This window comes from Mus musculus, chromosome 9 (genome assembly GCF_000001635.26).
Source record: "Mus musculus strain C57BL/6J chromosome 9, GRCm38.p6 C57BL/6J".
In the NCBI taxonomy this organism is placed as follows: Eukaryota; Metazoa; Chordata; class Mammalia; order Rodentia; family Muridae; genus Mus; species Mus musculus.
Genome location: NC_000075.6, coordinates 121934385 through 122078563, shown reverse-complemented (window position 1 = coordinate 122078563; position 144179 = coordinate 121934385). Strand labels below are relative to the sequence as shown.

The 144179-nt window shown below is 47.6% G+C and overlaps 2 protein-coding genes and 4 long non-coding RNA genes across 16 annotated transcripts; 2 read left to right on the top strand and 4 right to left on the bottom strand.

The window, feature by feature from the left end:
* Positions 1-27029: 27029 nt before the first annotated feature.
* On the bottom strand, positions 27030-31580 carry Gm39464. The gene is made up of 3 exons (XR_871389.2): positions 31428-31580; positions 28688-29331; positions 27030-27392 (listed from the first exon to the last, which is right to left on the bottom strand). It is a non-coding gene; the product is annotated as a predicted gene, 39464 (long non-coding RNA).
* Gm39465 lies at positions 27056-49055 on the top strand. The gene is made up of 2 exons (XR_871391.2): positions 27056-27352; positions 48003-49055. It is a non-coding gene; the product is annotated as a predicted gene, 39465 (long non-coding RNA).
* A 13075-nt stretch (positions 49056-62130) lies between these two features.
* Positions 62131-82578, bottom strand: Gm39463. Its single transcript, XR_871388.3, has 2 exons — positions 82118-82578; positions 62131-66514 (listed from the first exon to the last, which is right to left on the bottom strand). It is a non-coding gene; the product is annotated as a predicted gene, 39463 (long non-coding RNA).
* Pomgnt2 (protein O-linked mannose beta 1,4-N-acetylglucosaminyltransferase 2) lies at positions 82511-96958 on the top strand. 7 transcript variants are annotated; one of them, XM_030244235.1, is made up of 4 exons: positions 82511-82688; positions 83451-83719; positions 94408-94464; positions 94741-96955. In XM_030244235.1, exon 4 carries the CDS (start codon positions 94851-94853, stop codon positions 96591-96593), a length of 1743 nt encoding a protein of 580 aa, XP_030100095.1. In that variant the 5' UTR covers positions 82511-82688; positions 83451-83719; positions 94408-94464; positions 94741-94850; the 3' UTR covers positions 96594-96955. The 7 variants fall into 7 exon arrangements, with proteins under 7 accessions (XP_030100095.1, XP_030100096.1, NP_001276489.1 ...); NM_001289560.1 differs by lacking the exon at positions 94408-94464 and having other exon boundaries at positions 82538-82688; positions 83451-83497; positions 83614-83719; positions 94741-96958; NM_001289558.1 differs by lacking the exon at positions 94408-94464 and having other exon boundaries at positions 82538-82688; positions 83447-83497; positions 83614-83719; positions 94741-96958.
* Positions 90251-127576, bottom strand: Gask1a (golgi associated kinase 1A). 5 transcript variants are annotated; one of them, XM_006512132.3, is made up of 5 exons: positions 127316-127573; positions 112580-113827; positions 102094-102216; positions 100932-101035; positions 90251-90725 (listed from the first exon to the last, which is right to left on the bottom strand). In XM_006512132.3, the coding sequence occupies exons 1-5, from the start codon at positions 127316-127318 to the stop codon at positions 90689-90691; spliced, it is 1515 nt and encodes a 504-aa protein (XP_006512195.1). In that variant the 5' UTR covers positions 127319-127573; the 3' UTR covers positions 90251-90688. The 5 variants fall into 5 exon arrangements, with proteins under 5 accessions (XP_006512195.1, XP_006512194.1, XP_006512193.1 ...); XM_006512131.3 differs by lacking the exon at positions 90251-90725 and adding an exon at positions 98112-100342 and having other exon boundaries at positions 127284-127573; XM_006512130.1 differs by lacking the exon at positions 90251-90725 and adding an exon at positions 98112-100342.
* A 3971-nt stretch (positions 127577-131547) lies between these two features.
* 1700048O20Rik (RIKEN cDNA 1700048O20 gene) lies at positions 131548-141289 on the bottom strand. Its single transcript, NR_033553.1, has 5 exons — positions 141245-141289; positions 140402-140588; positions 139063-139145; positions 137754-137880; positions 131548-132953 (listed from the first exon to the last, which is right to left on the bottom strand). It is a non-coding gene; the product is annotated as an RIKEN cDNA 1700048O20 gene (long non-coding RNA).
* Between the last annotated feature and the right edge of the window lie 2890 nt (positions 141290-144179).

The following is a 144179-nucleotide window of genomic DNA, read 5'->3' as shown; positions in this document are numbered from 1 at the left end:
TTTCTTGACAGTGCTCCAGATCTCTCACCTCATTCGTCCTGAAACCTTTGCTTCCTCCCCACCCCAAATTCAAATTCTTTGTCTACTTTTGTGTCATGAATCTTATAAAGTATCCAAAAATACACCATTTCCATTGACTGATTCACATTCTTTACCTCATTCAGCGAGCTCCCAGACAGCTGGCAGAATGAGCTCCAGCGCCTGGGTCTGTTACAGTTCTTTCATTTTTAATCTTACAAATGAAAGGTCTGGAATACATATGAATCGGGGTTTGTTTCAGCTATAATAGAAACCAAGGTAACACTGGCTTTAAAAAAAACATATAGGTTATTCTGTTTCCCATGAATTAAACCTAGGGCAAATTATACAGGCAAGGAGGTTTCATGATCATCCAAGACCCAAGTTCCTTCTATATAGTTGCTCTGCCACCTTCCAAACAGATCTTTTGCCTCTAAATCTAACATGGCTCTGTTGCTCAAACTCTGGGTCAACACTTTTGCCATCTGTCCAAAAGCATAGCCCCTTGTGATGGCTAGTTTTTATCGTCAATTTGACATAACCTTAGTTACCTGGGAAGAGGAGACTTAATTGAAGAATTGCCTCAAGTCAAGATTGGCCTGTGGAGCATTATGTTGATTATCAATTGTAAGAGGACCCAGATAACTATGGGTGGTACCATTTCTACCCAGGTAGTCCTAGGCTGTATAAGAAGGGTAGCTGAGCATGAACCAGAGAATGAGTCAGAACACATCAGCCCTTCATAGTTTCTGCCTCCAGGTTCCTGCCTTAAATTTCTGCCCTGAGTTGCCAGGGTTTATGACCTAGAATATAAGCTGAAATAAAACCTACTCCACCTAAGTTGGTTTGGTCATGATGTTTATCATAGCAACAGAAAACCAACTAGAATATCACTTCTTTAAATGTCACCACTAGAAGTCACACTCAGCACTTAGAGTTAAAACTCCATTTCATAGCTGCAAGAGAGTCTGGGGAATCAGATATGTATTTTGAGGAGCTCTTGATCTACAAATTTGTTACCCTAGAAGAAAACAGAAGTAGATATGTTGGGGAGAGCTAACTGTCACGAGTATAATTAGATTCGTGATTTTAAAATTGTGTTCTTTGCCTTATCATAGAATGGGGGGGGGCACTTGTGGGGTCCGCTCAAGGTCCACTCATCCCTGAGAATTTGTATGCAGTTAATGGTTGATAGAGAAGAGAAAGACATTTTATTCCATGGTGTACCTACAGGTAATGTGCCCATCTCCTGGAAACAAAACCTGAGGAAACTATTGGGCCATACACATTAAGAAGAGATGGAAGTAGAGAAGGGACTGGTTGGGAAGGGGGAGTAAGTTATCATAATTGGAGGAAGACAAAAGAGGGTAATGAGAGGTAAGTGTGATTCAAATATAATGTATCCATGTATTGTCAAATACATTGTATCCATGTATTGTCATGACAAACCCATTATTATGCATAATTAAAATGTGACAATACAACATTTAAAGTTGTTTCTTTCACAGTCCTTGGTCTTAGGAGGGTTGTATGTGAATTTATGGAGCACGGAGGAGTGGATTAAGTTACATATTATTTCAAAAAAAGTATCAAAATCAGGACATCTCATTTTGTGTAGTACAGTTGTGTTATGGATAACACTGCTCATCCTGTCCCCAGCACTCTCTCCTTACAGAGCTAGAGCCAGGTTGCCAAAGGAAAGGAAAACCATAGGCAAGAAAGCATTCCCATGGCAAAGTCATTGCCATGAGTGTGGGTGCTGACCTGCCCTGAAGCACAAGCCTCATTAAAGACCAGAATCCAAACACAAGTGTTTTCCTCTGTCTGGACTTCCACTGTCCTGCCTTTCAGCCACTATGTAGAATACTGGAAGTTTCCTGGTTTTGTTTTCAAGTATCTTTTTAGATCAGAAAGATAGCTCAGCAAGTCAGGATAGTTGCAGTTGAAAGTGATGGCTGAAGTTCAGTTCCCAGGACCTACTACATGATAGGAGAGAGCCACCTTGGGTATCCTCTGGTGGTGGGGAAGGCATGGTGGAGGCAGCCAAAGCAGGAAGCTGGTAGATCACACCTTTATCAACACACAGGAAGCAGAGAGAGCAAACTGGAAACAGGACCAGGCTATATACTCTCAAGGCCCACCCCCAGTGACATACTTCTTCCATCAAAGCTGCACCTCTTAAAGGGTCCATAACCTTCCAGACAGCTGCCACCAACTGGAATAAGTGTTCAAATTCACAAACCCATAACGGACGTTTTACCTTCAAATCAAACTTCAAAACAGTAAGTAGAAGAGTAAATGCCAACTAACCTACAATAATGGCCTAGAAAACTAACAAACAAACAAAATGCCTGTTAGTCTGTTTCTGGGGTAACAGGGCTCTATTTTCATATAACTAAAAACATATAATGGATATGTGTGTCCATAAATGTGTGCACATGTGTATGTACAGTGTATATACTACACTCTCTACACATATGTGTACAGCATACTCTGACTTGTTTATAGCTAGCATTTTATCACAAGGCGCCATACCACAGACCTTTCTACAACAAGAGAGTCTGAAACATTATTCTCTATGGCTGACCGCATTCCATTAACCATCAGGTTTAAAGGTTCTGTTTTAGGATGCCCAGCATGGCCCATTGTTTTATTTTAAAATTATCATTTTATAAACAAGACCTTTGGATGACATCCTTGATTATTTACGTAGGATAAACTCTTCTACGTAGAATGCTGGGCAATGTCTTTGTGATGTTTCAGATGGTTTGGGAATAGTGGCTGAGTTTGTGGGAAGGTATAATCATACATACTTGTATTATATATGAGTGACTCCTACATTCTAGTTTATATATGGTATTTTGTCTCTTTAAAGTGTGAAAAATCAACAATATCCTGTAATTTGGGGGTTAGCCCACAGTTACAAAGCTGTCACCACCCCAATCCTACTTTAGACAAGGTTTGCTCTCATGCAGCCTAGCCTGGGACTTACTAGGTAGTCCAGGCTGGGCTGAAACTTACTAGTAGCCCAGACTGGTCCTGGATCTTGCTCCTCCTACTCCTCTTCCCATGCTGGGACTTCAGGGGTACACTCTGCAAGGCCTTGCTCAGAACATTTTTTTTTCTATGTCACAACTGCAAGAACTTAGGGTCAAAGTTCACTGAACCAAATTCAGACATGGGTACCTCCTCATGTCTTCTCACCCTCACAGCCTAACAGCCCTCTGTCACTTGTGATCTGACACTGACCTAGTCAGAGAATGCCCTTTACCCCTTTCCAGCCTCAGGGCCACCTGCCCTGGACAAGTCTGATACCTCCGCAGTGGGAGCAGTGGTCGTTCGCAGCTGGCTCTGTTCTTGCCGTTCCCCTGTACAAACGTTTCCTGCCTTGGTTTGCACACCTTTTAACCCGGTGCCCAAGTAGCATATTTAAAGGTCTTGACAGTCCTACAGATTCTATGGTAGCTTTTTAGCTGCTCGGGGTAGGGTGGGGTTTGAAGGGGGAACATCACACGCCCAGGATCACAAGGGCTTAGAGCTATGGAACTCCCTCTGTGTGCTATTAAGCTTAATTAAATATTTAAAATATTTGAGGTTGGAGGGGGATGCCAATTATCTCCAAAGTTAAGATCCCTCTGCTGCTCCAAGTGTTTCCCCAAATTCCTAGGGTTGAAACAGATTGTTCTTCCAAGATCGTGTGCTATTTTTATCAGGAACGTTAGGGAGCCTACACACCTGTCTGTGGTGTGCACACCTGTCTGAGGTACATCACTGCGCTTGTACACTGTGTTCATTATGTCAGAAGCAGAACTAAGATTGTGTAAACACATGAGTGGAAGTATGTGGCTATGGCTGAAGAATGTTGTCCCTGTAGTTATTTCTGCGCGTGCGTGCGTGCGTGCGTGCGTGCGTGTGTGTATGTGCTTGTATGCGGGAAGGAAAGCAGAGGTCAGCCTCAGACTTTCCTCGTGTGCCATCTTTGTTTAGGGAAACATGGTTTCTCTTGACCTGAGGCCTGCTGACTAGGTTAAGCTGACTGGCCAGTGAAGCCCAGGGCTCTGTCTGTTCTTCCTCAGCAGAGCTGGGCTTGCAGGCATGTGGCCCCACACTCAGATCCCCATGAATGCACAGCGGGACCTTTAACCACTGAGCTACCTCCCAGACCTACTTACTTGTTTTCTTATTATTTTGGGATGTTAAAATCAGTCGTGTGAGACAAACTGGACCTATTTTTAGAACTCCCTGGCACTCCCTGGTGTGTTGTGTCAGTTACAACCTCTGTTAATTCATTCAGACACTTCCTCCATCATGGGGAACATCCTTACTGAGGCCCTCTGAGACCTAGGCTGTATCCCAAGGGTTGGAGGGTGGGGAACCATCAAGGCAGAGAGGGCCCAATCCTGCCCTGTCACCAAGCAGCTGTCATGGCAGAGCGACCCTCAGTCATGGTCTCAGCCTGGGCCCCTTTACAACCCAGCACTTATGCCTGCTTTCCCTCAGAGATGTGACTTTCCCTGCCCTTCTCAGTGCCTCTTGAAGTAGCCTTTCCAAACACTCACTGACAATTTGTACATTCTTTGGGGGGAAATGTCTGTTTGAGTTCATATCCTAATTAATTAATTAATTAATTATCTTTATATATTTAGATTTATATAATAAAATAATAAATATTTATTTGTATTTATTTACTTAATATATTTATATTATTATTATTATATTTATTAATGTGGTGTGTGTGTGTGTGTTCCAGAGGCTGACACTGGTGTCTTTCTCAATTCCTGCCTGGTGTACTACATCTTTAGAGGTAGGGTCTCTCTCTGGACTTAGAGCACTAGCATTGTAGGTGTGCACCATCACACCCAGCCTTTTCCGTGGCTCTCATCATGCTTGCCCAGCAAGGTCTTTATGCACACACTGAGACACCTCTCCAGCTAACATCCCTTTTTTTTTCCCCTGTGAGGATATTTGTGCACTCCCTGTCTCTCTCTCCCCATCACCGAGTTACAAGAATTGCTTATCTTTTGTATATTAGTTCCTTGCTAGCTATATAAATTCTGAGTCTTTCCTTACTGTCCATAGGCTGTCTTCTCATTGTATGGATTATCTTGTCTGCTGTCCTGGGTAGAAGCATGAATTGTGATGATGTCTTAAGGCATCTCGAGCAGTCTAGTTGCTATCTCATGCCAGGTCATAGAGACTCCTGGATCGCTCCGGAAGTCATTCTGACCAAGGCCTGTAATGGTTCTGTCCACACCAGCTGTGGACACCAGCAGAGAGAATTAGCGCAGGGGAGAGAGCTCACCTACCAAAAGTTGTAGCCATGAACTTTTTTGTTTTTGTTGAATGTTTTTCCATCAAAACCTTAAGAGGCGCTTGATACAGACAGAGACATTGTGAAAACCCAGGCGCCCCTTACTCAACAGATAATGCAATCACAGGATTCTGACATCATCCCAGGATTCCTGTTATTTTACCCACATTCACAGCAAATGAAGTTTTACTGGAAAGTAGAAACATTTCCAACCCCTTGGTCTTTCTTTTCTTTTTCCATACCATTGATTTGTTAAAGAAGCTAGGTCCTTTGCCTTGCAGGATGTCCCACATTCTGGAGTGAGACGTTATTATGTACTGTGTTCTTCAGCTCCCTAGATCTTCTCTTAACTGGAGGATTAAGGTTCTCAACCTGTGGGTCATGACCCTTTGGGGTTGAATGACTTTTTCACAGAGGTTGCCTGAGACCATCAGATCGGGAAACGCAGATATTTACATTGTGATTCGTAAAAGTAGCAAAATTACGGCTATGAAGTAGCAATGAAAATAATTTGATGGTTGTGGGTCATGGGGACATGAGGAACTGTATTAAAGGGTCACAGCATCAGGAAGGTTGAGAACCACTGGTCTAGACTCTTGATGAGACTCTGGATCTAACTCTTTCAGGTAAGAATGCATCCCAGTCAATACTGCACATGCAATATTCCTCCACGAGTGGGTACATCTGACCTCACACCGACAGATAGTGGGTTTGGGAGATTCATTGCACATCAATATTTCTGAGACAGGGCATCAGGGGGTGGTAGGACATGCATGTGTGTGTGTGGGTGCTCATGCACATGTGTGTGGAGGTCAGATGTCACCTTTGTGTCTTCCTCACTCATCCTCCATCTTGCTTACTTCTCACTTTTACCTGGAGGTCACCAATCGAAAGGCTGGCTGCCCAGTGGGCCCCCAAGGATCCACATGTATCCACCTGTCCAGCACTGGGATCACAAACACACATCACCATGCTTGACATTTTTATGTACGGTCTAAGGGCCCTCTATCTCAGGTCCTTGAACTTGCATGACAGAGCCATCTGCTCAGCCCTATCCCATTATTTGTCATTACTAAAACGTTCTCACCCTGTTGAATAGAGATGTCTGGTGGTGGCCATTGGGTGTGTGAGGCCTCATCAGCCTTTCACACCTTCTTCCTGGCTTAAGGTTTTCCAGTTTGCCTTGTATATTTCTTACCCTATACCCACACCCTACCTTTTATACTGGGAAATGGTGTTTAGAGACCACAGTCTGAGACTCGGGGTGCCTGTTACCATTTGGGATTTTGCAGTGAATAAGAGCTACAAATAATTATCCTTAAAGGGAAGATGTTAAAATATGTGTTTGTAAAATTTAGTGTGTATGTGTAAGTGTCCATATGTGTGCTGGTGCACACCTGTGTGAAACAGAACAGAGGCCAGCCTCAAGTGTCATTCCTCAGAAATGTCTGCTGTGGTTTTTGAGACAGGGCCTTTCACTGGGACTTAGAGCTCACTGATCTGGCTAGGCTAGCTAGCCAGTGAGCACCAGGAACCCTTCTGCTTCTACTCCCCATGTCTGAGATGGGGCCAAGCTTTTTCACATAGTGCTAGCTATCAAGGTTGGGTTCTCATGCTTGCACATACTAATGGAGCCATATCCTCAGTCCAGATTACAGGGCATTAATTTATTCTTACTAAACTGTAATTTACCCAGGCACCCCGTTATAGGCCAGTGCCTGTCTCCCCCAGACCCTGGGTTCTGAGTGATGCCAGTGCCTTTCTTCTGTGGATTCTGGATGATGCCAGTGCCTGTCTCCCTCAGACCCTGGGTTCCTGCTTCTCTTCCTCTCAGCACAATTCCCAGAGCATCACAACTTGCTGCAAGGATGTTAGAATGTGTGAAGCTTCTGGCCCCGAACTTCAGTCTCCTTTGACCTAGTCAACTCACCAAGTAACAATTTAGATCTCTCTGTGGATATCCAGAACCTTGGGTGGCTCTGAACTAGATGGTTGTGGTAAATAGTATTGTCAACTTCAGTGCTCCACTCTTCTGAGTAATAGGATTGCACATCTTTGCCAATTAACCGTGAAGTGCCTGTCACCACAGGCGTCATCACAGGCAGAGTGCACTGCCTCACCCTGTGAGCAGAGGACTTGCCCATTTGACCTATGCAGTCAGTGGAATGTGAAAGGACAAGGGGATGACCTGAGGGCTTCAGAGCTGCTGACGTTTGTCCTGGGGTTTGTGCCTCTGCTCATGAAGCCTGGGTGATACCATCTTTTCTGCCTGGTGCCTGAAAACCATGAGTGCAGCCAACATATGCCTGTCCTACAGCCTAGATGTGATCCCAACCTCCAGCTTGGCCCAGCTTGTCAGGGGCAATCATCTGTTGACCCACAGAATCAACACTGTTGGTAGCTACTGAGAGATGGGTGGTTCGTTACGCTGCATACATCATTCAAGGGGGCATCATGGAGTACCAATGCCAGAGGGGAAGGAAAATTCAAGGTTAGTAAAGCCGTTAGCCTCCAACCGCCTACAAGGCTCACTCTGTGTGCACTCTACCCTAGCCTCTCCTTCATTTTTCTCCTTCGGGATCTTCACCTCCCAGAAGCACAGAAGCCAGAGATACTTTCAGTTTCCCCAGCCTGGGTATTCAGAGGTTGTTTCTTCTCTTCCCTTGGGGATTCCCAGTGAATGGGAGACAGCAATGAAGCAACTCCAGACACCACGCTAAAGTGACTCTGGTGTTGTTGTTCACGAGCACTTTTGTTTTTATTTATTTTTTATTTGTGTGGGTGGGTGGAAGTGAGGAGTGTTTGTGCAGACACACATGTGTGTCTAAGAGTGTGTTCACAAGTGTACGTGCTTGTGGAGGTCAGATGTCAACCTCAGGAGCTCTACCTACCTTGTTTGTGACAGGGTCTCTCATTAGGATTTGGATAGACTAGCTGGCCATAAGCTTCGGGGATCTGCCTGTGTCCACCTCCCCAACCTGGGATGATGGGTTCTGGGGCTGGACCTCAGGTCCCCATACTTATATGGCAAGCACTCTGAGAGATTGAGTTATGTCAGCGAGATTTTGTTGTATGATTTTTTTCTGGACAGATGTGAACGCACGCCTAGTCACTCTAGATAGGGCACCAGCAACAGACCAAAGCAATGGTTCTACTCAAGTCAAACCAATTGATTTATTGGGCTCATGGGAGAATGGGGGAGGGGTCATTCACAGGGCATGATGATTCAAGAACACTGTGTCATCAAACTTCTACCCATCATAGGCCATGACCTTTTGGAAGCTGCATCAGAGAGCCCCACCCGCAATTAACCTTTTACCTCCTCTATACTCTGTGTACCTCCTGTCCGCACCTTACAAGATCACGCACAACTGGGAGTCAGAGCAGGAGGGAGTAATGGCTGGAATGCAGGTGACTGTCCTCTTAAGCCCTGCCTCTCCTTGATGTTAAGTATCAACATCCCCATTGCCATGGCCGTAAACCCAGCTGCCGCTCTTCATGCTGCTTATTATGTTGCCATGACTACTAGGTCAAGCACTCTGTAGGTCAACACAGCAACCTGCTCTACGTGGTGCTCAGTGGTCATATCATACCCGGGTCCCAACACCTCTTTACTTACAGAGGAACTCAACTGCTGGGAGGTCAAGGAAGTCACCGTCCAGATGACTGCCGGCCATACAGATAAGAAACAGAAAGAGGATTTGAACCTTGCCAGCCAATTAGTCTTAGCCATTATCCTATGCCACAGGAAGAATGAGGGTCTGGGCTTTTTTCTGTATTTGCAGTCCCTGAACCCACCACCCTACCCACTCACCCCTTTCCAGTGTGAACGCCTTTAGTCTCAAGCCAGGCCACAAAGGACGCACTGGGGAGAAAGATGGCACAGTACTTTCAAAGCCAACACAGGGGCCTATGGCTTAGCTACGCTCTCCTTCCTCTCCTGCAGGTGGTGGTGAGAGAGGTGAGAGGTAGTGAGGGTGCTGGAAGGACCTCTCGAGGTGTGCCTTCCATGGCAACTGCATTTATCTTCAGCCGTGAGACCCTCAGGCTCTTCTTCAAGTACCCAGGCTCCACAGTGCGGAATGCCAAAGGAACCAAGAACAGCCGGGAAGATGCATGTATTTATTGTTGATCAGGGAGAGGTTAAGGTGATGTTGAAAGCAGACCAGGGTTTTTGTGAGGTGAACCTTTCCTGACTGCTTACAAAACCTTCTCCTTAAGATGCTTTGCTTCTTACAGCTTAGGTTTTTCCACATCATGAAAAATGGTAGTTTGTCTGATGTCATATAATTTTATGAGAATATTACAGAAATAGAAGAAAGTGAGAGAAAAGGAGGAAGAGAGGGAAGAAGTGGAGAGAGGAGGAGGGAGAGGAAAGCAGAGGGGAGGAGGATGGAGAAAAGGAGGAGGAGGTAGAGGAGGAGGGAGAGGAAAAAGAGGAAAAAAGAGGAATAAGAGGAGAAGGAGGAAGAGGAGGACCATCTCCTGTCTCCTGTTATGACAAGCAAGGACTTGGGTGACTTGGGTTTCCTTCTGTCTTCTTCCTTCCTTCCATCCCTTGTAGATCCATGACCCCCTTCACACACACACACACACACACACACACACACACACACACATACACACACACATACACACACACACACACACATACACACACACACACACACACACACACACACACACATACACACACACATACACACACACACACACACACACATACACACACACATACACACATACACACACACATACACACACACACACACACACACACACATACACACACACATACACACACACACACACACATACACACACACATACACACACACACACACACACACACACACACACACATACACACACACATACACACACACACACACACACACATACACACACACATACACACACACACACACACACATACACACACACACACACACACACACACACACATACACACACACATACACACACACACACACACACATACACACACACATACACACACACACACACACACACACACACACACACATACACACACACATACACACACACACCACTCTGTTGCAGCCCCAGCAACAGAGGCTTTGGGGCTGCTTTGGCCACTTTAAGGCCTGACTGAAGGAGGTAAGCAAAGCTGAGGGCTAAGTCCCTGGAGAAGGGCCTTGGGGCCCTAACGAGCCAATTTGTCCTGCTTAGCTGGGGTCACTGTCTCTTTAGGTCACTCCTTTTCCTAGGCACACAGGTGATAAAGCCTAAATTCCTACTGGCTGTGTTCTGAGTTGTCTATGCTTTGTAATCTGCCAGCCTCAGGTCTTGTTTTGAGCATGGCTCCTGCTTTCTGTTGTGAAACAAATGTAGTTTTCCAAGTGGCACTTTTCAAGGCCTTTCCTTTGGAGTGCCCACTGCCAAGAGTCTCTCTGTGATTTCCAAAGCCATGCACAAAGCGGTAACTAAAATGAACTTGGAAGCCCAAGGGAAAGAAGGCATTTAATTTTCTAATTTCCTGATTATCCCTCTGGCTACCTCCACCAGGCCCACATTCTAAGAAATGCCAGCTCTGACTAATTCCAGTTTTCCACGAAGGTCATTCCTTTGCTACCAGGATTGCATCTAGAGAGGACCCGATTAGAAAGAAAGGTAGAGAGTAGAAATAAGCCAAGGCTTGCCCAACCCAAGATCTTTGTGCATGGTGCGAAACTTCAGACCCCACCTAACTCTCTGGTCTCAGCTTCCATGAGGCTTTCCCATGCTTTCACTGAGCTGTGTGCCCTGGTCAGGGGATCTTTCTGAACCATGTAATGGCTCTTATGACAACATATTGTCACTCTCCCCCAGCCTGGAAGCTCATGACAATGTCCTGTTGGAAGCTCATGACTACAGGATCTACTGCCCAAGGTCACACCTCTGAGACCTCCTCTGGCCTGCCTTCCCTGTGAGATCCCTTCTGACAGAGTATTTCCCTTGACTACTGCTAACATCTTCAAGCTTCCCGGTCCGCACAGGTCTTGACTTGTGGGCCCCAGGCAGGTGTGTGTGTTGGAAAGTGAGGATGGAGCACAGAAGAGAAAGAGGATCTTGTCAGAGACCCTAGTTTATGGAGTTGTTGGCCCACAAGGGCACAGAGGAGTATTGGAGCACAGCCAAGGAGATGGAAGAGAACTATTTTACCACTTCAGGAACCACATGTGGAAAGAAAAATGCCAGTTCACTGACATATTGTAGGAAGCCTTCAGGTTCTGCTTCAGTCATCTGGGGTCATTTCTGAATTTATCGACTTTTATTTAACTTTACCTTCTAGTGAGGGACCAAGGGAGCTTAATGTATTCATGAAAAATTTAAAAATTCCTTTCTAGAGGGAAATGCCTATCTTTCTATTTCCATCAAAATGTCACTGGGAGAATTTATAGGGAACTAATAAAGTAGTGACCTATGGGAAAGAGGATGTAAGACCCCACGGACTGGACAGCAATGGAGACGACGCCTCTCAGTCACTCTGTGGATATTGGTGTCACTTCAAAAATCCTAAGGGTTCATAACCTACTCAAAAATGATATTGCATATTTAAAATATTTACATTTCTAAAGGAAAGCAATTGCCCTCAACTTTAAAAAAATACTTAAGTGAGGGAAAGGGCTTGGGTCTGTTTATTCTACCCTTTCTTGTTCTCAAATGTGGGAAGGTGAGACTGGTCTAAGTCTCTCTAATAGTGTCATCATATGAGTGGGGCTTTTGTCAGATAGGGATGCTGCAGAAGTGTTTGCTCCTGTGATCAGCTGGGCATGGGGGTGCCTGCCTGTAATCCCAGGACACAGGAGATGTAGGCATGAGAATCAGAGACTCAAGGCCAGGCTTGGATATATAATCTGAGGCTACCTAGACTATATGAAACCCTGATTCAGAAACAAAGAGGAGGAGAAAAAGGAGAAGGAGGAGGAAGGGAAGGAGTGATGAAGAGAAGGAGGAAGGAAGGGAGGAAGGAAGGAGAATTTAATTACAGGACCCACCAGGCAAAGTAACACATACCTTTAATCTCAGCACTTGAGAGGCAGGGCAGGCCCATATCTGTGAGTTCAAGGCCAGCTCAGTCCACATATCAAGTTCCAGGACTCCCAGGGCTACATAAAGATACTTTGTCTCGGAAACCAAACAAATAAAAAGTTACAGGACCCCAGTACTAACAAGGTTAGTACTGGAAACTAAGTGATCGTGGACAGGAAGACAGATAACTGGTCATTGACTACACAGTTTATACAGCACGACCTGATGAGCAAGGTCACAAAACCCAATTCTGCCCAGGCAAGGGGCAATCCAGCCATCTACAGGTGTTCACACCCACTGGGAACTTAGCCACCACACATCATATACATGTCAGGATTTCGGAGTAGAACACCAAATTCAAGTACTCAAGTCACACACCACCTTAGGTAAACATTCCAAACTCACCCTTAATGACTCCCTTCATAAGCCACCATGAGAAGTGCTTAGCTCTCCCCCAAAATGGGAAGACAATGGTTGCTCAGAAGAGCAGGAGAGTTACATGTTTGGAGAGACACTGGCCACCACTAGCCTCAGAGGCCAGCTTTGAAAATGGTTTTAAATCATTGCACGGCTACCTCCAAAATTCTGACGTTTCGGGATTTTGCTGTAGAAAAATTCATGTACCCAAATCCTGTGGCCCATGTAGGTCATTGCCCAGTGCTGGTGTGTCGAGGGCATACGTACTAAATCCAGACAGAATATGAAGGACTGCAGACCTTTTCTCAACAGGAAGCGGGGTCTTGCTCCGTGACGCCCAGGACTTGGTTTCCCACTCATGAAAGGCATATCTTATCAGTGTTTCAGGATTTTTAACAAATAAAAACAGCTCTCTAGGAGGAGGTTCCCTGGATAAAGCATGGGAGTCTTAGCTTCACCTCATTCTGACATGGTACAGAGGGCCTTGGTTTTTGTTTTGCTTGGCCTCTCAGACAGGATGTGTTGTTCTGACTCTGCTGTGGAGCCTCTCCCGTAGATGTCCAGGAAGGTGACCTGTGACAAGCTTCCTGTCTCTTGGACTAGGTTCAGAATTGTGCTTTAGAGAGGACTTCCTGAACCATCAGGGGTTGATGTGCCTCCTGGGGATCCTGTGACAGCCTCTTCCTTACCAACAGGCCAAGGATAGACGCTCGTCAGCCATACAGCCTGGGGCCTTGGAAGAAGGAAAAGGAAGAAAGTCCGTGGACCTACCTACCCTCCCCGGGGAAAGGCTTCCAGGCTGAACTGGCCCCTCTGACCCAAGCAGAGGATAGTAAATCTTAGGAAGATGAAGGAGAGATTAACTCAGGCTGAGCTGAAGGGAGGGAGTCAGGGTCAGGAATTCTCAAAACTGTGAGAACAAAGCAAGCTTCTTCCAGTATTATTATTGTTATTTATGTAGTGTAGTGTGTGTGGGTGTTCATGAGTGAGCAGGTAAATATTCTTTCTGTCTGTCTGTCTGTCTGTCTGTCTGTCTGTCTCTGTCTCTCCCCCCCCCAACCCCGTGTGTGTGTGTGTGTGTGTGTGTGTGTGTGTGTGTGTGTGTGTGTGTGTGTGTTGGGGAAGGGGGTGTTTGGTACTTGCTGATTAAGTTGGGCTGACCGGATGCCAAGCCCCAGGGATCCACCTGCCTCAGCCTCTGGGATTGTAGGTGTGCTCTGACACACTTAGCTTTCACATGGATGTTAGACAGGAGTTCTATTCCGTATGCTTGGACAGCAAGCCTACTATGGACTGAACTATCTTCCAAGCCCAATTCATATGTTTTTTAAGAGAGAAATATTCATCTAACAGTCCAGTCCTCCTGGCTTATGGAGAATTTAAAATGAGCCAACATTTAGTTTGATTTTGTGTCACATAAGTGTGTGCACTGTGTCTGGTCCTGAGGACTCTTGCAGGGCTTGGAAACTGTGCCTATAGAGTTCCTATGACTGACAAACAAGGTGCAGAAATCTTTGATTCTCACTGTGTTTGGAAAATTAGACACAAAGGGACCATATGATTTGTCTCCAGGGTCATAGGCAGTAAAGAGAGACCTGAACTGGACTCTCTCTGACTTTCAAGTGCATAACCTTTGTTTTAAAATTAAGCTTTCAGGCTGGAGAGATGGTTCAGGCCATAATAAAATGCTTGTGTCAAAGGTATGATGAGGACCTGACTTTGGTCCCCAGATACACATGAGAAATCCAAGTGAGGCTGCACACACTTGTGCTCCCAGCACTGTGGAGACAGAGACAGGAAGCTCTGAGAATCAGCAGGTCCTAGGAGAGTAAGAGACTCTGGCTCAAACCAACATGGTAGACTGCCTCAGGAATGGCATTAGAGGTTGCCTACAGCCTTCACAGCTGCACATATACAAACACCACACAGAAAGGAAGGAAGGAAGGAAGGAAGGAAGGAAGGAAGGAAGGAAGGAAGGAAGAAAGAAAGAAAGAAAGAAAGAAAGAAAGAAAGAAAGAAAGAAAGAGAGAGAGAGAAAGAGAAAGAAAAAGAGAGAAAAGAAAGAGAGAGGGAAAGAAAGAGAGAGAGGGAAAGAAAGAGAGAGAGAGAGAAACAAAGAAACAAACGAAGAGACTTTCTTCTTTAAAGTAGATTCACAGGGAAGGGACAAGAAGGAATTAAAGTTCTAACACACTCTATACTCAGTTCCCCTTTATAAACACATGATACTGTAGCGAGCTTGTTACATTCCGTGGACATTATTGATACTAATTGGGATTTAGGATCCACTTGGCTTTTAGCCTTTTTGTTGTTGCTGCTGCTGTTTGTTTAGCTGTTAGGTCTCCACCAGATGGGATGGTTTCCTCAGTGTTCACTTTTTAACAGCCTTCGTGGTTTTGAGGTGTAACATTCAGATGTTTGGGGACATATACAGAGAGTTTTTCCTCTCAGGATTAGGCATCTGTGCTGGCTCTGCCATCACTTGGCAGAATCCCACACCAGGGGTTTGTTTCCATGTTTGAGTCATGTGGGATGGAAAGGCTCCCACTTCAACCAGGATCTGCACCATCAAGTTCTATGGAAAAGGAATGATCTTAACACAGTCCCCACAGCAGGGTGAGGAACAAGCCCTGGGTCCACGCCACCCTGTTGCAGGATCTCAGGGTGTGTGGGCTCTACAAGCCTATGGCCTAGCTCTATTCATCCCTGCCTAACTGGGATGTATGTATCACACAAGAGTATAAAAGGAACGTTGGGGTTGGGGGCAGCCTGCCCTGTACATCCACTCTGGTTCTGCTTGCTTCCCTTCCTTGTAGCCCAGCCTTCCCCCAGCCTTAGCCTCACTCACTCCACCTAACCTAGAGCAATACAGTTACCTCACAGCTCCAAACTCTGCAGTCTTCCAAGTCCATAGTCTCTGTGGGAGTATTCCTGTTAGCCCTGTGGCAACCTTGACCCCTGCCTTCCTCACACAGTTGGCTCATATTCAACTGACACCATAAGAGGAGGCATCCTTATGGTGCAGAAAAGAGACATACCCTTTTTATTTCTTCCTCTATTTATTATTTATTTTATGAGATGCAGTAGACAAGGTTTTACATATTCTGTGCTGGCTTCAAACTCATGATGTAGCAGCCTAGGATAACTTTGAATTTCTGATCTGATCCTCCTGCCTCCACTTCCTGAGTGCTAGGATTTCAGATATGTGCCACTGTGCCTGGGGATTGAACCCAAAGCTTCCTGCCTGTTAGACAGGCGCTCTACAAACTGAGCCGCATTCTCAGCCCCAACACAACCCTTTCTTCTCTCCAGGGAGAGCTCAGATCACCAAGATACTTACACATGGGAGAAACGCTCGAGATTATAAAAATATACCCAACCTTCTAAAACCATAGCAACACAAGAGGCGAGAGCCTGCAAATTAAAGTGCATCTGAAGGATGGATATGGACTTGGGGTTTGAAAAATGACATTCCAAAGTCAACCAAGAGGAAACAGAATCTTGCTTTGACTTTCACCTGTGTCTCAGCCCGGTTCAGAGTCCGGCTCAGCTTAGAGGCCAGTCTAAAAAGTTTAAATATATGAAGTAGATAAAATATAATGAAAGCAATGCACACGTGCAGAGATCAAAGGGCAGAAGTCAGAGGACAACTCACAGGAGTCTATTCTCTCCATCGAGGGCTGGGAATCAAGTGTCTTCCTGCTGGCCTATCTCAATAGCCCAACACCCAGTCCTTAATAACATTGTTAATTGTGCTAGGGGGATGCAAGTTCAGAAGGTGTTTTCTAGCTGTCTCCAACAGGTCATAGCCTGAACTTCTGGCCACCTTTCCCCTCTTCCCCATGATCTCTAATGTCAGATAACAGCATGTGGCTCATGCCACCGGCCCAGCCCTCCATGAATGGCCAGACTTAATTCTTCACCTTCTACTTGCCATAAGCTTTATATACTGCATCACAATCACAGATGTGGAATTCGTTCCTGCCCTTTAACTTTGCATTTAGCCACGGATGCTACAGGCAGTGTACAGAGGGTTTGGGGTTGTGCTTGTGTGACCGACCACACATGCTTCTCATGCCTATGCCATTACCCCAACAAAAGGAACCTCCAGCTGCTGAACTGGTCCTAAGAGAAGCCGCATGTGTGGACCTCAGGGCCCAGGCCAGATGATCCAGGTAAACCCTTGCTGGCCTGCAATGTGTGATGAGTCTCAGGCATATTCTGCTGAGGCTTAGAGCTGCCCAGTAGGCAGCAAGAGCTAATGATGCTCACTTCAGCATCTGGAAACCTATGCAGACAAGGTTCTGGGAAGAGGATTCCTCCAGTGAGGTCCTCTTTCTCCCTCGGGAGCCTTGCCGGTGATGTCACAGTCGTCATGACTCACTTCTTCCCCAAAGCATCAGAGTATTAAAAATAATAGTGATTAGTACTCACCTGGGCTTTATGAACAGCAGGTAGCTGCAACATGTGACCAGTTTAGGGGGTGGAGGGGCCAGGATGAGTTTCATTTGGCAAAAAGAAAATAATAAATTCAGTCAAGGGTGGTGACTCCCTGGGATCAGACCAGGAGGCAGCTATCTGAAGGAAGTTTAAGATAATTCCTGATGCCCTTGGAGGTAGCACCCATGTGTGTTTGAATTTTTAGAATGTCTTTATTGTCAGTCGAGTACATAATAATTGTTGAAAGTTGAGATTTAAAAAATGACAGAAAGCATAAAAGGGTCTCATAATCTATCTAGCAGATTTTTTTTTGTTTGTTTTGAGATAGTGTCTCCCTGTAGCCCAAGCTACATGGTTTTGAATTCATGGCATCAGGCTTCCAGGTGCTGGGATGACAGGCATGCATTATACCTGGCTTCTCAATGGTATTTTTATTCTTACAAACAGGGCCTCATGAAGCCCAGGATAGCTTCAGATTTGCTTCTGTATATAAAGATGACCTTGAACCTCTGCCTCTTCTGCTCCACCTCCCAGTGCTGGGGTTACAGGCATGCACTGCTATGCTCAGTTTATGCTGTCCTGCTGTGCACTGTAGAAAGGCACTCTGCCCACTGAGCTACATCCCCAACCCTCTTTCTCTTTATTTTAACATATGTATATTTCTTATATATATCCAATTAGAAACATGGTATATGTCTAAGGGTTTTTCCCATTGTACTTAACAGTTTATAAAAGAATTTCCAATTTGAAGCTGGAGAGATGGCTTGAAGGTTAAAAGCATTTGTTGTTAAAAGGTCTTAAAAGGTTTCACAGAGGACCAAGGCTTGATTCCCTGAACCTATAAGGCAACTTACAACCACCTTGAGCTCCAGTTCCAGAGGCCCCAGTGCCCTCCACTGGCCTTGATGGGCATACATTCATGCATGCAGTGTACAAGTCATACATGACCGAAAAACACTCGTTCATACACATAAAGTAAGATAAATACATCTTTTTAAAAGGGGTTTTCAACGCATGGTATCATATTCTATATACTAACTCCAAAACTCTTCTGCAACCTATCACTGGGCACATAGTGTATTTATAACATTTTACTATTAAATCAATGTTTTGGTGAACATTTTGTTGATATCTGAGATCATTCCTCTACTCAGTGTGTGACATGCAACATAAAAGCCAGGGGCTAAGTTCATAATTCCTTACAGGAAGACTCCAGATGAGATTTCTGGGCTAAGGGTTTGAACATTTAAGTCGGGCTTTGGTGGCGGTGGCGGTGGTATGTTTTGCTTTGTTGCATGTTGGGTTGCTTCGCAGGGTGTCTCCCTTTGTGCCCCTACAGACAGTGCTCATGGTTCTTCTCCTGTGCCTTTCTCATTGGCAGTAAGAGTTCTCCTTAAGACAAAGTATCTCTCATTTGATCAGTGAAATAGAACCATTCACCGTGCCTTCTTGATTACTAGTGAGGTTCAAACCTTCTGCTTGCTTACTGTCTGTGACAGGATGACAAGGGGCCATTGGGCCAGGGCCTCATGTAACAGTCACGGAGGAGCAGATTGGTTAGTGTCCATGCTGTGGACACAGTGGAGTCCTAGGCTCAGGGAACGGTGCTTCCTGTACCGTGGATGAGCTTCTCCACCTCAGTTAACCCAGCCTAGGAACTCCCTCCTAGACACGCCCAGAGGTTTCCATGGTGATTCTAGATTCTGTCAAATTGACAGTCACAGGTTCTCAGCCTTGGAGTGGTTAAGTGTTGATTTTTTAAGGAATTTATTTCTGGTCCTGTCTGGCGCAATTATAAAAAAAAATTTTTTTGAATGCTAGAAATTACACCAGGGATTTGTACGTGTTAGGGAAGGGCTGGGTTATCACGGGTACAGTTCTGAGGGCCAGTGGGGCTGGAGGCTCCTTTTGAGGTGGGGATGCTGAGCTTTAGGAGAGCCATCAATTAACAGGAAGAACAAAAGCACTTTGAAGTCAGCCAGGTCATTCTCTGTGGACAGCTCTGCTGTCCTGGGCCCTCCAGATCCACTCTGTAGGCAGAATCCGTGGACACAGCTCTCCAGCATCGAGAGGAACCTGAACACTTGTTTTTTGTCTGATCGTGTCAGCAATGAGACTGGTTGAGTTTATGCATCTTCTCTCTGCCTGGCTGAGGCTACTCCCTCCAGCCTCTCCAGTCCACCCCACCACTCCTATAGGACTAATTAGTCTGCATTTCATCTTCTAGGATAAGTCCCACTTCTGTCCTTAATACAAGCTCCCTGACGGTGCAGGTAGAGTTTTACTATCTTTGTGTCTTTAGTAGCTCATCGTGTGAAAATGGGTCCATGAATGAGTGGTCCAAAGAGTTTAGAGCAGACCACAAACAAGGGCCTTGGAAAGCCCTGAGGGAGAAGAGCCAAGTGTGTTCGTTGCCAAGTTTTGTTCTGTGGGTGGCTGGGGTTTGAGCAGAGAGGAGGCCATACACTCCAGTACCCGGATGGACTCTGATATGACCGAACTGAGAGACAAGTCTCAGGAAACATTTCTTTTTCTGAAGCTGAGATTTTCTCTATGGTCCTAGAGAAGGAACCCGAGGCCTCACACACACGGGGTGGCCTCTATGGCTGAGCCATCTCCACAGCCCTCTGAAGTGGTGTTCTCTAACTTCCTTGAGACCCAAAATTATCTGAAGAGTTTCTTCAGCCCATAGCGTGAATGTGAGAGTACCAGGGTTTCTGCCTTAGCATTACAACAAGATCTCTGTTGGTGCTGTCACTGTTGCTATCGTCTGGAGCCACAGTTTGAGAATGTCTGTCTAATGCTTCCATCTGTCCCCAAGAACTCAGGACTGACCTTCCAAGTCTGTGGAGATGGCTGTACCAGGGCTGAGCTCTGGTCACCCTTCTGTCAAGCTTGGCTGTCTTTTCTTCACATGAAGTCATACGTAGAATCTCCCGCATTGGGGAGATGTCAGGGCCTCAGTGTTACTGCTGCAGGGTCTGACACCAGATCAAGGTATCTAGTCCCTTCCTTGTAAAAATCTGCCAAACTCTAAGGAAGTTGGGTTTTATGTCCTGGGACTGACCCCAGGCTAGCTTTGTGCCCAGGCAGTAGCCTGGTGTCTCATCTAACACATAGGTTAGTTATCAACTGTCTGCTCCACCCCAGCCTCAGCCCCACAAAGGCCTCGTCTGTCATCCCCAAGTGCATACCCAGCGCCCTGATCATGTCTGATACATTTTGCATGACCCATAAAGATTTGTGGATAAGTCTGTGGACTCTACCAGATACCCCACAGATGACAAGGTCTGAAGTCTTCAAGCCACCTATCCTAGACTTTGACTCTAAAGTCCAGAATAAAGTTCCAGGTTCACTTCCACTCTGCTTGTCAAGTAATAAGAGCTGGGATGTGACTAAATCTGTCACTACCCTCACTGGCCTGGACAGATCCCTCATCTTATAGGCCTTGTCAAAGCTGGATTTTTTTTTAATTAATTAATTAATTAATTAGGTGTAGCCTATCCCCAGACTGAGTCAAGACTCCTGGGAAACTTCCATGCTAGGAAAAATGTTAGGAGCAAACAAGAGATTTGGGATGTTTTGCTTCTCTTTGGCTTTATAACTTGCACATGTCTTTTAATTTTAGGTGAGCTTTTTCATAGTTAAAAATAATTAACCACTGTTCACGTGCATAAGCAATTGTACTGGTCACTGTATTGTTGTTGATACCAAATACCTGACCAGACACAACCTAAGGGATACAGAGTATGTTTTGGCTCACACTGTTCCAGGGGCAGGGCAGAGAAATCATGGCAGGGACACATTGTATCCAGTCAGGAAGCAGAGATCTGGGGCTCCCTGACCCTGCTCTATAGTGACCTGCTTCTTACATCTCTTAAAGATTCTCCAACTTTCTCAAACACCCTACTAACTGAGACCATGTGTTTAAACTCATGAGTCAACAAGGGGCATTTCATACTTTCTTTTTAATCTTTGAGAATGTGTGTGTGTGTGTGTGTGTGTGTGTGTGTGTGTGTGTGTGTGTGTCTGTTGTGGAGGGGTGAGCACACTTTGTTGCTCATGTGTGGCAGTCAGAGACCAGCCTCAGGTAATGGGCCTCACTTTCTACATTTGAGACAGATAAAAGCTGTTCTGAGCACAGGGTTACAGAGAACATCTGGCTTTTATATGAGTGCAGGGGAGTCTGAACTCACACCCTTATCCTCACCCAGCAAGCATTTTCCCATTGAGCCATCTCCTGGGCCCCATCTCACATTTAAACTACAGTACCAATAAAGACAAAAACAAACCTAAAGACTTCCCTTTGAAACAGGAACTCTGGGACTTGACCCTGTCGTTCTTAACCTCTGTTTTACCGCCAGCAGTTGTCCTGTCACAGTGGGTTGGCTTTTTGCTTGGTATTGAGGTATTTAGTTCTGACTTAGCAAAGCGTAATTTGACAGCCACGATCTTCACTCCACAACACTTGGGAGAGGAATTTAAAAAGTCATTTCAGTTGACATCAGACTAATTGCTCAACTGGAAAAACCTGACATGATGACGTGGTCTCCTGTTCTTCGCCTTGGCACCCCTGGGTGCAAGGTTGCAGAACGAGCCACTAAGCATGCAAGATGTCTAGTTACTTTTGACTTTCAGAAAAGTCACAAGTAATATGTCAACATAACTACATCTCATGAGATATTCAGGTCATGTTTATACTTGATTATTTGAAGTTCAAATTTAACTGTGGCCCATATTTTGTCTGGCAGTTGTTGTTTCTACCAAAGTGGGTCCCACTTTGATCTTTAAACCTTCGGCCCTGGGAAAGGACAGACATAAAGATGCTGGAGTTTTTCACTTCTTAGCCCACAAGTGAAAATGCTCAGCATTCAGGCTTCTTGCCCACCTCCTGGGTCACAGACAATCACTGGGCATGACCTTCAGTAACCCATGTGCCTCGATGCTGCTGGGATGCTGCCCACACAGCCACACTCCTTGGAACCAGCAGGGCACTTACCAAAGCTTGATGCCAGAAAAATACTCAGGTCATAAAACAAACCAGGGCAGGAATGTTTTATAGCTGTTGGGAGCATTGGCTTAAAAAAGGGCTTAGGATACCCGGAACACTCCCCTAAATGCAGAGTGTGACTCTGATGCCAGGCTTATTTATGCTGCCATTACTAAACACCACTTTATACTAATAATACCTTGCAATCCTGCTGGGCTTTTGATCTGGGGATATCTAGGTACCGTATTAGCATGAGGCAGCTTTCTATCCACTGGTTATGTAACTATTCAGGCAGGTTTTCAAAAGAGACATAAGAGAGGAACAGATGAACTTGACCTGGGTAGCAGGCATTTGGCACACACTCCCCATCCACCCTGCTGGACTGCTGGCCTCTTGTGTACGATGTCAGGAGTGCCTTCTGCAGTCTGTAAATCCCAACATTGAGCAACTTAGCTGGGACACAGTAAGTGCTCAAAAGATACTTGTTTAATGAGAGATGAGAGGTGGGGAAATGTTGACAACTCTGGGGGCTGCTTTTGGATTCGGCTTCCTATGGGTAGAGTGGGTGGCAGATATTGAGGGTCTCATGTCCACAAGTCTTTAGGCCTTTTCCCATCCTTGAACATATCAGCCCTTTGAGCTGAAAGTACCTGTCCTTGACACAAGACAACCATAGGCTGCTGGAGCCATTGTGCCTGTGGACTCTGCAGGCCTTCCATGAAGCACAGATACAAAGCACCCAGCAAACTCATCACTGTGGGCTGCCTGCTTGTGTCATGACCTGTGCTCATTGAAGGGGACTTGGCTGACATCAAACCCCTCACGCATCTCCCTCCTGTCCTGGTTAGGTTTTTTTGTTGTTGTGGTGGTGGTAGTTGTTATCTTTACATAAGCTAGAGCAGTGGTTCTCCACCTGTGGGTCTCAACCCCTTAGGGATCACCAAAGACCATCAGAAAACACAGATATTTACATTATAATTCATAACCGTAGCAAAATTACAGCTATGAAGTAGCAACAAAAATAATTTTATGGTTGGGGAGGGTGTCACTGCAACATGAGGAACTCTATTAAAGGGTCACAGCATCAGGGAGGTTGAGGACCACTGATGTAGAGTCATCTAGGAAAGGAGAACCTCAATTGAAGAATAGCCTCAAATGAAGACTGGCCTGTGGGCATGCTTGTGGAGCCTTGTCTTCCCAATTTATGTAGGAAGGACCAGTCCACTGTGGGCAGCACCATTCCCTACACAGGTGGTCCTGAACTGTTGAAGAAAGCCTGCTGGGCATAAGCCAGTGAGTAGCATTCCTCTATGGTCCCTGCTTCAATCTCCTGTTTGAGTTCCTGCTCTGATTCCCTCAATGATGGACTGTGACCTGGAGGTAGAAACCAAATAAATCTTTTCCTGCCCTACATTGTTTGGGCCAAATGTTTTGATCACAGTACACTAGAACTCTCCCCAGTCTCGTTCCCCAGTGCACCTGTGTTGTTTCCTTAAGATGGCCTCCTAGTGAACCGTTTGCTCTAGAATCTTCTTTCGGGGCATGCTTTTGGAGAATCTAGCTAGAGATGGGGAGTGTTCGGATATTTTGACTGCAGCTCATTTCTCGGCTATGTGGATTCTTCCCTTCAACACCAGGAAGGGCCTTCTGATGAAAAACAACCAGAGCTAGGGAGATGGCTCAGTGCTGCACAAACATGAGGACTAGAGTTGTGTCCCCAGAACTCACATCAAAAAAGCAGGTTAGTAACACCTGCTGGTAACCCCAGCAAGGTAAGGGGGACTAAGGGGATGCTGGGGCTCACTGGCTAGGCTGGGGCTCACTGACCAGCCTCCTAGCCTACTTAGCAAGCTCAGGCAGGTGAGAGACGCACTCTTAAAAACACGTTCTTAAGGAACAACACTCAGAAGTTGTCCTTTGGTTTCCACATGTATGTACATGCACCTGCACAATCCTGAATACACACACACACACACACACACACACACACACACACACACACACACACTTGGAATTTTCTTCAGCAGAGATAGTATAGCCAGGACTTACCGCCATGAAAGTTTCTAAGTCTTTTGCACAAAGGTGAGTGGCTCTTCCTAGAGGTGCCTATTTGTGAGTGACCTTCAGAAAAAGAAAGTCTGCATCCTCCAGAAGCCCAGATCCATGTGGCTAAAAGATGGAGTCAGGGAGCCTGGAGATACCATGCAAAGGTGTGTTGGCCTTCCCTTCTTCAAATTGGGGAGCTGGTAGAAGGCTTTAGGGACCGACTTAGTGGTAACAGTCATGTTTCCTAAGACTTTTGCATAGATGAGTCTGTGTTCATCCTGGCCCCGAGAGCTCTCATTATAGAGACAAAACCCAGGCATTGGGGAGGAGGGTGGCTAGTACTCTTTACCAGACAGACAAGGGGGAATGGTATTTAAAAACTTTTCTGGTTGGACTCAAATGACCATGACAAGTCAGGTGTGTCCTCAGTGCCCTGACATTTTATTGGTTTGTAATTTTTCAGGAGTGAGGGTAATACTGCCCTAACCTACTTTGGAAGAAAAAAAAATTTATTATTAACACGAGCTTAACACTTAACTTTCTAGGGTATTTGTGGATGACAGAGTCATACATCTGCCTTTTTATAGTACTTTGTGGCAGAGCACAAGACCTTCTGGCTGACACCTCATAGATCATCAAAATTAAGACCTCTAGGCAAGCAAGGAGACCAGGGTGGTGTAGGGCACAGGAGTGGGGGAGGGGAGACCTGGGAATAACTCAAATGGCTTCCGAGTTGATTTTTTTCCTTAGAGAAAGGCCATTTTCATTTCAGAGCAAATTATTCTTAACATTAAGATACTCCTGTCTCTATGGCAACCCACAACAACTTGAAAAGAACAGGTCTTCAGTAGCCATATAGCAAAGTGGCACTGCCTGCCTCATTGGTGGCTGGTGAAGATTATATCAGAGTGGGGACAGTCAGCTAGACAGAGGTCAACTTCTAGCTGGTTGGCATGCCACACCTCAGCTTTGCTGTGAGACTGGGGAAACTTGAAAGCAGCCACCCCTGGCCAGCATTGCTCTTTTCCAACATACATGGTCTCATCACGGTATCACCAAAGCCTTTAAAAATATCATACTAATAAAAATTATAATCAAGGAAAGAAAAACATTCAATCTCTTAAAGCTATGCCTATCACGGTCCAGTACAAGCTGACAGAACCTCTGTTACCTGACTATAAAAGACAGGCAGCACAGTGGTGTATGTTGGTAATCCATGCGCCAGTCAGGAGGCTGAGGCAGGGGGATTCAGAGAGTCCAGGGCCAGCCTAGACCCCTTAGCAAGGCTTCTTCTAACATACACAGGTACCCATGTATACATACATACACATACACACACACACAGAAACAGAGGCAGAGAGAGAGAAACACAGAGACAGTCAGACAGACAGATGCAGAGAGAGGAACAGAGAAAGAGAGAGAGAGAGAGAGAGAAACAGAGGCAGAGAGAGGAAAACACACAGAGAGAAGGGGGGTGGGACACAGACACATACATACCACACAGACAGAAGAACACAAATGGACATGTACATACACACATTCACATCCATCCATCCACACACACAAGAACAAGCAAGAGATATAATCATTTGGTTTTAAATACTCTTTTTTGTTGTTTTGAGAAAGGGTCTCATGTAGCCCAGGCTTGCTTCAAATCCCTTATGAAAGTATGTGTGACCTTGAACTTTCATCCTCTTGTCTATTCCTCTGGGGTACTGTGATTTTAGGCATACACCACCACACTGGGTTTATACAGTGCTGCGGATCAAACCCAGGGCCTCATAGCTGTCAGGCAAGGGCTCTACCAGCTGAGCTACATGCTCAGCCCCCGTTTTTATGCGCTGCATGCCAGCCCAAAGTGCCTGCTTTTCCTGTGCTTTGCCTCAGATCTGGTCGGATAGACTTGACCTGAAGCACAAACCCACTTTGTAACAAAGCATCCCCATGTTAAGAGGGAATGATACTTTTATTGTTCTCCAAGGGCCAGCAGCTACTGCTGAGGCTAGAAAGGAGGACCACTCATAGAGAAGAGGACAAATAGCCACTTGGGGAGAGTTCTTGCTTATCCTGACATAAGCTAGCATGCTTCTGGATCTAAGAGTGGCTGCTGGGTTCTCAAGAGTCGACGTGTGTCACGTGAAATGTGATGCCTATCTATCTACCCGCAGAGCTCCCCCTTGTCTTCTTTTGTCAGCAGCAGGGCATTAACAGCGCATTGGCATATCCTCACAGTGCATTCAGTATGTCCTGCTGCTCCCAAACAATATGTCCAGAGAAAAGCAGCAACAGAACCCACAGGGAAGGCTGGAAAGGCACAGGCGCCATGCCCTTAGCTGTGGAGCCAACAGGAGCTCCCCACAGGCACTGTGAGGCAGAGGACGCTGAGCCAGAGAAGCGTGAGATCCCGAGGATGTGAATCACTGAGGAGATTAGAACTGTGAACCTACTACCTTAAGTCACTGCCTTCCTTCCTCCTTCCAGCCAGGAGGCCATCTGGAGTGGTCCATCGGGAGCTATGAAATACTCTTCACTAAACCCTAAGTGATGGGCACCGGAATTTTTCTGTAAACAGGAGTGTTTGTGGTAAAATTCATCACCGCACCCTGAACTGTTGTCTTCACCCACCACTGAATAGATCGTCCTCACAGGGGCTGGCAACTGGGGTGTCTCAGGACCCTCATGCTGGGGAGATAGACTGCCCTCATTTGACACACCCCTCTTCCAATGGTTAACAGGGAGCCAGAAGAATATCTAGCTTTGTTGTGCATAAAGAGGAAGTGAGGGGGCTGAGAATTCGCCTCCCTTCCCAGGCTATGAAAAGCCACTGGGCAGCGTGACCATCCAGGATTCTCTGGGAACCTTGAGACAGTGTTATTTACCTATCCTTCCCTCTCCAAGTTGCAGCTTTCCACACTCTTCTGCCTCCCCTGCACACACTTCCTTCTCTGCATACACAAACACCAATGTGGAGCTGTCCCTTCCTCTCTCCGGCTGTCCTTCCTCATTGCTGACATGGGCAGAGGCTGGGTGGTGCTCGGGAATAAAAGGGCTTCTCCTTTGACCGGATGAACCAGGTGAGTGATATCTCTCCAGGCGCCAGAGGGCAAGAGGGCTCTGAATAACACAGAGAAAAGGAAAGATTAGGAGTTGGTTAAGGGACATTCAATTCTTTTTTTTTTCTTCTTTTTTTTTTTAGATATTTTCTTTATTTGCATTTCAAATGTTATCCCCTTTCCTGGTTTCCCCTCCAAAAAACCCCTATCCCATCCTCCTCTCCCCCTGTTCACCAACCTACCCACTCCTGCTTCCCTGTCCTAGCATTCCCCTACACTGGGACATCGAGCCTTCTCAGGACTAAGGGCCTCTCCTCCCATTGATATCTGATAAGGCCATCCTCTGCTACATACACAGCTGAAGCTATGGGTCCCTCCATGTATACTCTTTGGTTGGTAGTTTAGTCCCTGGGAGCTCTGGGGGTACTGGTTGGTTCATATTGTTGTTCCTCCTATGGGACTGCAAATCCCTACAGCTCCTTTGGTCCTTTCTCTAGCTTCTCCACTGGGGACCTTGAGCTCATTCCAATGGTTGGGCTGAGAGCATTTATCTCTGTATTTGTGACCTGGAAACTAAGCTGTAGGGTGTGTGTGTGTATGCACAAGCCTGCATGAATGTGTGCATGTGTGTGTCTGTACATGTGTGTGCATGAGTACGTACACACATATGTGTGGTGCATGTGTGTATTATATGTGTCTCTGTGTGTGCATACATGTGTGTGCCTGTGTGTATGTATGTGTGTACATGTGTATGAGTATATTCTGCTTACCAAAAGACAAGAAAAATCAAGCCACACTTAGGTGAGAAGGGCTCCACGCTCATTCTCACCTTCTCTGGTATAACAACAGCAGTGGGGAGGAAGGTCCCTGGGGGCTTCTTACTTGATGGACTCATTCACCATCAAGACCTCTCAGTATAAGACCCACCCTTCACTGTTGTCCCTTTAGAAGTCTCTAATCCCCTTGACCTGAGCTGCAGTGAACATTTGTTTGTTTGATTGATTGATTGATTGATTGATTTCATGTGTGGGTATGGCGGGATGGGGGTAGGGCACACGCTTCCACTTGATTGAAGCAGGGTCTCTCTTGCTGTTCCTGTCGCTGCACTGTGTACTCCAGGCTAGCTCACTCCCCCATCACCATAGCAGTGCTGGGATTATGGATTCGACCCCAGGGATCACACTCAGATTTCTAGGCTCACGATGCCAGCTCTTTTGCCCATTGAGCTAACTCTCCAGGCGAAGGTCACATTGTAAAAGACATGAAACCATTGATTCCCACTGGAAGAGAAAGAGACCCCAAACCCTGACATATCAACCTGACTGCGGAACAATGAGAAGGAAGTGTGCAGCTCACCAGAGTCTCCTCATGACCTATGCTGTGCAGCTGAAGGTAGTTAGAGGATAGGCCGCGGTCTCTGGCTAGGCTGTTGGCATCTGCACTTGGGTGGGACATGTGCTTGAGTGACAAGTGCTGTGCTTCTGAGAGGGATGTTTGTCCTGCTGGAGCCTCAAGTGTTATATCTGAATATGGGTGGAAGCTTAATTAACATGCTGGGCTGTCGGGACTCAGGGACGAATGGAACTTTACCCACTTTCCAGCCATTGTAAAGACTCAGATAAATGTGTCAGTTGCAGGTAGAGGCAGCTTCATGTGAGACCTGCGAATGCTCTTGTAATGTTCTGCTGTTGCCACTGTGGACTCCTTAATAATTTAATCTTCCATCTTGTATTTCATCAGTGAAGTCCACGGTATTCACACAAGAGCAGAGAGGTATGAACAGAATGTGTGATCAATGATCTCTGTGACCACAGCACGAACTCCAGGGATGTCAGTGACAGCCGCTGGTGGCCCGGAGGGGCTGTGCTCCCAGGATTTGTCTGGAGTGGAGACAAGAGATGGCCATGTTCTGAGTGTGGCTGAGGAGCCTCACACATTTCTCTTGTGTGACTTCCTGGCGTGATGATGTGACGACTCCATAGTTTCTTTTCCTTTCTTTCCTGCTCAGCAGAAAGAGGAACACAGTGGCTAATTAATGGTCAGGAAGTTGGGCAAAAACAGCTTTGGGTGAGTGTTGGGTGGGGTGGAGGGCACTGCAGAATGGCTCAGGGTTAGGAGTACATATGGGTCTTCCACGGGCCCAGAGGTCAGTTTTCAGGCTGCACATTAGGTGGTTCACAACTACCTGTAATTCCAGCTCCAGGAAATCTGACTCCTCTGGCCTGTATGGGCACCTTCACGGGCACACACACACACTTACATACATACACACATCATACCTACACACACACATCATACCTACACACACACATACACCTACATACATACAACACACTTAAAATAATAAAATAAATATATTTAAAAACACATCAAGCTGGGGGAGAGCAGAGAATGGCAAAGCTTTATAAGCTAGTACCTTACACCGAACCTCTCACTTCTTTTGAACAAAGAGTCCATGTCATTTTGCACTGGGTTATTTAGACCCTGTAGCTGGGGGTATTTAAAGAGAAGGTTGGAGAGGCAGAAGACAGTGTTATTTCACCTACTGACCCCCTTGATGTGGGGCTTCATTCCCCTCAAAGAGTTCTCTGGGCCCCTCAGTAAGCTGTGAACAAAGATGTCATGGACAAACAGCACCTGCCAGCTACCAAAGCTGCTGTCTGGAGGTTACAGGAAAGTCCAGGCTGGATGGAAGGCTTGGGAGAGCATTGTGCAGCTGCTACTGCTGGCCGGAGCTCAGCTGACGGCCTGCCTGGTGCCTTGCATTGAGCAGAGCGGGGCTGTCATTTTTCTCCCCAGGATCAGAATCAGACAAATCTCCTATTTGGCTTACCAGGCAATAAGCGGATAACACCAGTGACTGTCAGTGCAAATTACAGCTCCAGACTCCTGTCGTCAGCTTGGTGCTGCCTCTCGTCACTTTAATGCAAAGAGACAGCGCTGGGCTGATAACAGGCCAGAAGGGTGGGGGAGGCGGCTTCAGCTCCCAGACACCAAACCCCCACAAAGATGCTCTTCCATCCCTGCCTGTTTAAAGGAGGTGGGCAGCCTCCTGCTTTCCACAGAGCTGAGCACCACACTGTCTATCTAGCTACTCAACCCTCTATGGCAGCACTGGACTGGTCCTCTGGGTATACTGGAGTTCTGGGGGATCTGCAGGCCCTGCATGTATGTTAGGCTCCTGGTTAATTCCTCAGGACTGCTCCTTAGCTGAAGCTTGAAAAACTCTTGAGAAGAAACCTCCAACCCTTCTTGGGATAGCAAGAACTTTGGGAGCCTTTTAGGTCTGTTGGAAACATCCCAGAGGTGCTGAGATGTCCATGCAAGCAAGAGAACCTGAGCTACATTCTAAGAACCTATGCTAAAGATAAATGGATAGATAGATAGATAGATAGATAGATAGATAGATAGACAGACGAATAGATAAATGCCTGCCAGACATAGTGGCCTACTTATAAATCCCAGAACTGGGAAGGCAAAAACAAGTAGGCACCAAGGGATCGTTGGCTAGCTAGTCTAGCAGAACCAGAGATGACCAGGTTCAGTGAGAGACCCTGCCTCAAACAAAATGAAGTGGAGAGTGAGGTTGATCTCTGGCTTCCATGCCTCAGGTGCACACACCCCCCCCATCCATCCTCTCTACCCCCCCCCCATCTGCCCAACACACACACAGAGGCAACAGTAGAACCAACTTTAGTAAACTGTCATTTCTGAATGGGTGGGTAAATGCGGAATGTCTCTGGGGGCCCCTTTGCTGAAAGATAGGACCCACCTCCAGCCAGCTCACACTTTCATGGATTTGCCTGGATCTGTGTATATTCATCTGCCTCCAAGCCAGCCAGGGGTCAGCTCACAAACAATACAGTTTCATTTTATCTTCCACCCTCACCACACATTTGAGAAACTGCTACAATGAAGAGAACAGATCTAGAACTTTCCACAGCTGCTGTTGTTCAGGGAATAACACTACAGGGACCCTTCCGTCTATCTTCTTAGTTTATCAGTAGCCTTGCTCTCTTGTGGCTGAGGTCTCACCCACCCCAAGGCCCCACCCACCCCAGACATCCTCCACTTTGACTTGAATGAAGACACTCACCAGCAATGGAATCTGGCTTCCTGGGTAGCCAGCAGGTCCTGTAGAATCCAAGAGAGGTAGACGCTGCCCTCCCTGGTCACTGTCCTCCCTGGATGCTGGCCTCCCAGGAGGGGTATTTTTGACCTGGATGATACAAGACTGGTGGAAACAGACAGATTCCCCACCTTCCTTTCTTGAGACTGGATAGCCTAGGTATCCGCCCTTCCTGCAAGCTTTCTAGAGAGTTCCCATGCCGCCTGTACAAGCTTGGTCTCCTATCATGCTTCCAGTGTGGTACATCCTGGGAACCCAGTTTGTTGTCTGGAATAACTTCTCTTTGTTCATCTTCTTTGCCCGATCTTGCTTTCTGAAAGACATAGACCAAGCAGACTGTAACGTCTGACCTGTACTCGCAGACAGACACTGGCCGTGTATTCAAACCAACTGTGAAGCTGGGGGAGCTCACTCACTCGAGCAGGAGCTGAGTCCCAAGAGCACCTGGATGGCAGTGGTGAAGGGGATGTGGGATGTTTGAAAGCCATGCTGAGAAAAAGGGAGGAAGAGAGGATGCAGAGATGAGTGTTGTTGGGTCTCCTGGACCCAAACAAAAAAGAGAGGCCCTTCAGTTGGCCTAGGTCTCAGGCCTGTTCTCTCTCTCTCTCTCTCTCTCTCTCTCTCTCTCTCTCTCTCTCTCTCTCTCTGTGTGTGTGTGTGTGTGTGTGTGTGTGTGTGTGCAGCTGTGTGTGTATGAGCAGCTGTGTTCTGCTTACTTCTTGTCAACTTGACACAAACTAACCCAGGAAGAAAGAAATTCAATCGAGAAAATGCATTAATCAGATTGGCCTGTGGGCAAATCTGTGGGACATCTTCTTTATTAAAGATTGAGGTGGGAGGGTCCAGCCCTCTGCCACTCCTGAGCTGATGATCCTAGGTTGTATACAGGCAGAGGGTTGGGGGAGCAAAAACCTGGGCAAGCCAAAGGGAGCAAACCAGTAAGCAGCACTCCCCTGTAGTTTCTACGTCAGTTCCAGCCTCCAGCTTCTGTTTGAGCTCCTGCAGACGTCTCTCAACGATGGATTCTTCCCCAACCTGCTTGAGGCCATTGTATTTATCACTGCAGCAATAGAACTGTGGGTATGCTGCAAGTGTGGGTATGCTGGTGTGTGTGTGAATGTATGCATATGTGTGTGCATGCATGTGTGTGTGCTTGTGTGCATGTGTGTGTGCATGTGCATGCACATGTGTATGAGTGTGTGCATGAGTGTGCACATGCATGTGCTTGTGTGTGTGTGTGTGTGTTTAAGTCAGAAGTCAACCTCCACTGTCATTCCTTAGCTGCCAATCACCTTGCTTTCTGAGACGAGGTCTCTCACTGCCTGGAGCTTCATAAGAAATCTAAGCTTCCTTAGGAAAAGACCTCACAGGAAGACAATAAGGTCTGTTAAAACTCCAGTCTTGAAACTGGATCATTCCATTCCAGTCAAGCCTTCAGTGAACTGCAGCACAGGCACTATCCTGACCTTAACCTCATGAGGAATCCCAGGCTGTGGCTACTTCCCCAGAGTGCCGGACCCACAGACTCTATGAGAGGGTAGAATGGATTGCTGTTTTTTTAAGTCACTAAACTTGGTGAGCATCTGTTGTGGGACTACGGCTAACATACTGGGGTAAAGGACTCCCTCCCTCCTCCTTAGTTATTTATGCCATGATAGAAACAGAAGATGGACATGGAACATCCTAAGGTGGGAGCATTGTGAGTTCAAGGGCAGCCTGTGCTACATAAAAAAACCTTATCTTATAAAAAAGTCCAGTTGGCAAAGGACTCACTTTGTAATATAAAGGCCAAATACAGGAACCCCAGTATCCTTATAACTTGGTTTATCTCTCTACCCTACTCTCAGTTACCCATAAAGCACTACTCACCGTAGGCATAAGGACATAGCCACTAGAACATGAGGATCCGCAGAAAAGGAGGGGCAGTTTTAGAGACCGGCCCTCAAGCAGCTAGGAGGGTTATAGACATAATCTAATTCAGTATCCTTCTGCAGTAGTTGAAAAACAGAGAACCTTGAAAACGTATGCATCTTGCTCCAGGCCTTTCAGTCAGTCTTGGTAAATCTTCATCATTCAGGATTCAGTGAGGCCTGCAGTTAGCACATCTTAGGCAGTCACAAGGTCCATAAACAGGCATCACTATACTGATGAAGGAAGAAAGGTGGGGTTTGGGGGTGGTTCCTGAATGAAGTAATTGTGGGAATCCATCTATCCATCTACCCAACATCCATCATCTATCCATCTGTCCATCCATTTATTCATCTATTCATTTACCCATTTATCTGTTTGTCTGTCTACCTATATGTCCATCCATCCATCCATCCATCCATCCATCCATCCATCCATCTATTCATTTATCAATCTATCCATCTGTGTATCCATCCATCCATCAATCCATGTATCTATCACACTTATAAGCACTGATTTCATACCTGACACTATGTTGGGCCCAGGGCAGAGATTACTGAAAACATGTTCTGCTCATGTGATCCTCACAGTAGAGAAAGAGACTGATGTGAGTTGTGTAGTCACCCTCCCCATGATGGAAACAATGTAACCATGACAAGTTCTTTAAGAGGAGATGGCAGTCACCCTCCCCATGATGGAAACAATGTAGTCATGGCAAGTGTTTTGAAGAGATGGAGGCATAGACTGAATGACACTGGGTTTGTTCCAGCCTGACTAACTCCTCCAAGGAAATGAGGGCTCATTTATTACCTGACAGCCTAGAATTATGTTCTAGTATCCATGAAATGATGATTTCTATTCAGATTTGGTTTTTTGCAGATACTGTATTTTCTACCTCCATCACTTCTATTTGAGTTTCTTTTATATCTTCCATTTCTTTCATAATTGACTTTGTGTTTGTTGGAACATCCTTGAATGTATTTATGAGATTTTGAAAAGCTATTTCAATGTCCTTTTCTGCTAGTTTCCTGGCCTTGGCCATTCCTTGACTTTTTCTTTTCTTTCTTTTTTGAATTTTTCAGGTTGTGAGTCATATGTTTCTGCTGTGTTTGTATGTTTGATGGTTTCCTGTTGGATGTCAGATAATAGGGAGTGTATAGTGTTGGATTTGAAGTTTGTTCTATTCCTTTAAAGAGCATTGAACTTCAGGACTGGTGAGATGGCTCTGTGTTGGGTGCACAATTGGAAGGACCTGAGTTCAGACCCCAGTGTCTAATGCACAAATGGGAGAATCAGGATTCACATCCCCAGTGTCTGATGCACACATTGGAGAACCTGAGTTCACATCCCCAGTACCTTGACAAAAAAGGGATATGTTTGTGACCCCAGCATTGAGAGAGGAGCTCAGAGACAGATGGGCCCTGGAGCTCACTGGTCAATCAGTCCAGCCAAATGGGTGAGCCTCAAGTTCAGATAGCAGCAGACATGTCTGTACACCATCTTCTTCATTTATGTTTGACAGTGGAGGGCCCACCTGATGGGGGCAGTGCCATTCCTGGGCAGGTGGTCCTGGATGGTGTAAAAAATAGGCTGAGCAAGCCATAGGAGCAAGCCAGTCATCAAGGTTCCTCTATGGCTTTCACTTCAGTTGCAGCCTCCATGTTAGCCTCCTGTCTTGAATTCTTGCTCTGGCTACCCTCAGTAATGGAGTGTGTCCTGAGAGTTGTAGGCTGAAAAAAAAAATCCTTTCTTCCCCAAAGTGCTTTTGGCCATGGTATTTTATCATAGCAATAGAAACCCAAAGACAGTGAGAGACTGTTTAAAAAATAAAGTGGATCATGATAGAGGAACACACCTGACATCAACTCCCAGCTTCCATGTACATGTATAATACATACTATTCATACATACATATTACACATATATACTATACACACACACAAATATACTATACATACAAATATACTATAGATACTATCATACATTCACACATAAATACTATACATACATTTATATTAGACACACACACATATATATACTAGATACACATAGTACACTCACATATTACTGATACACATATACTACACACATGGTCTTTAATGTACTCTGTCTGTCTCTTTCTCTCTCTCTCTCTCTCACACACATACACACACACACATACTAGACACACATAGTACACTCACATATTACTGATACACATATACTACACACATGGTCTTTAATGCACTCTCTGTGTGTCTGTCTGTCTGCCTGTCTCTTTTGCCTGTATTTTTCTCTCACTCACACACACACACACATATACTAGATACACATAGTACACTCACATACTACAGACACACATATACTACACACACGGTCTGGCCTTTAACTCTTTTTCTCTCTTTCACACGCAAATATACTGGGCATACATAGTACACTCACATACTACAGATACACATATGCTACACACACAGTCTCTCTCTCTCTCCCTCTCTCTCTCTCTCTCTCACACACACACACACACACACACACACCATCCATCCATCCATCCATCCATCCATCTCCCAAGATCGCTGAGCTTTGCCTCTGCACACAGTTACCTTGACCTTGGTAATTCCAACATTTATTTCTCAACTTTTTTCCTGTAAGCCCAGATCATCTTTAATTTAGACTAATTTATCCCATTACTAGAGCAATACCCTTCTAAACACAGAACCTTGTTTTACACACGTTGGCTACATCTGCGCTCACCAAGGAACATCTCCCTTCAGTTTCAGTTCTATGGAGTATTTTGAGGGACATTGTTAGCTTGACTTTAAGGGTCTGGTAAGATTGAATAGTAAGTCTCTACGGCCTCAGACTTTCCTTTGTTTCTTTATCTGTTCCTGTGATAAAATCCCCTAATAAAGCAACTTAAAGGAGGAAGGGCTTATTTTGGGTTAAAGTTTACAGTCCACCATGAAGTGAAAGTCAGCAAGAGGAGCTTTTAGCAGCTGGCTGCAACAGGTCCACAATCAGGAAATGAGTGGTGATTGGATGCTGTATTCAGCTCTCTCTATCCATTTCATACTTCCAAGATCTCAACCCAGGGTATGGTGCCACCCACAGTGGGCAGGTCTTCCGGCTCAATTAACTTGATCAAGACAACCCCACACAGGCATGTCCCAAGGCTAATCTAACTTAGTACTTCACTGTAGTGTTTGGAGGCTCGTCTCCTAGGCAAGTCTATATCCCATCAGGTGGACAACATTAATCATCATAGGACCCTTTTTATTACTAATTAATTTCACTACTCTGTATTTTTGTATTTCCTCGGTTCGGTTTTTGGTAACTCATACATGTCTAGAAGTATTTTTATTTTTCTGTGTTTTTCAATTCAGTGATATATAAGTTTCAAAAATAAATTCTAGTGATTCTCTAGATTTTGGTGCATTTGTTCTGATATCTCCTTTAAAAAAAATCTCTAAATCTATTGATTTGAGCCTTTACTTTTGTTTGGCTAGGTTGGCTAATGGTTTGTCCATCTTGTTAGTCATTGTAGATGAGATCAGGCGAGTTCAGGGTGGTACGACCATAGACTTGTTAATCATTTCAAAGAGCCAATCTTCACTTTATTGTTCCTTTGTGTTACTTGCGTAGATTCTATCTCAGCTCTGGTCTTTTTATTTCTGTGACTGGCTTAATGTTTTTCTTGTTCCTCTTTCCCCAAGACCTTGAGATTCATCGTTAGGTCATTTACCTGATACCTCTTTTTTTTTTTTTTTTATTTTTTTAAATGTAGCCTCTTGTAACTATAAACTTTTCTCATAGAACTACATTTGCAGTGCCCCATGGATTCTGTTACACTGTGCTTTAATTTTCATGTGATTCCAGGAATTTTTAAAAATTTCTCCCTAATAATGCACACTTAACCAAAAGTGTATTGCTCAATCTCTAGATTCTTGGGTAATCTCTCTTGCTCTCCATGTGTGGTTTCATTCCATTACACTCTATAAAATGCAAAAAATACTTTAACTTTTTTCTTACTTTTTAGGGCTTGCACCTAAATTATGAATCTATTTTGGCCAAATTCTATAAACTGTTAAAGAATATTCTATAGTTTTTGGATGGAATGTTCTCTAGACATATCTTGCCAGTTTAACCTATAGTGTGATTTTACTGAGGTTGAATTTTAAATATTTTGGGCCAGATAGCTCACTTAGTAAAGAGAATGGGGTCTTGAAGTCACCTCTTATTATTGTATCAGGACTTATCCATCCCTTTATGTATTTGATTTATGGAGCTGGGTGTATTGACATTTCTTGCATATTTGTTAACAATTGTTATATATCTCCCTACCATAATGGACTCTTTACTCTCTATAACTGTGAGCCGAAATAAATTCTTTCTACAAACTGTGTCTGAATGTGGTGTTTTATCAAACAGCAGAAAGGTAACTAATATACTCTGCTTGCCTCTTGGGTCTGGCTTCTCAGACCATTCTTTCCTTCCTTACCCTGCCCCACTTTCGGTCTCTGTGTTTTGCTGCTAAGATGTGTTTCTTGGAGGTATCTGTTTTTAAAAATTCTTTATTCTATGTGTATGGATGCTTTGCCTGTGTGCATCCCAGTGCACCACATGTGTGCCTGTGCCCACAGAGGCCAGAAGAGGACATTGGCTCCCTTGGGGCTGACGTTACAGATGGTTGTGAGCTCCCATGTGGATGCTGGAAATTGAACCCAGCTCTTCTAAAAGAGTAGCAAGTGCTCTGACCACTGAACCATCCTTCCATCACCATCTTTTTCTTTTAAATACAATCATCCAATCTATGTCTTTTAATTTGAGAAGACAATAAACATTTAGTTACAACTGAAAAGCAGGTGCCAATTCTTGTCGTTTAGATATTTTGTAGCAGTTCAACTCTTCCAGAGTCTCGTTTTGTTTATCCACTCTTCTAGTGGATTTCTCTGTGCTGTGCTTGGTGTTTATCTTCACTTCTGTGTGTAAGATTCCTCTGAGCATCTTCTGCAGGCTTTCGTGCTTATCTTGGAAGGTCTTTATTTCTCCTTCAACTTGGAAGAACAACTTCGCTATATATAGTAATTGAGTTTGGCAGCTATTTTCTTTCAGGGTTGGAAATACATCATTTCCCCATCTCCTGACCTTTGAAGCTTCTGTTGAGAACCATGCTGGCATTCTGATGATATTCACAGGAGAGTTGGCACCACCCTCAACCCCTCTAGAATTTTTGGTCTGAGGCTTGTTCTTGGAAACAAGGTTTCACCCTATAACCCAGGCAGTCTTCAAACTCATGATGATCCTCCTGCCTCGAGACTTCTCAGTGCTGTGATTACAGGTTTGGGCCTCAGTGACGGACACACACTTCTCTCCTGCATTCTTGCACTCTCAGCACTTTAGTATGGGGAGGCTTTGGGCTGGTCATGTCTGTCTGGGGTTCTAAATGCACCGTAGACCTACATGTCTATTTCTTTACCAAGACACGGATCTTCCTTCAGTCAGTAAGTGCTTACTTTGCGAACATGAGGCCCTGAGTTTGATCCCCGTAAAAACAGTAGCCAGGAAGGAACGCTTAATGCTCAGTTATTAAGAGCATGTTCTGCTCCTTCAGAGGAACTGAATTCTGCTCTCAGCACCCATGTTGGGCAGCTCACAACTGCCTGTAACTTCAGCTCCAGGGGATCCGATGCCTTCTTCAGGCTTCCTCAGGGAACCCATAGTGGCAATTACTCACACAAACACATAGACACACAGAAAAACAGACACACACACACATACACACACATTAAACAAATCTTGCTTTAAAAGAAAAGTCTGAGACTGGAAGATCAGGATGTAGAGTTAATGTATGACTGCATAACTAGCTCCTCTTAAAAAAAAAAACAAATAAAAGACAGTGTGTGTGTGCATGTGTGTGTGTGCACATTTGTGTGTGTACATGTGTGCATGCACATATCTGTGTGTGTGCATGTCTGTGTGTGCACATGTGTGGGTGTGTGTATGTCAGTATGTGTGCATGTTTGTGTCTGTTCATATGTGTATTGTGTACACATGCATGTGTGCATGTGCATGTGTGTCTATGTGTGTGCACTTGTCTGTGTGCACTTGTCTGTGTGAATGTGTGTGTTGGAAATGATGGTGTTAAAATGAGCCAGGTATGATAACACACACCTATAATCTGAGCACTTAAGAGGCTGAGGCAGGAGGATTGCCAGGAGGATGGTTTCCAGTTTAGGGCAATTACAAATAAGTGACCATATACATTCATGGAAAAGTTTTCACATGGGCATATGTTTTCTGTTTTCTTGGATAAATACCTAGGGATGGAATGGAAGGCCATCTGGTAGGTACATCCATGCAGTTTCAAGGAACCTGCCAAACTTTCCCAAAAGCGTTTGTTTTAAGGCCAGTTTTTTTGTTTGTTTTTAGATCTGTGTAATGGTACAGTCAATCTGTGAGCTGCTTGGGTGTAAATGTTCAACTTTTATCTCAATGCAATAAATGCTCCATGACAACTGTCTCTTGATAAGTGTGGTGCCAACCCCATTGCTGTGGAAAGTGACTCTTTGCAAGAGATGAAAGAATCAGAAGGGAGAAGGGAGGCCCAGCCTGCCTAACAGCAGCAGGAGAAGAAGCCAGATCCGTAGGCTTCCTGCTTTGAGGCATTTAAATGGAAATAAAAGTGAATTCATTCCTTTTGGATAGTTCATCTTTTCTTATGATTTTTTTTAAAATATAAAATGTTAGGTCAGAACTGTGTCTTCCAGTTTTGATCTATACCCTTGATGTGTGGACTTTGAAGCTCTGTCTGTGAATAAGTTCGGTCTTTGTTTCACCTTTTCCCTCTGAACAATGCCAGTGGGCTAGGATGAGCAGTCCTGGAGGATAAGTCTCTTTTCTTTCATTCCATGCAAATCTGGCCTGAGGCTTCATTGAGTGACCACTGGCCAGACTCACTAATGCCCACCCTACTTCTGACCAGGCTCTGTGTTTGCCAGTGCAACCAGTGGCATGGCAGAGTCTCTCTCTTTTTAAGACTTATTTTGATTTTTATTTATGTGAATACATATACATGATGTGGGTCTCAGGTCCCCTGGAGCTGGAGTACCAGGCAATTGTGCCACCCAATGTAGGTGCTAGCATCCTAACTTCATAAGAACACTTGGTGCTCTTAACTGCTGAGCCTCTGAAGATAGGTTCTTTGAAAGGAGTTTCCTTGTGGCAGCCATGTCTGTTGGGCATCATTTTCATAGGATAACACCACACATAATTGGTAATGTTGCAAATGAAGTGCGGAGAGCCTCAGGCACTGCATGGTGAGAGTGGGGCAGACAGTGTGGATGACAGTGCCCACTCACATCTCATCCTTCTCTATCATCCCAACACCCAGAGAAAAACGGAGATGGGGCTTCTACAAGGGCATCAGCTATCCCGATCTGAAGGCAACTTGCTGCCAGCTCCTGCCCATGGCACTTTGGAGCAAGTGACAGTTTCTTGGTGGCCAACCTCCCTCATAAGTAGCTCAAACCATGTGCAGCACGTGGGATCTCCCTAACACTCAGGCATGTGTCTTTAGGCCTTTAAAACGTTTTTGTAACTTAACGACTCTCAAGTATGAAGTTTATAAGATGATAACACCATGGATTCTGTTTTACTTTTCTTATTTTTAAAATGTTGATCATTGTTATATGGATGTGTGCACTCACATGGGTGCCACAGTGCACATGTGGAGATCAGAGCACAACTTTATGGAGTTGACTTTCTCCTTTCACTTTAATGTAGGTTCCAAGGATTTAACTCTGGTCACAGAGCTTGTGCAACAAGTGTTTTGTCAGCCCGAAAATACTGTTTTGCAAAGTCAAAAGGCTGACCACATTGGAAGGCTCCCCTATCTGCCCTGCCTGATCACAGTTTTGTGCTTTGGGGGTTCAGCACCAGACCCCTCTTATCTTCACATATAACCTGGCTAATGTATTTACCAAGAGCCCTGCCAGGCCTGGGCACCTGGTGTTGACCTTGATTCTGTCCCTCCCTAGTGGCAGAGGTCAGGCTCCTTGACCTCCACTGAGCCTTCTTACCTGGGTCCCAGTTAGTCCCAATGGTCCTTTCCAAACTTGTTACTAGACATAGAGTTAGACACAAGACAGAGCTGGAAGGGATATCACAGTTGATGACAGACAGGGGTCATGAAAGTGCCTGCCTAGCACTTCACTTGTCTGCCTGGTAACAAGAGGAGCCCCCAAGACTTCTTGCTCTGTGGCTTCTTCCTTTTCAGGGACGCTAGTCTTGCCAGAGAAATAAGCATCTCATTGATATCATTGGCTCCACACCCTGGGTCTGCAGCTGGATGATTGTGGTTGTCATGGCAGCAAGCATCATTTCATTATCATGTGTGGCCTTTCCCCTTCTCGGGGAGACGTCTGATGTGATTCTCATTTCCCTCTGGTTCTGTTCTTTGTCTTTGGGGGTGGGTTTCTCTATTTCATTTTATTTGCATTTGTGTGGTGTATGCTGTGTGCGTGGGGGTGGGGTGTCACATGTGCCCATGTGTGCACCTGTGGAGGACAGAGGAGGATTCAGGGGTCCTGCCCTATTACTTCTCCTTATTCTCTTGGAACAGACTCTCTCTGAACCTGGAGCTCAGTGCTTGTTTGTTGGTTGTCTGTCTGGTTAGCCAGGGAGCTCCAGTAACTCACCTGTCACTGCCTTAACTTCCTTCCTGAAGCCCTGCTCTCTCTCTCTCTCTCTCTCTCTCTCTCTCTCTCTCTCTCTCCCCATGGGTGGTAGTGATCTGAACCGGGTCCTTATGTTTGCGAGCATGCTTACCCACTGAGCCACATCCTCAGATGAGGTGAACTTATGATTTCCATGGAAGTCATGGTTTAGGGGGAAGATATGTTTGAGTAGAAGACAAAATAAATATGTTAGAGGACGAAGTTGGGCATAGGGATGGGCAGTCACTGGGAGACAGAAAAGAAGTAGCCTGGGTGAGGGAGTGGGTGCCTTGGGATGCACCTTGTTTAAACCCAGGGCCCCTCTGGACACCTCCCTGCTCCAGGCTTGTTTGATGGCCTGGGAAGTGTTCCAGACTTCTGAGAGCAAGACCAGCCTCTGCTCCCCATCTCCCTCCCTCCTGTGGATGCTCTCCCACGTGTAGTAAGCCATTCATTGCCTAACAAACACACGCACGAGTAGGCATTCAAGCACTTTTGAAGGAGTTATTATTGAGCAGCACTGGGAGGGGCTGATTGACAGGACTCAGAATTACTGGAGACAGATGGTAGAACTCACATGTCAGTCTGTAGATCTGCTCCAAGAAGAGCAGCTTTGTAGAGACGTTCTGGGCACATACTGGATGCCAGAGGCCCTCTTCTAGGGGATGTTCTTTCAGTTCAGGCGATTTTCCTCTCCTGCACAGCCCCCCCACCCCCCCTTCCCAGGTGAGCTAGTAGTGCAGGGCAAAGCCAGTATCTTCAGGAGGACGGCGCCCAGCTTCCTTAGCTGCCCCAGCTCAAAATGCTCAGGCTCCTTTCTGACCAAAGAAAGTAGCTTCCTTCCTGACTAAAGAAAGTGGTGTCTGCTTTGGAGCACTCCTTGGTTCCTCTGACTTAGTATATTCAGCAGTATGTGCAGATGCTTGTGTGTGCATGCATGTGTGTATGTGTGGTGTGGTGTGGTGTGGTGTGGTGTGGTGTGGTGTGGTGTGGTGTGGTGTGGTGTGGTGAGTATATGTGGTATGTGGGTGTGGTGTGCATACATACCTAGAGCCTTCCTCTGTGTGTGTATGTGAGTGTGTGGAGGTGTGAGGGTGTATGTTTGTGTGTGTGTGTGTGGTGTGTGTGAATGTGTGTGGTGTGAATATGTATAAGGTGGAGCGTTGTATTTGTGTGTGGTATGTGTGTGTTTGTGTGTGTGGTATGAGTATGTGTGTTTGTGTGTGGTATGAGTATGTGGGTGTGAGTGTGTGGTGAGTGTGGAGTGGGGTGTGGGATGTGGAGGTGTGGTGTGATGTGAGTTGTGGGTGTGAGCATGTGGTGTGAGTGTGTGTGGTGTATGTGAGTGTATGATATGGTGTGAGTGTGTGGATGTGAGTGTGTGGATGTGTGATATGGTGTGAGTGTGTGGATGTGAGTGTGTGGGTGTGTGATATGGTGTGAGTATGTGGATGTGAGTGTGTGATATGGTGTGAGTGTGTGGATGTGAGTGTGTGAGTGTGTGATATGGTGTGAGTGTGTGTGTGTGGTATGAGTGTGTAGTGGGGGTGTGTGTATACCTAGAGCCTTCCTGTTAAAGTACACTCAATCTGTAGCTGCAACACAGCAAGAATGTTTTCAGACCCATTGAAAGGAGCTCTGGCTGTCAGCACATGGAACAGGTAAGGTATTGAGTGACGATCAGGACAAACAGTCTCTGGATGTGTCTTGTGTCTTGTGCAGACTCACAGGCGCTCCGTCAGTCCGCTCAGTCTTCAGACCCACTCGCTCCTTTGACATCTGCTGTTGAATGTGTCTTTAATGTACCTTTCTGGGGGCCGAGGATGGAGCAGTGTGTACCTGGGTCAAGACTCCCATGCTTGCGTCTGTCCAGCTACCGTTCTGTGGGCTGGGGACTTAGAACAGTAGCAGGGGAGTTATAGATAAACCCCAAGGAGACAACACAGACAAGAACTTCCAGGCATTGGTCTGGCCGTAGGTTGTGTCGAGGCCAGGGACCACCAAACAGCAGAAAGAATGGAGACACCTAAAGATTGGGGAGGAGGCTCCAGGAAGGGGGGGCATTATGTGTGAAATCCCTGGAGTATCCTGGGGGCAGGATGGAGGTGGGGTCAGAGATAAGACAAGGGCTGCAGGGCCTGAGTGCTAGTGACAGAATTCAGTTTTTCTCTGAGAATGCAAGTACTGGGCAGTTCCAGCTAAGCTGCAATATATTGACTTGAATCAACCACAGGCAAGAAAAGATGGGAGCAGGGGATCTGATTGGAGGTCATTGTTATAACCTGGGTGATGGCTGCCTGAGCAAGAAGATATCATAGGAGGGAGAGAGGGTAGAGTCTTCACTTGCAACAAAGTTGCTGTATACTGGAAATATCTGGTGTTCAAAATGCAAGTTATACACCTGATCTCTGGAGTGTTCTAACTCAGGGATACAGTGTATTGGGCAACATTGGTTCCCCTCCTCATGATCATATGGCTTCCAGGGAGCTTCTGATTGCTGACCAGCATCGTGAGAGAACACTTGATGCCATGTTACAGGTAGTTCAGGAAAAAAGTTTAAATTCAAAATATAAAGTATGGTTTCTTCTGGAATGTACTGTTTTTGCATCATATTGAACTCAACAAATCAGCAGAATAACGTGTTGTTGGTCATAGACCATCAGCCACAGTTACAGGCAAACCCACAGGGCTCTCCTGGGGAGAGTAAGAGCCAAGAGAGAAAAACCAGGAACCACTCAGAACTTTATCACTCAGAACTTTATCTCCAGCATCCTGAGGCTGGAGAAACAGCTTTCAGTGAGATAGAATGAACTTGGGGAAACAGAGCAGAAACCAGCTCTAAAATACCAAGTTAAAGGTGGTATATAACCAAAGAGGTTGTTGAGAAGGCCCAGCTGGGGTTTGGAGAGAAGCTGGGTTGAGATATAAATTTGTTATAAAACAAAGCATTGGTATGTGGAACTGCAAGGTCACCAAGGGTAGACATGTGGCCAGGGAGGGGGTTCCCAGACAGACTCACAGGAGAACCATACAGCTCCCCAGTGCCAACAGCCAGGAAGGGTGGAGTGGTGTCTTGGAGAAGTGGGGTCTCCTCTGACGTGAGGTGGGGTGACAATGGGAAGGGCCTGTTTTTTTGTTGTTGTTTGGTTTGTTTTTTTGTTTTTTTGTTTTTTTGTTTTTTTGTTTTTTTGTTTTTTGTTTTTTTGAGACAGGGTTTCTCTGTATAGCCCTGTCTGTCCTGGAACTCACTTTGTAGACCAGGCTGGCCTTGAACTCAGAAATCTGCCTGCCTCTGCCTCCCAAGTGCTGGGATTAAAGGTGTGCGCCACCACGCCCGGCGGGAAGGGCCTGTTTTAAGGATTTCCATTGCATCAATCCATTGATCCTCACAACCATCCTAGGACCTGCTATTTTTATTCCTCCCACAGGGAAACTGAAGCACGGTGAAGTTAAGCGATACCAAGATGAAGGTCACTTCACCTTGACAAGGGTGTGGTCAAGATGTGTGCCCAGACAGTGTGGCTCCAAAGCCACAGTCTTACCTTCATGTCATTCCCCCAAATCGGTTCTGCTTACCTGCTTGGTGACAGGATGGTCTCCAAGCGTAAGCATCCCCTGGGGATTTGTCCTAGGACAGATTTCTGGGAGTTTAAGACATAAATGGGGACAGCTCTTTCTGAACAAGGACAGAATACAGTGTGGTGACTCTCTGGGGACTGGCTCTCTGCCTGCTAGCACCACAGCTGGGTCCTCCATGACCTGTCATGGGTCAGAGTACTGTAGCTTGGCATACTCTTCTCCCTGGGGCTGGAGACCCCAAATATGTGGAGTTAAGATACACATGAAAGGCTCTACAGTCATGTTTCAGTTTGTTTTCAGCATCTAGGTGTTGGCTTGGCTGTTTGCAGGGACTTCCTCCAGGGTCTGTGGCAAACAAATGCCACAAGTTTGACAGGTCTGAAAAATCCCACCCCATAGCCTCTTCCTCCGTGTCTTGAGTCTTTGTCAATAGGGTGATTCCTAGGGACCTAACAAAGGACCAACAGTCTCCTTAGTACAGCCCAGGATAGGTGGTGAGGGACCAGTGGGACTTGGCAGGGACCACTGAGCCCCACACCAGGTGAACGAAGCCACCTGCTCCTCAGTTTGCCTGGAATATTGCTGTGACTGCCAAGGCTTTACCAGAGCCAGATCCTGGGGTGTGACCAGACCTGCCACTGTGCTGCCTGCCTGGCCTGGCTGTGTACTCGGAGGACACTAGCTAGGTGGGTGAAAGGTCACCCAAAGAAGCCTTGCCCATGGTTGGCACCTGACCCACACGATGAAAGGTCATTTGAACTGGACTAATCACCTTGACTCCACATGACCTCACCTCAGGAGAGAGGGGACTCATGCTCTAGGAACAGCAGCACCTACAGGCCCAGAACTGAGTGTAACTGCAGCTTCTAGGGAATTATCTTGTCTGAGATGAGAGCTGTGAGCTTTTGGTGGCTCATGACTCTGCAACCGAGCTTAGGTCACAGGGAGGCTACATGCCACTGGGGTCTGGTGTCTTCCTCTGCCATTCTGGGATAAATGTCTGCTTTCTTCCTTCCTTAGGTCTACTCAGATCCTGGCTGGTACAGGTGGGAGGCCTCAGAGGTAGGGGGCTGTTTCATCCTGTGAGTGCTATAGAGTCCAAATAATTTTCCTGGACTCCATCAGAACCTGTGGCTAATCATTCAGAAAGTGCAGGTCTTCTTTAACTGTGACAGTGGTCATGAACCTGAGCACCTCATTGGCCAGACATAGACTATTGTGTGTAAGAAGTGACTATGCCCACTTGTACACCAGGGTTGAGGAGACAGTGTGGAGGAGCTCCGTCTAGCCATTTCTCAAATGCCATGGCCGCCCTAGGTTTTCCTAGCTCTGTGCCTCAGCTCTCTTGATTATATCTCAGATGTTGAATTGTACAGCTTAACATCTAGCTTCTCAAAATATGTCTCTGGAGCCAGAGGCATCATGGGAAATCAGTTATTAATGCATATTCCTACATGTGGTCCTGGGATTGTTGAATTAGAAACTGCATTTTCGAAGGCTCTCTGGTAAATTGACGTACATGTTGAAATGAGCCTTTGAATGGATTGTGTGTGTGTGTGAGTGCACATGTATGTGGATGCATGTGTGCATATATGTTTATGCATATGGGAGCCAAAGGACAGCTTCAAGTGTCTTTCCTCAGACACCGCCACCTCTTCTTTGAGACAGGATCTCTCACTGGCCTGGAACTCAACAAGCAGCCTAGGCTAGCCAGCCAGTGAGCCTCAAGCACTCGCTTGTCTCTGCTTCCCCAGTGCTGGGGTTTCAAAGTGCTCAGCTTTTCATGTGTCTCCTCAGGATGGGATTCAGGCCCTCATACTTACATGATGAGTGAGCACGCACCTTACAAACAGAGCTATCTCTCTCTATGTCCGACTTTAGAGATTTTACAAAGCAGCCGAAGCAAAGGTGGAGGATGGGGCCTGGGAGTCTGTTTTCACAAAGCTCCCCAGTGTCTCTAACAGGCAGTCTGGGTTCGGCAACACTGGCCTAGAGGAGCCAATGGCAAGCTCTGTTTGCACCTTCCTTCGACCCCCCTCTCCCTTGCTCCAATGTTTCCATGGCAACAGAAGCAGCAGCTTCTTTCCCCTCCTGTTTACTATTACCCCCCTTCACTCCTCTGATGGCCAGAGTTGGTTTTCCTTCTGCTCTGGGTGGAAGTGATGGGAAATTCCTTAAGAATGGGCTTGTTTGGCCCATCAATACTGATGGGCTCTGGCCACCTCCCTGGAGTCTCCATCTTGGTCTCAGTTGAGGGCAGGAGTCTGTTCCAAGGAGACCTTGGAAAGATACACCTAGAAGATATGAGAACATATGGAGAAGTCTAACTCATGCCTATCTCAAAGCAGACCTGCTCTGCATTTAGGTCATGTGCATGGCTGGTGCCCACCACCTTTCAAGAGCACCTGCTGACCTTACTCCGGAGTTGACCCACTGTGCAGCGATCCCCAGTCCCCATCTGGGGCAGAGGTAACAGTGAGGTCCTGTCAGAAGCAAAAGCAAGCTTGCTAAGGACCAAAAGAAGATTCCTGGCTCCTGTTGTCTTTCTGAAGATAATGAGAGAGTTGGACAGACTAACATCTGTGTGGACAGACTCGAAAGCCAGAAGGAAACAGGAACCCATGGAGTGCATGCTAGCTCCTAGCTGTGGGTCACAGAGAGGAGGACACGGAATGAGTTATAGGGAAGACTTGGAAATACATATTCATTATCCTTTCTTAGGGTTACGTTGGAGATAAAAATGGGATCTCAGGCACCTGAGCAGGTGTTCTTCCCCTGTGCCTCCCGTCCACCCACCACCGTATCGAGGGCATGCTTTCCTGGAAAATAACTCAAAGGCCACGACAAAGCTACAGACATTTCTCTGCTGGAACGAGTCCCTTCCTGCCAGGCCCTGGACCCCAAGTCCTCTCTTCTGTCTTTCTCTGCTTTTCAGTGCTCTGGCTACTCCCACAGGCCATCAGCTGGGCTTATGAGTAACATGAAGCACCCATCCTCTGGTGTCCTGAGTGAGCATGGGCCAGTGCCCCAGGTCCTGCCAAGATTGTGCTTTCATTACCAAACTGCCCAGAATGTATGAGGATAAGGATTTGGGTCTGATGCACTTCAGGAACAAAGTGCAGAATGAACGGCTCTGACGGTGTACTTCAGAGTCAGGCCCAGGAAGAATTCAAATTCCTCGTCCCCAAGTCGGCCATCTTGGGCAAAGACCCCTCTCAGCCTCGGTGTTTTGTCTGAAAACTTCAGTGAGGAGCCCTTGGTTGTCTACGTGCCTCAGGACTGCCATCAGTCACTAACACGTGTCTCTTTACACCCTCCACAGCCCTACAGGGTAGCCTATATTATCACATTCTTTTTTGATTAGAAAACAAACACAGAGAAATATTAAACCATTTGTCTCGGGTTTTCCAACATGGCAGAGCCAAGAGTGACATTGTAGTCTGTGGGCATTCTCAGATCTGCTTCTGAGGGTGGGACTTCCTTAAAGGGATTTGGAGTTGGAAGTCTCATGTTCCAAAGTACACACAGGGTTCCAGAACCTTCCATGAATTTCACCTTGCAGAAGGGGCCTACAGGATTTAAGGAGGAGTCATATCAGATCTACCAACTCTGTAGGTCCTTATTATACCGACTTCTGCTGTGCCTACCTTCCTTCTTCACCTGCTTGGCCTCCCCCTCTGTCTGGAACTTTCTCCAGCCTGCACATTAAAAGGAAGCAGCAGGTGAGCAGGAACATTGTGACTCTCAGGACAGGAGGCTTCTGGCCACCAGGCCTGAAATGTGTTTGTTCCTGTACCTGAGGTGTTGTTTGTTTGTTTGCTTGTTTGTTTTGTCAAAGCCTTTATTTAGGAGGATACCATTTTCACCAGGGCTCTGATGGATGAGGAAAAGTGTATTTTATGGGCCGTGGGGATGGCTCATCAGAAGAGGACCTGCTGCGTCAGCATAAGGCCCTGAGTTTGGATTGCCAACATCCACGTAGAAAGCTGGGTGCTGAATCAGTACTATATCATCATAGTGCCACGGAAAGGTGGAGACAAGAGGATCCAGAGGACTTAGCTGCCACCTGTCCATGGAACCAGCGAACTCCAGGTTCAATGAGACACCCTGTCTCAAAAAATAAGGTGGAGCATGATTGAAGATCCGTAAGGCTGATCTCTGGCCTCTACATTTGGGTGCATTCATGTATACACACACACACACACACACACACACGAACGAATGAAAAGTGTTTTAAAAGCCAACAACAAAAGCAAACGTCAGACCCGTTCTGGGCTACATCCTGGCCTTGGCCTTAAAATAGCTTTGAGTCCGTGCAGATAGTACGTGTACATGGTCAGGATTTCCTGAGCCTCCGCCTCTCCTTTTCCTCTATGCTTCTGAGCTTGTCTCTCACCCCACCCCCATTTGCATCTGTGGGAATGTTCTGGAAAGTAGCCACCCTTGGGATCCAGCTAGACACAAGTTCACATTCCAGCTCAGCCATAAACTTTCTGGGCAGATAGCAGGCCATTACCCTAGCATCAGGACATGAAAGGCTCTGGCAAGGTGACTGGGCAATAAACAGAGATGCAGGTGAGCTCTCCCCAAAGCCAACATCTGAAGGACGTGAGTCCCCTTGTCTTTCCACAGCCTTTACCTCAGGCATCATCCCCACAGCTTAGAGATCTCCTTGTGAGTCGGACAAGCCCCGTCTCTCCAGAGTATTTGTGTCTACATACCTAAGAAGTGCTGGCTGGACCATGGTCTCAGCTGGTGACATTTGTCTAGAAACAGTAGCTCAGAGATATTTTGAGACAGCTTGAGCCCAACATCTGTCCCTAGGCCAGAAACACCCAAGTGTACACTCAAACCAGGAGCTGGCTTAGGGTGCCATGAGCTATACTTAGCCCCCAACGTGAACTAACAGTAGCCACCTGGGCAACACCAGTCAGGTCCATGAAAGGAGACTTCTGCCTTGAACTTAAGTCACATTATTGCCCAAGTGACTGGTTAGACAATCTGTGTGTCTACTGCTGTTCCTGTCCTCAGCAAGCATAAGCCAAAGGAAGAGGGCATCCTGGGGTTAGGCTACGTGCAGAACATGCAGTCTCCCTCCTTCTCTCCTGTCCCTGGAGAGGGTGCAGGGCTGCACCAGGATCCAGAGATCTGGATTCCACTCCACTCACGATTCACATTTAGCCCTGTGTAAGTCATTCCCCAAGCTGCATGCTGGCTGGAAGGCAATAATGGTATCTGGCCTCTCCAGGCCCCTAAGGATAACTCTGAGTAGTAAACAGGGGTGAACATGCAGTTGGTGAACTGCCAGTTCTGTGCCTGGACAGTTCCGCTGACTGTTTCACAAAGCCCATGAGAAAGGAAAAGGTCAAGGTTGTGTGTGTGTGTGTGTGTGTGTGTGAGGATTAGGACCCACATGTCTGGAGACACCTCTCCTATTGTAGGACTGAGTCCTAGTCCTGCTTACTGCCCTTCCTCCACACCCATGGGACACAGTAACAGTGTATGCAGGTGGGGAGGGGCGGTATGCTCTAGAAGCCGGCTGTATGCCTAGGGCTAATGGCAGGGCAAGTCAGGGGCACAGATCTTGCTGGACCTTTTGAAAGCTTCCAATAGCAAATGTCAGACAGCCCCTGAGCGTGACTGGGGCATCTCTGTGTCTCCCTGCTCTAAGATGGTTGGGCTTGTTTTATTATGTAACCTAGTCCTGCATCTTCCCTGGCACCTGGTCTACCACACTGGGAGTGCAGGGGGTGGGGGAGGAGCAGATGGCCACTGGCTGTGGCCTTCCCTCCAGGAGCCAACTTGGAGCAGCCCATTTCCTGCACCACTCTGGCTTTTTCTGGCTGAAAATTGAGAGCTTCCTCAGTCAAGTCTGGAAAATGTCAGTCTGGTCTCTAATAATGAGGACAGAGCAGGCTCTCTCTGTTTAATTCTGCTTGCTAGATAATAATTCATATGGTCAAAAAAGCAGTCATTCCTTGCACCCTTCTGGCTGGTTCTTCACACACACACACACACACACACACACACACACACAGAGAGAGAGAGAGAAAGAGAGAGAGAGAGAAACAGACACACAGACACACAAATATGCACACATACACACAGTCATACACAAATACAGAGACACACTTACAGACACACATAGACATGCACACCACAGACACATACACACACACACAGAGATATACATATACAGAAACACACACATACACAGACACACTCACAGACACACATACTCACAGACATACACACTGACATACAAAGACACACACACACTTTCTCTCATGGTCCTCCTACAATGAGTAGTGATTTAATTTCCATATCCCCTTGTGGTATTTCTTTATGTAAATTCAAACATGTGTTCTGTTTTGCCCCCTCCCTCAGATACACAAAGGTTGAGCACAGTGTTCCTCATGTGTCCTCAGGGGTCTGGGAAGACCCTACTAGCAGCTGAAGCAGGACAGCCCAGGGCATGAAGGGATTGTTAGCCAGGGGAGGAAGAGGGGAGGAGCAATCACTGAATGAGGACCACATGGAGCCAGGGAGCAGCGAGGGGGAGGGCTGAGGACCTGCTGCTGCACAGCAGAGGGCCCAGGGAGCCCACCAGCCTTGTCTCTCTTCTAGACCTCAGGTTCTGAAGCACAGGCCCTACTGGCAATAACTTGCCAGAAGTCCCGGGATAAGGAGGCCTGTGGACCCTACAAGTCAGCTGACCGGACCTAGAGCATTTTACAACCACTGTGGAGATCAGTGCAGAGATGCCTCCCAAGATGAATGAAAACGAGAACAACTATTTGACCCTGCCAAACAACCATGTGACCCAGCCAAACCACCCCAGGTGCAGACCCACAGGAATTCAAGTCAGCACCCAGCAGAGAGGCTGCATGTTTGTCAGCCTGGATGGCCATCAACAGATGGGCTAATAAAGCAGGCACGGCACATAGGCACCATCATACTCAGCTATAAACGTTGAAGATGGGTGGAGCCACACATGATCATGCTAAGTAATATAAGCCAGACACAGGAAGACAAATACCATGTGCTTCTCACACAGACTTACATCCGTCTGTCCATCCATCCATTCCCCACGTGTGCGTGTATGTGTAGGTCGTGAAACTAGAAAGAGGACCATGAACATGGATGGGGGGAGAGGGAGTGAGGGAGGGTAACAAGCATATGGCTTGCTGGGATGCTGGCGCCAGAGCTGCTGAGAGGAGTATGGGGAGAGAGGGCTGAGGGGAAGGTTAACAAAGGCAAAGCCTACTGACATGAACGCATGAAATAATCATATCAAAACCCATCCCTTTGCTGACTTAAAACTTAAGACATAAAGTAGAGGGAGATGCGGGTGGCTGGCAGGGTGGGAGGGACCCCATGCTACATGCAGAGGTTCATCCTTCACACACAGATGAAAATGTCCCGTGCTGGACATTTTTTATGTCACTGACACTGTGGGGTTTGTCTCTCTTCGTGTTCTTCCAGATTTCCCCTGCCTTCCCCCAGCACCACTGCTAAACTCAAGTCATGGCTTGGCCCTGCTGTGTAATATGTCCCCAGCCTGGTCTATAATGCATCCCCAGCCTGGTCTATAATACATCCCCAGCCTGGTCTATAATACATCCCCAGCCTGGTCTATAATGCATCCCCAGCCTGGTCTATAATACATCCCCAGCCTGGTCTATAATACATCCCCAGCCTGGTCTATAATACATCCCCAGCCTGGCCTATAATACATCCCCAGCCTGGTGTATAATACATCCCCAGCCTGGTGTATAATATATCCCCAACCTGGTCTATAATACGTCCCCAGCCTGGTGTATAATATGTCCCTAGCCTGGTCTATAATACGTCCACAGCCTGGTCTATAATACATCCCCAGCCTGGTGTATAATGCATCCCCAGCCTGGTCTATAATACATCCCCAGCCTGGTGTATAATATATCCCCAGCCTGGTCTATAATACATCCCCAGCCTGGTCTATAATATGTCCCTAGCTGGCTTCCCTTCAAAATCTATGTGTACATCTCAAACCCTTTGTACATCCTTTGTACTCAGGGGCCCTTCAGACCCTGACTGCTAGGAGCTTCACATTTGATTGCCTGACTCTTACTCTGTACTCTTGTTTCTCTCTCCCCCTCATCCTGCCTGGATCCTGAGCCATGGCCTTGTGCGCTGCCATCTTCCTCCCCAGGCTCTGCCTTGATCACCATAGATGTGCTTCCTCAGCCTCACGCCATGCCTCTGCCTGTCTCAGTGGGTGAAATGATCTATCTGTAGGTATGGAGACAGCTGAGGGATACCTCAGCTTACAGGATAGCCCAGCTGAAGACTTGCAGGCAGACCTCTCAGATGACTGAATACCTGAGCAGGGTGCAGAAGCTAGCTCACACCTGCACTGTGTCCACCCTGGCCTCTCTTTCCATTGCCTCTGATCAGCAGTTTCTTTGGTGGGATTCCCTCTGTGGTACTCGAAAGCTCGGCCCCGCAGCATGCCGCTTCTGTTGTATCTTGTCAGTCTGCTCTGCTCTGTCCTGGCCTTCTATTCCCTAGGAATTCCTTAATAAACACATTGACCTTACACCTAACTGTCTGTAATCACAACACTGGCTTTGGGGGGGGTTGTTGTTGTTGTTGTTGTTATTTCTGTGTCCATTTTATTGCTTGAGTGGCATTTGGGGAGGAGAGGACTGTGTCCTTAGCCACACTCAGCTATGACATGTGTATTCTGCAATTACAATTACTTCATGAGAATAAGCTGCCAAGTGTGGGGTTGTTGGATCAAGAATGAGGAAAGTTTCTGGAACTGTTGATATGTTTGTCAGCTGGTCACCAGACTAAGAAGTGGATGAAAGGGAAACTATGAGGAGTGAGCTGTTGCAGGGTCCTTTACTTCAGCTGTATGGTCTGCTGAAGAGGCCTTTCTGGGGCTGGAGACGTGGCTCGGTCAGTAGCGGGCTTACTAGGGTAAGCACAAGGACACTAGCCTGACCTTCAGACTCCACAGAAAGATGCCATGGCGGCATTCACGGCTGGTGTGAGTAGTTCCCCCCTGGCCTCCACGTGCATGCATGCATGTACGTGTGCACAGGGACATTTAAATTCCTAAGGAGATTGTTCTGAACCTTAATCTCATTAGTGAGCCTGGAATGGTGTTTCAAGGTTGAATCAATATGAATGGATGACGGTGGACATAGAGGAACACCTTCCCAAATCCAGCCTTTAAAAAGGGCTTACTGAAAACTGTCAGCAGCATGCCATGTAGGTGGCTTTTCTGCACCAAAGAACTATGGACTCAACCAAGTGCTTGGACAGCATTCCTCTCCTTTGTCACTGTCATTTCACACTTCTGGGTGAACCACTGCCTGCCTCGGCATCTCCTGCTCCAAAGACAGAAACCTTCCTGATGCAGCCCTTGATGATTCTCTTGGAGATGCTTGAGTGGGAATCCCTGCACAGACATGGGGCTGCTTTGATTGGAAGAATCAGTCCTGAGTCCCTACCTAAAGCCCAGACTGAGCAAAGACAAGATGTGTTCCTCCTTCTCAGTCCCAGCAGATGTAAGCAGTCATGCAAAAGATAGAAAAACAGCTTGCACTCTAGGGTTAGGGTGGCTCAGTGGCAGAGCAAGTACATAATGCCCAGGGTTCATTTCTTAGCCCCACCAACACAGAGAGATGCCTGGTTCTTGTTCTAGGCCAGAGCCCAGAAATTTAATTTCTCCCTCAGCTGGGACAAAGGTTCTAATGGCTTCTTTTATTTTCCGGTTTGACTCATTCATCAGAAATCCCCAGCAAAGCCGCTCCAGGGAGGCAGGCTGTACCCTGGCCTCAGTCTCATGCTGGTCTGAACCCAAGATGCCAGAGAACAAATGTTTCCTGTGCTTCCAGCTGAGAGGAAGCCCAGAGATGGTGTTCACTAGCAGGCTCCAAAGCCATTGGCTCGGAATGCAGTGGCCTGGTGGTGTCAGGAAACATACGAGATAAGGTTATTTTTTTAAAGCCAGTTCAATGGCATAGGGGTAGATTCAAAAGTGCGCACTTCCAGAATAAAGGCAAGCCAAGCACGATGGTCGGCCAGGCGCCAGCACCGTCAAAGGTCACTGAGTCAAGGTTCAGAGAGAAACAAGACTAAGTCAGGTGTGAGTGAGGAGTGTCTTAGTCACGACCAAAAGGCAAGTTGGGGAGGAAAGGGCTGATTCAGCTTACACTTCCAGATCATAATCCATCATTGAAGGAAGTCAGGACAGGAACTCAAGCAGGGCTGGAACCTGGAGGCTGGAGCTGATACAGAGGCTATGGGGGAATGCTCCTTACTGGCTTGCTTCTACATGGCTTGCTCAGCCTGCTTTCTTATAGAACCACCAGCCCAGGGGTGGCACCACCCACCTTGGGCTGTGCCCCCCCCCAATTGATCACTAATTGAGAAAATGCCTTTCAGCTGGATCTCATCGAGGCATTTCCTCAACTGAAGCTCCTTCCTCTCTGATGACTCCAGCCCGTGTCAAGTTGACACACAAAATCAGCCAGTTACAACTGACCCCTTGTCAAGTTGACACACAGACACATCACTATTAAGTCGAAACCTTTCCTTATTTATCCCCAAAGCCTGACATTAAAAACATAATAACTTTAAAAGTCCCACCATCTTTACAAATTCAAACACATTAAAATTTTCATCCCTTTAAAATATCCAATCTCTTTCAAAATCAAAGTCTCTTAAAATTCAAAGTCTCTCAACTGTGGGATCCAGTAAAATACCTTACTTCAGGAGGGAAAAATCAGGTCACAGTCTCAATCAAATGAAAGTAAAATCAAACTCTAACCATAAAATGTCGGGGATCCACTCATGATATTCTGGGCTCCTCCAAAGGGCTTGAGTCACGTCTCCAGTTCTGCCCTCTGTAGCACACAGCCTGGTTCCAAGGTTCTGGCTGGCTCCACTCCCCTACTGCTGTTGTTCTTGGTGGTCGTCCCGTGGTACTGGCATCTCTAACACTGCTTGGATCTTCTGCTACAACTGGTCTGCATTTTCACCAGTAGCCTCTCATAGGCTCTCTTCATGGTGCCAAGCCTCAGCTTTCTTGCATGACTCCCTTAGTCCTGTGCCATCAACCACCACTGTGGCTGCACCTTCACCAATGGCCTCTCCTGACCTCTCCCAGTGCTGAGCCTCAGCTGCTCTTCATGACCTCTTCACGCCTTCAAAACCAGCACCACCGGCGTGACTCTTATACATTACCAAGTCCAGCTGCAGCACAAGGTACAACCTTGGCTGTCTCTGGAACACAGATTCTCTGTGCTCTCAGAGCTGTTCCAGCAAGACCCCACTACCCTGGCACTAACTGGTCTTAGTTAGGGTCGCTACTGCTGTGTTAAATCATTACAGCCAAAAACCATGTTGGGGAGTAAAGGATTGATTTGGCTTATACATCCAGATTATAATCCATCATTGGAGGACGTCAGGACAGGAACTCAAACAGGACTGGAACCTGGAGGCAGGAGCCGATGCAGAGGCCATGGAGGGGTGCTGCTTACTGGCTTGCTCCCCATGGCTTGCTCAGCCTGCTTTCTTACAGAACCCAGATCACCAGCCCAGGGATGATATCACCCACAATGGGCTGTGCCCTCCCCCATTGATCACTAATTGAGAAAATGCCTTTCAGCTGGATCTCATGGAGGTATTTCCTCAACTGAGGCGCCTTTCTCTCTGATGACTCTAGCTTGTGTCAAGTTGACACAAAACCAGCCAGTCCTCATGCCCTCGATGATTGAACCATCCCCCCACCCAGCCCAAATTTAAGTCTTTGTTCTATGACCTCAAATGGCTTCTGAGGCCCTCTAGTGAGATTTACGTTTAGCTATTGTATGTTTCAACTACAAAATTTCTATTTGGTGCCTAAAAGCAACTTCTCTGTCTTTATTTAAATTACTGACTTGGTGAGGCACTATTCTGATCCTTTCTTTTCATTCTTTAGACATTATTTCCTTGAATTGTTTGAATAATTTATACAAGCTTATTTAGAGTCTTCATCTAAAAATTCAATGTATGACTTCTGTAGTACTCTCCATTGATCATGTGCCCCCTCCCGAATTTACCATATTTTAATGTTTCTTTGTTTGTCTCATGAAACACTGGAGTAGGTAATACAATGTGGAGCAACGGCAACTACACAGATCCTTCCACTTTCAGAGCTCCTTTTAAAACATTTATTTTTTATTACATGTGTTGGGTGTTTTGCCTGCATGCATATATGTGTACATGTGCACCGGCAGAGGCCAGGAGAGGGCATTACATCCATGGAAGTGTAGTTAGAGTCGGGAACTGAACTCAGGTCCTCTGTATGAGCAGCCAGTGCCCTTAACCACTGAGCCGTCTTTCTAGGGCTTCTTATTGCTACTGCTGATTTTGTGGCTGCTGCTGCTGTCTGTGTCTTGTGGCCCCAGTAGATTACTGAGGTAGTCTGTACTTCCTGTAGTGAAGGCCACAGGAGATTCTGCTGGCTCCACTCAGCTGTCAGCTAATGAGACAGTGATTGCTTTGAGTGTGGTGAGCCCGCAGGTCCTTTATAGTTGTCCAGAGGCTCTGTGTGGCCTGAGGTGTGTCTTTTGCTTAAGCTTTCCCCTTTTGCTTGTGAAAAGTTTCATAGAAACATATGGCTTACACACATACACTCACTCACTTACTCACTCACTCACAGACACACTCATACTCACACACAAATACACACACTCACATTCACACTCTTATACACACTCATATACACATACACACATTCATTCACACACACACTCTTTCTCTCTCTCTCTCTTTCTTACACACACACAGACACACACACACACACACTCACATACAGAGGCATGGCACCTTTCTGCAAATCATGACTTTTTAGATCCCCAGATGATGTCAAAGCTTTTTCTTCATCATAAATTTTTGGCCAACCTTGTTTGTATCAATGTTTTCCCATGTAACTTTATAAATATTATTTCTAATAATGTTATTAGATTTTTATATTAAATTTTAATTTGTATGTGTTTTGCCCATGTGTATGTATGTGCGCTGCTGTCATGCCTGGTCCACGCACAGGTCAGGAGAGGACAATGGGTCCCCAGACCTTGAGTTGAGATGGTTATGAATCCCCATGGTGCTTTCTGACACTCGGAACCCAGTCAGGTTCCGCACCAACACAGATGTTGGCTCTCTGCTCTCAGCGTCTTCCTTCTATCGTGAGGGGCTTCCATCCACCTCTGTAACTCTGTTTAAAATAAAGGATATGCCAAAGTGTCTGCAAATGTGTTCTTATTTAAAACCAAGCAGAGATGACTTTGATGTGTTTGACGCTGACGGCTCAAAGTGAGCCTGCTTTGCTCTCTCTTTTGGTTGATGAGACAGATCCCCTTTCTCTTCCTCGCACTATACCGGCTCTTGCTGCAAGAAGGAATTCACACAAAACATCTCAACCTGGCTTTCTTCTGATACTCACGGAGGCATCGCAGGCTGACACTTGCCCTTCTCCTCTGTGATTCTAAGACCTGGGGTCAGTGAGTGACTGTGCATGGAGAAACACCTACAGATAGACTCGGGTGGGACCCATGGAGGTGTCATTTTAACAGTACAAAAGAGCCAAGGTTCTCTTCCTCAGTGCAGCCCTTCTCAGACCACACACAGCAGGAGAGCCAGATGCCGCACCTCTGCCAAGTCTCCACGCTGCTTGGCAAGGAGCGTGGCCAGCAGCCAATGGGGCAAGGGGCAGAGGGGAGAACATTCTGAGTCGGCTTTACAGAGTCACAGTTTCAACTTAGTCAAAAGTGGACTCTTTAATAATATAGAGCCTTTAAGCAGCCAAAGGCTTAAAGTCTAGCATAAAGCAGATTCTCACAGCTGGAAGGTAAATCCCCAGAAGACAGCCCTCACCATGGAAACGCTGACACAGCCTTCCAGTCCCTCTCGGGAATTAAACCCCTCATTTCAATGTTTTTCTTTATTTTGAGCTGGAATCACATACAAGTCTAGGAATGCAACTCGTTCTGATAGGAAACTAAATGCTGCCCCCTGTCAGGACCCAGAGGGAAGTGTCCTCTCACTACAATAGTGCACAGTCAGGTTTAGACAATCATGGACCCAGGAAAGAAAATCCTGCAAGGTTTTTCCCTGGGAAAAATGAAGAAGGGAAGGGAAAGGAAGGGAGAGGAGGGGGAGGGAGGGGAGGGAAAGAGAGGAGAAGGGGAAGGGGAAGAGAGAAAGGGAAGGGGAGGGGAGGGAAGAGAAAGGGGGAAGGAAGGGAGAGAAGGAAGGGGAGGAGAGGGAGAGAAAAAGAAGAAAAGGGAAGGGAAGGGAGGGGAGGGGAGGGGAGAGGAGAGAAGGAAAAGAAGAAGGGAACCGGAGGGGAAAAAAAGGAAGAAGAGGGGAGACATGATATTAAAAGAACAGCCACTGTGAGCAACTGGGGCTGAGTCCTTGGAGGAATTCTGGAAGCAGCGTAGGCTCCTTCCATAAAAACCCCACAAGAGGAGTTTCCAGAGTATGCTTTGCTGAGAAGCAGCCCAGAGAGTGAAACTCAGAACAGAGGTTAGAGGTTAGAGGTTAGAGGTTAGAGGTTAGAGGTTAGAGGTTAGAGGTTAGAGGTTAGAGGTTAGAGGGGAGGCTGGTAATGTCACCCAAAGGTCAGAGGACACAGCAACAGAAGGGCTCTGGGCAGGGAAGGGATCCAGCTGACTTTGCTGAGGTCGTCTTAAGCTCCTCTTGTCAAGCACCCAGCATCCCACAGCTCTTGCCTGGTATTGGTTCTTTCCCGACTTACCTTCGTGAATCTTAATACGCTGTTATTTGTGATGGAAGAGCATAGCATGTAAAAGAATCAGAAAGCTTATGTCCTAGTTTGCTTTCTGTGGCTGTTATAAAACACTGACCAAAATCAACTTGATTTTGGAAAGAAACTTGAAAAGGAGAGAAAAATGTTTATTCCATCTTACAATCCCAGCTAACGTGTCATCAGGAAGCCAGGCGCTCAGGGCAGGACCTGAAGCGGAGACCACAGGGGATGCTGTGTACTGACTTCCTCCATAAGCTCATGAAGATTTGAGCTCTCAGTGGCCTCCCCTAGCCCAAGGCTCTGAAATGGCCTATCACGACGATACCCCACTCTCTGATACCAATTTCTGTCCCAGTTTGCTTTTTGTTGCTGGGATAAAATATGGATAAAAAGTAAACAGGAGGGAAAAGGGTTTGTTTGCCTTACAGGTTATATCCAGTCCACCAGACCAGGGAAGAAATTGAAGCAGGGCCCATGGAGAAATGATTGCTTACTGGCTTGCTCTCTATGGATTTCTCGGCTGCTTTTCACACAGCCCAGACCTAACTGCATAGGGATGGCACTGCCCACTGTGCTGGACCCTCTCACCCCAACTAGCAATCAAGAAATTGCCCACAGACAAGCCAAAGGCACCTGCCTTTGATGGAGGCAATTCCTCAACAAAGTTCCTTCTTCCCAGGTGACTCTAGTTTGTGTCAAGTTGTCAAAAATTAACTAGTGCAACCTCAAATAAGCAGAAAGCCCGTGCAACCTCAAACAAGCAGAGAAGGAAGCAGAGTCCCAGAGGCACAACTCCTGTGCCTTTGGTCCTGTGTGTGCCATCCCTTTGTAAGGACTTCATGATCAGGGTCAACCTATGTTTCCTGAACGGCACTGTTCTGTGACTCCTCATTCTAAGTAGCAGGTTTTATAAACACACACACACACACACACACACACACACACACACACACACACTTTATCTAACAAAGGCCAAAGAATCTTGAATTATTTCCAAACCTTCTCTAGCATCTGTTGGACATTTACAGGGAGTGGCAGGCCATGACAGTAAGTAAATTGGTGAGGAGAGGGGAAAAAATTAAACTTGGAAAATACTTGTTATTTTTAAAAATATGAGGACTAAATAATCCCAAAAGTCAGAGAGTTTTACTTTGAAGGTGAGCCTAGAAGTGGCATTAATATTCCTGTGGGCACTGGCAAAGCAAATGCACAAAGGTGAGAGGGTTTGTTTTGTTTGTTTGTTTGTTTGAATCTGATTGCTTTTGAGATGGTTCTGACTATGAGCCCAGACTGGATTGGACTCATAACCCTCCTGCCTCCACCTCCTGAGTATGGGATTATAGGTGCGAGTCAAATATTTTTTTTAACATCCCCTCTCCTCTTGCAAATCTGGGCACAAAGCAGAGTAGAGGATTCTGTGTCTTGTGTAAGCTTTGACTAAGAGACGGCACTGGGAGGCCTCCTACCTAGAAAACAACTTGGCTTCCTCAGGCAATGTGTTATCAATGGCCTGCAGGAGGACCCAGCCATGTTGAGGGCTCGCAGTAGCTCTAGGAAGAGAGTTCAAATCCTTCTCATTGACCTTGGAGCACTCAAAGAAGGAAGTGCCACAGATACGTGAAGCTAAGAAGAGGTAGGTGACAAGCCATGTGGCACTCATAGAATAGAATAAACGGGTTAATTAAGTTACACAGCAGTGGAGGAATAAGTCCACGCTTTCTTAGACGTTTATTCACAAGTAATACTCGGTCATTTTTTTCAAGAACTGGGGCGTTGGTAGAAAAGCCCGAGGCTACATCACTGCACAGGGATTGCCAGCCTCATGACACCGGCCTCACAAGCTTCCAGACCTGGGATTTCAAGTGTGAGAAGATAAAAGTTCCCTGCCCTGAGTTTGACTTCTGAGGTCCCACGCTGTCTGAAGAGGGGAGCGTCAGACACAACCTACACCTTCTTTTCAAGGCAATGGCGGGCGGTCTCGGACCACAGGCGTCTGCTCCTTTGGCTCCCATAGGAAGAGACACACAGTCCTCGGGTCCCCAACAGTATGGCAGCGACCCCAAGCTGATTTTACAGGTTTCGTGTTTGCCCTGTAGTTTCCAATGTCACTGTAAGCATTGTCCTTGAGTTAAGGGGAGAACAGGGAAGGGGTTACACAATGGAGCAGGCATTCAAAATGTTGCCCTATATCATTGGCTGGAAGTCAGTCACATGACCATCTCTCTCGCCAGCCTAGCAGGAAGGAAGGAAAGAGCAGAGAGCCTAGTGAGTGAGTCGTCATTGCCTCTCTCCCGGATTTCACGGCTGTCTTGGAGACCTGACGATGCTCATCAGTTATTCTTTCTTTCAATAAATGTGTCCCTTGCCTCACTCCGTCTTCCAGCCAATCTCCATACTCGTGGCCTCCATTGCTTGGCCCTTCACACAGCACACAGCTAATGGTCATTCCATTGCGCCAATGCTGTACTTACAGAGCTGGGCCTTGGGTACAGACTTGTAATAGTAATCACTTGCGGGTTGCGAGGACAGGCAGAGAGGTTCCAGGTTCCAGGCCTGCCTGGCAGCAGTGACTTCAAACCTAGTCTGGATAGATATGTAAGCCCTTGCCTCAAATCATTAATAGCTTGTGTGTAGTAGAGCACTTGCCTGGCCTTAAGTGTAACCCCCAATATTGAAAGAAAGAAAACTTTGCTCTGTGGACTTTTACAACCCAATAGGCACAACCTGAAAACCCCAAATCAGCATTTAGACACAGGAAGCTCATGTCCCCTCCCTCCTGGCTTCCACCAACTCCTGCCATTCTAGGGACTCTGTCCAGAAGAGAACATATTCTCACTTGACTTGGTGTCAGCCTGACATGATGGCACATCTTGGGAAGAGAGACACAGAAATAGGGTCTGGTTCTATCTTTGGCACAGCGTGTGAAGATTTCAGGCACTTGAAGCTAGCTGAGCCCATGGCCGAGAACAGACCATAGCTCCCGAGGTCGGGGTGGATGCTCAGGTCTCACGCTGTGTTGAGACTTCTTTGGTCACTAACATGTGTAGAACTGAGTGGCTTGGCTTTTCTCAGGTACTCCTGTCTTGCTTCTCTCTCCCCGTGCACCCTGGGACCTGGAAATATCAATGATCGGAAGTGTGCCTGAGATACTGGGAAGCTGGTCCCTCTACTGATCTGTCAATGCCGCTTGTGTTTACTTATTTTTATTGCCATCTTCATGAAAGCATGAGTGTACTTTGAGCACATCCCACCTTTTGGTCCCCCCAGGCCTAGATAGCTCTGTTTCTCCTTCCATGTCATCTGTTTATATGAATTTATGTATCTATATAACCTTTAGGACCCACAGAGAACATGTCACATTTGTCTTTCTGATACTGAATCAATTTGCTTAGTATGATTATGTCCAGTTGCAGACAGTTCCCTGTTCTTTCTGAGCTCAGAGTCTTTGGAATTTGTCCCGTTTGGGAGGGTGAACAGTTGCAACGCAGAGTCAGGGACAAGTTTCTGCAATGCCGCAGTTGAACACAAGGGTGCGCTCTCAGAGGCTTCCCGGGCACACTAGGCCACCTATGGCTGTGGGTGGAACAGGACTCTCAAATCCACTAACGTGATTTAAGACACATAGTGATTCCCTCTCCTTCCTGGGCCTCGGGTCCTTGAGTTGGAAGATGCAGTGTGCTTGCAAACTTCGACTCGGTGTTAGGTTGGATAATCAGACTCAGCCAGTTTGGAGGAAAGAACCTGGTGCCAAGGTGCAGTTCCACGATGTGCCAGCAGAGGGAAGCAGGCAGTAACCAGCAGGTGCAATCAGCATCCATAGTTCTAGCCATAGAGTGGGCTGGGACATCACACATCTCTGAGACTACTGATATCTAGTGGTCCCGCATTCTTTTGGCAACTGCCCCTTTGTTTTCTGCAATGATATCTGGATTTCATCTCTTGCCTCTTGCAGCTAAGGACCTCAACCCCTCTCAATACTCCCCCAGTGCCTTCTCTGCATTTATTCTCATCCCTGTGTTTTCTGACCCATCAATTCATAATCTGTTCAACCTTGTTTCCTTCACCCTTGCTGTACTCCTCCAGTTTACTCTCCCTTATGGAAGAAATGACCATGCCCCAGTAGCACAAAGTATATGGCTGCCATCATGGCTTCCAGGGAGGGTGAGCTTGTCCTCGGACATCTGCATACAATGTTTCAGTTCTAGACACAGGCAGGGCTTTCTCCACACGCCTCTGCTTACCTGCCCCACCTCCTCCCATCCTCTGGCTCTTCATGTCTTGTTTCCACCAGGGGGCACTCCAGCCTGTTGCCCCTTGATAAGTCTCACTTTAGAGCTCAGCTTTGCGGGCTTCTTCTCTTTAGCGACCTCCCTGTCCAGCCCTCTGCAGTCTGCACTTAACTAATCCTGTTAAAAGGATAGCACCCACTTATAGGACTTAGGCAAAGGGGGCAATGGTGTTAGAGATTCTTCCAGGCATCTTCCAGTGTGGATCAGAAATTGTAGCATCAGAAGTGGGAACTGGACAAAATGACCTAGTTGTCTAGTGTAGGTTGTCCCTGGTGGAGTGACCAAGCCTCCCAAGTCACTCACCAAGAAAAAAAAATGGCTGCTTTGGCTGGTGTGGCAGGTTCCACCTTCCAACACTGTCATGTTGAGAACCAGGCTTCTACCACACAGGCTCTGGGACATACTCAACCCACATCCAAACCTTAACAGGAAGGGCTCTCAGGACCAAGACCCATGGGAAGGTGAGCACACAAACAGGAAATGATGGAAGGAAAGCTTGCGTTGAGCTGTGGGGGAGCTGCCACATTGCCACTGCTCGGAGTTGGGGTTGTTTTCTAGAGATGCGGTGTTTCCTGCCAGAACTGCTGCTAGAAGATACCACAGCTCTGACTGGCTGAAGTAATGTGCTCCATCAGTGTTCAGGGCTACCACCCCATGTGTTTATTGATATGCAACTAGGGGTGCCAAATATATTTGATGATTGCTGACATAAACTCCATTCAGGGAAGGATCCTGCTGCTTATTTCAGAGTCAAAATTAGTTTGTGTTAGCTGGCAAGCTTCTCTTACAGTGTGTGCACACCCACCTGTGTCCTCCATGAGGATGGTGAGCTGGCAGCTGCTGGGGGATGGGATGTCTGTGAGCAATGATCCTCCCCCAACAGAGAGAAGAGGGGTGAGTTCTCAAACACAATGTAACCCTCACTGAACAACCGAAGCAGTTCTTTAGGAGGTGGCTGCCTGTCCTTAGCTTGAAAGCCTGACGTGAAACCTGTCCTGCCCCATTGCAAAAGTCTCTGCTGACATCCTTGGGCCTGAACCATCAGCTCAGAATCCAGTAATTTTTGTAGAGCAACCTTGTCAAGCCTTCATAGAGTAGAAGACAGAAATCAAACTGTTGCTTCAGAAGAGACACATCCCTTGAAGCTTCCCTGTCCCTGACATCACTTGCACAGTTGGCCTGGGTGACATCGCTTGCACAGTTGACCTGTGTGACATCGCTTGCACAGTTGGCCTGGGTGACATCGCTTGCACATTTGGCCTGGGTGACATCACTTGCACAGTTGGCCTGGGTGACATCGCTTGCACAGTTGGCCTGGATGACATCGCTTGCACAGTTGGCCTGGGTGACATCGCTTGCACAGTTGGCCTGGGTGACATCACTTGCACAGTTGGCCTGGGAGACATCTCTTGCACAGTTGGTCTGGGTGACATCACTTGCTGGTTAGCCTGGGAGACATTGCTTGCACAGTTGGCCTGGATGACATCGCTTGCACAGTTGGCCTGGGAGACATCTCTTGCACAGTTGGTCTGGGTGACATCACTTGCTGGTTAGCCTGGGAGACATCGCTTGCACAGTTGGCCTGGATGACATCGCTTGCACAGTTGGCCTGGGTGACAGAATGCTCCTCACTCATTGGCCTGTCCTCAAGGACACTGACGACTCACTGACGAGTGCGCTTCATCATTCACTCTTCTCTTATCTGAGAAGAGGCTGTAACAGGAGCGGTGCTGCAGGGATGTTTGGGATGTTTGGGCCGCATCAGGAAAGGCAGTGCTAGAAAAAAAAACCCAGCAGCTTTAAATAACCACAAAGTTCAGGGAGCCCAGTGCATTATTTCAGTATCGTCCTTTTGTGTGTGGCTTTCTGTGTCATGTATTTTTGAAAGTTACCCAGTGTTACCCTGCAGCTGCTCGGGGCTGCAGTAAATATGACAGCTGACACCTGGGAAGGGGCAGGCTGAGGGACCACGGAGAGCAGGTGAGTTGCTTTTCTCTGAGTCTACCCTCTCCACACTGTGTGAGGGTAGGGGTGGGGATATGCAAAAATAACCTCAGAGAGATTGGAGGGGACTGCTAACCTCAGTGCAGAGGCCCTGTATTTCTGATGCATTAACAAGCGGAAGACAACTCCACCTTCCATGCCCTCTTTGTCCTCATTTCCCATCCATCCCTTTCCAAGAGGACTCCAGAGCTGAGTGCAAGCCTCGGGCGGCTGAATCACAGCAGGCTGAAGCCAGAGACCATTCTGGTCCTGCCTATGAAATTGCTTGGTTAGAATTCAGCCATCTCTGCTATGTCTGAGGCATGCTCTGAACACACACTAACAGGCACGCAAGAAAGGAACTGTGCTTTGCTGGCTGTGGTTGCGATTTTTATAATGAATCATCTTGAGCTGCAAAGGTTTTCTTGGGTCTCTGCAGGAAATTTGATTGAGTGTACCAGGAGCTGGGAAGTTGGCTGAGTTGGGAAAACACTAGCCTTGCAAATACAAAGATCTGAGTTCAGTTCCCAGAACCCATATTACAAACATTAAAAAAGAAAGAAGAAAAATGGGTGGTTGTCGTGGCATGCAATGATAATCCCAGTGCTCAGGAGGAGAGGCAGCCAGAGCTCTCGGTTTTGTTGGCCAGCCAGCCTAACCTACTTGGTGAGTTCCAGGCCACCAGAGCAAAGCTTGCTTGCTTGCTTATTTATTTATTTATTTATTTATTTATTTATTTATTAGTACTGGGAATTGAACCCAAGAACTCAAACATGCTAAGTAAGTTCTCCAGCATTGGTACAGTCCACCCCAAAGCTTCTCAAACAGTTTTGAGTCCATATGAGGTCACATAACTAAATGTGGGGTCAGGAGACATTTGGCAACAGTAAAGGGTGTCTTACATCCAGTGGCCAAAAATTAACTCAAAGTCCAATGAAAAGTACATATGAGGTGTCTCTGAAAGCATTGCTGTGAGTCACAGCAGCCTCGATTCTGGACACGCAGTGTGTGCACATTGCACTGTACATGACATCATGCCATTCACCAGGGTCTCCTGTCCAAAACAGGCTGCTCAGAATCAACACCCTGAACCGAGGCGTTTTCACTATACACATGAATGTTTATGCTCTCGTATTACGAAAAAAAAAAACTGGTAATGTTTTCCAGCCGTCAGCATCTAAGTGTCAAATCAGTGAGTCTTGGGAGGTACCGTGTAAGACATGCAAGATATCCATCTCATTGGTATGCAAATTTGCTTTTCTCTTTGGTAAATGGTAAAATTATATGTATGAAGCGATAAAATTATATGTATATCAAAGAAGTACTCTGTGCCGTTTGGGGCTTTGGTGCATGTCAAGGCAATGCAGAAACCAGTTCTCTCCTTCCACCACGTGATCTGCAGGAATCAAACTCAGGTCCTCAGGCTTGGTGTCAGGCTCCTTAATGCAGAGTCAATGGCCCCCCAAAAGGACTGCTTTAAATATAGTTCTTTATGGTTTATTATCAATAAACGTCTGATTTGTAAACCCATTTTATATACCTATGTATCCAGGGTGGTGTAAAAGAAAAAAATCATGTGAAAGGAGACATGGGCAAAAGTCTCAGAAGCCTTGAAGTAAAGCATCCTCGGCTGTAAAGAAGCAGGAGTGGGACACTGACACAGACACAGAATCCCACTGCCACTACCCAAGTGTCAGGAACTCCTCCTGAGCTTAAGAAGATCCTGGACCCTCCTGTCTTCTTCGGGAAAGGCCCAGTGACACTTCTTACTGTCCTTGTTTAGGGTAGCAGCCAGAATCTATTCTAAATAAAAATTTTAATAAATGGATAAACATAGCACATTAAAAGAACCAAGGTGGGGCTGGAGAGATGGCTCAGCGGTTAAGAGCGCTGACTGCTCTTCCAGAGGTCCTGAGTTCAATTCTCAGAAGCCACATGGTGGCTGACAACTATCTTAAATGGGATCTGATGCCCTCTTGTGTGTCTGAAGTGCTTACCTCCTCTGTGGCAGCATGTACCTGTAACCCCAGTGCTGGGTAGACGGACAACAGGATCCCTGGAGGTCACTGGCTAGCCATTCCAGCTGAGACAGCAAGCTCTGGATTTGGTGAGAAGCTCTGTCTAGCTCACACAGATTAAGGAATACAGATTGTCTTTCTTTTTAGAAGCAAAAATAACAAGCAGGTAAGGATGCTCCAGGAAGCCGAATAGATGAGATTTAGCATGGTTTCCTCACTGCACCCTCTTCTTCTTCTGTTATCCCAGCTTGCTCTGCCTTCATGAATCTGGCAGACAGGCCCAAACCCTAAACCCACAGTGGGTTCAGCTTTGCAGCTCACTCCATTTCTACTTTGCCACCAGCATCCCTTCCAGCTCTGGAAGTTCCTACCAGAATCCTGGCAGTTCCTGTCTGAGGACTAATGCAAAGGAAGCAAGGTGGGGTTGAGCAGATATCATGGAAGTTCAAGTCCTGGAACAGCCCAAATGTGTGTGAGCCTCTGAGTCTCCTAACACCATTCTGTGCACATACCCTACCACCTTCCTGGAAACTCACTCCTGGCAGAAATGGCTCCTCAGGGAAATCACAGCAAAAGTAATTAAATGAGCAGCCTGGCTTCAAGCACAGCACCAGAGAGCCTGTCTCTGACAGTCTCCTGAGAAGACAAAGCTGAATGATTTCCCATTCTTTCTTTTTAAGACATCTGATACAGGTTACATCGTGTTCCTTGGCAACTGGCATCCATGGAGTTGTCATGGTTACAGGTGAACCAGAGACTGAGTTGTTACTGGCTAGACTCTGAACTCATGGAGCTGAACATGTTAAAGACACACCCATTGTCTTCTTGCCATGGCTGGAAAGAAGCTGAAGGTAAACAGCACTTCCCAGCTGGGTGCAGCCTGTGGACAGACACACAGCAGATGTGGAAAGTGGAGCTTCAGGCCTCTCAGAAGCCAAGGCAACGGGCCCATCCTTCATTTGTTCATGCTTGGGTTGCAGAGGACACAAACCCTGTGCCACTAACTCTGAGTGAAGAAACTGCTCAGACCCAAGAAACAAAAAGCAATGACCTCCCCCCCCCCAAACACACACACACCATTGCCTGCCAAGCTGCTGCTCTCTCACAGAAGCCCAGTGTGAGCCTGCATGCAGTTTTACAGCTCCTGGGAGTCACACTTCAAAAGGTTAAAAGAAACTACTAAAATTCCATGTCTGTCTGTCTGTATGTATGTGCATGTTTTTAGTCTAGTCTTGTCTTGCACTCTCAGTCCTCCAGTCTCAGCCTCCTGAATGCCAGGATTACAAATCTATGCAAACACTCCCATCTCCAAATGTAATTTTAGCAATGCATATTTAACTCAGTATATATAAAATACTATATCAGCATGTTGTTGTGGGGTTTTTACCAGAGAAAACTGTGTTTAAGATACAGGTTTAAACCAATAGAAAGTATTAGTCAATTAGTCACTGGCAACTGTACTGGGTGTTGGGGATCCCAGTGTAGCCCTGAGCCTTTCTCAGTGTGAGCTTTTAATCATTAAAAAAAACCATATCCTAGGTTGACATTCTTCAGTTAGCAAGAACAAGTTATCCAGAAGCAGGAACTACAAAGACCAAAAGCAGTCTTTAGTACATTTAGAGACTTTCCCAGAACTGTAGACTTTGATGGATGAGGCCTCTGGTTTAGTTTTGGGCAGGTAGTACTGTTTGTGTGCTGAGTTTTATGGCCTGAGTGGTAGGTACTTCTATCATGGTGTCAGTCCTGCTAAGGTCTGGGACCTGTTACAATGTAATACAAAAGCAAGATTTTACATTGTTACAATGTAACAGAAACAAGATTTTTTTTACATTGTTTTTATGCTACACCTTTGCATTGTATTGTTTACACATCTCAAGTTTGGTTGGTTTTAAGATACTCTTACTCTGTAGCCCCAATCTGGTCTGGAAATTAGTATACTGTCCAGGCTGGAGTCCCACTCATGGCAATACTCCTGCCTCAGCTTCTCAAGCACTAAGATTACAAGCATGAGTCACTTAGTCTGACTTATTTCTCAATCATATAATTTGTAATGTGTTGTCAATGCTGTGAACGCATAAAACTTGTGGTTTAAAACACTGAGTTTTGTACTCAAATGAATCCAAATATTAAACGTTTTAGCTACAAAATGAGTATTGCGTTAAACCTTAAATTTAGAAAAGTCACATGTGCCTCTCCCATCTCACCAACTGCTGCAGAGACTGCGGGTGACACCTGTGTTGCACAGTACAGATCTCAGGTTCTAATTCTCAAAGTGGTGTCCTCAGCCCAGTGTGAAGACCCTTCCTGCGTGAGGCCCTGGTGTGGCTGGTGAACCTGATCAGTGCACCTGGTCAGGAGATGATGAGGCAGCCGAGGCTGAGTCAAGCTAGTGATCCTCACCCTGTGGCATAGACATTGTGGGTATTTCCCAGGCAGTACCTGGGAGGATTCCTCACCCTCTGTCACAACCTGGTCTCCACACATCAGGGTGATCCCAAACATGCAGCTATCTTCAGGGCATTAGAACATAAAACTCTTGGGCATTCAGGGCACAAAACGAGCTCATTTCATTTCATTCTGATGTTGGCCCTATGGTGAAATAGCCTCAAGACCAAGGTAGACAAAGGTCCAGGGTCCAACATTTACACTTTTCCACGGACATGAAAACGCTGGCCCGCAGCTCTTACGTGTCAGTTGTTTGTAAGGATCACTAGCTTGACTCAGCCTCGGCTGCCTCAGCATCTCCTGACCAGGAGCACTGCTTCTGCACAGAGAGCACAGCGTATACCCAGATTGTACTGCTCCCGTACTGAGAACACAAGTTGGCAGCTCCCCAGGGAAGTGGCACCCAGAACCTCTGGCAGCTGCTCTGCCTCCTCCTGGCTCCCACGACCCCACCACAAGCCTGATTTCTCTGTCCCTGCAAATTCCTGAACCTTCTTTATTACATTTAAGAGGTTTGAGTAGAAAGGCGGTTGTTTATTTTAATAGAGCCCTCAGCAGAGCCAAGGCAGGTGGGAAGGGCACGTGGTCGCTGTCCATTGTACTGAACGAGGGCCTCTGAGACTTCAGTTGCTTCTGCCATACCCAGACAACACTGTGCCTCCTGAAGAGATTCTAGCATGAAAGAAAGAAGACTGGAAGTGTAGCTGAGACCTGGAGAACTCAAAGCACGGAAATCTAGCGTTGTCTACAGAGTGAGCTCCAGTACAGCCACAGATTTAAAAACAAATGTAGGCAAGGAAGTGGGAGTAAAAAGGCATACGATATGCTGGTGGGAGTTATAAACTAGTACAGCCGGGATAGAGATCAATATGGAAGCTCCTCATAAAACAAAAATTAGAACTACTGTATGACCCAGCTGTGTGTACTATTCCTGGACACACACCAGAGAGCATCTAACTCAGCACACTATTTTCTGGCTTTATGATTAGAGTCTAGCTTTGTCTCCTTCCTTGGAACTCAGTTCTCTGACTCATTCAGTAAAGGGATTGGACTACAACATTGCTAAGTTCCCCTCATCTTGGAGGAGTAAAATATATTCCTGTTGGAGAAAATGAAAACATGTACCCATAGCAGCAAAAAAATTATGAGCATATTAAATATGGAAAAAGATAATATTTAAATGTCTGGGCCCATTTCTATAGTGTGTAAAGAAAAGTAGTTTTGGCTGAAACTGATAATCAGGTCCCTCATTACAATGTTTGTAATTCCCTAAGGTCTATGGTCATATCCCAGCATCTTGCCAAACACTGCATATTGAGAAGGGTCCAGGGCTATAAAGCAGAGTGCCCATCGTGCCCTCATTTTCATGTGCAGTTCCTACCTTCAGGAAGGGTATTGCTAAAAAATCTAACGAAGGGCTGCCTGGTAGGTGGTAGTAAGGGTGACTTTAGATCATATTGTTTAAGCCTTTAATGACTTTGCCTATGCCTGTAACAGGTATATGTTGTGCTTCAGTGAGAAAAAAAAAGACACACTTTCTCTGGGAACTCTTTATTTCCTACTAGCACACCCTGTGTAGTTTCAAGCCTTTTAGAAAGACTTCAACCCAGGTATCATTTTATCAGCAGAGACCCAGCCACCTGCACCTGTATGCTGGCTGCCATCATCAGCTAGGTGCTACATATGTCCTCAACATCCCCAGGGAGAGCAGAGGGTCACTTACTGTCTTCAGATTTCTGTGCTGTGCACACACCACACCTTGATTGGATGTGGAAAACAGTGTCTGACTGTTGTTGGAGTAGCACATGCCTCAATCTCAGCTCAGAAGCATGGCTTGCTTGACCACTGGAATTGTAAGCTTCCATGATCAATATGTGCAGAACATGTGGCAATATTGATATGACACTGCCCATGCTCTCAACGTATTGTCATGTCTGTGAAAAGAACACCTCTCAAGTCCCCAGGCAACAGGGAACACGGAACAATCCATCCCACCCCTCGCCAACCTGTGCACACAGGAACAAGTCCTGCAGGGATCCACAGAGCCAGCCTCTGTGAACACACAGATGTGTGAGTTAAACAACAAATGATGCTCCCTTTATGATCCTAAGAATATAGATGTGTGCCTATTGTGGAGGAGAGGGCGCAGGGGGGAGAGCAGAACGAGAGACAGTAATGGGGATGAATATAAACTGAATCCACAGCACATATCTATGAGGACCCTACAACAAAACCATCATTCTGTACAGAATACATACTAATGAAGAATATCTTCTTAAAAAGGGAGAAATAAGGGCACAGTTACTGAGGCTGCCAGAGATGTGCATGAACAAAAGTAAAAGGCACTGCAAAGCAGACACTGGGGTAATTTTAAAAGCCCTAATCCTGACATCTAGAGCACAATGTTTTTGTATGTTTTCCCAATGCTCTGTTTTGTGAGAAAGTTGTAAGATGTGAGGGTGACACTGTGGTCCATTTCAGCCCAACTGGGAAAATGTGATGTTGCTGCAAAGCATCATGGTAGTCATCATCACCATTTTACAGACGAGGAAACAAGCAACTTGCTCAGATCAAACAGCCTCTGAGTGGAGAGTCTAATTAGAAACCAGGCGTCTCTCCTCACAAATTCATTCACTAAAGTACTTCTGCTGAAGCATCTGTAATGAGAAGTGTGATATAGGTAGTGGGATGGGGATGGGGAGTGTAGACAGAGGGATCTGGAGTGTGTAGTGTAGATAGAGGGATGGAGAGGGGTGTAGTATAGGTAGGTAGGCAGCCTGAGACTACTATTCTCTGCCTCCTCATTCTTTACCTAGATGATTACTGTTTTCTTAAACATTTATCTTTTAAAAATCAAACTCTGCCTGCCATGGTGTCTGAGACTTTTAATCCCAGCACTCAGGAGGCAAAGGCAGGTAAATCTCTGTGAGTTCGAGGCCAGCCTGAACTACATAGTGAATTCCAGGACAGCTAAGGCTGTATAAAAAACAAACAAACAAACAAACAAACAAAAACAAACTCAGCCCGTCTCAAGAAACAGAAACAAACAAGAATAAAACCCATCAAAGTTTATTGATATTGAACTTGAAAACATTATGCCAGGAGAAATAAGGCAATCAAAAAAAGCCAAGTACTGGGCCTGAAAGATGACTCAGTGGGTAAAGACACAAACTCCCTGGGACGTACATAGTAGAAAGAAAGAAATGACTTCTGCACACCAAACCACATACCACACACATCTTATACACAGGCGCATGTGCGCTCGCGCGCACACACACACACTCAGGCTCACACCACACACACCCACTCACATAGGCACATCACACACACACACACAATAAATAAATGAACAAATAAATATAGTAAAGTAGTTCTTTGCTTGTTTCCTTGTTTGTTTGTGTTTTGTTTTCAACAAAGGGTTTTCTGTGTGGCCTTGACTGTCCTAGAACTTGCTCTGTAGACCAAGCTGGTCTCCAACTCACAAAAATCCACCAGCTTTGTCTCCTGAGTGCTGGGATTGAAGGAGTGAGCCACAGCCACCTGTTAAGTAGTTTTTAAAGGCACATATTGCCTTATTCTGCCTGAGTCAGAGAGTAGGCAAGCTCACAGAAAGTATAGGGTGCTAGAAGATGTACACCTGCGGGAAACGGGTGCAGTCACAGACCCATGAAACACACTTGTTTACTGCCTTGCCCAAGCATGCTCAGTGAGGCTGCATGCATGGGCTGCCTGCCAGGCTGGACAGTTCCTCATGATCCAGACCTGTTAGCCTATCTGTGAACGACCTAAGCTCATGCCTGGAGCGTGTGTGAATTCTGATTGGATGAGGTGGGGTGGAGCTAGAAGGAGGTGAGTTGGTGTGAGTAGCAAGTTTTGTTTAGCCCTTGCCCTAGGTAGAAGCCGGTAGTAGTGAAGAGAGTAGTTTTAGCCCTTGCTGTGAGCCAGAAGTAGAGTAAGAGAAGCTGTTGTAATAGGAGTGGTTTAGCCCTTGCCCTAAGAAGAAGCTGCTGGGGAAGAGAGCTGTAAAAGAAAAAGCCCGAAGTAAAGTTGCTGCATGAGGCCGACTTGGTGTCTGTGTTGTTCCTGTTGCCACCGGCTAGGAGGAACAACGACAAATGGTGGCCCGTACAGGGAATGGGGAACTCATCGCATCGGTCGGCAAAGGTAAGTAAGAAAATTTTAGTAAGCAGAGGTAAGGAAATTTTGGTAAGAATAGTGATAGGAAAATTTTTTGGTAAACAGTGGTAGGAAAATTTTTGGTAAACAGCGGTAGGAAAATTTTGGTAAACAGTAGTAAGAAAATTTTGGTAAACAGAGGTAAGGAAATTTTAGCAAACAGAGCTAAGGAAACCTTAGTAAACAGCAGTAGGGAAATTTTGGTAAACAGAGGTAAGGAAATTTTGGTAAGCAACGGTATTTAAAGAAAGCACAGGCCTGTAAGTTTTCCTGAGAAAAAGGGACGAAGCATTAAGGATCTCGGATACAGAGCCGAAGGTAAGGTTCCCGGGAAAAAAGGGACGAAGCACTAAGGATCTCAGGAATAGAGACAAAGCACTAAGGTTCTCTGGAATAGAGATGAAGCATTAAGGTTCTTAGGTATAGAGACAAAGGTAAGGTCCTCCAGATAAAAGGGGACAAAGCATTAAGGTTCTCAGGTATAGAGATGAAGGATAGGTTCCCCGGAAAAAAGGGGACGGAGCACTAAGGATCTCAGATATAGAGATGGGGGAATTTAAACAATATGGGGTCAACTGCGACTAAAATGACAGTAAAAATGTTAGTCATCTGGATCTTGGTCAGGGCGTGCTTGGGGGACGCCAGTGGAAGGTACAATGCTGAGATTGCTTCTCAGGCTAGCCGCCGAAAACGTAAACAGCTTAGACAACAAACCAAAGATAAGAAAGAGAAGAAGGAATCTAGCTCTGAAGGGTCTAATAGTGACAGTGACGGGACCGATAGCAACAGTGACATCTGTAGTCGGATGTTCCGCTGGAGGTTGAGGCATGGTAGGCCACCCAAACCATCAGCCCCTCCGTTGCCATCTCCTCCCCCCTTTAAAGATGAGGGAGACAAAAAGGGAAAGTGTAGTATGGATGATATTTTGATTTGTGGATCCTCTAATGTGGAAGTGGAAGAAGTATTTGGGACCCTAACTAAACAGTTGGAGAAGTGGAATTTGGTGATAGCCCAGAAAAGGTTCAAAAGACAGAAGTAAAACACTATTTAGGTACTAAATTGAGAGATGCTATTGTCGAGCCACTAAAGCTGGAACTAAGGATGGATAAAATGCATACCTTGAATGATTTTCAGAAATTGTTAGGAGATATCAATTGGATTCAGCCCTATTGTAATCTTCCCAATGCAGAGTTATGCCCGTTATTCGATATTTTAAAAGGAGATTCCGATTTACAATCTCCTCACCAATTAACACCCTTAGCCAGAGCTTGACTCATATGTCAGGAATGTGTGTAACCTCTGTTCAGTATCAGAATTTTTCCAGAGCTGCAAATCTGTTGCGTGCAATTGGGGCAATGCTGCTAGGAAGTTGGAGTCATGATCTCGAGACAAAGATGAAGGAATTGCGAGCATCGATTGTTGCCATGAACAACACCCATGTGGAGATTGCAACTGCAAAGCAATGGCTGGAGAACTATGAGAACTGTGGGATTCTTAAGAAATTGGGGAGGGATAGCCTTTTGAGTGCTCCTGCTGACTGTTGTATGTGAAGGAATGCTTTGGTGGATGGCATGTATGTGAAGGTGGCACAGGGCTGATAAACAAGCCTTAGTGCAGGCTATGGCAGCCTTGGAAGCAGGAACATCCCCCCAATGTTGGCTCAACATGTTGGATCAGTAATCAATGATGGGTAAGACCCTCACATGCGCATACCAACCTAAGACAGGATGGCGAAAGTGAGTTTGTCATTCCCATGACAGGTAAGGATGTGGCACGGATGGGGGCAACCTAAGACATATGTTGATCCCAGAGTTGCTAATAAAACTAAAAGAGGGAGAAGCGGAAAGCGGATGTGGCCGCAGGCCCCGTGAAACCCACTTGTTTACTGCCTTGCCCAAGCATGTGCACTACCTGCCAGGCTGGACAGTTCCTCATGATCCAGACCTGTTAGCCTATCTGTGAATGACCTAAGCTCATGCCTGGAGCGTGTGTGAATTCTGATTGGATGAGGTGGGGTGGAGCTAGAAGGAGGTGAGTTGGTGTGAGTAGCAAGTTTTGTTTAGCCCTTGCCCTAGGTAGAAGCCGGTAGTAGTGAAGAGAGTAGTTTTAGCCCTTGCTGTGAGCCAGAAGTAGAGTAAGAGAAGCTGTTGTAATAGGAGTAGTTTAGCCCTTGCCCTAAGAAGAAGCTGCTGGGGAAGAGAGCTGTAAAAAAAAAAAGCCCGAAGTAAAGTTGCTGCATGAACCCGACTTGGTGTCTGTGTCATTCGTGTCGCCACCAGCTCGGAGAACCAACAGCATACACCGAATAGGAAGTTATTGTCTAATGGTCTCAAAGTGTCTATTTCACAAGATGAAGGGATTCTGCAGACAGACATTGGTGTTGGTTGCCCATTACAACGTATTTAATACTATTTAACTGTCCATTTAATAATTGATACAGTAATTTTTGTTATGTCTACATTACTACAGTGAAAACTGAAAACATAAAATACAGTCATGTAATGTCCTAGCTTAACATGCTCCTGTGGTCTCTCTCAAACCTTAAAGGCAGTTTCCATGACTGCATGCTCTGCCTCAGACTCGCCATCTGGTCTCACTTAGTTCCAATCTTCCTTGTTTTCCAGTCATCTCTAGCTCCATCTCACAGTTCCTGGTGCCACAGGGCCTTTCCCATGCTTGTTTTCTTCCTTAAATTCAGCCCCATACCCCTTCTGCCTCCATAGGGTTAGCTTCTGAGACTCTCCAGTTCCTCCCAGTAGTCTGTGTTGTAGCTGTTCCTTCCCCTATCCCTCTGGGGTCCCTTCTGTAGTCACTGGCATTATTGTGTGTAGTGTGTTTCTCTGATGAACCCTGATCTTCCCAGCCACATCCCAAGCTCAGTCACAGAGTATCTGCCTTATTATTTGCAGCAGCTACAGTGTGTGGCACAGGGATCCCTGCAAAGGGACTCAGTAGTGGAGACACTTCAGCCAGTGCAGCAGGTGCTGTTGGCTCCCAGCCGCCTCCCTCCCCAGGGCCTCCTAGGATATTGAAGACTCCCCAAGGCAAACACCGGGATCTTCAACACCTGTATCTCTGTGATTTTCAATCAGTACATGTGGAGCAGAAGGAAGTGCTAATGCCCCCAGAAATAGCCCTAACCCATGCCACTCATTAAGTGAACAGCTGAAGAGCATTCTTCTGTCACCTCCAGAGCTCTGAGCTGAACCACTGTGTGTCCCAGAGATGGCAACAGGCCCTGTGCTGCCTTCCCTTTCTGCCTCACTTCCTACTCCTTAGATATAGCTCCCTGTTGCCACCTTTCAATAAATCCAACTTTGAAGAATGACACAGCAAACGGGAGCGATAGAGGATTCGTTCAGGGAGGTTTCATGTAGCCTCACATATGTTAGCTGGGCCGCGAACACTTGGAACTGAGACTGGAGCATGGGCAGAGCTCTGTACGAGCCTTTGAGGAGAAAGCACAGGGGACAGGCAGCTAATGTTGGATTCCTTCCCACCCCAGGGAAGCAGCGACATCTCTGCTCTAACAAGCTGCCCTTGGTTTGCTTTGAGAATTCTCTTTCCCTCTTAGGACATGACCTTCCTCTCTGAACTGGTGAATTTTAAAGCATTGGTGAGATCACTTACTGTCTAAGTCACATTGGCATTTTCAGTGTTCTTAGTAGTTTTGCTTTAACAAAATGTCTTTTTCACAATCCAGAATCAGGTATTTGATGGAAGCACAAAGTACAGGACAAAGTAAATTAAGGAGACTAGTCTCCAGCTGACAAAATCAAGCCAAGGGCTGGCAGTGTCTCCCGAGGACCAAGAGGGCAATCCGAAGATCAGGATAGAGGCCTTCATAATGTCAGTCAGGGGACTGCCCTGTGCAGGTGGGCTGTGAACCAGCAGGATTCAACCACACTGGAAGAGCCTCTTAGAACAAGGACAAAGCAAAGCCAGTGAGCTTTCACCTTCACCTTGACTGACAAGGGGCACAAATGCCTTCTCTGAGGTTGTATGGACTGCAAATGCACATGGCAGATGCCCTGAACATTGGCAAACATCCTAAATGATGGGCAGATTAAGGGAAACTGGCAGACTGTAATGGCTTGTCTTTATTGTCAGTTTAACTGAATTTAAAATCACTATGGAAACACGTTTCTGGGTGTGTCTATGAGAATGTTTCCAGAAAGATTTAACTGAAGAGGGAAGATACGCCCTCTGTGTGGGCAGCACCATCCTAAGGGCTGGGACCTGGGACTGATGAACAGAGAAAGCAAGAGGAGCAGCAGAGGTCAGCACTCTGCTCCCTGTCTGTGGATACAGTAACAGCTGCCTCACGCTTCTGCCTCCATGCCCTCCCACCGTGAGGAACTGTATCTTCAAAGTGTGAGCCAAAAGAAACCCTTTCTCCATTAAGTGACTCTGCCTAATATTTTGATGCAGCCAAGATAAAATTAACTAATACAGTCGTATAAAACTTAACTAATACAGTGCTATTCACATAAAACTAAAGACTCAAGATTTCCTCTTCATTCAGTGGGAGATTGCAGCAGCCAGCTGTGCTGCTCCATAGAGCATATGAGGCCTCTACAGATTACATGTCCCCCAGATCTGTAAATAATCTCCCAAAAGACCTTGGGTTGTTTATAAAGAAAACTTGGAGTCTCTATGGGAAGCACAACAACTGAGCAGTCTGTATATCTTCCAGGTTTTGCAAGTATTAGTCAAATTTGCTTGACCTTGGTGATTTGACTTGGATACAATGTATTCCGATCTGAACCTCCAGACAAAGGACTAAAAAAAAAATGTGAAGGCTTATATTAGTTACTTTGTATCATTATGGTCAAAGTGCCTGAGACAATGTAAGAGAATAACTATCTCAGCTCAGAGTTTCAGGGTGTTGGATCCACACTTGCTTGGCTCCATTTGCCTGGGCAAACATGGCTGTGGGAGCATGCGGCTAGCAGACAGATGGGAAGCAGAAGGGAGTGCCAGCACTCAGTTCAGTCACCCTCCTTTTATTACCTTGAGGCTTCTGGCCAACAGAACAGTGCCATTCACACATCGGAGTGTTCTCGATTCAGTCCTCTCTAGAAACACCCTCACAGACACACCCAGAAGCGTGCCTCACTAATCTCCCAGGTTATTCTAAATCCAGTCAAGTTGACAGTGTGATTTTCACAAAGCTGATAAAAACACACAATGGTAAGTGTCCCTTAGTAAAGGGGTTCCTGGAAGAAGGACTGAGTGGCTCAGTGGGTACAGGTGCTTGCTCAATAATTTCAACAAGTAGATGCCAGTCAATGTCAAAGCCATTTGAAAACAATAGACCAGAGAAAGCAGTTCTCCCTCCCTCTCTCCTTCCCTCCTTTCTTTCTCTTGCCTCTGAAACATCTTTATTTGGAAGTACTCCCTAATTTTGACAGGTCCTCCCCACAGGCTAACAAGTACACTGCCCCAAAGGCTTATTCTACCTGCCATGTATCAAACCTGTCAACAAAATCCCCTTTATGAAGGGAAGAGCCTTTTGGAGGTGTGATCTGCTTGGTGAGTAGCTGCAGCAGGCTGGATAGCTCTACTCTCACCCAGAGCCCCCTTGGAGATGAAGAGCCATGGACTCAGTTTTCAGGGCTCCTTACAGACAGGAGTCTCTCTGAGACACAGGCTCTGCCAAGCACGTGCACACTGTGACTCAGATGAAGGAAGAGCACTCTGTGAGATGGCTTATGCATGGGGAATGGTGTCAGAGGAAGCTGACCTCCTTATCTCCAGATAGCATGGCATAGTTCTTGGACATGGCTTGGACACTGTCATCAGAGCAGACCCTAGATGCAGAGTCTGTTCCTCCTCATCTTAATGAGCCCACATGTCACTAAATGTTCCTTCACACACATTGTTCTGCTCAAGCCAGCCAGGGTAGACACATTGCCTGAAACTAAGAACCCTCTGAGATAGGACAAAGGTTGAGGCCTGAAGGGCCAGGGGGCCAGTTATGTGGAGCTTCCACAGACTAGTGCAACCCTTGAGGCCAAGAAAGAGATTGTTGCTTTTTAAAACACCAAAAGCCAAATGGGGGGAGGTAGGAAAAGAGGAAGAATCCAGGCAGCACAGGTAGGGGCTGGGGGAAGCAGGAAGCCACAGGGCCTTCTTCATGGTACAGGCAAATGGTGCCCAATCCAGAAATGATCTGCCTTGTGGCCAGTGGCATTGTTCCGACTCTCTGTGTCAGTTCTTCAGTGCACTCTGTTTGATCTTCTCACAGGTATGTGTATGTGTGTGTGTGTGTGAGAGAGAGAGAGAGAGACAGACAGACAGACAGACAGACAGAGAGACAGACAGAGAGAGACAGAGAGACAGACAGAGAGAGACAGACAGAGAGACAGAGACTACTTTAGATGAGTTTGTAATAACAACCATGAGAGTGAAGCCCACTGAGGTCTGAGGTTCTGGGAAGGCTTTGTGGCCAACCGGGCCAGTTGGGTGGGGGTGGGGGAGGGGAGGAGTGAGGAGGGTCCCTTAATATATACCCCCACCCCCAGCCCAGTTCTCAAAAGGACAAGGTTCCACATGACATTTGGGTCATCGTGTCAGAAGTGTCACAATGTCCATTTCCCAAGTGAGAAATCCAGCCGTTTTGGTCAGATTCACCTGATGTCAAGTCCGAGCTCCAACACTGTCATCTGACACCCACTCATGATAACACCCCATCAGTTTGGTTGTAAAGCCAAATGGCAGTTCCCAGAAAAAGTATAAAAGAGACATAACATACCTGACAAGAAGCCTGGTAAGGGAGGAGCGATCCATTGGCTCAGGTTTGAGGGGAGACGATCCGAAGTTAACTGAGCACAGAAGCCTTCAGTAATGACCATGAACAGCTCTGTTCAGTCTTTGTGCTCATCTACAGTGAATACTTTAACTGCTGAGCCATCAATAGTCTCTTTATGAGTCTTAAAAGCATGTCAAGGTATGGATTATTTTTTCTCTAACAGATTACATATGAAGATTTCTGTATCTTGTATTTAAGTTTATCATCAGAACTCTCATAATTGGGTAAACAGAACACCAAGAAGAGCTTCTGGTCTTCCCAGGCTCGTGCATGCTGCTCGCTTGAAAACTACAATTCCCAGGATTCTGTGAGCCGAAGAGGTGATCCTGGCCGAGGTCCGAGAGGCGGGTCCCAAGGCCCGCGCACGCGCCCGGGTTCCGGAGTTTGAGCTCGCCAGCAGGGCAAGCACACTAGGAACACCTGCGACACCCTGTCGGCAGGTGGGCAGCGCGGGCATCTGTGGCGCAGCTGGGCCCCGGGCTCGGAGCGGACGGGGCACAGAGCCCGGCTTCAGGTGAGGCGCTAGGCCGGGCCGGGCCGGGCTTGGTGCCCGACCCTGGACTGCAGGGGAGGCCGGCGGGCTTGCCGGACCCAGGGCGGTAGACGCCGCCTGCAGCAGGCGCCGAGGTGGGAGGGGTGGGCCTGAACCGCCCGGCCCCCGATGGCGCACTGGACCGTTCGGCTGGAGCCTTCACTGCCTCTGACCGCGGGGACGCACATGCTCGTGCCTGGGAAAGAATGGTGCACATTTGGCACAGGTGGCGTGGAGCAAGGAGAGATGAGCAGTGGGGGCCTGGGCTGCGCCAGCTGCGTTTGAAGCGGTGCCTGGGTCGGCCTGTTGCTGACCTTTAGGCAGTTGGGGCTCCGTAGAGAACCACCCGGATGGACGGACAGTCGGAGTTAGGAGTTTGTCTGCTTGACAATGGCGGGGGGGTGGGGGTGGGGGCGGCTACTGACGGACGACCCTGATGGACTTGCCTATAGGAACCCGTTTTCTCATCGTTAGTGGGAATCCGGGGTAAAAGTTTGGGACCTTCCACCAGAATCACGCTGCAGGTTGTGAGCAGCCAGTATCCTCTGACCTTATGCCAACCAGCCCCGAGCCTGTTGGTGTAGATGGTTTTAGGCTTATGGGACATGTGAATATTAGCACAATTCATTTACCATGTGTGGACTGTTCCAGGCACTGGGAAAATCTTGGCTCCTTTACCGGCCATGTCCCCATAAGTAACTCATTCACTTTCTCTGGTCCCTTCCTTCATCCTCTGTAAGACAGAGTGAAAAAAGACCTTCTTTGAAGAATTGCTGTGAGGCTTCCATGAGGTAATGCTGGCAAAGCTTTCTGTCTGGGTTCTGAACACATCAAATGTTAGCATGCACGACCACCAACTCTATAGACAAGGTTGGAGTTCTGGTTCCGGGTCCTGTCTTTTCCACAGACTAGCTGCTCTCAGGCTTTTAGGATCAGCCGGCCCTTTCACATGAAGGATCCGAGTTCCAAGTGGTGACAGAGTTAGAAGAGAACTGGATACTTTATCCTCAGAGGTGAGAGCTGAGAGCCCCTGGGGGCCTTGGAAAGGGAGGGAGCTGGTGAGTGGATTCACCCTGGTGGAGCATCATCCTGGTGTGCTGGACTGTCAGGGCCGTCAGGGTTGGTTTGTTTGCTAAGGATGAATCCAAAGCCTCCTGCGTGCTGAGCAAACATTCTGCTACACCCGTTCACTCTCTACTCTTTGCTTTGATTCACGGTCTCAGTAAGTCCTAGACACACCTAAGCTATGATCTTCCTGCTTCATCCTCCCCAGTAGCTGGGACAGCAGGCCTGTGACATCAGCCCAAGCTGACGACATGCTTCTAACCAACCTTGGACTTCTGGCTGGCAAGTTCTTGCTTTCAGAAATAGCAGTAATAAGCAAAGGCTTCTAGAGAGCCAGAATATTAAATTACTCAACACTCTGTTCCCCAGAGGCCTTGTCAGTCACCTCAGCATGGTTGTCTGGAGGGACACTCTCCCTCAGGAGATGCTAAAATGATCCCCAGGGCTTTTCAAGTTGGGTGAGAGATATGGCAGGGAAGGAAGACTCCAGACAGGCTACCATGGGCTTTGCAATTCAGGCTTGAGTTTGAACTTCAGCCCCTCCCCATAATAGCTACAGTGTATTGAACAATACATATAGCAGTCCCAAGCATATGCCCTTTAGTGTGTTTCATAGTACTTGCCTTAGGTTATAGCAGGGATGAGACCACATATGCAGAACTTAGAGTGCTGCCTGCATAGAGTGAGAGTCAGTAAATGGGTTTTTATATTGCTGCTGTCTTACAGAGTTGGATAATTGCCAGGCACAGAGCTTTGCTTCTGTTGGGTCACTGGGTCCACAAACCTGGAACCTCCCTCTTGGAATAGTATAAGTGTCCTGCCTCAGACCAGTAAGTGGAGGCCTGGAGCAGTGTTGTTTAGCTGCTAAGCAGTGGGGCTGGAACTCACCTGACAGCTCTTATTGCTGTTACATTCTCTGCTGCTTCTGCACTCTGCTGTCCTGGGACCCAGTTAGGATGCATGGCAGGCATTTCTGTGTTACAGTGGGATCTGAGCAACACATTGGGCTAGAGCTTGACTAGCTGTTGTCCCATGAGTGGTGATACTGAAGAAGGCAGTCCCCTGGGTGAGGCGTTAAGAAGAGGCAGCCTGCAGGAAGGTCTCCTCAGCTCTGGACCTTGTGGGTGGGTGAGTCTGCAGCTTGGGTAGGACATTGAAGGCTTGCTTGGTCGGGGAAACCTTGTTTATCTGCTGGGAAAAAGAAGAGAGAGAGAGAGAGAGAGAGAAAGCAGCGTGCATCTCAGGCAGGGCCCTGTTTAGGGAGCAGAGCTTTTTGGGTGTGAGGTGAGGGAGTCCGGTGCTGAGTTCCCATGCAACCACTGTATCCCTGGCTGCCTGAGAGACTTCACTTATAAAGACTCGGGAGAATTCATTTTTCAAGGGCTCTTTCAGTTGTAAAAGGTGGTGGTTTTGTAATTGTGCATTGATGGCTTAACCTTCTCAGCCCAGCACCAAGGCAGTGGGAATAATTGTCACCCCAGCTTGTTACCCTGACTCTTTACAGTGAAAGAATAGCCACAGCTTCCGAAGCCACCAGCCACAGCCAGGTGTTTCCTCTGCCTGGCTGGGTGAGAGTAATTACAGCAAGAAGCCTTGAGTTGCTAAGTTACCATCAAAGGCCTGTGGGTCCGTGTTTCCAGAGCCTTCCATGTCTGCTCTGCCCTTGAGTCAGAAAACTTCACTGCTGTGAATTCTGCCCTGCTCCAATGCCTGAGATTCTATCAGATAGGATGACAGCTGGGCTATAAGACCAGAGGTACAGTTTTCTCATATTGAGAGAAAATTAAGGTCTGGGGTTGTAGTTCGGTGGTTTGCCTAGGTCATAGGCCCAAGTTCAAACCCCAGCACTACCACAGGGAGTTGGGAACTTCTTCAACCCCAGGCTGTGCCTCAGCAGATGAATCGAGGTGGTGGCCAAATTGGCCTTACCCCTTTGCACTGGATCAGTCTCTCCCTGATCTGGCCAGGATGTGGATGAATCTTTCATTTTCTCTGCCTTCTCGCATTCTTGCCAGTGTTGCCCTCAGGCCCAGTGTGTCTATAGGCAAACCAGGTTTTCCATGCTGCCTGTGGCAACAGGTGTTGGTGTAGCCTCGTACCAACACTTGGTCTTTCTCTCCACTCTTTAGAAGAGCAGCGGGCATTCCTTGTCATGCAGTGAGCACTAGGCCTGAGTCACACCTCAGGAAGGAGGTCACAACCCTGGCCTGCCCAATGGATACCTACCATTGTTGACATTGTAGTTCGGGCTTTCTGTGGATTGTCAGCTCACTAGTGATAAGCCATACCCAGGGACCCCAGTGGAGGTTTGGAGCAGGGACCAGGGCACACCCCGAGGTGGCTTCAGGAGCTGCTCACAGCTGTGATGCAGCAACTATGCTAAGGACCTAGAGAAGCTGTCCAGGCTTTTCTCAAGAGGCCTGCCTTTTCCTCTGGCCAGCACCAGAGGATGACATGACACCTCCAGTGCCCCTCGCTAGAGGCTGTTCAGGCCACCCTTCTCTTACCTGGCCTTATCTTACACTGCATTCATGCCACAAGCAACAGTGTCTACATAGGCTGGGGTAGAATTTCTAGAAAGTTTCAAGAGTGGAAGCTGTCTCCATCTGCACTATCCCGGAACTTCAGCTTGAAGGTCATGTTAGCAAAAGCTGGAGTCAGCGGCATTGAGCCTTGAGTAGTGGGAGGGATCCTAGCTGGATCTAGAGATGTAGTGGGAGAGATCCAAGCTGGATCTATAGAGATCTAGTGGGAGGGATCCTAGCTGGATCTAGAGATCTAGAGGGGAGGGATCCTAGCTGGATCTAGAGCTCTAGTGGGGAGGGGTCCTAACTGGATCTAGAGATCTAGTGGGGAGGGATCTTAGCTGGATCTAGAGCTCTAGTGGGGAGGGGTCCTAACTGGATCTAGAGATCTAGAGGGGAGGGATCCTAGCTGGATCTAGAGCTCTAGTGGGGAGGGGTCCTAACTGGATCTAGAGATCTAGAGATCCATTCAGAGGACTGTGGGGCTTCACAATGATGTAGGACAATTTCACATTGAAACTGAGAACATGGCAGAATCACCTGGGAGTTTTTGTTAAAACATGGGTTCTTAGGCCCAACTGAAGGAATCTGGGTCATTCGTGTGCGGGGCCCCGTGCATAGAAAGAGCTGCACCCCCTCTGGAGCAAGTTCTAGCCCTGTAGGGGTCCTGGGGCTTCCTTTCCCCAGGGAAGTGGCCTGTCCCTTTCCTGTCCTATATAGGTAACAGTTTCTAGACCCTTCCCCACCTGGGCTACCTCAAGGTGAGTGTCTTACAAAGATTCATAGAGTGAACTCAGGGGTCAAGTGTGTAGAGTCTGATATGAAGGAACACCAGGGAAACCCACACTGAAGCACGTGTTAGAAAATATATCTGTCTGGCTTAAAAATTGTTACGGTTGGGGCTGGAGAGATGGCTCAGAGGTTAAGGGCATTTGTTGCTCTTGCAGACAGCAAGAGTTTGATTCTTAGCACCCACATCGTGGTTCATAAGTATCTGTAACTACTTGCAGAGTATCCCACACCCCCTCTGGTTTCCATGGATACGGTGCACATGGTACAGGATGCACGTGCAAGGGAAACTCTCATACACATTAAAATACAAACTCTAAAGAAACTGTCAAGCTCATAAGGAAGAAACTGTCCCAGATTGGGAAGTAAGCTGTGACTTTTCATCCTGGGTTTGATTCTGGATACAGCATACACTGAAAGAAAAAGTATCAATATTAATTTTCTTAATTTGCATGATATAAGAGAAATATAGACTTAAGTAGTTGTGGCTAGAGGGGATGATAATCAGCAGAATTTTCTTGGTAGTTTTGTTTGACACAAGGTCTTGCTAAGTATCCAGGCTGGTCTTAAACCTCCTGTCTCCGCCCCAAAATGCCAGGGTTGCACGTATATGCCACCCCACCTGGCATCTAGTTTATTTTTAAATAGTTCAGGAAAGAGTTTATATGTGACAGAGCGTGATAAATGTGCTGACTTAGGGAAGTGTGAGGTTGTTTCCCACCAGAAGATGAAAGTGATTGCAGGTTGCGGACACTGGAGCCAGACCCCAGGAGCAGGGCTCTTATCCTGAAGTCTTGTGTGAGCCTGAACACCTTCTGTTTCATCATCTGTAATATAACTGAAGACTGTCACTGCTGTGAAGCAGAGGACCCTGTACCCAGTGGCCAGAGTGGACGTAAGCTACAGCAGCGGCATTGTCACTAGGACAGAGGAGACACCATAGTGATGAGACCCAGGGGAACCCAAGCTGAGGCTGGTCTCCACTCTCCTGTCCTTAAGGCAGGCTGCAGATTCCCTGGATGTCTGACAGCCACCATGGGGCTTGCCTGCACAGGGCTTTTTGAGTCCACCCTGAGCCTGAGGGTTTCTGTGGTGAAGCCAGGCTTTCTGGCAGCCTCATCTCCCTGCTGTCTCCATCCTGAAGTTCTCACTGAACTGTGCATGCTCCACCAGGCCAGGCTGCCCTCAGAACAGTCTCCCCCAACCCTCCACCTCCCACTGTCCAGTTCACCTGGTAACACACAACCTCGTATGTATTACATTATGGTTGTATGTGCATGTGAAAACTACATGTGAACACGTGTAGAACACATTGGTGTTCCTGGGAGCAGTCGCCCTTCAGTATGACTCCCCCCCCCCCCCCGCAGCCCCAGCACCCTCAAAACACGTAGCATTTAACTAAGAAGGTGCATTGAGCAGTTCTGAGCTCATGTGCTTGTAGGTTTTGTTTTGTTTTTAGATTTTTGTTTTATTTTCAATTGTTTGTATGCACAAAAGTGCAGTTCCCATGGAGGTCAGACGTCAAAGGTGTTGGGTTCCCCTGGACCTGGAGTTACTGATATTAGTGAACCAAGAACAAGGGGCCTTAACCCTTGAGCCACCTCTCCACCCTTCACTCCTCACCCCATTCATTCTTATGTTAATATCTTGACCTGGGAGAGGCCCCCTTGAACATAGAGCGGGCATGTGAATGCTTTGTTAGCAGCTATTGTGGCCATGAATGAATCCTAAAGGAAAAACTCCCGAGGGCTCAAAGCCAAGGGACATCCATGCTCTACCCAAAGCGTCCATAGTTCACTAATAAACACATGCTGTGTTTAGGCTAAAGTACTTCCGTTGCAAAGAAAGGATACTGCCATAAAGTTAAATTGCTGTAATGTTTGTGTAGAACCTTGCCAGGAGCCCTGCTCTTGGGGGATCGACAGGTGAACAGCTGTTTCTGACACTCCTGCAGCTCTTTGGGCCAGAGCTTAGGAGCCAATGCACACCTGATTCCACCAGGTGGTGTGAGGCCAGCCGTCCCACTCTTGTCTACACGGTACAGTCGCCAGAAATTACAGATGAGGACTTTTCACATTTCACCTGCAGGACAGACTGAGCTGTGTCAAATCCCTGACTGTGATCATTAACGCTGGACGTTTAACCTCCAGTACTGTGAGGAAGTTTCTGTTGTTTAAGGCCCCGGCCCAAGGTGGTCAGCTGCTGCAGCCTCAGGTGGGCACCAGGCTCTGAACAGATATCTGCTGCCCTGCCAGGCTCTCAGCAAGCTGAGCTGTGACTGCCTCCATCCCAGGCCCCAGGTCATGTGGTCTGCCTTGCTTTTCCGTTTCCCACTGGTTCCTGATCTGTGAGTTTGTAGCCTGTATTCTCATCTAGGAATCCTGGAACCGGTGCTTCCTCCTTATCAGATTGTAAGGCCCATGTGAGTTTTTCCTGCATCTGGTGCTGGCCAGGGCATTCAGGAAATGGAGTTTGTGCCTGTGCTAGATGCCCAGGTGAGACCTGTCAGATGCTGCCCTTACTGTCTGCAGGTGTCAGCATTAGAGTTAAATAATGTCACCTGGGGTCAGTGGGAAGCATCCTAATGACTGCCTATATTTAAGGACTTTGGGAGCATATTTTTAAATCACCTACTCATTCGTTTCCTTTCTTAAAAAGAAAAAAACAAAGCCTATTCTACCAAGCTTTTTCCTGGCTGAGCCACTAAACTGAATTCATCCTAACCACACTTCTAAGGTTTCCAGCTGTAACAGTAGGAGGGAGACAGTGCCCAAGTTCCCAGATAAGGAGAGAGGTTTGAAGAGGGAAAGGAACCAGGCCGGGCCACGAAGCCCGTTCTCAGCATGGTCTGCAGGTGACCATGTGGCACAGTGAAGCAGAAGGGGAGCATCAGGTGGGGGCCACCAGCAGCTGTCACTGCTCCTCAGCACACGTGCCCTGCTTGGCCACTGAGTCAGGTCAGGAGTTATGTGGCCTCAAGCCTCCCCTGCCACAGTGAACTCAGGTCAGCAACGTCCTTCTCCAGGTTTGTGCCTAGCACATGCAGAACCCTTACTTCCTGTTCTGTTCACGTGGGCTGAAGAGTCTGCACTCCGTTCCCTAAACACACACACACACACACACACACACACACTCTCTCACACGTTATCACACAACTTACATGTCTTTTTTTTTTAAGATTTATTTATTATTATACATAAATACACTGTAGCTGTCTTCAGACACGCCAGAAGAGGGAGTCAGATCTCATTATGGATGGTTGTGAGCCACCATGTGGTTGCTGGGATTTGAACTCAGGACCAAATGCTCAGTCAGTGCTCTTACCTGCTGAGCCATCTCGACAGCCCAATTTACATGCCTTTAGACATAATTTTGCACATGCATATATACTGGGTATGCATATGTGTATATTTATATATACAGGTACACACATACTGTACTAGTTACCTCCACACACTGACTTGTACATATGATCAGTGGGGAATCGGATTAGCTAGCCATGACCCACCCTGTGCTGCCCTGCAAGGCAGGAATACTGGTTCAGCAATGTTGGCTGGTGTCCATTCTGCTATTGGTAGCACACCATGCTGTGGTTGATCATGTTCAGTGTTGGGCCTGTGTCCATCCGTACATCCAGTGCCTGCCATAGGGACAATCAAGGAAGAAAGCTAAGGTCTTTTGTCATGAAAGACTTGAGAACACAGCTCTCCACTGAGTCACAGGTCCAGGCCTCAGCAGACATTTTTGAGGGAGGCTTGTCTCCAAGGTTATTCTAGATTCTGTCAGGTTGGCGATAAAGACTCACCGAGAGCTTGGCTTCTCATGGAGCTGGAGCGCGGGGCTGTCCCTCTGCCTCTCAGATGGCACTGTGCTCTGTCCTAGGCACTCTGCTCCTCCCCTCTCCTGGAAGGAAGGCCCATTGCACTGGACAGCCTGTTGCACACAACAGCATGGCAGGGAATATGAACGGTGCTTTTTGCTTGCTTGGGACCCCCGCACCAGGGAGAAGGGGTCCTGAAAATGACCTGACTCAAGCCATGGTTCTGTGCGTCCTTTCCATAGCAAGCATCTTTTCCATGAAGGAAGTTTGTTTCTAGGGGTCTGGGTTCATTGGGTAAAGTGGCCCAAGTTTGAATTCTCTGATAAAAGCTGTGTACAGAGGCTTGTGACATCTGTAACCCCAGTGCTGGGGCTGGCATGGGAGCCAGACAAGAACATCCCCGGTGGTTAAAAACACTTGTTCTTGCACAGAGCTCAAGTTTGGTTCTCGGTTCCCATGTGACAGCTCACGGCCATCTGTAACTCCAATTACAGAGCATTGGTTGTCCTTTTGGTCCTCCAAGGGTATCGTACTTATATGTTGCACAGACGTAGATGCAGGCAAAACACTCATACACATAAATAAAAAGGTCATTAAAAATTAAATAGAACAGAGAGTGAGCAGGGAAAGTACTTGTCATTGACCATGGACCTCCACAGGCATGTGCACAGATGTCATTGACCTCCACAGACATGTGCACACATGTGCATGTGCACAGATGTCATTGACCATTGGCCTCCACATGCATGTGCACACATGTCATTGACCTTCACAGGCATGTGTGCACATATGTCATTGACCTCCACAGACATGTGCACACATGTGCACAGATGTCATTGACCTCCACAGGCATGTGCACACATGTGCATATATGTGCATGCACACCCTCACGTATTTACACACTTATCACACACAAGTTTGTTTCCGAAAAGTTTACTTACAGCCCTCTCCCTCCTTGCTGGCAGAGCAGAGGAGGGGCCACAGAAGCTGCTTCTGTTAAGGGGCAGACTCGTGGTCTGAGTCTATTAAAGGCTCTGAGGCCATTCTCAGAGTAATGTTGAGATTGGAGCTGGCATGTTTGAACTTCTCTGTCCTCAGCCAGGTTTGCCTTTACACTGTCTCCATCACCAGGCTTGCTTGGGGAAATAAGCAGGGACACAGTCACAGCCCCCCGCCAGCAGTCAGGGACTTGTGCAGAGGAATTACAGATCTCTTACATGGGGTGGGGCTGGGGTGTTCTGCATTGGGGTTCCTTTTCCTGGTGTGATACAGGCAGGGGTTTTGTTTTAGGTGTGGTTGTCATGGGTGCCACATATGCTAAGACACTGAGCAGGGCCTGGCTCTTACTTTAAAATGTACATGGTGGCCTCACCCAGACTGGACACAGGCAGAGAAGCTCTTTCTTCGTGTGAAGTGTCCATCACAGACCCTCATCCTGTCTAGAGCCCGTCTGTCAGGAAGCTCTGGGCACTTGGAGCCCAGAGGGTGGGTGTCTCCTTTAGTCTTCAGAGCATGCTCGCCTGCAGACCCTAAGGAGCCAGCAGAGGCTTTCAGGGTGAGTGGGTGGAGAAAATAATACGTTTTCCCAGGTGGCTCCAGCCTCTTGCTCAAGTAGTCTTAGCAGCCTCCATTTGCCTTTGATTAAAGCTCTTCCTGCCTCTGTCTGATATCTTGGTTCTGCCAAAACTTTTGATCTTGCTGACTTAAGTAGAATGCTACAATGCAATTGGAGTGGGTGTGGGGTCATGCAGGAGAATGTGGGAAAGACCCTGGATTTTATCATGACCGCTGAGTGCCCCATACCATGGCTCCTTCACAGTGACAAAATACAGGGCCCCATTAGAAAGGATATTCTAAAGCAAAGGTGGTGAACAAGTCTGTTGTCTGTCCTCAGTCCTGGTTTACCTGAGTGAGTGTACGCAATCAGAAAGGCTAACCCACATAGCCACAGCCTTACCCCCGTGGGTGAGCTCAGAGCCCTTGGAGAAGCCTTCGCACAGTCCCTTAGCTACACTCAGTCATCTGGTTCCAGTCACTCAGTTCCAGTCACTTGGCCTTGGTTGGGGCTGCCTGACTGTAAGTAGCAGAGTCAGTCCACCCCATGCGTTAGACCACAGGAGGATCTGGCAGAATGTTTACTCTCAGAAATTCCCATTTCCCCCCTTCCATATCTATACTACCCTCTGCCAGCACCATATTAGAAGGCCATAGGATGGGTACTCACATCTAACTAGAAACACCTTCCATCCTCTGAGGGTCCAGAAACAGCCAGGGTCAGGTCCTGTGACCCTTCTACCCCAGGGTCTGACCTGAGTCTCCTGCTGCCTCCTGCAGTCCTGCTTCTCTCCAGCAGATGGCACTGGTGTCAAGCTGCTGATTCTCTGTAACTGGTTTGCTGTGTCATGCGGTTTCTACGGAGATTGGGGGGTCACAGGGATATGGATGCAGCATTGTTCTGCTGGGGCTGTGCACATCACTCAGAAAGCTGTGCCCTCCTATCAGGTGCCTGTCTGTGATAAGCCAGAGCCCCTACTCAACCCAGCTTCAAAGATGAAGACAGTTCTCTCACATCAGGAGACTTGGAGACATCAGGGTTCCTGTGACTCTCCTGCAGTCTGTGCCCTCAAGCCGGTTTGCTTGTGGTTGGCAGCCATGAGACACCCCTTTTCTCCTGCCCATTGGGTAGGAACACGGACTGGCTTCTTCACCTAGTCTGAGCAGTGCCTCTTAGACAGCAGGGTTGGGCCAGAAATGCAGAAGTGAGCTCTCTGGCACCCCAAGGGCCGCGTCTCTGCCTCCTCTGGTTCCCAGGAGATTCAGCACGGGGACTCTGAGGATGTGTGAGGACACCGAGGAACTCCTTAGGAAGAGTGGACATCGACAGAAACGACCATCTCACTGCTAACCTGGAGACCCAGGGAGCAAGGCTGGGTACTGCCCCAGTCCAGGGCGCCTCAGTGGCACCCGGCCACACTCACTGACTGCTCTTTGTCTCCTTTTGGAGATTTCTGTGCTTAGATTTGAAACACTGTTTCAAGGAGCAGTGACCGAAGCAGCCAGTCAGCTCCTGCCTAACACTGCCCAGCCTTGGCTCTGAATCACGAAGGCAGGAGAGTGCCCAGGGTGCTTCCGGACACATGTGGCTCTTTATTGACCATCAGGTGTCCCAACCCTTTTCCTTGCCCTGGAGGCCTCACCTCTCAGGAAACCTAACAACGAAATGGTTCTTTTTGTACATCAGAAAAAGGTTGGGTGCCAGGATTTCAACCAGTACATCATCTCTGACCTCCAAGGCACTTGAACACTTGCTCTTATTAACAGGTGCCTGAATTCCAAACGAAAGGCCACCCAGGAGGCCAAGTGAGTGAATGTGCCTGGTCCTTAATCCCCAGAGGCCTCAGTACTAGCACTAATTACTAATTGGAAATAGATGTTGGCCCAAAACCTGTGCCTCGCTGAAGTTCTGCGGGGCTCTGATGGTGGTAATGTTTTTCCTCCACAGCACAAGTATGTGTAGCACACTCCTCTTGGCGTCATCAGAGGCTGTTGAAGCCACAAGGTACTTTACCTTAAAGCAGAACAGATTCAGCTAGCTGCTATTGAAGGGGGGCGGTGAGGGTTCATCCAGGTAGAGGCAGCTGAGTGATGCAGGTGTGATTAGAAGAGTAACGTGTGCCCATGAACACACACAAATCTTTTAAAAGCCTAGAACCTGTAATTTGACTCACGTTATGTTACCAGGGAGCTTTGCTGAAGAGGTAGGGTGGAGGAAGCACACGGTGGGAGTGTGCTGTGACTCCTGGCTGGGTTGACTCTTCTCTCTGACCCTTTGCAGGCATTTTCTGGTCCTCCAGTAGTACACTTAGGGATGGATGGGTGAAGTCCCCCGGGCTGTGGCACTGCCCAGCAGCCATCGTCTCGCTGAGGCCCCCTGGTGGCGATAGGATGCACCTCTCTGCCGTATTCAACGCCCTCCTGGTATCAGTGCTGGCTGCGGTCCTGTGGAAGCATGTTCGGTTGCGGGAGCATGCGGCCACGCTAGAGGAGGAGCTGGCCCTTGGACAGCAGTCCCTGGATCCAGTCCTAGGACTGAAGATCGACTACCCGAAGGCCCTGCAGATCCTCATGGAGGGCGGCACCCACATGGTGTGCACAGGCCGCACCCACACGGACCGCATCTGCCGCTTCAAGTGGCTCTGCTACTCCAATGAGGCCGAAGAATTCATCTTTTTCCATGGCAACTCATCTGTGATGCTGCCCAACCTGGGCTCCCGGCGCTTCCAGCCGGCCCTGCTGGACCTGTCCACTGTGGAGGACCATAATGCCCAGTACTTCAACTTCGTGGAGCTGCCCGCTGCAGCCCTGCGCTTCATGCCAAAGCCAGTGTTCGTGCCTGATGTAGCCCTCATCGCCAACCGCTTCAACCCCGATAACCTCATGCACGTCTTTCATGATGACCTGCTCCCACTCTTCTACACACTGAGGCAGTTCCCCGGCCTGGCCCAAGAGGCCCGGCTCTTTTTCATGGAGGGATGGGGTGAGGGTGCCCACTTTGACCTCTATAAACTCCTCAGCCCCAAGCAGCCGCTTCTACGTGCACAGCTCAAGACACTGGGCCGACTGCTCTGCTTTTCCCATGCTTTCGTGGGCCTGTCCAAGGTTACCACCTGGTACCAATACGGCTTTGTACAGCCCCAGGGCCCAAAAGCCAACATCCTGGTCTCTGGCAATGAGATCCGGCAGTTCACGCGCTTCATGACTGAAAGGCTGAACGTGAGCCACGCGGGGGCGCCCCTGGGGGAGGAATACATTCTGGTCTTCAGTCGCACCCAGAACAGACTCATCCTGAACGAGGCAGAGCTGTTGCTGGAGCTGGCACAAGAGTTCCAGATGAAGACGGTTACAGTGTCCCTGGAGGACCACACCTTTGCTGATGTCGTGCGGCTGGTCAGCAATGCCTCCATGTTGGTCAGCATGCATGGGGCCCAGCTGGTTACGGCCCTCTTCCTGCCCCGCGGGGCTACCGTGGTTGAACTCTTCCCTTACGCTGTCAATCCTGACCACTACACCCCCTATAAGACGCTGGCCACACTGCCTGGCATGGACCTGCAGTATGTAGCCTGGCGAAACATGATCCGGGAGAACACAGTCACACACCCTGAGCGACCGTGGGACCAAGGGGGCATCACCCACCTGGACCGGGCTGAGCAGGCCCGTATCCTGCAGAGCCGAGAGGTCCCCCGGCATCTCTGTTGCCGGAACCCAGAGTGGCTATTCCGAATCTACCAGGACACCAGGGTGGACATCCCATCCCTTATGCAATCCATTCGGCGTGTGGTGAAGGGCCGGCCGGGGCCACGGAGGCAGAGGTGGGCAATCAGCCTGTACCCGGGCAAGGTGCGGGAGGCTCGATGTCAGGCGTCAGTGCAGGGTGCCACCGAGGCCCGCCTGTCTGTGTCCTGGCAGATCCCGTGGAACCTCAAGTACCTGAAAGTGAGGGAGGTGAAATACGAGGTGTGGCTGCAGGAGCAAGGGGAGAACACGTATGTGCCTTACATGCTGACCCTGCAGAACCACACCTTCACAGAGAACATCAAACCTTTTACCACCTACCTGGTGTGGGTCCGCTGTATATTTAACAGGAGCCTCCTGGGACCTTTTGCAGATGTGCTGGTGTGCAGCACGTAGCCAGCAGACCATGGCCAGGCCTCTGGAGGGCACCTCTCGCAGCTCAGCTTTCCCAGGTCCACAGTTCTGCTAGCAGCTGTGGTGATAAATTATCTATTTATTGAGTAGGCTTGCACTAAGCCTGCTTCCCGAGTGTGCTTTTTGCAGATTTCTCTAGCTCTGAAGAGGTGGTGCCTGCCAGGGCCCGGGGATCTGCTCTTGCTAATAACCATGCTGTTTCCTGCTTTGGCCTTGGTGTAGGTCCTGGCCTCGAGAAACAGTGGTCACGTGGTTGGTGGGCTAGGCAGATAATCTTTGAATTTCATCTGTAGCTGAGTGACAGGTGTGTTTGGAGCAGTCATTAAATGATTATGAACATCTTGCCCAAGTCTTTTTCTGATGCCTTGTTAGCATGCACGAATTATACCTCGTAATAGGTTTTATGCAATGTTTTAGGGCATGTTTATAATGCACTTCAATACTGTTCACCTCATTAGCCTTTCCTGCCCCCTCCCACCGAGCTTTTCCTCTTTCCAACCCACCCCTCTTATTTTCAAGTCCCTTCGTGTCTTTATTTATGAGTCAACAAGTTTCTTAGGGTCGCTGACAAGCACATGGGTGAGGTTTTGTCTGCAAGGGCAACACCGTTGACTACACAACTAAAAAAAATGTCTCCTTTCAGACACTGACCTATAAATCCTCAGGGAGCCGTGCGGCCCTATTAGCTCCTCCCATTTCCATGACGAGGTAGAGATAGGCCAGATCATGGTTGGTCATCACAGCTGCTGTGAGTTCAAGAGTGCAGCAGCCTAGTCAGACCCAGAAGTCTGTGTTCCACTCCCCAGCCACCCATTCTTCTTGCCCCTTCCAGATATTCCTCGAGCCTGGGCGAGGCTGACATAGCTGCCCATGGATGAACACTTGGTAGTTACTCTCAGCACCGTAACCAGTTATGAGTCTCCAGGGACTGCTGGCACGGCAAACTTGACAGAGCGGGCGGCAGCACTGGTCTGTAGGCATGAAATTTTTTAGAAGATAATTTTGTAGGTGTGTCCTATCCATGAAGCACAGTGGCAGTAGCTTCCCTGTGAGAGAGAGCCCATGCCCTCCCCACCCACAGGCTTTTAACAGGTTCCAGCGTCAAACCTGAATTCCCTCCCGTGGAATGGTTCTCAAATCCAACCAGGAGGCAGTTGGTTTCCCCATAACAGACCTGTCCCTGTAGCATCAGTGGGCCCATCTTGCCTAGCTGTTGGCTACTATCTGCAGCCACAAAAGGTGGCTGATATGCCCCCGGCCAGCAGCCCGCACAACACTTTATACTGTGAGGGCTGGCGAGCAGGGGGGAAGTTCCGTTTCCATCTCGATTTCTCTGTGTCCTGCGACAGGTGTTTGGTGTTTTCAGCAGAAGGGTTTCATCATCATATTCTGGTGGGCAACAGGTGATTGCCTGTATTTGGGAGTGGTCTAAGGAGCCAACTTAAGCTACAGCTCAGAGAGTGTCGTTGGGCACATCTTATTGGATAGCAAGAAGCAGAGTTGACAGTCAGTACTTTTAATTTTGGTTGTCAAGGAGATGACATGGTAGGCTAGTGTCAGGACCGTGAAGGGAGAATGCTGGGTAGAGCTCCTTTGATGTGCCAGGTACATCACGCAGGCGGTGAAGAGGAGAGCGTCCTTTGGGGATATCCATAATACCCATGTTTGTCCTGGGTAGTGCCTGGCGGAGTGTTCTCCCTGATCATAGTGAAACCATAGATGCGCTCTCATTAAAGTCAGGAGTGAGATGTGGCTGAGCCTTTTTTAATCTCAAACAACAAAACAAGACCCAACCAAAGCCCTAAAACAGTATATATAAGGAGAAATTAAAACATAAAACTGAAAATTTGGTTTTCTACTGAAAGACTAGTAAGAGGCATATAAATATTTATCTAGAGGGCTTAAAGAGAGAACTCAGCAGCGATGCGGAGAAGCAAACTTCAGTTGCTGGCACTCATGAGGCAGCTCACGACCATTGTAACTCCAGTTCCAGAGGCCTCGGTTACCTCTGCTGTCTTCTGTGGGCACTGTGCGTGTACAGTGCACAAATGTGCATGCAGACAAAACACTCGTATACAAAAAAGAGATGTTTAAGTGGATCCTTACACCACCGAGCAGAATACAGTAACTTGGATTAGAACAGTGCCCAGTTTTGAAGCAGGCTCTTAAGAAACCCTGTGAGTGCAGCCCAGCACAGCTCACAAAAGGGCCTGTGTGTGCTTGGTTTTTATCTGATAAAAGTATACTTTCAGATGGGAACAGAATAGACTCTTGAATGGAATCTGGGGCAGTGAAACCAAAGTGATCTCTCAGATGGGGTTCATACAAATGAGCAGTCATGTAAAAGAGGTAAATAAATGACATTTCAATGACCGGAGGAGCAGAGCCGTTCTGAGAGGCTCGCAGGCTAACATGAACAAACTGGGCTGCACAGAATTACGGCTTCCTATTTCACAAAAGACAAACAGGTCAAGTCCCAAGTGGGAGACTGAGGGGAACCATGGGCAAGTCTAACAGCCAGGGCTGAGTGCAGCTCAGATTCAAAGCTCTCTTGTGCACAAACAGAACAGTCAGCCTAAAACACACAATGGCTAGCATGAAAGTGAAGATAACATCTATGTAATGAAGGGGACTTGGGTTTTATAATAGTCTTCTCCCTGCTGGAGGGATGGCTCAATGGTTTAGGGCATCTGTTGCTCTCAGAAGGGTCTACAAAGAGTTCATCTCAGCATCTGTACGCGGTGGCACACAACCACTCCAGTAACTCCAGTTCCAATGAATCTGCTGTCCTCTTCTGGCTTCCATAGTCACCTTCACACACGTGGTATATACTCACAGACATAAACATAAATAAAAATAAAATTAGTGCCTGGAGAAATGGCTCAGTGGTTAAGAGCACTGCCTGCTCTTCCAGAGGATCCAGGTTCAATTCTTAGAACCCACATGGTAGCTCACAATTATCTGTAACTCAAGTCCCTGAGGTTTGACACCCTCCTCTGGCTTCTGCAGACACTAGGTACACACATGGTACAAAATGTGTGTGTGTGTGTGTGTGTGTGTGTGTGTGTGTCAGAGAAAACACCCATGCACATAAATATAAATTTTGAAATTAAAATAATGAATCTTAAAAACTAGACTTCTCTGGTATGTAGTTCAGCTGGTAGAGTGCTTGCCTAGGATGCATGATGTTGTTCAGGCACATACCTACATATCTCTGCACACATGCACACAGCACTGCATGCGCATGTGCAGGGAACAGTTCATGAACATTCTTGAACATATTTATTGGTGCGTGAGAGTAAACTGCCAGAGCATGGAGACGGCAGGCCCTCCATCATCTTCAGCAGGTGACCTGTCCCACGGTGAGGTAGGATCCTCCAGCCTTGGCTCTCCCCATTTGTCATCAGGATGACCAACTACTGTCACAGAAATGCTGTCATTGAGAGGGACGCGCACCAGCTGAGGTTTACATTGTGTGAAGTTCTCCAGCAAGGTGTGCTCGGCCCAGGCAGCCTTGGGCTCACGGGTCCTTGTCCCTGAACAGTGTGAGGTTGTGCTTCTTAATGTGTCTCAGCAGGATCTGTCCCCGACTCTCCAGAGTCTCAAGGACATGCTTCAGACCTGCAGCTCCACCTTGGCTCTCCCAGAACACCTGGTCCATCTGCAGCGACTTGAACAGCAGGTTCTGTAGACACCCTGATGCAAGAACCTTCACAGCGGACTCTGGAAACCTGGATCCAGAGCCCCAGAGCCCCAGAGCCCCAGAGGGAAAGGCATTAAGTCAGCTCAGAGTCCCCACAAAGTGTGAATCCAGAACTTGCCCAGCTGGGGAATGCAGCACAGTCAGTCAGGGCAGGACAGGCCTGTGCCTACTAGCTCCTTATCAGGTAGTTCTCTCAGATGGGTCCCATCCTACAGAGAAGCCTGGAGAGCCAACTCAACCACTCTGGGCTCAGCCAGGCACACTTGGGGCCTCCAAGGGGCCTGAGAGGGCTGAGCTGCCCACTGGGAGTGAGCAAGGAAGGGCAGGGCCTCGCCTAACTCTTTCACTCAGATCCAGGATGAGCTAGCCTGAAGGATGAGCTACACTGAAGCAGGGCAGCTGGTATTCCGCAGGACCTGGAGGCCCTCTGGGTATGAGGGACAGGCCTGCCAACTGTAGCCCCCCTCAGCCTTCTCCAGCCCTCTGTAACCTCAGATCCAGCTTTGGTCTAACAGACTTTAGCCACCTCAGGAGATGTAGCCAAAAGTCCCACAAGTCTACAGCAGGGCCATCAAGTCTCGTCCCTCAAACCTCTACCCAACACCCCAGGTCCTCACCCATCTATGCCTTCCAGCAGCCGAAAGTTGAGCTTGTCCTCTGGATGCTGAAGGTTGCCAGCATTGTCTATATACACCAAGCGAGATGGATCACTGCTCCGGACCTTGGAGGAAGAATATGGACACGGTGGCTATTTGATTAGGGCTGAGTGTAACTGGTACCACTCAGTCGTTTTCAAGAGACTCCATGAGCATCCTCAGCTGTCGGTGCCACAACACCCCCGCCCCCACCCCACTTATCCACATGGTCCCATGGCTGAGGGCTTACTGTACACCAGGACTGTGTACCATCTCTATGGATCCTCCCAGCAGCCTTAGGAGCATAAAACTGTTAAGTAATTTACACAAGATCATATAGCTAATAACCAGCTAGGGCAAACTCAGACCTGGATGTAACTGTGCCTGCTAAATTGCAGGGCAAGGGGCTGATTCCTGGTATAGGATCCAGTGGGTCAGAAGCCCGGGTGAGAAATGAACTGTCGGGGGGGGGGGACCCTACTCTTTAGGGTCAAGAATTTCATGCCTTATCATACACAAACAAGCATGTTTGCTACACACACACACACACACAATCTCTTGCCACTTCTGCCTAAGTATCACCAAAAACACACAACTATGTCCTTTATCCATATAGATCAACAACCAAATTTCATAGGAAGCGGCTTTAGCATTTCTTAAATCCTTTTCATGCTAAAACCAGCAAGACAGAATTCCCCAGTACTTAAAAAAAAAAAAAAAAGTCTATAAAGGGCTGGGGAGCTGGTCAGTGGGTAAAGGGCTTACCATGCATTTATGGAGACCTGAAAACTCAGAACCCTCGTAGCAAATCCATGTGAAGTTGTGAGTTCCTGCAACCCCAGTGTGAGGAACAGAGAGAAGAGGGTCCCTGGGGTTAATGCTGGCCTAGCTGAATTGATAAGCTCTGAGCTCAATGAGAGACCCAGTCTCCAAAAATAAGGTGAGAAGGATAGAGGAAGACACCTGATGAGAACCGCTGCCTCCACACGCATGCACTCACCTGAAGGTGCGTGTGTGCATACATGTACACAGGGGGGGAGAAGATTGGGAGCCCTTGTGTCTAGGCATCAAGAGCATCCTCTGCAGGAGAGAGGTATACCCAGTGTTCATGTGACAAGGGACTGTGCATGCACAGGAGACATACCAGGATGTGGACCAGCCGCAGCTCCTCTGGGTTCCGACATTTTTCTCGGAGACCCTCTTCCACACAGGGGTCTGAGGGCTCAGGCTCGAAGCCACAGCAGTAGCGATCCAGGCGGTCGTGGACCTACGGAGAAAGCTGGGATGGCACCTGTCTTCTCCAGACCCAACATCAAGGCCACTTGGCTTGCTGGGCTCTACTCCAGCCCAGGGCCACTCCTGAATAGTCTTTAGGGGCTGTCAGTGCCAATAAGCTCTGTGCTGGCTTCCAGCTAATTCCTCTGCTAAGGCCTCTGCCTAATTCCTTACCTGTTTAAGCCTGACACTCCGTCAGTGTCCTGAAGATGAACTTGGGGTCACAGGACCCCTATATCTGCTCCTCTCTGCTAACTACCACAACTCATCTCTTAAGTTGGCATGGTGGGAATGGTGGCCAAGCTTAGCCCATGAAGGCTGCCAGAGCCAGGACTCCAGGACCCAACAAGGACCCCGGGCGGTGTCTGGCCGAGTTGACGGACAGCAGGTTGGTGCTGCAGAGCTGCTGGTGTATGAAGGAATGTCACCCCGATGGCCAGCACTGCCCTGCCACCTCTACCTTGTTCCCTCCTCACTGCAGACCTACAAGGCAGGAACTATGTCACCCTGAGATCGGACACATCCGGGGTCATAAAGGAGAACACACAATGCTGGATTTGAAGTTGATGAAGTTGTTGAAGCCTAATGTTGGGTCCCCATTTGTGATGTGGAAAAGGGAAAGAGGATGGTGGTGTCCACAAAAGCTGAATCAGGTTTTAGGCCCTGCTGGCTGAGCAGCAGCTGATGACAGGCATAGACCATGTGGTCACCACCCATGCTTGGTGCAGCCTCCACAGTCACAGGGTGATGGGCCTCAATTCTCTGGAACCCTTTCCATCAGCCTTACCTAACAAGACTAAGACCAAAGCAAGTGATCCATGATGGGCATGATGAGCAAAGCAAGCGATCCCTGATAAGCATGATGGGGATCCCTTGATCCCTGTGAGTGACTCACCCTTGCCGATCTTCCAGGAGGCAGGGCAGTATCCCAGAGAGGGTGTGGGCTATTTGGGCCAGCACACTGATCAGATGTACCCAGACTTCCTGCCCAGGAGCCCCCTTCCCACTGAATCATGTCTGCTAGCCTTACCAACAGGTTTCTTAGACTGTCAGTCACAGAGTGCAGATGGACCCAGGGCCCCCTGACCATACACTCTCCCTCCTGCCCTGATTCCTCAGATCCTAGAGGAGAATCACATAGGCAGAGGGTATATTTAAAGCGGGGCAAGAGTTCCAGGGACACACTGACCAGAGGTTCCCCTCAGGAGGTGCAAGCTTTTCCCAGCTCCCTCAGTGCAGTAGGCCCAAAGCCCAGAGTGCAGTGTGGAGTAAGGACTTTGGTGATATGACCACATGCAGGCCTAGCATCTGCAGAGCAATGGTGTATGGTTAGGGTGTTGTGGTGGTGGTTGTTGTTTTGCCAACCTGACACAAACTAGGGTCATTTTGGAAGAGGGACCCTCAATTGAGAAAATGTCTCTATCAGACTGGCCTATAGGTGAGTCTATGGCAAAATCTTCTTGATTAATGATAGATGTAAGTTGGGCCCCGCCCACTATGGGTGGTCCCACCTCCAGGCAGGTCATCCTGTTGTATAAGGAACTAGGCTGGGGAAGCCATGGGGAGCAAGCTGGTAGGCAGCATTCTGCCATGTCCTCTGCTTCAGGTTCCAGCTTTGAATTCCTGCCCTGACTGCCCTGCATGATGGACTGTCAGCTGTAAGACTGAACAAACCCTTTCCTTTCCAAGCTGATTTCTGTCGTGGTGTTTGTTGCAGTAATAGAAAGCAAATTAGGACAGGCTAGCAGAAACCCTGCCTGCTCTGGCCCATGCTCTGCCCTCCCTCAACACACAGTCGGAGCCAGCAGAGGCCTCTGCGCCTGCCAAGCCCTCCCTGACCATGTCTCGGGCTGCTCCATCCAGATTTCTCGTTATGCAGCATTTATTTGCCAACCAGCATAACACGGGCAACACTGGCCTTCTAAAATGTATGCCCACCTAGATGCCTGGCAGAAAGAGCGTGCCCGCTGAGGTGCCAGGTTGATTATTCTGCCACGCTGTCTGCTTTGTTTCCCCATCAGCTCCAGCAGCAGCTCACATTCCTTCAGGACTTGGCCCTTCCTCCACTCTTTGAAAAAAATGAGAAGTCATCCAAAGAAATGATGATTCCATGTGGTTCCAGAACACAGAGCCAGCCCGGCTGTGCTGCAAACTGTAATTCAACCTGGAGCGTTTGGTTAATGAAGGCCCTAAAAGCTCAGGCTGTGTAGGTGCCACGCTGGGAGCTTTACCCAGTACAGCACACTGGGTCCCTCAAGGCAGCCAAGAGGGACCCCCATTCCAATTATGAAGAGGACAGTGAGTTATCCATGGAGGGAGACTGGCTACTGTGCTGAAGGCCACATTGCTACAAATGGCGATCCCTGGATTTGAAGCCAGGAAGACTGGCTCTGACCATGAGGACAGGCCATGTGGCAGGCATATATTCTCTGGCATTCAGGGCTATAATTTCTTGGATGGGAAAATAGATGACTGAAATAAAACAAGTAAGTAATTTAAACAGTCTGACCCCAGGACCCAGAATGCATTTGACACAAGTTGAGACGTAGTGAGGTCTCTGAACACAAGAATGAAAGAATGAAGCATGAAGAATGACCACAGGGTCCCAAAGAAGGCCTGAGGACCACAGTGTCCCCAAGGAGGCCCGAGGACCCAGGGTCACCAAGGAGGCCCAAGGACCCAGGGTCCCCAAGGAGACCTGAAGACACAGGTTCACCAAGAAGGCCTGAGGATCATGGGGTCCCCAAGAAGGCCTGAGGTCACAGAGTCTTCAAGAAAGCCTGAGGTCACAGAGTCCCCAAGGAGGCCTGTAGTCACTGGCTGGCCCATCATACCCACCACCTGGTTTCAGGAAAGGCCTGGCTCTATTACATCCCAAGCAGAATATCTGGGTGGGACAAGACACTGCAGTTGGCCAAAGAAGGCCACAGGCCCATCTGACAGAGTTGGAAGGCCAGGCAGGGGTGCAGCACAGGGTGTGGGTGGCCCTATTCCTCTGACTAGACTCAGCTGGCTTCTGGGCCAAGCCAGACGGATTTCAGAAGAAATGTCTGGTATTATTTTGGCCCACACCCTTTAGCTGGGACCCTCCTTGATTTCTTTTCTACTTGGCAGCCCAAGTGTCCCAATATTTGCTGGGAGTGAGATTCACTCTTTCTTTCATAGGAACATTACCTTTCTCAGAGAGTAAATTCCTCATGGATCAGGGCCCCCACCCACCCACACACATGCACATATACATAGGCACACACATGCACATGTGTATACATATGCACATATACATAGGCACACACATGCACATGTACATAGGCACACAATGCACATGTGTATACATATGCACATATACATGCATACATCCATGCACATGTGTATACATATGCACATATACATAGGCACACACATGCACATGTGTATACATATGCACATATACATGCATACATCCATTCACATGTGTATACATATGCACACATACATGCATACACCCATGCACATGTGTATACATATGCACACATACATGCATACACACATGCACATGTGTATACATATGCACACATACATGCATACACACATGCACATGTGTATACATATGCACATATACATGCATACACACACAAAATTTAAAACAAATAAGCCAACAAATGCACTCGGCGCGCTGGCGCGTGCTTCTTCATGTAATACCGGGGAAGGGGCTGGATCTCCAGGATCACCTGCCTGCCAGGAAAGCCTAGGTGGCCAGCTCCAGGCCGATACATTCAACAGGCACCTGAGGAATGCAACTTCAAAAGTTGGCAACCCCTGACCTCAGCATGTCCGCGCCCTGTCCAACTGCCCATGCGCATATGGGTGGAGGATATCATGAAGTTAGTAGAGGAGAGTAACAAGATGACCACATAGAAATCACACACAGCCCCTCCATAGCCAATGAGAAGCCATCATGGATGGATGCTGGAAGGAAAGGTCCTGTCTTTGATGGCCACAGGGAGATGAGATGTCCAGGAACAGCTAATGACAAAAGTGAAGGAAGACCAAGTCTTAGGGTCACTGGGGGGAAGGGTTCATCTAGCTTACCCTCGTAACTAACAGTCCATCACTGAGGGGAGTCAGGGCAGGAACCTGGAAGGAGCAGCTTATGCAGGGGTCATGGAAGATGCTGCTTCCTGGCTTGCTTCTCATGGCTTGCTCCACCTTCTTTCTCATAGAATCCAATACCCCGGCAGCTCACTGTGGCCTGGGCCCTCCCCCATCAACCACTAATCAAGAAAACACTTGACAAGAAGATCTCATAGAGACATTTTCTCTGTTGAGGTTCCCTTTTTTCAGATGACACTAGCTTGTGTCAAGTTGACATAAAACCACCCAGGACAGTCCCACTGAAGATAATGCAGATGCTTCCCAGAAACATGGGCAGATGGAGCACTAGGGCCTGTTCCTGGCAAGTACGAAGCAGGCTCCTGCAGTTGGTTGGCTTGGTTTTGAGTCACGGTCTCTCTGTGTAGCCGGCTGTCCTGGAACTTACTATGTAGACCAGGCTGGCCCAGAACTCACAGAGATCCTCCTGCCTCTGCCTCCTGAGGACTGGGATTAAAGGTGTATGCTACCACCATGCCCAGCGTGTGGTACATTTTATGGTGCAACTTTGCCGTCAGTCCACAAAATTTAATTTAATTCTAATAAAGTCCCAGAGGGATTTGGGGACGAAAGAATAAAAGCAACACAGTAACTGTCAAGTCCCATGAAAACACTATCCCAGCAAACTCTGAAAATGAGCAATGAGAAAGAGACACACACCCTCTTGTAATGAAAATATGGTGAGTCTGGTATCTGGAAAAGAACACTCCAGAAACAGCACTACATGCGTAAAGAAGTTGGCTATCTGGGAAAGGTAGCATTTCAAATGGAGGAAATGTATCTCCAACAAACGGCACTGGAACATTTAAGCTCAAAGTACTTCCAGATGGACCCAAGATGGATAAGAAAAAAGAAGAGAACTTTTTAAACAACTGAAGCAAGGGGTGACCTTTTGGGGGGAAAAAAATCACACAAGTCCCAAAGCAAAGCTTGATCATTTTCACAGAGAAAAGTGAGATGTCTACACAGCAAAAAGTTTACACAAAGTACTGACAATTGCAACTGGGTGGGTGTTAGAGCAAGCACCCCAGCCTACTCACTCTCTCCAGACCAGCCTGGAACCCACCAGTCATCTCCCACCACTCCTGAAAGTGTCACGGTGGGATTGGGTCCCACACACCCTTGGATGGCTACCTTCTCCCCCACAGGCAGATCGGTCTTGCTGGGATCCTGGTGTCAGACTCTGCTGCTGAGGACTGAGGAGATAGGGTTGGGCAGGCTGTGACAGAGGCAAATGACACAATGGAAGCCATTGTGTTGGCCCCAAGAAGAGACAGTTCTCAAACCAGAGTCTTAACAGCTGAGGCCTTCTGGGTCCTAGCTTTGGGGGCCATAAGCCTCCTTCAAATACCAACGTAACTCATGGATCATCTGACTTCTACATAATTCAGACAGCGACATGTGCCTGGGAGGCAGACTGCAGTGTGGAGCTGTCCCCGAGGTGTCATGGTCATTGCCAGCTCGAGATAAGAGTAGCTATGATTGCCCACAGGAATCCCTGCAAGGTGTGTCTCTAACAGTCCCTTGAGATGGAGTAGGGAATACAAGGCTTATGAGCCCCAGCCCCCAGATCTATAAGCAGTTAGCAGTTGTGAGGAGTTGTCCAAGTTCTGGTAACCCCTCACCCATGTTCCTGTGAGCAACCCCAATAAACTCAGGTTTGAGGGACTTCAGTGGAACTGTCCCCCCACCCCCCATGGAATGAATAGAAACAGACTCCCTAGGAAACATGTCAGAGAAAGCCCTTGCACAGGGAGATGCAGAAAGCTGTCAGACCCCAGCACTTTCTTCCTGGCTTCTGAGTCCCCCAGGTTGTGAGCGTTGCTAGCAGGAGTGTGAGGGAGGCTGATAGTAGACCATCCTAACTGAGCTGCATCTGGGGGTTGTGGTCAGCCGTGAGTCACAAAGCACCTCTGATTCCCGTGCAGAAACGCACATTCTGCAGCCTCCCGAGGTTTCTAGGAAGGTGCTGTCAGCCAAACAGCTGCTTTTCTTGACTGCTGTCCAGCAAACTAGGGAAAGGTAGGTATGATCCCAGCCCAGTGGTGTCTGACCACACAGCTGACCTGTGTGTACCTTGGCTGCAGAGATTTCTGCCTCCACAGCAGCATTTGGCAACTGAGGAGGGGTCCCATGCTACAGCCCCAGAGATGAACAGAGGGGCTCTGTGCAGAGTAGAAAGCTATTGTGAGCACCTCAGTGCAGTTGGGCTTTGCAAAGGGCTGTTCCCTGGGCCTCAAGGCTTCACAGCTTTTCTGAAAATGTTCCCTTCTGCCCCCATTCCTGACCAGCTCAATAGTGACTCTGTGAGAAGGGAGAGAGAGCACTGGAGCCAGGCCAGCCAGGCTCTCGGGCCCCTGGCTGTGACCTTAAACTAGAAACTTAATCTCTCAGGACCGCAAAGGCTCAATTTTATTTTTCACTAATAACTACTGCGTGTGTGCATATATATGTGCACACATATTCATGCATGTGCTTGTACATATCTATGCTTGCACATATAGAAGTCAGAAGACAACCTCAGATGTATTCCTCACCCACCTTTCCCCCATCCCAACAGTCTCTCTGACCCCAAGGATGTTCCTCTCCAGCCCCGGAACCCCAGACACACACAGCCACACTTGTCTCCAGCCCCGGAACCCCAGACACACACAACCACACTTGTCTCCAGGCCCGGAACCCCAGGCACACACAGCCACACTTGTCTCCAGCACCGGAATCCCAGACACACACAGCCACACTTGTCTCCAGCCCCGGAACCCCAGGCACACACAGCCACACTTGTCTCCAGCCCCGGAACCCCAGACACACACAACCACACTTGTCTCCAGGCCCGGAACCCCAGGCACACACAGCCACACTTGTCTCCAGCACCGGAATCCCAGACACACACAGCCACACTTGTCTCCAGCCCCGGAACCCCAGGCACACACAGCCACACTTGTCTCCAGCCCCGGAACCCCAGACACACACAGCCACACTTGTCTCCAGCCCCGGAACCCCAGGCACACACAGCCACACTTGTCTCCAGCACCGGAATCCCAGACACACACAGCCACACTTGTCTCCAGCCCCGGAACCCCAGGCACACACAGCCACACTTGTCTCCAGCCCCGGAACCCCAGGCACACACAGCCACACTTGTCTCCAGCCCCGGAACCCCAGACACACACAACCACACTTGTCTCCAGGCCCGGAACCCCAGGCACACACAGCCACACTTGTCTCCAGCACCGGAATCCCAGACACACACAGCCACACTTGTCTCCAGCCCCGGAACCCCAGGCACACACAGCCACACTTGTCTCCAGCCCCGGAACCCCAGACACACACAGCCACACTTGTCTCCAGCCCCGGAACCCCAGACACACACAGCCACACTTGTCTCCAGCCCCGGAACCCCAGACACACACAGCCACACTTGTCTCCAGCACCGGAATCCCAGACACACACAGCCACACTTGTCTCTAGCACCGGAACCTCAGGCACACACAGCCACACTTGTCTCCAGCACTGGAATCCCAGGCACACACAGCCACACTTGTCTCCAGCCCCGGAACCCCAGGCACACACAGCCACACTTGTCTCCAGCCCCGGAACCTCAGGCACACACAGCCACACTTGTCTCCAGCCCCGGAATCCCAGGCACACACAGCCACACTTGGCTTATGAAATGCTTGCACAGCAAGCACATTACCAACTGAGCTGTCTCCTCAGCCAGCTCAAGGTTAGAATGTGAATAAACATGGCATCCCGCCAGTAAGGCTGCCATGGAGAGGGCTGGGTGTGTTCCTGAATAATGTTGAGTGTGGTACCTACTATGGTATCAAGTATATACCACATGTACAGGTGTTGGGTTCATCCACAAATGGCCTAGCACGTAAGAGCCACTCAGACTGGGATACTATCTGACATAGGCAGGGCCCAGAGACAGACATTAGGATAAGAATCCAGGTGCTGGCAGTTATTCTTTATCTAACCCCAAGATACTTCAGCCCCTCAAGCACATGGGGCATAACTTGATTCCCTTTCCCACGGCTGTGATAAGACACCCAACAAAAGCAACTTAAGGGACCAAAGTTTTATTCTGGCTCATGATCCAGGGGACCGCCCTTCATAATGGGGAAGTCCCATTTTCACTGTGGGCAGGGGATTCTAGAATGTATAAAACAGAGAAAGCGAGCCACCCACTCCAAAGCACTCCTGGCTCTCTGCTTCTTGGTTGTGGGTGTGAGTGACCAGCTGCTTCAAGCTCCCTGTCTACAGCGGCATCACCACACATACAAGCCCAGAGCAGCCACACGTGTGCTGCCTCACCTTGCTATTCATCTCTACCTAGGATCCCACCTCACCCCACCACTCAGACTGACAGGCATCGTGCCTTTGCGGTTTCCTTCTGTGCTTCTGACCTTGCCCCTCTCTCTTCTCTCTTCTGTCTCTTATTTTAAATTATGCAGTCCTCTTGTCTCCATGTTGGTTCAAAGATACAAAATCATAAACAGTTATGGGACTGGAGAGATGGCCTAGTGGTTAAGGTCACTTGTCGACCTTACAGAGACCTGGCCTTGATCCCCAGCATCAACGTGGTAGCTTACAATCATCTGTGACTACAGTTCCAAGGGATCTGATGCTCTCCCTTTTCTGCCTTCCATGGTCACCAGGCAGACATGTGTTAAACATACATTCACGCAGCCAAAACACTCATACACATAAAATAAGTACATCCAAAATTGTAAAGAGTAGTGAACTGGTATTTTAACAATGGGATTTGGGTAAGGGGTCCTGATTTTGTAACTTGAGATTAAAATAAAATTTTTATTTATTGTGTGTATTTGTGTGTGTGCGTGTGAGCACTTGTGCACACATGAACATGCATGTGTGTGTACGTGTGTGTATATGTCTGTTCATGTGTGTGCATGTATGCATGCATATGTGTGCATGTGTTCATGCATGTGCATGTGGCATACATGTGTGTGTGTGTGTGTGTGTGTGTGTGTGTGTGTACATGTTCATGTGGGAGGTTCTCATGTGTCATGAAGGTGGGCATGCATGTGTGGATGCACACATGTGTGGAGGCCAGGGGACAACTTTGAGACATGGACTCCCACTGAACCTGGGCTCACCGATTCCCCTGGCTGCCTGGTCCCATACAGTGGGGACAACAGGCATGCACTGCTTGGCTGGGTCTTTAAGTGCTTGTGCTGGGACTCCACGTTCAGTCCTCACACTTGCATGGCAAGTGCTCTAGTGACTGAGCCATCTCGACCCAGCCCCCACTTGTGCCATCTTATGCTACTTACTTATCAAAGTTGTGTTCATCATTGATGACTTCAGCATCAAAGTATCAATGGACTGTAAAAAGTGAGGTGTTGAAGATCCCCTAATCCTAATCAAGATCTAAGCCAACATTTAACTCTTCATTTCAAAATAAATAAGCATGTGCCTCTCATTAATATACATATTTGCTTTCTTCCTTAATAAATGACAAGATTTTATGTGTACCTGAGAATGGTTTAAAGTACATTTTGTTATAGTTTATCATCCTTAAATGTTTTATTTATATACATATTTTACACTCCCATATTTTACTCAGGAGCACATATAAATTTCTTGGATAAAATGGGGTCACAAATGGAGGGTTTTTGTTTTATTTTGTTTTTTTGGTAATAGTTGGGGTTTTTGCTGTTGTTTGGATGTTTTGCCTGCATGTTTGTCTGCATACTATGGGCATCTCTGGTGCCTGAAGAGGCCAGAAGATGGCATCAGATCTCCTGAACTGGAGTTACAGATGGTTATGAGCCTCCATAACAGTCCTGGGCATCAGGTCCTGGTGCTCAGCAAGAGTAGCCAACATTCTTAACCATTGGGCCATATATCCTGTCTCTGAGTGGAAAATGTCTAAGAAGCCCTGCTCTAGGGTACCACAGGATAGACAGCCCTGTTCTAGGGCACCACAGGAAAGACAGCTCTATTCTAGGGTATCACAGGAGAGAAAAATCCCTGCTCTAGGGTACCAAAGGATAGACCATCCCTGCTCTAGGGTACCAAAGGATAGACCATCCCTGCTCTAGGGTACCACAGGATAAACAGGCAGGAACATTATAAGAACAGTTGCTTGGTCAAAAGTCTAGCACTGTGGGGAGTAGGCATCCTGGCTGGGCATCCTGGTCTTCACCTGGAACCCCCTAACTCCACTGCATTCCACCCCACTGCCCAACCACACCTACCTGAAGCAGAAAGTCAAAGAGAGCCAAACGTGCCCACTCAGCATGGTGGATGCCCAGGCATGGGATCTGGCCTGGCCATTTGCAGCCTCGGGCCAGCAAGGCCTGGTACTGTAGCCAGCCCAGGGCCAGAGAGTTCTGGTCCTCATCTGGGTCTCTTAGGTGCTGCACATCCGGTGCCCACCAGATGATGGGCCTTACACTGCCATCTGTGTAACGGTAGGGCAGAAGGGGACTGTGGAAGCTCCGGGCTACGGCAGGTAGGCTCCGTTGGAGTCCCAGCACACGGTCCAGGTGGAAGGATAGGACTTCATGCAGGTCCTTGGACCTCTTAATCAGGCCACAGAGACCCTGGGAGCAGAACTGGCTGAGCCTGAGAGGAGATATGTCCTGGAGGGCATCTCCAGCAGATAGTCCAACCTGCAGCACCTGCCCATGGGCAGGGACCCTGGCTTTTCCCACCACTTTCCCATGGACCAGTAGCCGGAGAGTTTGTGCATCATGTTCCATGAACCATGGTGGAACCTGACCCCATGCTGCAGTGCCGGCCAGCCCAGGGGTCTCAGTACCACACCATGGGGATTTCTGCAGGTCCTCAGCAGAGCTAGACCACCATGGAGCCTCTGACCCTGAGGTGGCACTCCCAGCCTTCCCACCAGTCAAGACTCCATTCTTGGCTCCTGGCAAAGGATCTCTACCATCTGCTGGCCATGGCCTAAAGCTTGCTGCAGCAGTATCTCTCTGTGCCTGAAAAGATTCGTGGCTTCTCTCTGTGAGTGGGACAACCATGGTGACTGTCTTGCTCTGTGTCTCTTGGACTAAACCATTATGCCCAGGCTGGCCCAGCGCTGCGCCCCCTGCATCTCTCACCTCCCCCTCTAATAGAAGCTCACGATCCTGGGCACTGAGTATCGCATCTCTCCTGACACTCAGTGGGTGTCGGCTTCTGTCCACTTGCCTTCTGCGGCTTTGCTTCTTGGCACAGACCAAGATGGGATTTCTGGGCAAAGCCTGGCCTGTCCAGTGGCCCAGGTTCCTTGCTGGCTGCCTCAGGCTAGAGTTCAAAGTCTGCTGAATCCTGGGGTCAGACGCACCAACTTCCCCCCGAGGCTCCATGGGATTAAGTCCTGGGGTGGAAGCTGGATGCCCTGGAGGGAAATGAATGACAGCCACTGCAGACAGGACCATCAAGAGGCAGAATGCCATCACTGACCGCTTCTTGCCACGAAGCCTTCTCCAGATCCAAGACACCTGAGGACGGGGTAAATAAGATAGTGTGAGACCTAGGAAAGCCATCATCTCTAAAACACAGAACAGCAGTGGCAGTGGTCAGAGTATGGGGGGACAGGAAGCAGCAGCAAAAGGACACCTAGCTGCTGCCCACAGGGGAACATGACAGCCCAGCCAGCTGCACCCACCCCTACTCCAGAGCTTAGCCTTCACTGATGCTTATAGACATACCTGGCATCTCTGGATAAGCCACCACACAACAGTGACTGCCATGCCTCCCAATAGACCCCTCCATCTACCATCTCGTGCTGACCCCATTTCTTTCAGTTCTGTAGTCTTTATTGCCATTTCAAATACAAATAAAGTATTCATAGAAAGAAGTCCAAGTCGTGCTGAGAAAATCAGGCCAAGGCGCCCAGCCGTTGATTGAAGCACGTTCTGCTCTTCCAGGGGACCTGAACTCAGTTCCCAGCACCCACATGGGGCAGCTCACAGATGCTTATAACTCCAGTAGCATGAGGTCAGGTCACCTCTTCCAGCTCCCATGGGGTACTCATACTCACATAGAAACACACAGAGACAGGCAGACAGACAGTGCTTTAAAAAAAATAAAAAGTAAAGAAAATTGGAGGGGGGCTGGAGAGATGGCTCAGTGGTTAAGAGCACTGACTACTCTTCCATAGGTCCTGAGTTCAATTCCCAGCAACCACATGGTGGCTCACAACCATCTATAATGATTTCTGATGCCCTCTTCTGGTGTATCTGAAGAGAGCAATGCTGTGCTCATATACATAAAATAAATAAATAAATGCTTTAAAAAAGGAAAGAAAAAGAGAGAGAGAGGGAGAGAAAGAAAGAGAGAGAGAGAGGGAGGGAGGGAGGAAGAAAGAGAGAGAGAGAGAGAGAGAGAGAAGAAAATTGGAGGGGAAATACCCCATCTCCCTGTGGGCAGCCATGGCCCTAATCTGAGGTATATGACACAATGGTGTGCTGAACTCTGTGTGCACATCTCTGCAGAAACACCTGAGAATTTCTACAAATGACACCAGAGACTTTGGGGCCCCACTTCTCACTATCCGTTTCCATGGCCTGGTAACTCCTTAGCTATCAGAACAACTAGACAAATTGGAATTATAGAGATTTTATTTTAAAGTTAAGAGCAGGAAGATCAGGCCCAATGTGCTGGCAGGGACAGAAACACTCAGAGGTAACACTGAGATCAAACGTGTCCGTAGAAACATTCGTCTGGATTTTTCTACTTCTAAAATGGAAAAACAAAGGATTTTTCTTCTCCTAAAATGAAAAAACAAAGATGTGTTTTGAAGTTGAATTCATAATCTGTGTTCTCAAAGGGCTGGATGACCCTAGGAAAAATAAATCTTTCTAAGATGAGCCAGGAAGGAGGTGGATCCTGCTGTCAGCCTTACTTGACTTCAGGAAACCTGGGCGGGGAGTGGGGGGTAGGAGGTGGGGGTAGGAGGGTTGGCAAATGTGCAGAGAGAGAGAGAGAGAGAGCTCAGAATGGCCGTGAGCAGATGCCCTCTGCAGGGCCACACACATGAAAGCTTTGGGAAAAGAAAAGTGGCTTTGATCAAACTGAAAAGAATCTCTAAAGACAAATATGCGGCTAAATAACCAAGTGTGAATGAAAAGGGAAGGATCGTAATGTAGAATATTCTAGAGTCTATGGGCAGAGTTTGACCTGACCTCCCTGGCCTGCTAGAATCATTCTCCTGACAAGTCTCAATATCCAAGTGCCTACATCATCTGCCCTGAGAGGGCTGTCGCAGGAAGGACTCTGCAACCACTCTCCTTTCTAATCCCTACTCTCTACCCCTCACCAGGATTCCTTTCAGTTCCTGGGGAAGACGCCATGGACCAATAGCTACATCCTCCCTGAGCTGAAGAAAACTCACAGTCCGGGCATCCCAGCCAGGTTCTGAGCTTCCAAAGCTATGAACAATATGGAAGCCACACACTTCTGTTTCTGTGACTCAAAAGATAAATAGGGGATTACTATTCACCCAGAGGGATCATGTGAGGACTAAGTGGATTGAATTATGTGATGGCCTTCTGCATCCTTCCCAGAAGCATTGGGGTCCCCACTGTGCCCCTTCCATGAGCATTGTTGTCCCCACTGTGCCCTTCCCATGAGCATTGGGGTCCCTACTGTGCCCCTATTAGAGTTGGGGTCCCCACTGTGTCCCTTCCATGAGTGTTGGGGTCCCCACTGTGTCCCTCCCATGAACATTGGGGTCCCCACTGTGTCCCTCCCATGAGTGTTGGGGTCCCCACTGTGTCCCTCCCATGAGTGTTGGGGTCCCCACTGTGTCCCTCCCATGAGTGTTGGGGTCCCCAATGTGCCCTTCCCATGAGTGTTGACGTCACCACTGGTCCCTCCTGTGTGGCACCACACTTGTATTTGAACACTTGGTCCTCAGCAGTTGGCCCTGCTTCAAAAAACTGTGGGATCTTGAGGAAGTCTTGATGGAGGAAGAGGGTCACTGGTGCAGTGGGTCTCAAGGCTTGACCCTTACTTCCTGTCCTCTCTCAGCTTCCTTGCTGTGGATGCAGTATGTCCAGCTGCCTCATGCTCCTGCCTGCAGAGCTTCTCTGTCACCGTGAACACCTCCCTTCTCAAACCATGAGTCAAACATCCCCACCCCCACCCCCAAGTTGCTTCTTGAGAAGAGAAAGGTGACTAGCACATGCCCCCATTTTCCAGAGGCCTTCTTCTCTTTCTGAGAAAAAGCACCCCCTCAGGTCTGGGCACATTGTAAGGTCAGAATAAAAAGTGGGGATTCCCAAGGCAGGGGCACAAAAGGCATGTTTATTCTAAAACCTCAAGTGTGGGCAACAAGGAGGCCACCTGGCTGAAGGGTCAGCAGAGTTTCTGTCTGAAGATGAAGGGAGACAGGAGGGAGAGTCTTGGCAATAGCATGTGGGAAAGTGAGCCAGAGGGAACGGGCAGAGAGGGGCCAAAATTGAGATGCAGCCCCCGGAGGCGGGTGGGGGTGCCCTCATAGCTAGGTGATTTGTTTTAGTTTCTTAATTCTTAATGTTTTGTTTATTTTATATGTGTGTGCATGTGCCTGAGTGTGTGCGAATGTCATGTAACAGTGAGTGTGCATAGTGTGCCTTAAGTGTGTAAGTCCCGTGTGTGTATGTGCGTCCTGTGATAAAGTATGTGTGTGTACATGTATTTGTGTATAAGTCAAGTGATAGTGTGTCTATAGAAGTCCTGTGCTGAGTGTGTGTAGCTGTGTGTGTATGTGTGTGTCCAATGACAGTGTTGTAAGTCCTGTGATGAGTGTGTGTAGCTGTGTGTGTGTCCAATGTGTTATAAGTTCTGTACTGTGTGTGTGACTTTGTGTGTGTCCAATGACAGTGTTATAAGTCCTGTGCTGAGTGTGTGTGTGTGCTGTGTGTGTGTCCAATGACAGTGTTATGAGTCCTGTCTGTGTGTCTGTGAGAGAGAGACTCTGTGTGTGTGTGTGTGTGAGAGAGAGAGAGAGAGAGAGAGAGAGACTGTGTGTGTGTGTACAATGACAGTATTGTGAGTCCTGTGCTGAGTGTGTGTGTGTGTGCAATGACAGTGTTGTGAGTCCTGTGCTGAGTGTGTATGTGTGCTGTGTCTGTGTGCAATGAGAGTGTTGTGAGTCCTGTGCTGAGTGTGTGTGTGTGTGTGTGAGAGAGAGAGAGAGAGAGAGAGAGAGAGAGAGAGAGACTGTGTGTGTGTGTGTACAATGACAGTATTGTGAGTCCTGTGCTGAGTGTGTGTGTGTGTGTGCAATGACAGTGTTGTGAGTCCTGTGCTGAGTGTGTATGTGTGCTGTGTCTGTGTGCAATGAGAGTGTTGTGAGTCCTGTGCTGAGTGTGTGTGTGTGTGTGTGTGTGTGCAATGACAGTGTTGTGAGTCCTGTGCTGAGTGTGTGTGTGTGTGTGCAATGACAGTGTTGTGAGTCTGTGCTGAGTGTGTGTGTGCAATGACAGTGTTGTGAGTCCTGTGCTGAGTGTGTGTGTGTGTGCAATGACAGTGTTGTGAGTCCTGTGCTGAGTGTGTATTGTGCTGTGTCTGTGTGCAATGACAGTGTTGTGAGTCCTGTGCTGAGTGTGTGTGTGTGTGTTCAGTAGATGACTGCTCTGGCTCTGATTCTGGGTCATTTCTAAAGATGTGCCAAGCCTTGTTCTCTGACCTTTGTTCCTTTCTGACCCCTCCAGCCCCTATCACCGTCCCCTGAGTCATCACCACTGACAAAGACTGGGGCTGGCAAAGTCTGGAATGTTGAGATCCTGTGTCATTTTCCGCAGGTTCAGTTAAATAACTGTCATGAGGAAAATCTGGCTGGGGTGAGAAGGAACGCATGAGCTGACGTTCAGAGACAGATTAAAGCCACATGTTACCATCGTCACATGTTTCTGTGACTGTGGGACCCTGATGCCCTTATTTTCCTAAGACAGAACAAGGAATATGGTTTGGCACTAGCCTCTGGAACAAAGGTGATGGGCCCAGCCACAAAGCCACTAGGCACACAGATCTGAGCTGTGGGGCATCAGGGGGCTGAGCTGTCCCTTCTGCTGCGGGCAGAGTCCCAGGCTGTCTGTCTCCAAAGCCACCAGCTGACCAGGCTCCAGTGCTCAGCCCCTTGGGGGAATCATGATTTTCTTTCCACACCAACAACTCCAAAGCAGGAAAGGGCTTTCACCCCTGTAATTTCTGCCTCAGACAATTTGAAGGCAGAAAAGCTAAGAAATGGAAACTGAGTGTTCACTTGCTGTTCCCTGTGCGCCTGCAGCTGTTTGGGGGACTCACTTATTCAAGTTGTTGATCCTCCTGCCTGAGTTAGGAGCCAGCGACTAGTGCAGTTATCATTCACAGGAGAGGAGAGGGAGGCTCCTCAAGGACACACCAGGCACAAACCCAGGCCAGCGGGCTAAGCTGATGTTAGACCCTGCGAAGGCACCCCAGCTTGAACTCCTGGAGATTGTGTTAGGTTTCAGGAATGGCCTGACTCTGAATGGAGACTAATTGTTTAGGACTGGCCAGTTCATCAGCAATGGGAGACACAAAAGAAAGCAAAGGCATGTGGCCACCCCTGGGCATAAAGGCAAAAATTACTGAAGGGAAATGAAAATGTTTGAGCTACATATTCACCCAAAACAAAAACCGCTGTGTCTCTTGTCTGTGTTTTTCCTTAATTTCTATAATTAGAAGATCCACAATATCAGATTAGAAATGTGAGGATCTGACTCCTTCCTACCTGGGCACATTCCAGGGGCAACATAGCAAGTCACTTCTAATTATCTATGTACTCAAACAAACAGGCAAACAAAAACAGGAGAACCAAGCAGGGGCTACATTTCCTGGGTGTTCCAGAAGCCACTCCACATTCTGACCTCATGATGCCTCCCTCACAGAGCTCTCTTCCCAGGCCTCCATGCAACCCTGGAGCTGCCCCTTCTTGCTACTCTCAGCCCCTTCTCCTGTGACTTCACACAGTCCCTTCCTGTGACTTCACACAGTCCCTTCCTGTGGCTTCACACAGTCCCTTCCTGTGACTTCACACAGTCCCTTCCTGTGACTTCACACAGTCCCTTCCTGTGACTTCACATAGTCCCTTCCTGAGACTTCACACAGTCCCTTCCTGTGATTTCACAATCCCCTTCCTGTGACTTCACACAGTCCCTTCCTGTGACTTCACACAGTCCCTTCCTGTGATTTCACAAGCCCCTTCCTATGACTTCACACAGTCCCTTCCTGTGACTTCACACAGTCCCTTCCTGTGGCTTCACTCAGTCTCTTCCTGTGACTTCACACTCCTTTCCTGTGACTTCACACAGTCCCTTCCTGTGACTTCACACAGTCCCTTCCTGTGGCTTCACACAGTCCTTTCCTGTGACTTCACACTCCCTTCCTGTGATTTCACAAGCCCCTTCCTGTGACTTCACACAGTCCCTTCCTGTGGCTTCACACAGTCCTTTCCTGTGACTTCACACTCCCTTCCTGTGACTTCACACAGTCCCTTCCTGTGGCTTCACACAGTCCCTTCCTGTGACTTCACACAGTCCCTTCCTATGACTTCACAAGCCCCTTCCTGTGACTTCACAGAGTCCCTTCCTGTGATTTCACAAGCCCCTTCCTGTGACTTCACACAGTCCCTTCCTGTGACTTCACACAGTCCCTTCCTGTGACTTCACAGTCCCTTCCTGTGATTTCACAAGCCCCTTCCTATGACTTCACAAGACCCCTTCCCTAACCTTCATATAACCTACTCACCTCCAGTGCTCTAGAGACGCCACTACAGGTCTGATGAGGCTGATCTCCTGGGAGAATCCTAAGGATCACCAACATTGACTACAGCAACCAAGAGAGTCATCTCAGAAATAAACAAATCCACCGGTGGTCATCTCACCCTTAATGCTCTGAATTGCCAGCCTCAAAGGGGTCGTCGGGCCTGGCTACTGTTTGGATAGGAGACCTAAATTAAGCAGACAGAGCCCCAGCTGTTGTTGGTCTTGTTACTCTGACCGTGATGGTGATTGTACAGCTGTCACAGGAATCTCCATGGCAGCAGCATCCTCCTGGTGGGGTGTGACCCCTCTGCCTGCTCGTGAGAGGAGGGAAGCTGCTGGAGGCCAGGCTTGTCTCCACCTGAGTGTGCAGTGAGACTCAATGACCCGCTGGCCCTAGTAGCCTCCTCCTGAGACTCAACTATAGTGTCATTTGTCCCAGCTAACAAGAGCACCAGTGTGGGGCACCGCAGGCAAAATGGAATGTTGGAGACCCTTCATTTGTTAGAAATTTCCTCTTCCACACATTTTGCTCTCAAATGCCTGGGACTGGGGCTGAGGTAGAGCAGAATGGGAACTGCCACTGAAAAAGTAGAGACATTTGCTTTCTGGCTGCTGCTCCTCACCCTTCAAATACTTCTCTGGCTGCTCAGAGGCCCAGACACAGAGATGGAGGGGACCTGACTTCATCTTCCCGTCACAAATCTCCCTGCTTCTGAAGGAACTCTTGAGATAATCCAGCGTGCCGTCTCTAACAGTCTCCAGCCACCAGCAGGAGGTAAGAACTTACAGGACGGGACAAATCACAGATCCACAGGTCAGTTCTGGCCTGAATATGTGTTTTGTTTGGCCTGAAGTATTTTAAATAAATCTGAGTCGATGTTGAAAATCCTATTTTTTTTTTAAATCACATTTGCAGTTTACCAGGGCAAGTGCATACATCCTCACAGCTAGAGTGGAACATGGCTCCTCCTGACCATAACTGGGTGGCTTGCCTCAGCACCCCCACAGTGTGCACATGCACATACACACACACACACCCCATACAAATATACACACACATCACACACACATGTGAACACACACATGTGCACAGGCATGTCCACACATAGCACACATGTGCACATGCATATCCACACATAACACACATGTGCATACACATAGCATACATGTGAATACACATACACAGCAATACATGTGTACACATACACAGCACACATGCATGTGCACACACATACAGCACATACATGTGTACACACAGCGCACACATGTGCACACACAGCACATGCATGTATACACACATAGCACACACATGTACACACACAGCACACATATGTGCACACACATAGCACACATACACAGCACAAACATGCACACACACAGCACAAATATATGTACACACACACACACACACACACACGCATAAAGCCATTATCTTCCAGCACTAACCTGCCTTTGACATTTCATTTCCCTCACTTCTTTTCATCAGAAGATGCCATTTAAACTTGGGAAGACAAAAGACATACTGACCTGCCCTCTCTTCCAGGCCCATTCCCTTTCTGATGTTAGCAGCCTGGTCCACCAGCCATTCAGTGCACAGTTATTAGTCCAGGGCTACCCTGAGTACAAGAACCACTATCTGCATTTGAGTTCAGTAACAACAGCATGTTTGTTCCTGGAAACACTGGCCACATCCTAAGAGCTCATTTGCCACTCATGCACATGCACAGTGCAGCTACTGTGTTAAGAGCCACAGAAACAACAATTCTCATATCTCAGAAAGTCCCACCAGGCAACTCCAGGAGACTTAATATAAGATGTGAAAGTCTTAACCAGACAGATAAAACACTGGCTGTCCCAGAAATCAAGAGGTTGAGTTCAGAGGGAAAGAGTCTAGTTCCAGCCTGGGTCTCAAAAGGAAAAAGAAGAGAGAGGAGAGGGGAGGGGAGGGAAAAGGATTTTGACAAGTTCTCTGTACTCACACTGCACTGTGCTGGGCATGGTGGGAGGAATCATACACATTAGGCTGCTGCCTTCCAGGAATGCACTGTCTAGTTAGGGAGAAAGCTAAGTTACAAAGAGCACAGGAAGCCTCCGATGCAGCCATCTTGCTTCTTATTCCAAGCCTAAGGCTGGCTGGTGGCCACGGCCTCCCTCTATCCTACCATGAAGGTGCCATGCCCACACCTGACAGAGGTCCACAGGGAGGTACAAAGCCACAGGTGGCCACATTCATTATCAAAGAAACTCAAGATTTGGTTAGAATTCTGACAAAATGACGGTGTTAACATGTTTCAGCCAAGCTTAGGGCTCTCTGAATTCTAGGCCTGGGCCAAAGGTCAAGCATCCTTGAACTAAGTGCCTCTCCTCCATTGCTTTGGACCCATCCTCTCTAGTTTGCCATTTTGGGGAAAGACAACAGGGCTGATATCAAAGCAGTTGTCTCTACTCCAATCCCCTTCTTCCTTGGACCTTGGATAGCAGGACTCCTGATGCTTACCCCACTTGGTGCCCTGGACCCATTACACGGCAGTCACAGAGGGCAAACTCAGGCCCCCTGTGCTGTCTTAAGGATAACAGCATTCCTGCTCCCATTTCTGGGTGTGGCTGTGTGCCAGCGCACAGTGCAGAGCAGCTTCTAGGTCGATGTTCACAACCCTACAGCAGACACTATGATCTGCAAGGAAAATTGAGGCTAGGGGTTAAATGTTCAGAGACCAGCCTCAGGTGGGCAGAGTTCGAATGCAGCTTTGTGGCAGTACTTTTAGCTACTTTATTGGGTTCTTATATCTACCACCCTTCTCCACCCCAATCCCTTTGCATTGGGGTCCCCACTGTGCCCCATTAGAGTTAGAGTCCCCACTGTGTCCCTTCCAACCCCTCAAAACCAGATGAGAAAGAGGGTTAGAGGGGAAAGGGGACAGCAGTTAACTCCTCTCTCAGGGCTCTGGCATTATATACCCTCCGAAGAGTCCCCAGAATTCCCTGTGTAAATTATCTTCAGCTGGCAGAATCACTCCCCTGCCAGGGCACGAAACAAATCATAGTTAGCTGCTGTGACAATCTGAAGCAACCCTATATCCCATACCTTGTATTAAAATAAAAACATTCACATAACATAACTGAACTTTTAAAGAAAACAAAATTCTCACCACGCAGCCTCAATCAGAACCAACATTCTGAGCCTCTGTGATTTAAAACTATACCAAGGAAGGTATTGTAAGAGTCTCAGTCCATTGCTTCCAAGGTCAGTGAATGTGACAGAGGAGCCCGGAACGTCCCCTGACTGTCAGGAGAGTGACTAGACAGGGCATCACCACACTTGTCTGCCATACCTGCTCCCAGCGGAGATGAGTGATTTTAACGGTTTCTGGAAGAAAGGATACAATAGCGTCTTTGTAGTTGTAGTAGGATCTGGGGAGAAAAGGGAATGGCTGACCACCAGGTCCAACTGGACCAATGCCTGCCAAAAGTCTGCCGTGCAGAGGCCAAAGGAAGCTCCTGGGATGCCCACGAAGAAGCCCTGTGGTGGTCAGTGCCTGAGCAGGGTCCAGGTCCCCAGGAAGCACACACCAAGCCTCTGTGTGGGGAACAGAGCAACTCTGCCCTGGAAGAAGCCTGTGCATCCCACCTACCCTCCCCCAGCACAGGCCCCACATGGCCCCTGCACAGCCATCCCAGCCTCCAGCTCTCAAACTGCTCATAGATTCAGCTCCGCTCGTCCCAGAATGGAAGAATTTCAACCACAGCATTGCACAGCTTGAGCCCCACTCTGGCTCCTGCAGCCCACCTTGCACCTCTGCATCTCAAAGCCATCTCTGCCTGAAACTCCCGCCACCAGGCTGTCCCTGCCCTGATGGACTGTGAGCCAAAATAAAGCTGCTTTCTTCAACTTACTTTTGATCAGGTATTCTGTCACAGCAGTGAGAAAAAGAACTATTGCAGGTGTCCAGAGGGAAATGTTCAATAATCAAATCTGAAGAAGCAGCAGCAACCAGATTTAAAAGAGCAAGTTTGTCAGAACTGTGCCTCAACTCCACATTCATTTAAGAAAAGAAAAAGAAAAAAATCAACAGTATTTTTAATCTTACAAGGAAAACCCAGGCAGACAGAAGGAGAAATCCAGAACTGTGCCGACCGGAGGACAGCAGGCCTAAGCCCGGAGGACAGCAGGCCTAAGCCCGGAGGACAGCAGGCCTAAGCCCGGAGGACAGCAGGCCTAAGCCCGGAGGACAGCAGGCCTAAGCCCGGAGGACAGCAGGCCTAAGCCCGGAGGACAGCAGGCCTAAGCCCGGAGGACAGCAGGCCTAAGACCGGAGGACATAAGGCCTAAGACCGGAGGACAGCAGGCCTAAGCCCGGAGGACAGCAGGCCTAAGCCCGGAGGACAGCAGGCCTAAGCCCGGAGGACAGCAGGCCTAAGCCCGGAGGACAGCAGGCCTAAGCCCGGAGGACAGCAGGCCTAAGCCCGGAGGACAGCAGGCCTAAGACCGGAGGACATAAGGCCTAAGCCCGGAGGACAGCAGGCCTAAGCCCGGAGGACAGCAGGCCTAAGCCCGGAGGACAGCAGGCCTAAGCCTGGAGGACATAAGGCCTAAGACCGGAGGACAGCAGGCCTAAGACCGGAGGACATAAGGCCTAAGACCGGAGGACAGCAGGCCTAAGACCGGAGGACAGCAGGCCTAAGCCCGGAGGACAGCAGGCCTAAGCCCGGAGGACAGCAGGCCTAAGCCCGGAGGACAGCAGGCCTAAGCCCGGAGGACAGCAGGCCTAAGACCGGAGAACAGCAGGCCTAAGCCCGGAGGACAGCAGGCCTAAGACCAGGCCCCGCTCCATACAGACCATCACAGACACTGCCACCTCCCTGACAAGGCGTGCCACACAGCACAGCACCTCTGGGCGACACCCTCACTGCCCTCCCCATCTCTCTCCTCTCCTTCCTTGTGGCTGCCAGTTTTCCTATGAGCTCCAGGTTGGAGCCTTCCTTTCCTTTGGAGAAAGGATGAAGAGAGTTGTGGGTTCTTTGTGTTTTGAAATCATCACTCCCTGAACTCATCTTACAGAGGCTACGCGTCCTACTATGCGTCCTACTTCAGATGTGTCATCAAGCATTCTTAAGAACCAAGTCAACTTTTTATTCCTTGATGAAAACATGAAAGTCTCCTTCAGCCCAGAGTGTGAGAAATTACCTCAGGGCATGGTGGGACAGAGCCAAGGCCGGAGCTGGAAGGAATCAGACTTCTCTTGTTGATACAGTCTCACTAGCCACGACACAAAGCTCAACCTGTGCCTGTGATGAGCACCGGACCATGACTACCACCTTTCAACTGCCGTGCCAGTGAGAAGAAACACTGCACTGCCGAGGAAAGCCATCTCATGCTACACTCTCGGGCTGTCAGGACACAGGAAAGGCTATCCACAGAGCTAGCCCCGTGCATCTTCATGCCTCCCTCTCTAGTTGCCATCCACAAATACAGCTCTCTCCTCCCTAGTCCCAGCCCCTCCTTAGCTGTTAGCTAGCTCTTGGCTGATGGCATTTCTGGAAAAATCGCTCCCCAACTTGGCTCCTAAGCATAAAGCCACAAACCTGCTGCCCCAGCCAAGACTCGGGGATGTGAATTCTCTGGATGGTGGAAGAGGATGTTTGCCCATTGCAAGCAAACACCTTTCAAGCCAAACAAAAACTGCCCACAAGTAAACAGCGTGACATAGTTCCTTCCAGAGGCCACTTAAGAGAAACCCAAGTCCATGGCCAGTGGCAGAGAAGTGGACGAAAGGTGTCACCAGGTGCAGGCGGTACCATCCTTCAGCAGGGGTGGCTAGCTAGGCCTGGAAGTCAGGATGTAGGGACCTAGATGACTGCGCCATCAAAAACCCCAAGCAAGACAGCAATGGGGACATGAATAGCAGCACACTCATTTATTATTGGAACTGCTTCCAGTCTGCTTTTATGATTACGAAGGTAACTGTAAAAGACCCATTCAGAAATCTAATGGAGAGATATCATTTAGCCTTGTTCTGAAGGATAATGTAGTTTACAGAATTTTGTCCACTGAGATGGCTGAGTGGGTAAAGGCATTTACCCACCTTGCTGAGCTCGATCCCCAGAACCTACGTAGTGGAAAGAAGAGACTCCTAAAATGGCCTGAGAGCAGAGACCACTAACACCCCTCAGAGTACATGGCTGTGGGTCATAATTTTTGAATGGGAGACTTGTTCCTAAACCAGGATTCCAGCAGCACCTCAGCTCGTACCCTGCACCTCCAGCCATGCCTCCTCTCAGACACAAGAGTTCCTACTCATGTGGAGCTTTGCAGGAAACTTGTAAGGTTGTAGAGATGCCAGGAGCAAATCCAGGCCTCAGGACCGAGCCCCAGCCCTCACTGGTCAGGGCCCCCACAGTGGCACAACTGCTCCCATGTTGACCTACTTCCTGCAAAGGTCGGCTGAGTTCCTGGGCCATAGGTCAACTTCCCATGAAACACCTCTGGGGAGTTCCCATCTGCAACCCCACCCCGAAACCTGGAGAGAAAGGGACCCCTTAGGGAGTCACAGAGCAGGCAATGGCACTCCAACACACTCCACACACCCTGGTACCTGGGCTGCAGGTTTTCTGTCAGCGGCAAGAGCACATCAATGTGCCCTAAGGTTTATATCAGTACCTCAGCTAACGCCACAAGGGCAGGTTTTCACATTCTTGTTTTCCTCTCTTAGTGTCTGTGAGGTTGGAAAAGAATCAAGTCCACAGGTCCTAGACTTTATCAGTGACTCCTCAGGCATCCCCATGACCACTCTGTCCAGCAGGCAGAGGCGGTGGGGCAGTAAGACTTTAACTCAAAGGTGATACAAGGCATTTTTTTTAAAGCATCAATACACCACTTAGCCATAAGAACACCATGAAATTTACACATCTTTGAGAAGGAAGGAGGTGACTTGAAAGGGTTAGGGTTAGGGTCCTCGCCCATCGTCTGCCTTGGGTGCTCAAAGGAGTCCTTTACACTCCTACAGGCATTTTGTCTAGATAACTCTTCATCTACACGTGAGGGGTCCTTGAGGAAGACTCTCCAGTCCAGGGCACAAATGAAAGTCACTGTGACCCCATGAAAAAGCTTGAGGTATAACTGTGGCCTGGGATGCCACCTGTGCAACTCATGCGAGGCTTCAAGGCTGCCTGCCCTGGCACCCACCTGTACCCACCGCCCTGTTCAGCAGCTCCTACCATGTCCCCACGGTACTGCAGCAGGTTCCTGGGCTCAGCCTACTGGCAGACTCATCCCTGGAGCCCAGACTTTCCAGGCAGGGTTGGGATTAGGTCCACACCTTTCCCCGCCACCAGATTGCAGGGCAGGACACAACACAGGATGCTCCGCATGTGAGTCTACGTGTGAGTCTGCAGAGTCCTGTGGCACACAAGCCTCCTCCAGCCGCTGGGGACCTTTCCAGAGTTTGCACAGCCCCAGCCTAGCAGCGCAGCCCAGCCTCCCCAGTCCCCAGAAAGCACAGAAGGGGGAGGCCCCTTTCATAATAAAAGCCCTACCCACTTCTGGCCAACAGAAGCTGCCTGGAGTGAGGTCTCTGGTGCTAGGAAGGAAAGAGTCTCACTCCCGCCCCCTCCCCCCCACACACACACACTCACCATTCCCCCACCCGTACCCCCACTGGGTTCAGCGCCTGGGCTGGGCTCAGAGGAGCCCCAATCGCGCCTCTAAGGTGTTTGGGTGCAACTCATGGGGCCGCCCGGACGATGATTCCCTATACTGGCCCTCTCCTCTGCAAAACCTCAGGAAGACCAGTCTGCCACTGGCACCTCTCCAGTTTCTTTGGGCACAGTGCCCAAGGGCGGTTTGGGAGGCAAATATCCATTAACCACTGAAGGTCATTAACAATAGCAGAACCTCATTCAGGGGCCAGAGTAAGGAATCAATACTCGATACTGCTCTGGCTGTAGATAGTTTTTTTGTGTCTGCACTGGGCTTGCTATCTGTGGTGCAGGATCCTGCTGGCCTCACTGCTAACAGCTGGTGGCTGCCAAGGAGAACCTAGACTTCTGAAAAGACTGCTCCTAAGAAGTCTCATACTTGGAACTTAGAATTCTTTTTTTTTTCAATTTTTATTAGGTATTTTCTTCATTTACATTTCAAATGCTGTCCTGAAAGTCCCCTATACCCCGCCCACCCGCCCACCCACCCCCACCCCACCCCCTCTCTCCTACCCACCCACTCCTACTTCTTGGCCCTGGTGTTGCCCTGTACTGGGGCATATAAAGTTTGCAAGACCAAGGGGCCTCTCTTCCCAATGATGGCCGACCAGGCCATCTTCTGCTACATATGCAGCTAGAGACACGAGCTCTGGGGGTACTGGTTAGTCCATATTGTTGTTCCACCTATAGGGTTGCAGACCCTTTAGCTCCTGGGGTATTCTCTAGCTCCTCCATTGGGGGCCCCGTGTTCCATCCAGTAGCTGACTGTGAGCATCCACTTCTGTGTTTGTCAGGCACCTGCATAGCCTCACAAGAGACAGCTATATCAGGGTCCTTTCAGCAAAATCTTGCTGACATATGCAATGGTGTCTACGTTTGGAGGCTGATTATGGGATGGATCCCCAGGTGCGGCAGTCTCTAGATGGTCAAGTTTGGAGCTAAGATGAAAGGATGGAACTTAGAATTCTTATAGGGAGGTAGACAATGGTTGGAGGTTAGGGCAGAGTGGACAGTAGGACAGAAGCTTGGAACCAAACTGAAAATAACCTCCCGGGATTTAAACTTTTAGGGTCACCACTAGAGAAGATGAGCCACCCTCAGGCTCCCCAAGAGTCACCTTCCCCAGATGGATCAACAACTATCAGATTATTGCTGATAGGGGTCACAGGAGCACTGCAGAATGCTGTGCCAAAAGCAGTCAGCCCTGAATGCTTTCTGTACATTGTAGCATTGAATCACCACAAACAATGCCTTGGAGCAAATTTACAGGAAAGGAAACACTGTTGGGAAGTCAAAACCAGGAAGCCACTCTACAGCTTAAAGTCTCAGTCTACCTGCTAGAACGTGAAAACGTGGAGCTAATGGGAAACAGGGCTGGGCAGGGGCGCTGCTAATTGCAGTCTGAACGTAGATAGAATCCTAGAAGGGCTGGCAACCCAGGAGCTGGAAGAATAATGCCAAAAGAAGCACAGGACAGGGCAACCACCCAGTGTTCGCTCAAGTGTTTAAGAGTTGGATTTGGTTTTGAATCTCTTTGTCTCTCCACATTAGATATACAAGTGTGCCATGACCCTCTACATAAACATATGTGGATATATTTAAGGAAACATGACTTTGATGGTTAATTTTTTGGATTTATGTATGTTGTGTTATACATGTCTGCCTTTGTGTATGCTATGCACCATGTGTCTGCAGTGCTTATGGAGGACAGATGTCAGATCTCTGAAATCGGAGTTACAGGAGGTTGTGGGCTGTCGTGAGGGTTCTGGGAATCAAACCTAGGTCCTCTGCAAGAAAAGTCAGTGTTCTTAGATCCTGAGCCATCTCTGCAGCCCGGCATGATTAATTTTAATCAACTTGATATAATCTAGAAGCACCTGGGAAGAATTCTCAGTGATGGGGTTGTCTGTATCAGGCTGGCCTGCGGGCATGCCTGTGAAGTATCATCTTAATTGTACCGAGTTAGGAAGCCCCACATTGAGTGGGCAGCACTGTTTCACTGGCTAGAGTTGTGGACTGAATAAAATGGAGTCAGTTGAGCACTAACAGGAACGCTGTCACGGCTCTTCCCTTGACTCTGTAGATAGGATGTGACTAGCTACAAGCTCCGGCTGGCTTAGCTTCCTCTCAGTGATAAAATGTAACCTGGAAGTGTGAGCCAAATAAACCATTTTTTCTTGAAATAGCTTTTGTCAGGGTGTTTTGCCATAGCAACAGAAGAGAAAATGAAAACAATTACTTTATGTGATACTCTTATATACTTTTACACTTTACTGTGTGTGTGTGTGTGTGTGTGTGAATATGTGTGGATGTGGAGGTGCAACAATCTACTGGAGTCTGCTCTCTCCTTCTACCGTGTAGATCCCATGCATGCAACTCAAGTCATCTGGCTCAGCACCGACTGCTTACCTGCTGAGCCATCTCACCAACCTGTGATATTTTGTTTTGCTCTAATATTCTCAATGGTGATCTCAAGATAACGTGACTCCGCTGTTATCTACTAATGAAGTTTGAAGAACCTGTGCTAACAAGTGGGACAGACGAGCTGAAGTGACTGCTCCACAATTAAGGGCATTCTCTGCTCTTACAGAAGACCTGAGTAGTTTCCAAGTCCCAGCACCCACATCTGCTGGCTCTCTGCTGACTATAATTCCATCTTCAGCAGGTCCAATGCCCTCTTTCAGAATTCTTTCAGAATTTCTCTCACTAGACATAGTCATGGAGCTTCCAGGCTGCTCCCAGAAGCAAAAGTATAAGAAATTCGGAAGGGAATGGCACCCTCGTGTGGCCGACATTTCACACAGACATTATTCTGGGCTTTGACTTAACCGTGAATCTCTCCCAGCTTCTGCAGAATGCCCTGGTCTCACAGAGGGAAAGAACTCAGCTCCAGGCAATAAGCAGAAATGACCCCATTCTAGACTCTTCAACAAGATCTAGTCCAGTCCTTGCAGCTCTTCTGTTCACAACCACACTACACCCACAACCATTCCAAATCTTACAGGCACTAACTGAATAAGTGCTGCCCCACTCCTACTTGCTGCCATGCAGCAGTTCAGAGGGAGTCTGTTCTCCATAGTCCCTATCATCTCCTGCACATGGCTGCTAGCCATGGCAGCAAAAAGAACCACAATGCCTGTATGTTAAGGCTTGGTCCCATGACAGTGTTGTCAGGGGTGAGTAGAGCCTTTAGGAGGCAATCTCTATATACTGGGGTATGCTCTCCAAGGGGCTGTAGGACTGTATCGTGCTTTCCTCTTTTTATGTGGTCCTGAGTTTGTGAGCCATACTTCTTACCAAGTCATGCTGCCTCACTACAAAGCCACTGATCGTGGGCTGCAACCTCCAGACCCCTTCTCTCTCTAAACAAATTATCCCTAGCATTCTCTTATAGCAAGGGAAAGGGTTTGCTGAGGAGGGAAGATGAATCCTGAATGGAGGCAGTACCATTCTTTGAGCTGAGATCCCAGGCTGAATGAAAAGGGGGAAAGAAGCTGCCATCCAGACATAATGGCTCATACTTAAGGCTTGTATTCCCAGCACTTTTATGGCTAAAACAGAAAGACCACAGCAAGTTCAAGGCCAGCATAGATAACACAGTGAGTCCTGGGCCAGTCTACATAACGCAGTGAGTTTCCGGCCAGCCTAGGCTACAAAGTGAACCCTGTCTCCCAAAGGGAGTGGGTAGGAAGGACATTAGGTATCTTAGTCAGGGTTTCTATTCCTGCACAAACATCATGACAAGAAGCAAGTTGGGGATGAAAGGGTTTATTCAGCTTACACTTCCACAGTGCTGTTCATCACCAAGGAGGTCAGGACTGGAACTCAAGCAGGGCAGGAAGCAGGAGTGGATGTAGAGGCCATGGAGGGATGTTCTTTACTGGCTTGCTTCCTTGGCTTGCTCAGCCTGCTCTCTTATAGAACCCAGGACTACCAGCCCAGGGATGGCACCACCCACAATGGGCCCTCCCTCCTTGATCACTAATTGAAAAAAAATGTGTTACAGTTGGATCTCATGGGGGCATTTCCTCAAGGGAGGCTCCTTTCTCTGTGATAATTCCAGCTTGTGTCAAGTTGACCCACAAAACCAGCCAGTACAGTAGGCTAGTTAACCAAGCCTAAAGATGCATGAAGAAGCATTTGAAAGCTCACCAGTTACATATTGATTGATTTTCACTATGGATTTGATTTGATAAAGTTCGTTCCACTGGAATTCAACACCCCCATAAATCTGGTCAGGCGACTTCAAAACAGACAAGGAGACAAGTGACAGAGACAGACTAGGAGACGAGTGACAGAGACAGACGACAAGGAGACAAGAGACAGAGACAGACTAGGAGACGAGTGACAGAGACAAGAGACGGGAAATCCTGAGGGGAGGGCGAAGAGGCCTCAGTTATTGAAATACTTTTACTTCATGTTGCCCCAGAAGACAAGGGAAATTTTTTTCTTGATGACACACTTTTAAAATCACCAAAATATGGCTCCCATCTGGTTAATGGTTCTAAGTGTCCCTGCTACAATAGGAGATTTTGCAGACAATGGAGGAAGAGAAAGAACACAGCTGAAGAACAGATCCGGGTTAGTGCCTGAAGTAAAATAACCAGATTCTCAGCCTATGAGGTGAAGACAAGGCCTTCTATAAGGCCCATTTCTTAAGGTTTATTTTTATACACATGGTGCATAAATCCCCAAAAGGGTGTCAGATTCCCAGGAATTGGAATTATAGGCAGTTATGAGCTACCTGATATGGGTGCTGGAAACCAAAACTTGGGTTCTGAGCAAGAGCAGTGTGGTACTTGGTCCTGAGTTATCAGAACTGTTTTGGAAGGGTGTGGCCTTGTTGGAAGGGGTGTCATTGGGGATGAGCCTCAAGGTCATTTCTCTGTCTGCTCTTCCTCTCTTCCCCTCTGCCTCATGCTTTCACACAAGGATGCAAGCTCATAGCTACTGTTCTACCACCATGCCTCCTCCTGCAGCCACACTCCTTACTATGATGATCATGGACCCCTGCTGAAAGCAAGATCCCAATTAGATGCTTTCTTTTATAAAGGTGTCTCTTCGTAGCAATATTAAACTAAGACAACAGCCAGTTGTCTTAACTGCTAAGTTATCTCTCCAGCTCCAAGGCCCATTTCTTCAAACATATCATAGCAACCTAAGGAAAAAAAAATGAATGATTATAATTAGCCCTTTGAAGTATGCATCAGATTTTGATCTAAAAAAAAATCTACAGAATCAACATAATTCCCATCAAAATTCCAACACACTTTTTTTACAGGTGTTGAAAGAACACTAATAAACTTCAGATGGAAAAACAAAGAAGCCAAGATAGTTAAAACAGAACAAAAGTAGTAAAGAAACCTTTATTGTATTGGCATAAAAACAGACAGGTTGATCAGTGGAATCAAATCAAAAACCGGGAACTAAATCCACACACCTAGGGGCACTTGATTTTTACAAAGAAGACAAAGCCATACAACGGGAAAAAGAAAATATCTTCAACAAATGGTGCCGGCCTAACTTGGATGTCTGTGTGTAAAAGAACGCAAATAGATTCATACTTATCATCCTGCATAAAACTCAAGTCCAAGTGGATCACAGACCTCAACATAGAACCAGATACAGTAAATCTAATAGAAGAGAAAGTGGGGAATAGTCTTGAGCGCACTGGCACAGAAGACAACTTCCTGAACAGAACACCCACAGCTCAGGTACTAAGATCAACAATTAATAATTGGGATCTCATGAAACTGAAAAGCTTCTGTAAGGCAAAGGATGCTGCCAGTAAAACAAAACGTCAGCCTACAAATTGGGAAAGAATCTTCACCAACCCTGCATCTGACAGAGGGATAATATCCAAAATTTATAAAGAACTCAAGAAGTTACATACCAACAACCAAATAACCCAATTTAAAAATGGGGCACAGATCTAAACAGAATTCTCAACAGAGGAATCTCTAATGGCCAAGAAGCACTTAAAGAAATGTTCAATGGTCTTACTCACCAGGGAAAGGCAAATCAAAACAACTCTGAGATTCTACCTTACACCCATCAGTATGGCTAAAATCAAAAACTCAAAGAACAGCAACGCAGCACATGCAGTAGAGGATGTGAAGCAAGAACACTCCTCCATTGCTAATGGGAGTGGACACTTGCTCCACTACGTTCATAACAGCTCTATTCATAATAGCCAAAAGCTGGAAACAACCAGATGTCTCTTAACTGGAAAATGGATAAAGGAAATGTGGTTCATTCACACAGTGGAACACTACTCAGCTATGAAAACAAGGGCACCATGAATTTTGCAGGCAAATAGATGGAATTAGGAAATATCATCCTAAGTGAGGTAACCCAGACCCAAAGGGACATGCATGGTATGTACTCACTTATAAGTGGACATTACCCATGAAGTACAGGATACCCATGGTATAACCCACAGACCCAAAGAAGCCAAATAACAAGGAGGTCCCAAGGGAGGAAGTCTGAATCTTACTCAGAAGGGGAAATAAAATAGACATCGGAGGTGGATGGAGGGAGGGGACTGAAAGGGAGGGAGGCTGGGGAGTGGGATGGGGTAGGGAGCAATCAGGTGTAGGGATGGGGAAAGAGAACAGAAATCAGTGGTGGGTGTTAGGGGCATCTCTAGGCCATGCCAGAGATCTGGGATAGTGCAGAGAGCCCCCAAGAAGTCTATGGGGGTGACTCTAGCTGAGACTCCTGGCGGTGGAGGATATAGAGCCTGAAATGGCCACTTCCCGCAAGCAAGGAGGACTCCCCTTGTAGGAATAAGGACATCAACTCATCCACAAAACCTTTGACACAAAATGTGTTCTGCCTGAGATGTGCAGAGACAAAGATGGACCAGTGGCACTCTTATGTGGTGCTTTCTCCTTTTTAGTGAATTTCCACTAGACGTTAGTGAGTGGGATCCTGGCCTCAGGGTACCAGGTTCCTCTTTTACAGTGCCAATTTCCTTTTAACAATGGCAGCTGCTTTTTAATAAGTATAGCTGTTTCCAAACTCACTTTATCTGTAACCAACCACTTTCCTCACTAAATTGCACTTTTGAGCATCCATTCTAGCTGACTGCAGATCTGGAAGAGAGAAATATCCACGTCACACATGAGATGCTATCTTCCCTCATAATTTCTGTCACCAAGTTAGTCCTTATTCCTATATTCTCTCACTCAAGTTCTTGGGACATGAGCAGAAAATTGTCAGTTTACCATAGAAATAGTCTTTAGCTTCTATTTCTTTAGAAGAAATAGACTTCTAGATCGCATGAGAATGATCCACTAGCCTTGGCTTACAGTATTCTAGGGCTTCTCTCTCCCAAGCATCCAGTCTTCTACATCCTCATGCAATCCAATTCCAAAGGCCCAAGGCCCACATGGTCAGGTCTATCACAGCAGCAGCTTACCTTTGGTACCAACTGCATTACTTTTCTCATGATACTAACAAAAGCAAGTTTCAAAAGGGCTTGTTTTGGTTCTAGTCCACTGCATCAGGAAAGTGCTCACGGCAGCGTGAGGCAGCAGCTGGTCACATAGTACCTGGTCAGGAAGCAGATGAATGCTGGTTGCCCAGCCTTTTCCTCTTCAGTCCAGAAACCACATGCAAATTGAAAGTGGGTCTCCCCATCTCAGTGAACCTCATGAAAGAAACTCACAGATGTGCTCAGGTTTGTGTACAACCTAACTCTAGATCCCATCAAACTGACAACCAAGATTAACCATCTACAAGTCAACGGGCAAGTCTTAACAATCCAAATATCTGAAATTAAAGCAGTCTTGTGGTTTGCACACTTCAGTCTTCTTCAGTGTGGCAGTGCCACTTTGGTACTTCGTGAAACAGTGTATTTATCCAGAAACTTACTAACACTGAAATATCTCAAAATGTATTTATAAAGGTTCATTCACAATAGTTTCTCCAATACAAGACACTGTAAGCTAAATAAAATTATTCTCAACACTTTAGACACCTAAATGTAAAGCAAGTATGAAGATACATAGCACGTGGGGTTCAGAGCAAAGATGTACAAATGCTATCAGATACTGACTTTGTTTTTTTAACTTTTAAATTAGTTCAAATAGCTTTTGCTGTTGTTGTTGTTTTGTTGTTGTTGTTGTTTGGTTGTTTTCTTCTTTTGGCTAGGTTATGTTGTGCAAACCGGTCTTGAACCAGTGGGTTCGAGTGATCTTCCTGCCTCAACCTAACAAGTAAGCTGGGAAAAAGGTGTGCCTTTCCTACCTCCCAACTGGGTTACAACTGGAGAGGATAGGAGTAGAGCTGGACCTGAAGATATGACATTCTGAATGGCAGCCAGCCAGCACCTACTCAAACAGGGATTTCTGCAGAGCAGTACTTTGCAAAGAACACTAGCCCAGAAGTTTTTGCCACATCCCTTCATTTATCAGCTAAGCCCAACTCTGTTCAGAGGCCATAGCATCCCAGAGCTATCTTAAATTCTATGAGTGCTCCTCTGCAAAATCTCAAGTCCAAAGTCTCAAGATCAATATGTGGAATTCTGTGTCAATCAATATTTACACCATCTGGTCAAAGAAATTTCTTTTTCTCTGGACTCCAGTCCAAACTTCAAATGAGCTAGACATTACATTCCATAGATCACTACCTAAATCTGAAAGCCCATCTCTAGCCCCTCATAATCTTTCTTCATCTGCTGAGGGAGGTGTTGTATTTCACTGTAAACTGTATGGTTTGTGAACTCTACATTCATAAAGCTGTTTAAAAAGGACACAAGCACCTGCTTTGCACATGATAATGAACAACTTTAATGAGCTAAAAAGCATTACATCTAAAGAAATATGCATGACTACAGAAAAGACTGCACTTAGGAGCAGTAACATGGCTCTGCCTTCCTGGTACACCTGACCTAGAGGAAAGCCTCCATCCTGGATGTTTCTGCTCCAGCCAGCTGAATATACTTCCTCAGTTTTTCAATATACTCTAAAGGGGAGGGAAACCACAGAATCTGTAAGCCACCTTAAATATAAATGTGATTTTTAAATTTTAATGTTATAATAAAAAGCAAAAATAACTTCCTTGTTTTAACTTGTTATTATGTAAGATAACACTGCACAGAGCATACAAATGTAGTAACTTTGCCAAGCTGGGGAGAGCGCAAAAATGTGATTATATATATATCTATATCTATATATATATAATCAGTTATATATATATATATATATATAATCAGATATATAGATATAGATATAGATATAGATATAGATATAGATATATATAACCAGTGAAATATTTAAATTTTACTCTAAATATTCACCTAAATAGAAGCATTTTAATATACAAAACACTGAAGATCTTTTGTTTTGTTTTGTTTTTTCGAGACAGGGTTTCTCTGTGTAGCCCTGGCTGTCCTGAAACTCACTTTGTAGACCAGGCTGGCCTCAAACTCAGAAATCCGCCTGCCTCTGCCTCCCGAGTGCTGGGATTAAAGGCATGCACCACCATGCCCGGCTCAACACTGAAGATCTTTATAAGTAACTCAAATCAAATTCATTAAGGCACACATAAAGTTTAGACATGAAAGTGACAAGGACAAGCTGTAAAAAGGAAGGATATTAGGTAGTAGGGTCATGTGAGGGGTAATGGGACATTCACTCACATATGAAAATGTCCTAATGAAACATTATGTATGATTAAAATATATTAAAAACTTTCCTTAAAAGGTAAAAGAAACTAGTTTAAGTGGGAGCTCGGTTAAGGCTGTAATTCAGCGGTTCAGCACTTGCCTGACATACATCTGTGCAAGGCCTTTAAAAAAACTGAAGAAGGGCACTTTCCATTACTGCTTTCTATTACATGGAGCAGTAAGTCACAGAGCGAAACAAAGCATTTCCCTGGAGTTGGCAAATAACTGTAAGCAAGTCCTTCAGTCTGCAAACCCAAGCAGAGGTCTACAGTACAGAAACCTTACCCAGCAAAGCCACATGTGCAAAGTTCTCAAGCACCACTTCCTCGTGCAGGGCCTTCTGATCAAGTGTCAAGCTGGCCAATTCCTGCTCCGTGAAGTACACAGCCTCATCTTCAAATATCACTGGTTCCTAAAATGACAAATAACAGCTCTCCTCAGACAATCACGGGGCACAACTGTATACTGCTGATCAAAGTGTAATAAGTACGAACTGGATGAGTATTCTAGAAAACGTTTGTAGAGCAGATAGTAAGACTAACCAAATGCACTCTTTATGATCTAGCAACTTCATACACACACACACACACACACACACACACACACACACACACACGCACACATACAATCCCAGGAGAATGAGTGCCTATATCCGCCAAAAGGCAAGATTGCAGTGGGATAGTGGGCCAGTGGTAGAGTGCTTGCCTGGTATCTTAGAATTAGTATTGATATGATGAAAAAAACATGAACAAAACCAAATTGTGGAGGAAAGGATTTATTTGGCTTACATTTCCACATTGAAGTCCATCATTGAAAGAAGCCAGAACAGGAACTCAAACAGGGCAGGAACCTGAATGTGGAAACTGATGCAGAGGCTGGCTTGCTTCCCCTGCCTTGCTCAGCCTGCTTTCTGATAGAACCCAAGACCACCAGCCCAGGGCTGGCACCACCCACAATGGGCTGGACCTGACCTTATCAATCACTAATGAAGAAAATGCCTTACAGGCTTGCCTACAGCCTGGAGGCTTTGAAGGCATTTTCTTAATTGAGGCTCCCTCTTCTCAAATGACTTGAGTTTGTGTCGAGATGACATAAAATTATGCAGCACACATAGTATGCCCAAAGCCCTGCATTCAGTGCCCAGTCCAGTGTCAGGGGGAGGTGTGGGGAGGATATCATTGGCTGGAAAAATAGTCTAGTGAGTAAAATAGTTGTTTCACAAGCACGAACACATGAATTTAGATCCCTATCACCCACATAGAAGCTGGGGATGAGAGCAGGTATCTGCACCCCCAGTGTGGAGAGATGAGCAATCCCCATGGCTTTGGAAAGGGCACAAAGTAGAACAGCTTAAAGTATTAACATAAGTGATAGTCATATGAATGTATATATTTCAAAAAAGTGAGAGATACAGTTGAAACATGTGTGTCAGTTAAACCTCAGTGAGAAATTTATAAAATAAACAATAGATTAATGTAAATGTACTCATAGGTACAAGCTTGTATGTATATATGTACATATACATGTATGTGTGCATATTTGTATATATGTACATATATAGCATTGTAAACCCACACAGGTATGTACAGCTTACCTGAGGCTCTGCTTTTATGGTGATATCTTCCATGATCAAATCTTTCAGTTCTGTAGCAAATGCAGGCTTAGATTTTTCAGGACCTGAAGGTAAACAGAGAAACTATTAGTGACAACACTTGTCTTCTTCAGCATACAATCCTTGATTCATCCTGTTTTGAAGGCCCTGTGAAGTATTATTCGTCAGTTACTTCTTATCAGTAGCAATTCTAGTCTTAGCAAAAGTGAGATGGCAGGCACAATGGAGAAGAGGTTCATCCAGGAAATGTATAATGATAGCCTGTACTGTTAAAAGTATAATTTCAGTAATCCAGAGACAACAGCAAGGTACAGATACAAGAGGAATAAGTGTATACATAAAATCCAGTGAATACTGACAGACCTAAGAACCAGCCTAGCCCCTTGCTACTTAATAATAATTACTATCTTTTTTTGTAAAGCAAGTCAAACAATTTAAAGGTGGTTTATTAGGAATATTTTTATGTTTTCTGGCTAGAGATTGTGGTATATTTGTTCAATTTTATAACAGTAGCAGTGAGAAGGAAAACACTATCCTGTTAAAGAAATCTATGAACTTCACAATATGATTTCAAATATTCTAGTACAGGGAAGCAAAGCAGTCTCGTTTCTTAGTTATATTTTCTGCTCTGGGTAAATTCATCCTTTAATAATTAGAAAGTAAGCCTGCTGTCGTTCAGAGGAGTGGATGGGCGAGATTTGTGCTTGAAGATAATACCTGAGATGTGAACAACTGCCTGTGGCATGGATATCTAACAGATAAAAATATGAAGAGTATAAAGGACGGTACAAAGAGCTAAGTCAAGACATTTTTCATATAAACATCGAAAACTGTTAGATCCAACACACATTAGGTGCTTTCTTACAAATACCTTTTTGGGAATTAACATTAACACACTAATCAGCAGCACTAAGGTTTAAGTCATGGAAGACACCCTGACAAAAATGCCATGTCCTCCGCTGCCTTGTCCTACACTTCAGGTCCGCCTGCTTAAGGCCCACTGTGCCATTTTCCTGCACAATCTTCCTGCCTGCATCTCAAGCTGTTCTGCTCCAAGCCTCTTCCTCACCGACCCGGGTGTCACCCTCCCTGCCCAGCCTCATTGGGGCCTCCATGTCTCTCCCTGTAGTTAGGCTGTAGAAGCCTTTGACCCTCAGCGCCCTCTTCCCGCCCAGGCGTCGCGTCCACAGCGCCCTCTTTCCATTTCAGACCGCGCCCCTCTCTCCAGCACCCCGGTAGGCAAGCCTGGGGCCCAAGAGGACCACCTTCCCTCCCTCAGGTCCATGCCAACCAAGCCTTCCTCATGTTTCCTCACACTCACCTACGGAGGGATTCTAACGGCCTCTCACCATCCACGCTCTCAGGTTTTAAAGATTCCTGGCCCGGAAATACATCATCTCACCGACCGGCCAATCCTCTGTGAGTCTCTCTAGGAATCTTGGAGGACCCCATAATCTTGATCGCGCTGTGCGTGGTCTAGCGAGAGTCAGGCTTCTTGACAAAGCGACCTCGTCAGAGAGGAGGCAAGAGCAAGAAGAAAGGTTGTTTATTCCACTGAGCAGTGGGCAGTGGACCTGCCCAAGTGAACTTAGGAGCAGGAGGGCTGACTCCCTATTGAAGATGCTAAACATTTTCCCACCCTACATGGCTCACCCATACAAGGCTGCTTTTCTCTGTTTCTAACTGAAGTTCCTAAGCAGCGCTACAAACCCCTCAAAGCGGTGGCCCGCCCCTCCTTCCTGTCCCAGCCTACAAGATGCCCACAGGAGCTGTCAAAAATGACGTCTCCACAACACCTCTTCTGCCTGCAACTGACACAGGTGGCACATTTCCTTTCCCACCTCAGCAGGAGCTGTCTGGAAGAAGCAAGCACTCTGCAAATCAGTCCAAGTGGCAGCCAGCCCCTCCTTCCTGCTCCAACCTATAGCCAGTAAGATGCCCCTCCGGAACTGTCAAAGAATGGCAGCAAGAGGACATTTCCTCAGTCTGCAGGAGGCTCATCCCCTTTCCCGCCATCAGCAGGAGCTGTCCCTCAAGAGTTGTCTATGGTGGCAACACCTTTCTTGCCTCAGCCTACAGCCTTAGGAACTATCTATCCCACAGGAGCTGTCCACAGTGGCAGCACCTCCTCTCCACCTCCCCAGCAGTTCCACAGAGATGCTACCTCAACCAAAGCCACCTGCAGCCAGGAAGGACCTCTCATCCTAACCCATAGGTCTAATGCAGGGAAAAGGTGGTGGGGAAAAAAGCCACCAATCACTGAGCAGGAGAACCCACCAATCACTGAGCAGGAGAACCCACCAATCCCTGAGCAGGAGAACCCACCAATCCCTGAGCAGGAGAACCCACCAATCCCTGAGCTCCCCAAACTCAGGACTTGAAATCTCACCAATCCTCATCCGGGAAATCTCTGCTCTGAAAAGCTTTGCCTCCTAAGAAATTCTACATAAGCCCTGCCCTTTGTCCAATTCTCTGCTGTCTGCTTCTGGGAACAGAGGGCAGCCAGCCATGTCTGGATTCATCCCTCCTTACCCTGAATAAATCTCTTTCATGAGACTTTCCACCTATCGTGACTCTCTCATCAGGAAAAGCCAAGAAGCAATAAAAAGATGGAACCGAGTGAGAAAGTGGAGCAGGGCTACCTTCCCCTGGGAGCTACAATGCCTCTGCTGAGGAGGCTTCCTATCGGCCGTGTCTCAGGGTTCCCTTCCACTGGGATACCTGACCCTTCCCCCTCAGAACTGTGCGGTTCCTGGGCTTCCAAGGCCCAGGTTTCCCTGCCATCTGGGCAGAACCACTTACAAGGACCTATAGGAGGAGTCAGAGGTGTGGAAGATCTGAATGTGGCTGGATTCATTTAGAAAGTATGGATGCCTTCCAAGAAACCTTGAGGGCCAGTTGAACAGAAGTCCAGGCTTGAACTAAGTGATCTCATTGTGTACCACAAAGACATTTAACATTAAAAAAAAAAAGTGGTGCAAAAAATTTGTAGACTTATTTAGACTGGGCTTCCCAGATGCAGACTCAAGCACCAGCAATGGGCGTGCTTGCCTGGCTCCTGCTGCCACCTCTGATATCTCCGAGAGGGGTTGAGCTTTATACTGTTCTATCTCTTACTCATGCTCAACTTTTCTTTGTTAGAGTAGAGATGCAGAGACAAGGGATAAGCAACTCCACAGAGCACCTGCCCTCCCCCCACCCCTCACTTATAGACCTGTGTCTACAGGTCAGGAAAGAGGTAATGTGAGGCTCTAGAGATGAGAAAATGAGGTTAGCCATTTCTAGGAGAGCTGAGCTTGCAGTGAGGCCACTGTTTGCGGAGCAGGGTATTTCAGCTGGCAGGTGGTAAGAATCAGGGCATCAGCTAAGGTGTGGCACATGGGGACAAGATGTCACTAAATGTGACTTGGTGCCACTAGAGCTGATATTTTCTGCCGTTTGTTTTGTGATGGGTTGGGAGAGCAATGGGGCCAGACTTCAGGCATAGATTTCAGAGGGCTGCTTTGGGCTGAATTGGGATGTTGCCATGGAACAGATTTTGGAATTAGAGATTTTGGAGGAGCCAGATGTTGTTGCCATGACTTTTGGTGGTGTCCTGAATCAAGGGGTTCAGTCTGAAGAGGACAAAGGGCTTAGATAGCCCATATCTCATTTATTATTTTATGTGTACGGGTGTTTTACCTGCATGTCTGTGCACCGTGTGCATGTAGTGCCCACAAAGGCCAGAAAAGAATATTAGGTCCTTTGGAATGGAGTTACAGGTGGTTGTTAGATGCCATGTGGGTACGGGAAACCAAAACTCAGTCCTCTGAAAAAGCACCGAGTTCTGTTAACTGCTGCTCCAACCCCTGGGTTAGTTTAAACCACAGGTTCAGGTGCTGGAGAGATGACTTGGTAGTTAAGAGCACTTGCTGCTCTTGCAGAGGAACAGAGTTCAGTTTCCAGAACCCATGTCAGGTGGCTCACAACTGTCTATGTCTCCAGTGCTGTCTTCTAGCCTCCTGGGGCACCATACATATATGTGCATACACATGCAGATACACCCACACATACGCATAAATAAAAATAAATATGCTTTTGAAAGACAGGATACAAAGGCTAATAATAGGGAAATAAGGAGAATAAATAAAAGGGTAGCCAGCCAGGGTTGCCATCACCCCCATTGAACCATTGTGCTTACGAGGTGGGATGCTGGCAGGGTTTGGATGTTCTGCGTGCCATCTTCTTGCCATGTCTCAGTCTACCCTGGGATGGTTTATAGAGAAGTAGCACTCTTGCTGGAGGAAGAAATGGGTACTCTCTTTCTCTGTCGGAAGAAGATTCAGGGCTCTGTAATTTCTAAGAATGACACCTGCAGTGAGTCTCTTTGGTTCCAGATGGTTGTGATAATGGCAGCTATTCCATCTGGGATTTCAGAAACAGCCATGGAAAGCTTTTGGAAGTAAGAGAGTTGGGGAAATGCCAGCTGTCTGCACCAAGGACAGAAGAGATGCCTGAGACAAGAAGAGCCGTCAGTGGGAGGAGATTGGGGTTGAGGAGAGAATTGAGGCAAAAAGGGAGATCATTTCGGTTTGATCGTTGGGGAGGAATTCAGTGTCCATACATTGGAAAACAGAAGTACAGATGCCAGACCTGGGGGATAAACACAAGTTGATGTTCTACAGAAGAAATCTCCTGAATAGCTGAGACAAGAGTACAAAAAAGGGTATGGAGACATGAGAAATGTCTGAGAGAATACATCTCAGTTTTCTTGGACAGTGCTCTCATTTTTTTATTTTAAGATGAAATATTCTCCAGATAGGACAGCCTCAAGTTGGGTTGAAGGTTGTATAAGAACAAATTAGGGGCCCTTGTATACCTGGAGTTTAACCTCGAACAACATTGAGTCAACAGATGTGGTGATGAGTTGGGTTGAGTTGCCTGTATCCAAATACAGTACTGTATCCAAATACAGTAATGGTATAGTAGGTGCCAGAGGGAGGAAGGGGACAGTGGTGATGTGGTGTGGTGATGAGTTGGGTTGAGTTGCCTGTATCCAAATACTGTACTGTATCCAAATACAGTAATGGTATAGTAGGTGCCAGAGGGAGGAAGGGGAC

Excerpts from the sequence above, each read along its gene's own strand:
- Pomgnt2 (NM_153540.4), top strand. The coding sequence starts at position 94,851 with ATGCACCTCTCTGCCGTATTCAACGCCCTCCTGGTATCAGTGCTGGCT.
- Gask1a (XM_006512130.1), bottom strand. Across the intron at positions 102,217-112,579 it reads TCTTTGACTTTCTGCTTCAG|GTCCACGACCGCCTGGATCG; the intron begins GTAGGTGTGGTT and ends CTTTCTCCGTAG. Across the intron at positions 100,343-100,931 it reads CTGCTGGAAGGCATAGATGG|GTTTCCAGAGTCCGCTGTGA; the intron begins GTGAGGACCTGG and ends CTCTGGATCCAG.